The sequence below is a fragment of the Triturus cristatus genome, chromosome 8, assembly GCF_964204655.1.
Source record: "Triturus cristatus chromosome 8, aTriCri1.1, whole genome shotgun sequence".
Classification (NCBI taxonomy): domain Eukaryota; kingdom Metazoa; phylum Chordata; class Amphibia; order Caudata; family Salamandridae; genus Triturus; species Triturus cristatus.
The window spans coordinates 618,070,239-618,214,417 of NC_140591.1; positions in this window are offsets into that span (position 1 = coordinate 618,070,239).

Here is a 144,179-nt window from a genome sequence, read left to right on the forward strand (position 1 = left end):
AATTAGTTAGATAGTTTGTCAGACTTGTCAGATCCACCATTCCGACTCATCACCGACCCAACGTGTATGCTGCTATTCTGTCTGTGACGCTGTCTCAGACCCTGCTGCTGCCAGAAACGCTGCTTGAGAAATTGAGATACTGATCGCTAATCTAATCATCTAGAGGGAATTTCGGAAGAGGGACACTCGAGGAGAGTAGAATCAGAGAGGGGTGCGACGCTGGCGTTGCACTTAGAAGAGGTCACCTTCGCAGATCCTAATCTGTCCAGACCATCTGTGTGCAATCTTGTTCTGGCAGATTCTATCTGGCTTATCTTCAAGAGTTGGGTTCATCTATCACCTTAGGTAAATATAAATCTGAGAAGACTGTCATTGTACCTGCACTCTTGCTCACTTTCTCTTTCCTTTTTTCAGGTACCGCCTTCATTGATCATTATTTTGACTATGTTTTGTTGACTTAATTTTACCTCTTGGAATAATGTGTTTAAGCTGTGATTGATTTTGACTCACAAAATTATTAATTTAGATAAAGGTCTTCCAAACTTTCTGAGGTTGTGGTTAATTCAAGTGTAAGATAAATGTCAATTTCTACCTTAAACTATCTTAGAAAACTGATTCATCGAGAAAGAAACCATTAAGGAGATAAAATTGGTAAGACTTGGTAAAGTTGAAATTAAATTTGCAGGTAATACTCAAAATTGATATCAGCAGGGTTTGCTAGCTCATTTGTGTGAATGGTTTCGGCCCAGGTGAGTATTTAGGTATGTGTGTGTTTAACCCGAGCTGGTGACCCGCGCTCTATCAGCCGCAACACCCATTAATTTTGATGCTGTGCCATTTTTACAAGGGTGGCGTAGATATGGGGCAGCGCCAAAATTAAGACAAAAAAACATGGTCTTAACGTGGCGCAACAAGGAGAAATACTTTATTTCTCCTCGTTTTTGCTGTTTTATGTGTGCTGCATTGTGCAGCACACATAAAAACAGCAAAACGTCATGCATGATTAATTATGTGCAGGAAGGTGTCCCTTCCTGCACATAAACAATCATTTTAAAAATTACGATTTTCTACTTCTGTGTGTGCTGCACAAAGCAGCACGCATAGAAGTTACAAATCGCCATTTAAGATTGTTTATGTGCAGGAAGGGACACCTTCCTGTACATAAAAAATCATTCCCTAAATGCAGGCCCCCTTGCACCATGGTGCAAGGGTGCCTGCGCCATGGTGCAAGGGTGGCTGCGTTGGGGCTAGGCAACTGTAATTAGCACCAGCTCAGGGGGAAACTCTGGCCTGCACTGTATTGTTGTAAATATGGTGCATCCCTGCATTTCAGAAGTAGCTGAGCATGGCATTAAGCCAAGAAGATTAACGCTGCGCTCCATCACTTTTCTGGTAAATATGCCCCTTGGTGTGCTAAAGTTCTAGTAGACGCTCTGGCTTCTCGCCTAAAACTGTGCAAGTACATATAAGGAAGTCTTAGGTGGTCTAATCACTGCATGGAAATCTTTAAGAACTGAAGAGGAGCACCCCAAAGTAGAGTCAGATGGCCTGTAATCTCACAATCATTTTCTGGAAAGAACGGATAGGGTAGAGATGGTGCTTTAATCTCCAGTGGATTGTAAGGCTAACCTGTTGCTGGATGATGCTTACATCACCAGTGGATTGTAAAACGTACCTTTCCCTGGAACTGACTGTTCCTTCTGCCAGTCATCAGTGTGGAAATGAAGCCTGCTGACAAGGAGCTTCTATGTTTCTATGTTGGTGCACCTAGTGAGAAAGAAGCTGCTGCCTCTGTGTATGTAAGGTTTGGAAAAGCAAGGCCTCACCGCTTGCAGTATTCCAGATCACCTGGGGGGCGAACGTGGTAGCACAGGCCTTTGGAATAGCATATTTCTCTGTATATTCACAGCCCCTTAGTGCTGGTAACCTGTAGCTCAAAAGTTCCTCTCTGTATTGTGTCCTTTCATGCTAAGCATGCACCATCTCAGAAGAGACAACTTCTGCAACAGCTTGGACAAATATGATTGCTCTAATTTTACCCCAGCTGCCAAAGATTGCCTGGGGTATATCCTAAAAATACATGCATTGGCCCTACAGAGTGGTTATCGACCTGGAGCAGGTTCCTCAAAATTCAGTTCCCGGAGAGCCACGAGAAGGTAATTCCTGGTGACTGAGCACCTGCCAGCATTGTCTATGTGAAGGCACCCTTACACCTCTTGTGACATCTCATGGAGCGGTAACGTTGATATACGAATGTTGTTTTGCAGGATATACTATTGGTATATTTTGTCAACTGCCCGATGAGGGTACAGAGAACAGTACTTGTGACCAGCAGGCATATGTACATTTATAATATCACCCAGTGAGGTGCAACAGGGATCGTTCTGGTCCTGAGGAAGAAAGCCAAGGGGATGGCTTGTAGAGGGTGACCCATCAAAGTACACCATCTACACCTCCCCATTTTTACTATTCTGAGCTAGGGAAGACAATAAAGTATATTTTTTCCACTAGCCAGATAATTTTTAAACCATCATATATTTTGTCATGCTCCCACGTACTACACATATACACTAATCACTAAATTAAGTGCTCCCGCGTCTACGTAGGTCGTAGCATCCACGTCCCGAAGAGGGGCGGGAAGACCCCAATGATGAAGCATGGCACTGAATCAGGTTTCAGTGTGTGAGAGGTATTTTACAATTTTTTTTAACACTGCCCTTCCTGTAAGTAAGAGAAGGTCTTTAGATTATTTCTGACACCATCATGTATGTATGACTAGCTCCTTAAGTAAGATTAAGCACACACATATGCACGTATATATGTTCATGTAGATAATGGTAGAATCCCTTTGTTGAATAACAATATCAAGTGGAGGACGATTCTACCTTTTTCCTCTTCACTCCCCCCTTTGATTTTTTGATCATGCAGGTTCCTCAAAGACATTCAGAATATACCTCAGAAGCAACCTTACAAGTTGGACCCAGACTCTAAAGTAGTTAATCTAATGAACAATAATGGTACGCTACAGCTTCTGCAGACCCTTTGCCAGACATATTTGTGCACATTCACAGGTTAAGGCACCTGCTGCAAGTGTCTCCATTTCTTTCAACAAATCTTCCACTACCCAGGCCTCCTGTCTGCTGCTGGGACGTCCACCTTGATCTGTTCCTCTTTTCTTCATTGAGATTTGCAAGATACACCTGCTGCATCTCCTCTGTGCCAGCCTCACTCTGGCTGAGTATTCCTGGCCTGCATAGGTACAAGGTGGCCTCCTCCTATCTCTCACAGACTTCCATACCCTCAGCAACTGCAGGTGGCACTAACTGTCCAACCTACAGAATATTCTTGGGACACATTGTATCTTTTAAATGCACTGTTTCACTAACTTTGCCGGACATGGCAGGGGACTGGCTGGATGCACTCCCTCGGCGACAGCCCGGCCGGGACAGCGTGGATGGGGTGGAAGGCGACCAGGATGGACAGAAGTGATACCCTCGGTGCTGGCCTGTTTCGATTCAGCCCTGGACAGTGACTCGCACCTTATTGCAGTAATGGGAGGGCGGCGGGGGGAAGATAGGGGTCTTTCCTCCCTTGGGGTGCTTTTTGTAGATTTGTTTTTGGTAGGGCGACAGGCACACTGCAAGTTGGGGGGGCTTTGTAAGCTGACGCAGGGGTGCAGGGTGGGGGGGGGGGTTTCAGGATGTTGGGGTTGTTGTTTGGGGTTGTTGTTTTTTCTTGCAAGGCGTAGCAATGACTGTCAGAATTGTCCGATTGTGGTTCTCTGGGGGGGGGGGAGGTCTCTTTGTGTTCAGGGATGGGGGATAGGGGATTAAACGTACTTAGCTGGAATGTTAATGGCTTAGGGGACCGTATAAAACGGGGGATAGTCCTGCAATTTTTGAAACGGACCTTGCCAGACGTGGTCCTCTTGCAGGAGACCCACCTTATAGGGAATATGTGTTATGCGCTTAACAGAAAGGGCTATAAATTCATTGCTCACTCGGGGTTTTCCTCGGGCTCCAGGGGTGCGGGCATACTTGTCAGAGCTTCCCTACCATTTGAGGTTGACTCCACCATTGCTGATGATAGGGGGCGCTTTGTGGCCGTGTCGGGGAGGTGGGAGGGCAGAACGTTGGTTTTGGTTTCTGTTTATGTTCCTCCTGCCTTGCAGGCCTCCACGTTTGCTGATCTGGGCAAGGCCTTGTTGGAACTCCCCGAAGGGATGCTGGTGGTGGGAGGGGACTTCAATGCGGTTGGTTCTGGAATGCTAGATAGGCACCCGCCCAGAGACACCGGGGGGGCTCAGAAGTGGCTTCCCAACTTTATTGATACTTTTGGCTTGGTAGATTGTTGGAAGCTGCGGCACCCCACTCAGCGACAATACACCTTCCACTCCGGGGCCCACGGGAGTCTCTCCCGGATTGATTATTTGCTCACTTTGGCGGCACACGCCTCTTTGGTAACTGAGGTTAGGCACATGGCACGGGGCATATCAGATCATTCACCGGTGTGGGCACGTCTGGACATGGGCCGGGTGGCGGGGGGCAGGGTGGCTCCCGTTAACCCCTGGTACTTTCGGGACCCCAAGTTGCGCAGCGCGTTGCTGAAGACAGTTGACCACTACTTTCGAGAAAACCGGGGCTCAGTTGACTCCGCGGTGTCATTGTGGGAGGCTTCTAAGGCTGTACTGAGAGGAGAAGCCTTGTCCCTGGTAGTGGCCACCAAGCGGCGGAGAGATGCCGAGGTGATACAAGTGGAGGACGAGATAGCGGCTTTAGAGTTGGCCTTGGAAGGGGATGTTGAGACGTCCACGCTGCACAATTTGAGCCTGAAGCAATTGGAGTATAGGGATCTGGTGACAAATGCCGCCAAGACCCTTCACAGGGAGCAGCAGGGGCGGTTGTATGATGTTGGAGATAAGGCCGGGAAATTGCTGGCATGGCTGGACAAAAAGGAGCGTGTTAATCGTGTGGTGCCGGAGTTGTTGACGGATGGGGGAGAGGTTGTCACTGATCCCGACGGTATAGTCCGGTGTTTCTCAGACTATTTTCGTACGGTATACGCCTCGGACTCGGATAGATCGACTGAGGACTCGTGTGATCTTCTGCGTGACATCGCTCTGCCCTGCCTTTCCGCCATTGATAGGGAGGACCTCGATGGTGATATCACTGTAGACGAAGTGGCAGGTGCTATCTGTGCGTTGTGCTCCGGCAAGGCTTCGGGCCCAAATGGTCTGCCGGTAGAGCTGTACAAGCTTTGTCCGGATAAGTTTGCTCCTCACTTGACCGCCATGTTCGTGGAGGCACGGAGGAACGGGTTCTTCCGCTCGATCAACGGCTGGCGACGATCGTGGTAATACATAAAGACGGAAAGCCCCGGAATAGGTGTGGCTCCTATCGGCCGATCTCGCTCCTCAACGTCGAGCCGAAAATCCTTGCCAAGATTCTCGCGAACCGCTTGGTCCGGGTACTTGGCGACTTGATCCACCCGGATCAGTCGGGCTTTATCCCGCACCGTAACACTGCACTAAACCTTAGACGCCTCCACGGAGTGATTGCCAGGACGGGTACGATACGAGAGCCGGCTATTGTGGCGTCCCTTGACGCCACGATGGCCTTTGACACGGTAGAGTGGGCATACTTGTGGGCGGTGCTGGCCAAATTCGGCTTCGGGCCTTGATTCGTGGGGTGGGTGAGGCTGCTCTATGAGGGGCCTCTTGCAAGCGTCATGGTGAACGGGTGGGCGTCGGCACCTTTCGAGCTCGGGAGAGGCACCCGGCAGGGTTGCCCCCTGTCGCCGTTGCTGTTTGCCCTTGCTCTTGAGCCGTTGGCGGCGTGGATACGGTGGCACCCGGATATACGTGGGCTTTGCTGGTCGCCTGACCATGAAGACCGTATTTCACTCTACGCTGATGACATTCTGTTATATCTTGCCTCGCCTAAGAAATCTCTGATAGTGGTTTGTGACGTCTTGACATCTTTCGGTAGAAACTCGGGCCTAGTCATTAATTGGGGGAAGTCACACTTGTACGTCCTGTGTGGGAATGTCCCGCCTGTTCCGCGTAACTGTTCGATCCAGATAGCCCAGCAGGGCTTTTTGTATTTGGGGATCTATATTTCCACCGACCCCATCTTGCGCTACGAGAAGAACTTGCTCCCTCCCTTGGTGCGTCTGCGGCGGGATGTGGCGGGCTGGCGGTGATTGCCGCTCTCCCTCCTTGGCCGCGCTGCACTGTTTAAAATGATGTCCCTTCCCCGTTTCCTCTATGCCCTGCAGAATACTCTTGACCTGGTTCCGGCCAGCTATTTCCGTGAGATCGAAAGCCACCAGCGCGCGCTCTTATGGGACGGGCGTCCGCGTATCGCAGTCGCTAAGTTGACGCTTCCGTGGTACGACGGTGGTATCGCGCTTCCAGACATTCGACGTTATTACTGGGCCACCCAGTTGAGCGCGATTAACCATGGTGTCTATGGTCCGGCGCTCAGCCCTGGCTTCGCCATGGATCGCTGGTTGCTCCGCGGGGGTAATTACCACAGAGCGTTGTATTCGAAATCGTCGGACCTCACCCTCACGGGGCCCACCAGAGTGGCCGTCCATGTGTGGAAGGTGGCGACGGACTCCCTGGGCTGGAGGGGTAAGCTTACCCTTGCCACCCCTCTGTTCGACTCCGAGATTCTGGGGAAGCTTTGGCGCACAAAAGGGTTCGAGAAATGGGATTTGATCGGCATATCCAGGGTTGGAGACCTTTTGGTTAAGGGTAAGATAAAGTCGTTCGAGGAGCTGCAGAAGGAATACGAGCTGGGGAGCACGGAGTTCTTCCGATATGCACAAGTGCGCCACGCCTTGCGGTCAGTCCTTGTGGAGGGGGAGAAGGTGCCCGAGTCCTCCCCGTTGGAGGATCGGATCCTGGATGGTCACATGCCAGAGAGCACGATTTCGCTCATTTATAAGAAGCTTATCAATGTTCGGGCGGATCTTCTCCTAGGGTTGCGCGCCCAATGGATAAGGGACGGCCTTGAGCTAGATGATGAGGATTGGCAGTACGCAGTTTCTTCTCCCAAAGAGGTCGCTATCCCCGCGCGCCTGCGGCTGGTGCAGCTAAAAATACTCCATAGGGTCTACGTGACGGGGCCCAGGTTGGTTCACATGGTTTTTTCTGAGGAGGGCCTATGTAAGAGAGGCTGTGGTATGGTGGGTACCTTCCTCCATATTATTTGGGAATGCGGTGCGATTATGGAGTTCTGGAGGCAAGTCCATGAGGTGATGGGGGAGGTGACAGGAATTGTTATGCAGCCTGAGGCGCGATGTTGTCTCCTGAATGTCTGGAGTCCTACTGACCACAACGCGGCACAGACTCAGTGGGTGACCCTGGGGAACATGGTAGCCAAGCGCGATATCGCTCGGCTGTGGGGCTCCGATAGGCCGCCCACATTGACAGCGTGGATGGAAAACATGGACTGGAGCATGTTTAGGGAGAAGACAGTGTATTGTGCTCGGGGGCGCCCTCGGAAATGGCATGCTGTGTGGGGGCCATGGAACCAGTACAGAGGGGACATATGCCTGCCCCCCGACCCGGATCCGCCTGAGGAGCAACTTTCCCCTTAGTCCTTTTCCGTCTTTGACTTTCCCGCTGATATGTGATTGTTTCTAGAGTCTCTGCCTTTCCCTCCTTTCCCTTACTATAGATCTGTGCCTGTTGGACGTGATGGGGCTCGTCCCCCCTGATGGGAACCTCTCTTGGTGTTTACAGTACCTTTCGCCTTGCTTGTGTTTAGGGTTGTATTTATGTTTATGCAAACTAGAACCTTTGGCTCTCCTGTCAGTGTTATGTGGACGCAAGCATGTGTTGAACCTCTCAAGCTGCCGTACCTCCGGGATGTCGGCTGAATAGCTGTGTCACTGATATAAAATAAAGGTTTAAAAAAAAAAAAAAAAAAAAATATATGTAAAAAAATCACCCTCCAGTTGTGCATAGAGAAATCTAAGTTGAAAACATGAAAAGCATATGCAACACACATTATAGGGATAAGTGAAATGAAACTTGATGTTGCCATTGCTCCAGACAAGGTGTAACCATTACTATTTGAAATACCAATTAAATCAATGTCATTCCCAAATTTGAATCCTGCAACAAATCTATCCATGTAACATTTCCCCTTGTCCAGTGCAAGTCATGCACTGATTCCAAGTGCAATAGATACACATTACCTCGTTTCAAACTAGATTTTTGTCATTGTCAAGTTATGATGGGAGAAAACAAATGCACTGATCGAGTTGACATATACAACACCAGTCTATGAGTTTTTGAGTTGTAAATGTATTGAAATAAACGAGAAAAAATTAAACAGGGTGACAATGTAAAAGCAAACCAAACGAGGGAAGAAGTCAGTCATGGTGAATGAAACCATAGTTGGAGAGCCAAAATTGTTTGAAGTCCAATGTCCATAAATACAACTGGCATCAGAAATGCAAATGTGCCCAGAAATAGTCCACAGAGTGAATGGTATGCACACACTGGAGGAAATTAGGGTTGGGGTTTCTTGTTGGTGGTCACAGAGGTCTTGCCATCCTCACCTCCTGGTAATATGCATGGACGTCTCCTACTGCAGGGAAGGAGGTTCCACAGTTGCAGGGCCTGGGGGGAGGGGGCTGTAAGTGGTTCCTCCAGTGGTAGGGCCTCCCTTCTGGTGGCTGTGGCAGATGTGGATGGGCCAGATGTTGTGGGCCCACAGGAAGCGGTAGATGGTGCTGGGAAAGCCCTGCACATATGGGTGTACCCCAGTCAGCGAGCCCATTTTGGAGTTGTGAGCCTCTATCTGATAATTGAGACCCCTCTGCAACTGTTTTATCTCCCGGAGCTCAGTGAATACCTGACCCATCATGTCTTAGGACTGATGATAGGCTCCCGCGACTTGGTCAATGAAGGTCTGGGTGAGAATAACCCCAGTGGCCTCACTATGCCGGCCCACATTATACCTCCCACTACCCCTAACCCCACTACTCTGTGCCCTTGGCTCAATGTGCCCCATCCAACTGGTTCCTGGGTGAGTTGGAGCTTGTGGTGCTGTGTCTCAACATTACTGAGGACTGGGGCGCACACAATCTGTGTGCCAATGGTAGGAACACAGGAAGTGGAGTCTTCAGGTAGCTAAGGTATTACAACTGGGGTGGGAGGTGTCGGTGTGGGCACAGTGCATCTCACTGAAGCCGTCTACCTGTGCTGACCCTATGAACCAGGCTCCTCAGCATCATCCAGATTGCCAGGAGTGTTGTCATCACTGACGGCTTGATGCTGGAGTGGAGGTCTCTTTAGTTGCAGATTCCTGGCCATGTACTCTGTCAATTGGACCTATTGAGAAATTGAGAAATTTTTTATTAGTAAAAGTGTGCATTGTACATTCAAATATTTTAAGACCAAATATGTAGATACCTAGCAGAAAAAATAGGTAGAGATTATTGTGATGATAGCTTTCAGTGCTATTGCACATATTACCCTAATGTTTAGTAATTTCAAACAGTACAACTTCAAATAAGCAGGTAATAAGATGCCCTGAAATGTTCATGAATTGATGAGGAAGTATACCTAACATCTCCCAACCATTCAGCCCAACACTGTGAAGAGCTGAAATGTGTAATTGACAATTGCAAGGCCTAGCTGACTTCAAATCAGACATTTCCACAACTTGGCTAGATATTTGGCATTAGTCCTCATGTGAACAGTGCAGAATCATTTTTGGCAAGTAGGACTTATATTCAGCATAGTAATTTACATGCCTTACAATTTTTGTGTCAACACAGTTTGATTTGTGAAACTCATGACATCACTTCAATTAGTTGAGAAGAACAGGACAACATTCAGAACAAAACGCAAACTATTTTCAGAAGAGAGCATTGACTAGGGATTGATCACTACATGACACTGTTCCATATGTTGAAATCACTTCGGAAAGAGAGAATGAGCAATATGACATAGCAATATTCTTTTGACAAAACAGAAACAGGGCATCATGATACTTGTAGTCCTTTCAAAGATAACTTCCCAACGCTTGTAAAATGGTTAGTGGAACGTACATGTGGAAAATATGCAGTGGAAAAGGGACAGACACCTACAGTATGACACAGATATGGCTAATGGTTTATTTACTGGTGTAACATTATAGGAACCATACCATCATGTGTCATGTGATGGAGATTGAAACCTGTTGCAACACAATACATTCACACAAACTATCCAACTATCCAAACTATCCAAATTATCTGATACTGATACTTTGAGGTTTGCATGTTAGGAAAATATGTGCAGGACACTGGCAAAAGCTGAGTTGAGAACAAACAGGACATTGAGGTTTATTGGGAGTGACCACTCCACCAGGTATTCCTGTCAAGCCTTCATGATGTAGGAACTGCAAGACCTTTTACTCCCGGGGCATGAGTTGTAAGGGGAGCCTGGGCGAACCACCACCATTCTTCTAGGCCTCCATGTGATGCTTGGAGGCCAGGGAACGCACCATGCCCGCAGATCGTTCCACCTCTTCCTAATTTCCTTCTGTGTACACAGGTTGTTAGCTGCAACATTCACTCTGTTGAATATTGTGGCCCACATTTGTCTTTTCTGTAATAAAGGTGTATTTTGGACTGGGGCTCCAAAAAATTGTGGCTCGACTCTTATGATTTCATCCATCATGGCCGACAATTCTCCCTCAGTAAAACATGGATATTTGGGGCCTGGTAATTGTGCAAAGAAATATAATGAACTCAAATAAATTAACCACAATCAAATAAATTAAAGAAGATAAAGGGATAAGAAATAGAGAATACCAAAAAACCCTCACTTGACTGGCAAAAGTTCTGGTAGTAAATGTTGTGATGTAGCTGGAATGGCAAAGGACCATGATCTGAAATGGGGTGTGTTTTATAGTGTGGTATGCAGGTGTTTCCATTTGGCCAATGGACATCAGGTGTGTTCTACTAGAATCCATCCAATGGCCCCAGTGAAGGTGCATTGTTGAGCACGTATCGAGACAGACTCCCTCCGTCAGGGAGCCGCTGCTAGGAGACCGCCAGCACAACTGTGAGACTTAAATCTGTGTGGCGGGAACCCGCCTCCCTGATAGCGATGGAGTACTATTCACCAGTATTGGAGTCTACCATGACGGAGGAGGTGAGCTGCGACTGAGGCTGCACAAACTCCTTTGACGGGGACAGCGAGTCAGCTTTCAAGCATCTAAATAAGGTGGGTGAAAGACCGTCCACTTGGCATAGTACTTGAGAACTCTGCCACGGCAGGACGGCGGTAAGACCACCAAGATCTAAATCAGACTCTTAGTCATGCTTATTCGCACAAAGTTCAGTCTCCAGACACTCTTGAATGCCACTGGCCCATACTCCGGAACAAACTCAATGGAAATCAACTTGAATAAAACAAAAATCATGATCACACGAAAGCCCGTCACTGGCTCCTCATCCTGGAACTTGGGAAAAGAAAAAATTGAGGTCACAACTGAATATAAATATCTGGGCCTGTTACCTGACAGACTGGACTGGACTCCTTCAAACAGCACATGGATCACCTGCAGATTAAAGCCAACTCCCTATCAGCCGCCATTCAACTCTTAAAAGCAGCAATTGTTGCATAAACATTTACTCCTTTGTTGAAGATAATACAGGCCAAACCAGTACCAACCACAGCCTATTACTGTGAGGTACTAAGAGGAAGAGTCACCGGCTCAGCTGAGATTGTAGTTCGGACTAACTAAACACACCCTGGCTAGGCAAGGGGCATTTATCAAGTGCTGCTACACATTAAAAAAATGCTGCCCCCGAAACACTTAATTACCTTCACAGGGAAGAAATTGAGAATACATCCCTTGGTCTAAATCAACTATGGGACTCAACTGGCAGCTGCTGTCAAGTTATGAGCATCGTAAACAAAACATTCTAGCGATCCTCTCTACTGGCTGACAATGAGGTATTCTCCAAACGACGGCATGCCTGGTTTACAATAGCAACTTACAATACACTAGCACCTCAATCATACCTGGGTGCAAGCATTAATGCTCATAACAAAAGATATTTTTTGAAATACCACCTGGGCTGTCCGCCTTCGCTTCTACACTTGGCGCTGTGGGAACATACCGATAGCATGGAAGCATGCCGATTATGCAGCTAAGGCCCTGAGTCCATAGTACAACAAATCTGCATATGCAAATCAACATTGGAGGATTGAAAAATCATACTATAACCAGAATGTAATATCAGTGGGCTACGCCATGGTAGGCAGGCGGTCATAACCTGTTTTTGGTCCTTCAGATATACAGCAAAACTGAAGTGAAATATTTGGCAAAGGTCGAGCAGAAACTCAGAAGTTTTGCAGGCAAAAATAATCACAAGCATGGAACTTTGATCTCTAAGCACAAAATCAGTTAAGCACAGTCACTTTATCTTATTTCCTTGCACAGATAAGCATGGTCACTTTACGCACCTTGAACTGAATCGTCATCTTACAACGGGAAACTGGAGGAACCTGCCTCAATGTGCCATCGGCCCCGACATTGCAGCGACCCTTGAGCTGAACCTTCATATTCCGCATCACCAGCATTGACCACCACTGGTCAAGAGTTCATGGACAACTGTGTCATGAATGAACTTTTTAGGGACCGCAACATATCATATTGCAGTAATCCACATTTTATAGCATTCATCACCTTGCACAAGATGTTCTCTTGGTATTTTATGAATTTTAATTGTTGTAATCATTCCACTGGTTGGTGCAATGGTTTTAATTAACTATGCACTTAAACAAATAAACTTGAAAACTTGAAACTTGTTATTTCCCTCATCAAATGGGCCAATGATCCCTTGGGATATGTTAAAAAGACCAATATGTCATCAGGAAACAATCATATTTAAACTCATTGAGGTCCAATTTCACTCCCTTAATGACTGAACTAGGGATTTGGGATATAGTGCACATAAATAAGAGGGAACATCGGGCAGCCATGCTTCATGCTTCCCTCAACCTTAATGTTCACGAACCTGAGTCGTTTTCTTGTGTGTCTACCATAGGGTGACCATATCTCATCAGAACTATGGATTGAAACAGTGTGACAAAACCCTGGTTTTGCAACACCTCAACAAGGCAGCTCCTACTAATTTTGTCAAGTGCTTTAGTGTCATCTAATTACAAAAGCATCATCTTTCACTTTGGCTTATTTGGACCATCTATCAGGTGCAACACTTTTTTTTGTGTTATCTCAAACCTGTTTTTAGTTCTAAACTTTGTTTGGCCGGGATGGATAAACTGCGAAGTCAGGTCCTCCAGGCATACAGCCAGCTTCTTCACAAACATCTATATTCATTAGAGATATCGGCAGTAAGATCCATACTCTTTCTGTTTTCAAAAGAAGGAAGACTCTGGCTTCTGCCATTGAGGGTGTAATTGCTCCTGGAAGCACAACATGCTTGTATACCCTTGGTGCTGTGCCTAGGAGTCCCAGCCAGCAAGCTCTGTAAACCCAATCTGTTTTGGCTTACTTAAGCCTTACCAATGAGGTAGAGGTGGAGTCCTGTGGCACAGTGAGCAGAGAAACCGCTTTCGGGCATTCGCGTAGCGTTTCGGGTGCCGCTACGAAGATAATAAAAATTGACAGGTGGAATGTTTGAATTATTCTCAATTAGCAAATCACAAGTAATTAATTACCTGATAAACGAAATTAATAGTTGAATGGTTCAGACTTAAATGGAACAGGGGGATATAGGCTTGTAACTGAAAAGTCTATTACAAAAGTGTTCACTGCTCCTCTCTTGTTCAAACAACGTCAACATGAATGTACTTTAAAAATATTACGTCCATTTGTGAAAACCTTCAGTTTTCTATGATTTGAGTGCAATTCGTTTGAAGTTTATCCTATGTTGCACTGCCTGGCGCCAGAATTTCTTTAAACTGGAAACAGCCACCTAAGGTGCTTTTTAACCTACTTAAAAAGTCGAAAAATCTATATATTTTTTACTTCGATCCCTATCCAGGTATCTTTCGCGTAGCATTGCGTTGGCTTTTTTCTTTTAATGCCTGACAAGTGAATTTTGAAGAAATCAATTTAACCCGTGGACACGGTTCATCTTTAAAATCAGCATGAACTCCCTCTGAACACAACATGCCCTCAGCCAGGCTTTTCCTAATCTTCTACTGCAGAAAGGTTAAGCAGGCTGCAGGAATTGATCCATTTGATGAAATATCTGCCAAATGTGTCACCTAAACCTTCCCAAATGCTGGTCACGGTAGAATGTAGCTGCCCTCCTCGCGCTCATGTGAGGCACACACGGAGGAGGACACCTCGCGCGCACTTGTGTGTTTTCCTCATCAGTTGCTTGCTCCTGCCATGCAGTGTCGCGAGACACTTCCTGTTTTATCCCCACTTGACAAGGTTAAGCCACGCTGATGATCTGCAGTTGTGTGCAGATTGGTTTTCCATAGATGCCTTCCGATAACCGTAACTTGAACTCTGGAGTATGCAAGAGCTGGAAACAGACCAAGTGTTTCCTATTAGATGCTGTATTCCCACATTCACCGATTCTCCATGGGTTTAAAACCCACTGACAGTTTGTGTGAGAAAGAAAACAAGGCCAAGGGGAAATTGTCGGATAATTCGGTCTGTGTGTAACAAATTGGAACAGTTCTTTTTCTGGACATTTCTGTTTCCTGCTTACTTCAGAACACTCCTCCTGCTGTGTTTGTAACTATTTATTATTTCTTGGTGTGTAGCTAGGGAGACCCTATTTTGCTTTTCCTTATAAGCTGATGATCCACAACCAATCTGTCTGCTGTGAAATTTGAACTGATGATATAGGTTCTCGCGCTGAGGGAGTACTACTGCCTTTGCACGTCTAAGGTGACGAAATGGCTCCACGTCAATGGCACACACTTTTACACTCCTGACTTTTCATTTTAAAAACATTATAATCTGCCACCAATAGACATACATACTGTACCTTTTGGAGGCAAAGGGACTGAAGAGCGACCTTTCCGCAGTGCCAGAATGTCACCTGGGCTAAGGGTGCTGCTCTTTTGACCATAAGCGCTGGCCATGTGATAGATGCAGAATTTTTGGGTTGTGGTCGGTTCTGAGGGAGAGCCTGGTCTGCCTACCCTGCACTGCAAGCTAATATGATGAGGTTTGGATGCCTCTATAAGTGGAGCACCAACCCCATGAGAAGACTTCTTCGAGTAGAGCAAATCTGAAATAAAATCCGGCAATTAGGCCATTGAGTCAAGCTCTTCTGCCATCTTGATCCACATGTGAAGCAACAATCTCCATCTGTAAACACTTGACATAAATATTCACGCCTCTTTGAGCAGTGGTTGAAAAAGAATTAAATTCAAATCCCCACCATGAAGAAAGCGTACTAAAATGTGCTGATTTCGAACTCTGAATCTGGGTTTCTGATGTCCGGCACATGTTCTAATATCCATTTTTCTACGGCTTGTTTCTTACGTTTATTATTTAATCCATTCACATTAAATGAAAGGACCTTTAACTCATTCCTCCCTAATAGAACCTAGACACAATTATCCATGGTATTCCTGAACCCCATTAATCAAAATATTGCAACCTGCCTAATATCCACAGCCTATAAAAAAATACTTAGACCGAAGTCATATACATAGGACCACCAATACAACTAGGCACCAGCTTATAAAACACCTCAGGATGGGAAAATGGTACGCGTCTAATTGACCTAGTTAGCACCAGTTGAACAAACGAACCTCCAGGAATCATGTTTTTCGCACCAAAAAAGTGGCACGATGCCGTTAAAAGTGCGTAGCGTTCAATGATAAAGTGCGAAAAGTGCAAAAGTGCTTAAGTGTTAAAGTGAAAAAGTGCATCAGACATTCAACTCCAGAGTATTTGTCCATCATATTGCCAATATCTCTGAAAGCTCCCCACCCCCAGGACCCCCTTTGAACTACCATAGCCTGAAACCTCTCTTTGCACTATGATTTCTCAATTTGTTTCCTTATGAGATTCCCCTGACACCGAACTCTCCCATCCTCCCTGTCCAACCCACTCCACCTGGATCCTGCCTGCCTACAAAGTCACCTGGGAGACAATGCCTGCCTTCTATCCCAAGGGATAAGGGCAATTGCCTCTTCTATCGGGTGCCATATTACTGGACCTAGGGGTTTTCCCAGAGGGACAGGGGCTACCCTCCCAGTATTGTGAACATAACTCCTTCCCTAAACCTCTAAACCATCAACCATGAGTGTCTAACATTATTGGAAAGCCAGCCTGTGGTTGACTCCTTCTCCTTTCACAGGTCATCGAGTAATCAATTTGTAGGTAGTTTGATTAACTACCTCTCAGAGCTCTGAATGATTTGAAACATGCATGTGCTTACTCAATCAGAGTGCAAACCTGAAAACGACACCTGTAAAGAACTTTCAGCTTAGATTTCAGCACAAGTTGGGCCTGTGTTCCCAGTATTTTAAATGGATCTAGCAGATTTCTAAAGTCCCTGTGCCTCTTGCGGTTGCTACTGTCATATCTAGAAAGACCTGAAAAGAGAACTCCTCTGGTGCACCAAACGATTTCTGTTGTCTTGCTTTTAGTAGAATCCATTCCTTTATGTGAAAATCCAAAACGTTAACCAAAACAGTTTGTTGCTATTTTGATTGGGCATTCCAAATCTGGCCAGGAACTTGATGTACTCTCATAATTGTAATGTCTGTTGTAAAATCAGTTTCTCAATTAGTGGGACAATCTCCTCCGGTCCTTCAACATTTTCTGGCATTCCGATAAACCTCAGGTTGGAGCTGTGCGAATGATTCTCCATCTCTTCATGCTTTTGCTTTAAGGCGTTGATCTCTTTTTGAAAATGTTCTTAATTTTTCTGGAGCTGTCCCTATTGATCTTCAACATCAGATACTCTCTGCTCTACTTCTTCAAGCCTGTCAGGAACACTCGGTGGCTGTAGGAAAGTGGGTTTCTGTTGCAGTAACCCCCCACTTTTAGCTAGATTTCTGATGCACTTTGACTTGATGTGCCCTGGGTCCCTGCCAATCAGATTCGCAGCGTCTGTGTTCTTTCCGCAAACTGTACCGTTGTACCCCCCAATTGGCAACTCTCTTGCAACATGTAAGTCCCCTGTAAAAGGTACCATGGGTACCAAGGGCACTGTGACCAGGGAAGCCCTCTAAGGTCTGCAGCACATATTGTGACACCCTTAGAGGTCCTGTACCTTAACACACACACACTCTGCCTTTGAAGGTTGCATGTTTTGGGGCATAGAAAAGTGAAGATTCGACATGGAACACATATCTGTGTGTCATGCCTGCAACCCACTTTCTATGGTATAGGTAAGACACCTCTAGCTGGGTGCACTATACCACTAGTGAGGGTAAAGTTGCATGAGCACTGTACCCCTTCAATGTCTTAGCCCATTCTTAGACATTGTAAGTGCAGTAAAGCCATAAAGAGTATATGGTCAGGGAGTTTGTCATTATGAACTCCACAGCACCATAATGGCTTCACTGAATTCTGGGAAGTTTGGTACCAAACTTTTCTACATAATAAACCCACATTGATACCAGTGTGGGATTTATTATCCCATGCACTCAGAGGGCATCTTAGAGATGCCCCCTGAAAAATGACCAGCCTCTGGTGGGTTCCCTGACTGGTAAACACCAGCCTACCACCACGAAACCTGTTTCTGGACCACTGGGGCGAGAGCCTTTAATAAATGGGCCCAGAAACAAATCCTTTCCTGGGCGGAGGTGGTCACACCTCCGTCAGGTCAGAAAGAGCCATCTGTGTCAGGGGAGCTTCAAAGGCCTTGCTGCCTTTGTAACACAACCACCAGCCTCTCCTGCTATCAGGAGCAGGCCCCCTTCTTCGCTCACCCCTTTTTCAGCTGGGAAGACAGGCGGGAAAAATTAGAGCAGACCAGAAGGAGCGCCCACCTCTGCCAAACCCACCCCTCAGGTGGGGGATGCGATGTGAAGCCCACTCTTCAGTGGCTCAGATGGCAGGCACTCTGCAATCAAGATTTGGGATTGTGCCCACTCCCCCACGTGGGTTGAGCACACCAAGGGTGTAGTAACCCAAAGGTCAGTAGCCAATGTCTACTGACCTCGAGACCCCTAAAACGCCCCCTAAATATAGTATCCCTAAATACAGTATTTAGGGGACAGCCCTGAACCAAGAAGGCAGATTCCGCAACCTACGAAGAAAAAGGACGAAAGAAGATGCCCAGCAGAGGAGACTGCAGAGAAGAACTGACTTGGCCCCAGCCCTACCGGCCCGTTTGCAGTTTCCAGAGATCCTGCGCCAAATGTCGCCTTGTCCTGCAGCCAGCGACCTCCAGAACCCCTGGGAGGACTGACTGCCTTCAACAAAGACCGGATCTCCTGTGAACAGCAGCTCTGTTCAAAAGAATCACCAAAGAAAGACTCCAACCCTGCTGAGGACAAAGAAACCAGATGCCTGGAGCCACCACTGCCCCCAATGCCTACGTCCCAAGTCCGAGTGGCCCATCGGTCCCAGCGAGGTCCCCCAGCGCTCTAGAGTCCGAGTCCACCGTGTGTTGACCCCTCCAGGACTCCCCGACGTCGCCAGCAGCCAGCAGCCTCTGCACGAAGACCCTCCCAACTGCAAGTGGCCAGGTAAGGTGAAATCCGACCTCAAAAGGCACCACTGCATACGGCCGCCCTGCCCCCTGGAGAAGAGGACGTGAGGTGCACCTACATCCTTTAGCCCTCCAACTTACCTGCCCAGCTGGTGGTATCTCCCGGAAGACTTCCTGGACCGAGCTTGCAGCCAACATCCCAAAACAACAGGGCATCCAATGCCAAAACAGCACCCTGCACCCAGCTGCCCTCCTGCCGCTGTCGGTGCACCTTGGGTGCTAGCTTGAACCCCCCTTTGCCTTATGCTTAACCCCAGGAGCTTTGCTCCCTCAACCTTGTGGCCTGCTCGTGAGCAGCCACCAACCGGAGCCCCCCTATCCACCATTGGATAACATTGGGCCTCAGCACTCTGCACCCGGCCGCCCTAGTGTCACTGAGGGTGCTTTGAGAGTGCATCCTTGACTCTGGGAGGACCCTTGTTCTAACCCCAGAAACCCAATTCCCAAAACCAAGTACTTACCTGTACGATAACTTCATTTCCTCCCATTGGATTGCACTGACTGCTTTTCTGTGAAAAAGGTTCTATGAAAAAGCATACAAGTGTATTTTGATAAAAAAATTGCATTACTTACTTTTATCCAGGAAATGTCCCAGTGTAGTATTTAGGTATACCACACTGAGTAAGAAAAGTAATCTGAAAAATAAGTAATTTCAACTGTTGACTTACCTGTACTCAACCCCATTGCATTCAACTGCATTTCAACTGTATTCAACTGCATTATTCTTGCAAAGTAGTATTACACATACCTGTGCCAGGCCTGTCTTGGTTCTAAAAATAAAATACAACTAAATAATATTTTTATACAAAACAAATTGGTCAGAGTTCAGTGTTTGAGTGTGTGAAATCATTTCTTGCCTGAGTGTGTACAATAAATGCTTAACACTTCTCTCTGATAAAGCCTCCCTATTCCCCCACACTACCACAAACGGAGTAAGGTGTTATCTACTTTTACCTCTGCCTACCTTTGGGGATCCACTGGACTCTGTGCACACTGTACCTTACTTTGGTATAGTATATACAGAGCCAGCTTCCTACAGTGGCCTGTATAAACTATGTTTTAGTCAGTTAGAAAAATGTTTTGTAGAATACAAAATGTATTCTCATTAAAAAAAAAAGAAAATTTAGGGAATGCACCCCTTGAATCTTTCTTAACAGTGCTGCTGGATTGTGGACAGAGATTTCCCCACATTGGGTTGAAAGTTTACCAGCCTCCACTGGAGAGAAACAAAGATGGTGACAACAGGTGAAGGGTCAAAAAAGGATAGGGAGAGTTTGTGTATGAAGGCTCCATGGGTGCTTTGAGACCCTGGAACCAGTGGGTATGAGGGGTTATTTAACTAGGGAATGTAGCAAAAGCAGTGCTTAATTTGTAACAGAATAAGTGCCTGGTCCCGAAGCCCACTGCTGGCGACTTTAGATGTCAGGGGTGTCGAATACCAAGGCTGCGTAGCTTTTGTTTCCACCAAAGACACAAAAGGTGATTTTCAACCCCTTGTTTTTTTGCCCACCATACCTCCTCAGAGTAGACCCAGCCATATGCAAATTAATCTTGGCTCTGCTCTAATGGAAACAGTCTGGCCTAGCCTGAACTGCTGAGCTGGATCGTCTCCGAAACAGAACACAAGCAACCTGAGACCAGTTTTGGCTGGATCGGGCCTCTTCAGTCAAGTGTAGCTTGGTTTCAGTGGTACAGTGAGCAAGGGACCCACATTTTAGTATGCCTTTGGCCACTTCGAGTATTACATCAAACACACAAAAACCAATAGGAGGAATGCTTGCAAGAAGTCTAACCACTCGCAATCACTCAGGGTAGTATTCCAACCAATTGTTCTTTTGCCCACTATGCCATCTCAGATTACACAGAGTAATATGAAAATCTGTCTTGGTCCTGCTCCAACAGGAAAAGTCCATCCTTAACTGCCAGGCCAGGTCCTCTGTGAACCGGAACTTACGTAAACCAAGAACGATTTTGGCCTGATTAGGCCTCTTCAGATGGTTTCAGTAGCACTGTGGGTCCCACATCAGGCCAAACCCTCCTACCCTGAGATTAGACCCAGCCTATTTCATGCCTTTTTCACCCCCTGACTGTTTATCTCATTCTTTCAGGTTCCTGCCTTCCCCATTTGTCATGCCTGATTTTTCAGCCTGTCTTTTCTTCCTTCTTTCCCCCTTGTGTGTTTTTCCTCTCTTGCTCTAGGACGAGATCTGATGAGGAAAAATAATTGTCGATCTCCAAAAACCAGTGACGTTGGGGTCCGAGCTGCAACCATGGACTCAAAGTAATCACTGGTTGAAAGTAAAACTCTGGAAGGTGAGAAGAAAGAACAAGATAATTGTTATTAGTAAGCCCCGGAAAGACGCTCACACCAGAGATGGTAGAAAGGAAGAAGGGCAAAAGGGATATTCTTGGAGTGAAGGTGGAGAGAGAGGAGATTGGACTGTTAGCACGTGTATTCTTACCTAAGAAAGACATGGTAACTAGCTAAGTGTGTGCTGAAAATATATTTATTTATGGTATTGTATATAACGCCACTAAGTCACCTATTTGTCAGTTAAAAGTGTTTCGAGGCCTGGAAGAGAAAATAAATAGAAAATGAAGGCAAAGGGCTCTAGACATATGCACGGAAAGTGATGTAAAAGAATAAATCCTGTAATTTAAAAAGAAATAAATATTTACTTATAACTTGAACTGAAAGGATTTAAATTATATTTTAAAGTGATGCATTTTATTTTATTTTATTCTTTGATGGCTTGTTTGTAGTGTTTGGTGCTATTCCACTCACAAAATTGGAAACAGATCATGGGCCAGACATAAATCTTAAGAAAGCCCAACATACTAGCGAATGCTACGATGGAGGCCTGCATGGGACATCACACGCCGGTGTCAGTAGTCAAATTAGTCTCCTTCGGGTAATTATTGCCTGGGACCGTGATTCAAGAATATTTTTTCCACTACCACCACCCTGCCAGAGACTTTCCGATGGTCGTCTTGCAGCAGGTTGTTTTTCAAAGCCTCACTGTATATCTTCTGCTTCCTGCTCGCACTGGATTTCCACACCATCAGCAGAACCTTTCACAATCAGGACTGGCTTTAGCACTGGTGGCGCCCGGTGCGACAATCATTTTTGGCACCCCCACACCTCCACACCCTATGACCTCCTCCTGAGATTCTCTCACTACCACTGGGCAAAAGTGCCCCTCATCTCTCCAATCATAAGTTACTGCTAAACACAGCGCCCCCCCTGAGGGCAGCGCCCCCTCCAGAGGCCAGTGCGGTCACATAAGTCACACTGCCCTAAAGCCGGCCCTGTTCACAATGGATCAGTGTTCTTAGTTGATTTTGTCTCCATCAGCCCTTTTTGAAAAAAGCTCACTTATTAAGCCTATTCTGCTGGGCCAATGGGTCCAGGCTCTCATGTCCCATGGTTCTCCTTTTGCATCTGCCACCTCATTCCAGAAAAGAATCAGTACAGCACCTCACTTTTAAGTTTACCTTTTCAGGCACCTCTTCCCATCCACATGAATAGTGGCAACCCTCTACAATGGAAGGCTCAGTACCTCTTGTAAGCACTTTGTTACTCCCCAGAGTCAGAGGAGGATTTCCACTAGTCCAGGCAGGTACCTCTGTTCCCCTAGTTTGAGGGCCAAGGCTGGTTACAACAGCTCCACAGCGGGATCACTGTGTCCATCCAGGGCTCTGCACACTGGTGAGTCTCTCCAGGGTGACTCAGATGACTCCATCTTCAGGCGGACCACCATTTACTTATGGTCTGTCCTGGGCTCCCTGCCGCCTACCTAGGGCTTTCATGGACTTCACCTGTCTTGTGGCCTTACATAATCCCAACATCTAGTTAACCAGCAGAAGCACAGGCCTAGCAGGCTATGTTTCTCTTTCTATGGGTCACACAACAATTTGCCTTGAGGATATGCTTTTGAGCTTGTGAGCTCAGAATCCTATATCTCTGAGAGCCTGGAATATAAATCTATTGTATTTTAATCTAATAGGGTTGTTTTATTTGACAACAACAATCTCAAGATTACTGAAATAAGTCAATATACTTCCCTGAGAACCAATCGTCTTGATATGTATTTTATAAGAAAGCTTTATCTTCTTACTTTGTTTCCCTGTTTTTCTCTCTCTTCTTTTGAAACTGTTGGGTTTTCTTCCTAGTTTGACACACATGGCCTGATTACGATGTCGTTCGGACTTGCCTCCGACCAACATTGCTGCTGATGCGGAACCGACTGACCTCCGGTCGGCGGTCCCAACCAGCAAGTAGGATGCAACTGCACTTGGCATGGTCGCAAACTTCCATTTTACAATGGAAGCTTGTGTGGTGGGCTGAAACTGCCAGCAGCACAATCTCCCATTGTAAAATGGAAGTTTTTGCACATTCCTGCACCATGTGGCAGGCACCTCATGGTGCCTGCCCAACGGTGCAGGGATGTGAAGGGGGCTACCCCCCAGAGCCACAACAGAAGGCCACGGAGGGAGGTGGACCTTGCTAGGAGTCCCCATGCTACTTTCCTACAGCCTTTCCATGTTGGAAAGGCCGACATGGAAAGGCTGTGGGAAACCAACATCATAATCCTGGCGGCGGAAATGCCTTCCTTAAGGGATTATGAGCAGTTTCTGAATCGGACCCCAGTTGGATTTCCCGGCCAGTTTGGAATCTCACCGCCCTCATTGAAATAAGGCGGTCGGAGTTCAAACCACCAATGTCAGTCGGAAAGCCTCCGACTAGCGGTCAGAGGCTTTCCGGCTGACATCGAAATAAGGCCCACAGTGTTTCATTACATCAAATTTTAAACTCTGTTAAATTTCAAAATAGTCACACTTAAATCTAATATGTTGGTTTACAGACTTGCAATAATAATTATTAAAACCAACCCAAACTTGTCTGTTCATTTTTTAGCAACTAATAAGTGGTCCACACTTCCACAAATAAAATAGTTTTATTCACCAGAAGGACCCGTTTGTTACAGCGGTACCCTATTATATCTTAAAAGGGACTAACCCTGGGATGGATGATTGACTAATTGTGGGGTCTCAATGGTTCAGGCCTGATGATGGCTTTGTCTAACAATGACTGTGGCCACACTGGGAGACTGTGTAGACTCTTTGTAGGAATAAGGGCCCAAAACTCTTTTAAGTTAACTGTAGGGTTTCTGAGGCAACATGTGACAGTATCATCTGAAGATACCACATTGAAAGATCTGTATACAGAACACCTCATTAGGTGCAGGTAAGGAAGAGGATGGTATCAACGAGATATTGAAATGTGTGCCTTATAAATAGTAGGAGACCAGAGGGTCCAGCAATTGAGTAACAGGAAAATCTAACCCAACTCACAGACCGTTAAACTGTTAATTAAAACTCTGTTCAGAAAGTAGGTAAACTACCACAAAAGCCTCCTAGTTATACTCCTGCATGACTCCTTCCCCAATAAAACAGTTACCATTGCCACACACACACACACACACACACACACAAACTTCCCAGACACACTTTCATTTCCCCCATTGACACCAAACTGGATGGTTAGGACCCAAACCTAGGACATTGATTAATGTCCTTATCGTATACTTTTTTTGACCTGTCACCCCAACCTTTCATAGAATATCTCTTTCTACACTCATTGCACTCTGCCAGCCACAGTCTCATATCAATACCTGAACCAATGAAATCCTCTGCAAATGCTGCCATAAAAGTTCACATAAATACAATCGACATAAAAAAACTTAAAAAACTGTAAAACCAATACAATAAAAAAAGTAAAAGCTATCATAAGGTCATTTTGAACAGTGTTTAATCAATAGACATAGCTTGTCTTAGGATTTCATAAAACAAGTTACAGCCATATGCCTTATACTTCTGAATTCTAGTGAAGGATTAGAAACTTGTTAAGGAAGGCCATTAAGTTTGAAGGTGTAACTAGAGAATTTGTCTAGGTCACATTGCTAGCAGCAGTGGTGGGCAGTGCAATACAGTATTCAGGACCCTACACTGTCCTGTCTGATTCTCCATACTTTCATTAAGGAGCGAGACAGAGCAAACACAATCAGGGGTGATGTATTTGATCTGATGATTCTGGAGACAGCCCTAAAATCCCCAATCCCCATGCTCTCACAGAGCGGTAATATTCACTTCTGCCTGTGATTAAGATAGCACTTGCAAAAGAAAAATATGTGATTAATACATTCCTTTATCTGAGGGCAAAAAGGGCAGGACAGGTTTAGGTTAGTATCATGTTGCCCCCATTCAGCAGTAAAGGGGCTCAACAGTAGGGTCTGAAATCGAAATTTATTGTACAAAGTTTTTGCCAAAGGGGGTTTGATGGAATCCATATATTCTTCCCTAAGGTAAGAATCTTTGAATTCCAGGAAAGCTAGTGTCAAGTTCACCAAAGATCGAAAAAATTGGTCCTTGTCCACCTCCAATGTGGTAGTCCTCTCATGTCCCCAGAGTTCTCTCCCATTCAAGTCCCACCTTAGCTTGTAGATTGAAGATTTGGATGGCCGGAGATGCTGGTCGGAAGCTAGAACCCTTAGAAACCCTCCGAATAACCCCTGCATTATGTTCAAGCTTCAACTTGCTCTTATAGATCTGGGCAGGCCAGCCAAAATCCTCCGTCAAGGTGAGGCCCAAGTACTCAAAGGTATAGACACTTTCAAGGGGAACACCATTCAGAGACGGGTTAGGGTGTGTTGTATGGCTGGGATTAAAAAACATATACTTGTTTGGCGGTTGCTCTCAAGCTCTCTCTGCTCACAGAAGACACCAAACTGGTCTAAGAGATTTTGAATACCCATGGGGGATTTAGATTCCAATAGGATATCGTCTGCGAACAGAGGGGTGGGGATCTTCATATCTGCTAAACTTGGAGCATTGTGGGTGCACTTTTCTAGATGAGCCACCAAATCATTAATGTATAGTAAAAACAGGGTTGGGGCAAGAATACAACCCTGTCAATACTTAAACCACACCAGGTCTCAACTAGGCCAAGGCACTTTGATCTCATTTTACCCCTACCAAAGAGTTCCCTCTCCTGTGAAATCTGGTCAGTTCTCTATGTTCCTATTTTCAATTCTTCTTCAAAGTCCATTTTCATGCTTAGAGGTCATCAGTATATAGAGTCCTCATATGCCTGACTACTAGATCTCGACCTCCTGTTGGCCGTTGTACCATAATGTAAACGTGCAATCATTTTCTATGCACTTCACCCTTACCACTTCTTTCATTTTTGGGGTCAATCCTCTCCTAGACCTTTGTTTGATGGAACACACATGGTTGGAACTCTTATACATGTTAGTACACAGCAGAGGCAGGCTAAACAATGACCAACACTGCTTTACCAAATTCTGCGAGGCACACAGAATCCTGCCATAACTTCCATAGTTGCATAGGTCTAGTTAGTACTGGTGAAAGGTGATCAGGGAGAGGCAGAGGGGAGAAAAGTTCCTTGTAGTGTATTATCCTTGAGTGGATGATCTGGTTGGGAATCTTTAGCGTTGTCTAGAAGATAGGGAAACATTTGTGGGAGTTCTATGACATTAGGCTCAGCAATTTTAGAATATCAGCTTTGTCTCATGGCAAATCTGATCATATTGTAAGGATTAGGATTTATAAGCGAAGGGTGCTTGTCTGAGAGCAGTCACGCCTTCTCTTCAAACATTTTCGGGTGGCTACCTGAGTCGGGCGGTTTACTGTTCAGTGAGTGCACCATTGCTTCGGTATCAAAGGAGTTGATGGTACTATTTGAAGAACTCCAGGCAGACCAACTGCTGAAAAACTGAGCCTCTCTGAATAGGCAATGATCATGAAATGTATGTAAAGAGATTGAATAAATGCTAAATTATACCAATTTTAAACTGATGAATATATATGAAAAATTATGGTGTAAAACAGTACAATAATACTCTCGGGTCTACCTCGACACCAATTCATAAATACTAAGGGGTAGATTTTCAAACATTTTGCACTGGGTTAGCATCACAGAAGTGATGCTAACAAGCATAAAATGTTTTTTAACCAGTGTACTTTACAGTGCAAAACTTGTAAAGTACCATACTAGTAACGCTAAGCAGGGAGAAGCATTGCTTTGCGTTACTTAGCACCAAGGGAGCTTTACATTAGCTGCAGCCTGTGCAGGTAAGAGTGGTGGGGCAGGATGGGGGGAGTCAACAGACGATGATGAGGGAAAATAAAAAAAAAAAACACTTACCTTGCACTCGCCGTGTAAGCATAGGTTTTTTGAACAAATATTTCCTGTGGCCACTGGACATGATAGTTTGCTGCAGAGGGAGTGCACCCTTGTATCTGAATGGAGTATTTGACAAACACTCATTGAAGTACTCTAGGCAAAGCAATAGTTGAAAATCTAAACTCCAACGAAAACTAGTAATGATGGCGAACTGCAGACTAGGAGATTGCTTGAGTGCAATATGATGCTGACTGTACATTGAGAATAAAGGTGAAAGACTGTTGGATAAAAAAATTAAAAGGCTTCAAGTATGAGAATACTGCATGGCCTCACTGGTGATGATAATATGTATATTGCATTATTATGACCCCCTACCCTGAGAATGCTTCCTTTGACACCTGCAGGTGTCACATATGAATGTGTAACCTTTTCAATTTTTAAGTTTACATTTGCAATGATTGTCAATTAAACATACACAAATGCAACTATTACACTGGGATAGTGGTGAAGAAAACATATGCTCCACTTTCCCATTTATTGCAGTAAAGGGTTAATGTATACTAGCACAAAGGTTGTCGTAGTGTGGAAATATGGATTTTTCTGATCAGTTATGTCCCCTATCTTGGACCCCAACGGTTCCATGTATGAATCACAAGTACATGTATGTTCCCTCCAGTTCCAGTTATGAAGACGCAAACACATGTGCGTCCACCGCCAACACGTCCTCTGTCAGATCCGCCATGAATAGGCCGGATATTCCATTCCTAAGTATGAAAGGCCATCGGCTTTATATAGTTCACTTATGCCATTTTTACAGTCCAGGCAAGTAGGCCCTGATTCTGTCTTCGAACTCTTCTTGCCTTCTGCCTCTGAAAACTCCAGTTTGAGCCTGCATCTATAACCATGAACTTTGTCTCATTTCCCTGCGCGGCTCACGAAGTCTGACATCAGCCCGCTGCCTGCCAAAAACTGTATTTCACCTTCGAAATTATCTGCTCCGTTCTCTGCCCGATGCATTCCTGTCTAGTAGTTTAAGTAAACATTCTTCCAGCTACCGAGCAAAAGCCCGGCTTCTCTGTCTTTATGAAAGTAAATCATAGCCCCATTGCTATGGAAGATCTCCGCCTTCGCATCCAGTGTAGACACTTAGACGCTTGTACACGCACTAATGGTCAGTATAGTCAGTATAGAATAAGATTCTATTCGAAGAGACCTCTCTTTTGGATAACTTAGTTCTTTAAACACAGGATGTTAGATATGATTTGGATTAGGTTGACTTGACCCTCCAGACTTCTGTCGCCACATGTAGAGCTAAAAGTCAAGTCCCCTTCACCCCCTAGTTGCACGTCAATCACACGTCATGCTGCTGCGCGCGCATTCCTGTCAAGTATTTTTGCTGACATTGCGAAATTCTTTCATAGAACCACCCTCTTATGACATCACATCTGATGACGTTCTTTAAATCACTCCCAGTTACGCCCATTTCTCGCTACGCACGAATATATTATCCATACTATCAATTGTTACGCCTCTTGTATTTGCTTCCCTGTAAATGCCTATTGTATAAAAGTAATTGATTGTCAATAATGTATGTACTTCACTTCCTGAACCTTCGTGGTGATGGAACTTGGAGCAACCGATTATAATCGACCATTGGAATAAAGCCCATTCCGAACCTCTAATACCACGGATTCTGCCTCTTATTTACTGAGCTATTTTATTATGTTTCTGTATCAAATTAAGTCCCGGTAATTAAATTATTTACCACAGTAGAGATACAGGTGCTGCAACGATAACAACACTCTGCTACCTGTGAATGTGATATGAGCATCAAACTACTATGTTTCAGCTACAATCTATTTAACAAGAATATCAGAGCACGCACTCACGTATTATTTAAATGTATATCTACAAACCAATGATGCAATGGTCCACAGATCCGGGAAACCTTTCTGAGGTTTTAATGCAAATAACCACCAAACTGAGGCATGAGACATCAAAAAGCATCCAACAGCCAATTGACTATTTCAAGGCTCAGATATGTCTGACTGATGAAATAATGTTGAATTAAATATTGATTCCAGTAACTTGCGTCAGAAAAAATATGTGTATGTTTCCAGTTGATCAGAAGTTAGACAATAAATTAAAAAGTCACAGTTGTACCAGAGAAACAGCTAACCAGAAGGTAGGTAATAGCTACTTCAGTGCTGGTACAGTGTCAGGTTTCAAAAGGAGGTATTTATAAAGGCTATGATTAGCCTATGACATTCACAAACTATAGTCACTGTCTGTATAAAGTTCCTTATGAAGTGCAGCTCATTAGGAATTTTATATATATCGTTTTATGGAGACTTATATAGCGCAAACTCAACCTGAAGGTATCAGAACGCTTTACATGAGCACGAGTAGCATTACAGATGGATACATTCATTTTGTTAGGCATGGGAGATTAAGTGGTTTGCCCAGAATCACAAAATGTTCTGCATCCCTGCCGGGACTCGAACCCGGTTCTCGAGCTTCGAGGTTGACCGCTCTTGCTGTTAGGCCCCATCCTCTCCGCATATGGTCAGTGATCATAGTTTGTGAATTTTATTTTTTTTAAAAACACTTTTTATTGATAACCAGGACAGCGAAAATAACCATGACAATGACAATGCAGAAATGTTTACTTTAACCGTTACCACCATTCTACAACCCCCTACACTCAACAGCCAAGCAATTCTTTGCAGATCCCTGTCTAGAGATCGTCCCCCCTGACCAGTCGCCACTATACCATCCCCCATCCAGGGGTCCACCATTCTAGTTACCCCTCAGGACATTCTAGTCGGTTAGTTTGTGAATTTTTAATGACACAAGGTTTAACCCAAGGATTATTAGGCACCTGGGGTATTATAGCTAGTTCAAGAACAATGGTTCCTAATATATCAATGAAAAACAATTAATAGCACAACCAAATAGAATGTAATCATAAAATGCAAACTAAGATTACATTACAACAGCAAAGTGGGTGCCAGTGAATGAAACATGATGGGTGATCTCTTAAACGTGATACACATATGTGAGAAAATTGATAATTGTGCGCTTCAAATATACAAGAGCAGCATGGCCCGTTACTATTTGATACAAAATGTTTTAAGGGCCTGAGCCACAGCTAACAATGTTTCGATCCCGTCAGAGATGTGGGATCATCATCAGGACTCCATGTGGTGGGGCCCAGCCCTGGCCCGTGCATGTAAGAGTGGTGGGGTGGTGGGGCCAGGTTGGTAGGGGATTCGACAGACGAGAATGAGGGAATCTTAAATAAATAAATAATTTTCCCTCATCATCTGTCAAAATCCTCCTGCACCCTGCCCTACTGCTCTTATCTGCACGGGCCGCGGCTGGTGGGGCCCAGGGGTGGAAAGTCTCATAGCAAGACCCAGTAGTCCACAGCAGACAAGCTCTCCCCACTTAACTAGTACCAGTCCCATACACATTCCCAATGCATCCACTTAACTGCAGATCCTCCATTGTTCAGTTTTTATCTCTGGACACATGGGACTCATGAAGCTTTTATATGGGTTCTGGACCAAATCCCTTGACAGTAATTTTAAAAGCGCTAAGCACAGGTTTTCCACTGTTCGTATACAGATAGGTGGAATACTATACAGCGGGAAACAAAGCTATATTTTGGCTAATTTCTGTGCTGTGGGCAGAGCTCCATCACCTGAAGTGACTTGGCCCAAGCTCAATAATTTTATATAAATTCATGAAAGATCAATTAATTGATGAACCGAAAGGCATTAAACACACTAACCAGTGGACCACATGGTTAATCACTCACATTGCTACCTAAATTACTGGGCCTAAAATAAAATGTCAGCTTTACTCTAATAAGAGGCAATTTAGGGAAACTCATAAAATGTGGAGCTTTCATGAAATCAAATATACAATGAGAATCTCTTTAAAAGTGTAATGACAAAACATAAGTAAGGCATTTGCACTAAATCCGGCATTATACTTAAATCTGCAAATTGCTGTAAACAAGCCTTCGTTATTTTAAAGGTAGAACTTCCAGTTGGAGATTATACAGATGTTTTTCATTTACTATTCCTTTATAGCCTTTAACTCTTTTCAAATCATCTAATTTCCTTAAGCAAAATTGATGTTTTCTAAGCAACATCCTAGCAGAATTGGGAAGAATTATAAAGGAAATCCTGCAGAATGTTATTTCACCAAAGGATAAAACGGTGGGCAAAATTAGAGGACTTTATGTTTTCGCTTCACTCTATCTGCCCGAGTGCCCTGCTCGTATGAAATTTGAGTAATCCGGATAATTAGCACAGGGAATATATAACTATGCACTAACTCACAAAGCCCACACTTGTTGGGAGGGCACAATAGCACTTACACATTGATTCCAGGAAATGTTGTTTCACTAAATCCAAGCACTGGGGAAGTGGCTTCCTTTTGCTCTTACATGTTCAGCAACAATCAGCAGATTGTAAGTGCCCAGTGGAAACATTTCGCGTTCCAGGTATACAGTTTACATTCTGAAGCGAGAGACTCATGTTGAACTACTTACTGCCACTTAAACTGAAACACTAGCCTCGGCATCGCCTTCCTTTGACTGGGAGGCCTGTTCAGCACTCTGGATATCAAGGATGGACTGTCTGAACAAGCAGTTACCATAGAATAATAATTAATCCACTCACTCCCAAAGGGGAAAAACATTTGCAAGCTTTCGCAAAAGTTTTGCTAGGCTACTGTGATCTGGCATAATTCTCAAATTCTGTCTTGCTTCAAATGTACAAAATGTTTACCTTTTGCATAAAATAATATTATACGGGGCATATTTGCAAGCCCCACTCGCCACCGGAGCGTCACTTTTTTTTACACTTAGGTGGCGCTGAGCTACTTAAAGTGGCTTAACGCCACCTTGTAAATATGCCCCTTTCCGCTGCAGTCCTCTGAGGCAAAGGGGCAGGCAATGGGTGTTGCAGTGGGCGTTCCACCGCAACACCCACTGCTTTTGATGCTGCCTCAGATTTACAAGACTGAGGCAGCGCCAAAAACTAACTCCAGGGAATACCTGGTCATAGCGTGTGATACGAGGAGAAATTATTAAATTCTCCTCGTTTTTTTGCAAATTGCCATTATTAATTGTTTATGTGCAAGAAGGCGTCCCTTCCTGCACATAAACAATCACCCCTGCAGTGCAGGCACCTTTGCAAAATGGCGGCAGGGTGCCTGCACTGGCGCTAGGCAGCTTTTTTGTGCCAGAGCGAGGGGAAACACAGGGCCGCACATACTGTGCATCAGTGCATTTCAAAAATGTTGGAGTGCGGCGTTGCACCTCGCTCCGAATTTGTTTTGTAAATATATGCCCCTACATATTTTAGTGTGCAGGTTCTTTTAGGAAATGTCTCACCTAGACATTTTCTCCTCCAGCAAGACATTTTCTCCTAGAATCAGTCTTCTGGTATCTTTCATTGCTTTTTTTGTGACAGGGAGAAAAGTTACTCAAGATATAAGCAAAACGTATTTGTATTTCGTATAACACGCATCATTGAAATGACTGTAGGATCTAGGGACATGTGACGGTATTTGTGAATAGAATGTTCATGTTGGCATGCAAGTTGGAACTGTGCTTGAATCGCCAACACTGATGTTAAAGGTGGTGATGAATAGAGAAGTGGATTAATGAGGGAGTGGTGAAGTTCATGCAGATTATCAAGGTGGACTAGAATCTGTGCAGAATCTCTGATGTAGAAGGTATCCTGATGCTAGGGCACAAACATGCTTGGTGCTGTAGAATCAGGAGCAATATGGGGGTCATTATGGCCCAGATTTACAAACATTTGACAGAATGCAGTTCAGCACAGGTAGTGAAGTTGTTGCACTGTGTTGTGTGAAAGGGAGAAAGCAGAACTGTGGCATATATTTTCAAAGAAATTGAGTAGTTCTGCTCTCTCTGCGCTGGAGCCACTTTGGGCTACCAGTGCCAACGCAGGACGCTTGCGCAATAGTGGAGGGTTCCTGCGTTATGGTCAGTATTAATTTTGTGCAGGGGTACCTTACTGAGTATAACATATCTTTGGAGGCTTTTTCCTCTTTGAATGTCTGCTGCAGAATGCAAAGAGGAAATAACAAAGAAAAATAAAGATATTTCTCCTAGTTGAGCCAGCCTCAGGCAGGTGAACCATATGGCTCAAACACCTGTCTTCAACTCTTTGTAAATATGGGTTTGCATACAAATCCATGTGTGGATTCATGGGAATGCTCATGAACCCCCCATGGAACGTCTCCCTGATACAAAATAATGCAAGGCACCACAACTCATTCCATTGAATTACTTTGGGGATATTTACAAGCCCCCTACTGCTCCGGTTGCGTAGCACCATTTTCAATATTTACAAGGTGGTGCTAATGCACTTAGCAAGGGTAGACGCCACCTTGGAAATACGCCCCTTTCCGCCGCAGTCCTCTCTGGCAAAGGGGCATGCAATGGGTGTTGCTGTGGGCATTCCACAGCAACACCCATTGCTTTTTTAAGCTGCCCTAGATTTACAAGGCTGAAGCAGTGCCAAAAACTAACACCATGGAATACCAGGCTTTAGAATGGCGATACGAGGAGAAATTAATAATTTCTCCTCGTTTTTTGCTCTTTCCATGTGTGTTGCATTCTGCAGCACACACAGAAAGTGCAAATCACCATTAACCCTTTCGCTGCGGCGGGAATTCCGCTGCAGCGCTGGGGGGGGTTTGGGGGCAGCGCGGTGGCGCGGTGCTCATGACGGAACCACTCCGTCATGAGCCGCGGTTGAGCTGTGCTCATGACGGAGTGGTTCCGTCATGACTCCGCCCACTGCGCTAATCGCCCGCACAGGCGGGGAATTAGCGCCGCGTGGGCGGCGCGGCCGCCAACGGCCGCAGCATGACGGAACCACTCCGTCATGAGCACACGGCGACCGTGGCTCATGACGGAGTGGTTCCGTCATGAGTGGGGAAGGGGTTAATGATTGTTTATGTACATGAAGGTGTCTCTTCCTGCACATAAATATTCTTCCCTGCAGCACAGGCACCCTTGCAACATAGGTAGCTTTTTTTGTGGCAGCTCTAGGGGAAACAGAGGGGTGCCCGTATTCTTGTCAATACGGCGCACCCCTGTGTTTTCAAAATGTTGGAGCACAGCACTGCCAAATTTGGTGCAGCTCCACGCTTTGACATCGCTTTGTAAATATGCCCCTTTGTTTTCTCAAAGCAAACCAAACCAACACTTGCATTGCATTGTAAATACCAAAATTGAATTTGCATCTGGTCCACGGCAAAAAGTGAAGCAAACCTGGTGCAAAATGTTTGTAAATCTGTTCCTATGTTTTCAGACAATCTGTTTTACTGTTCATGGAACTGTGCCACATAAATATATGGTACAGTACAGAGGATATTTTGCATCTGATGGCAAAGTGTTTGATTTATTTAGAAGAGAAGAAGATGGCCACCAAATTGCAGTTGAGTTCTTAAGTTTAAATAGTTATTAGATGAGGCTTTTATCACAAATGTCATACTTAATGTATTGATACATTTGTGTCTGAATACACACACCGAGGTTCATCCTGCTTGCAGAGTAAACGTCGGAACTGCGTAGGGTAAAAACAGTACCTAGCTGAATGAATCCCGGGCCAGTCACGCCATACACACACAGAATGCCCTTAAAGGTGTTCCAGCACGGACTGATTTAGTCCACGCGAAATGCAAATGGAAAACTGCTGCAATAGTTTATGTAAAGGTATTACACTTCCTTATGTTTGCCCAACACTTCATAAATCAACCAGTTCACTCTGCAATCGTTTTGCAGCTCGTGATGAATGTCGAATCTGGTGTTGCCGGTTAGAAAACTGAAGTTTCTAATGAAGTTGTCGACAGAATAAAACATATTCAGAAAGCATACATACTCTAATGACTCAGCAGGAATGTAATTCCTGCCGCCTGCCTTTGAGGCCAACTGAGAGCATGAAATGCTTGGATGTAACAAAGAGAGCCCTGGCACTGAACGCTAACACTGTGCTAAAATGCCAAAGGCAAAATGGCCAGTATTCATCTTAAGACATCAGGGTCACAACCGTGGCTTGTGAGTGGGGTTTTCAATTAACTCCCAAGTAAGAAAGTTTTCACTGCAATCATGAAGCATAGGAGTACTGACTATTTATTCCATAGCAGTGTTTAAATGGGCCGGTAGTGTCTGGTACGGAGTACCGGCACTTTCTTATTTTGAGAGGAGAGAGTACCGACACTTCTCAAGAGAGACGCAATACTATTAATTTGAGAGTACCAGCACTTCTCAGAAACGAGCAGGCACTTTGGTACAGAGTACCTGCACTTCTGTTTTTCCATTTCAAGCAGCCGCGGCCCTTGCAGATAAGAGCGGTGGGGCTGGGCGGGAGGTGGGGGGGGGGGGATTTCGACAGATGACGACGAGGGGAAATTAATTATTTATTTAATTTTTCATGGTCCACTGAAATACCGCCCACCCAGCCCAACACTCTTACCTGTACGGTTTGCGGCTGATTTCAAATACTGCTCTATAGTAGTTTACATAGAGAGGTTTGCATTCATGCTTTAAATTGTCTGTAGCAAAGGGTTTTCGAAATCAAAAATAAGACATAGTTCCAGGGATAAGTTCCAGTAGCTGAGAAGGTCTAACTCCCTCTAAAATGCAGATTTATGGGGTAGAAGAAGAAAAGGTGAAGATATTTCTTTAGGACCATGACACGGTTTATTTGATGCCACCTAGTCTTATATTGCCCATTTGTTGACGAATTTGGTTGTGGTTCTGGCTCCTAAAAACATTTGGGCCTGGTTCATAAACTCAAATAAAACTAATAAAGAGGCAGAACTTGAGAAATCAAAGTCATACAAATACAATTTATGCAGATTATTGATTACCCAAGACTGGGATTATTAAAATTGCGCAAATTCCAGTTTTCCATGCGTATTCATCTGCACTGCAGTTTCTCTTGAGGTCTGGCCCAGAACCTGTCAATCCAACTGAGTAAAAGCTAAAATTATATTCCCTGCACATTCTTACCTCTCCATCCCCCCCATTTACTCCTGCCATTACACTAGTAGTTTTCTGATAACAAGATGAAAAACTCACAAACCTATGTGTTTCTTGGTGTTCCATGCATTTTGCCTGCCCGCCCTTCATCAGATCTCCTTTCCTGCCATATGCCTAAACTAAATGAACCCTACTCACATCGGGAAATCTATGTGTGAAGATCCATGCACATGTAAATTCTGGGTGGAACTCTCCATATGGATGAAAATCACCAATTCTTGGCACAGGTATATGCCCAGTAGTAAGTGTATGTGTCTCCAGCCCTTTACCAGTGGCGTAATCAGGAGAAATAACATCTATGTACCTTTGTAGTAGATCAATACAAAAAACAACATAGACTTCACACAGCCTTCACACTACCTAGGTGTAATGGAGAATGCAACTATGTGGCAGTAGCTCACAGACTCAGTGAATGCAATGTGGTAGGTGGTACGCACTGTGCAGGATTTACAGAAGAAGCGGCAGGATGAGAGGAGGATGGTGAAGGAGAACCTTTCCAGTTAAAGATGACAAAGGCTCATTCTTCAAGTGGATCTGGATTCTGCTTCCGTCTCACCTCTCTTGATGAACATATGCTTTCCACCATCTACCCTGATGTGCTATTTGGCCTTTTTGTTTTGGAAAATCCCAACATCAGGCCAGGAAAGAACAAACAACCTGAGGGGCATATTATCAAGGGCAATATAGCAGCTTTTGCTACACTTTTTGCCGAAAAAGCAGCAATGTTGTTATCGCACTATTAGCAAGGCTGCACTAATATGTGTTAGCGCCAGCTTTCCGGCGTTAGCTGGCGGTTTTCCTATCGCCTTGCATGCCAGCGATAATTATCGCTAATGACATGCAAGGTAAGCGTTCCTTACCAATGGTTCACGTTAAAAGTAGCTAATGCCACAACGCGCTATTATTTAAGAAGTCCCGGACCCGCAAAGTGAGAATAAAGGGTGCGCTAAGCCACGTTAGCAACGGAATTTAACACCATAAAAAATCCTGACTAACAATGATGTCACATGGAGGTGTGTAAGGGAGAGTATCAGTTATCATGTTAAAAGGGGATTTGCAGACACTATTAGCAACCTAGCTGAAATTATATCACTGATAACACGGCGATGGCAAGGTATCGCCACAATACCTATCGCCATCGCTGTGCTGTTAGCGGGAGTTATCGCGTCCTTTCCTGGACACCATCGCATCTTACCGACGTGTTCATAATACATCGATAAGAATGCGATAAGTATCCGGGAAAAGAAGCGATAAAAAAAGTACGCTAACTTGCGTTGGCGATCATTATTGCCATTACTAGATAATATGCCCCAGAATCTTTTGAGTACACATAAATCCACACTCATGCCACACATCTCTTCATAGATGGGCACACATCTCCCACATGATATGGCATCCAACCCCCCTTTAGATTGAACACGAACTATAATATTCTTGACAACGTATACTTTTCCTTTTTGCGGTCCCAATTTCTAGAGCTTTACTTCCGACAGCTGAAGAAGCAGTTTTTCTCCTGTGGCAGGGCAACAACCAGAACTCATATCTCAACGTATCGCTGCTATCCAGCCGGGTTTGCCTCACAACTACCAATGTCACAAAAACACTCTTGGGAAACGTATATCTTTGATTGTCATAGAGCGCGAGTACTGCACCTTGTCTACATATGCTGAGACAATGTACTTATCACATTTGTATATTGTACGTGACTATGCCTCACATATGCTCATCCAAATCATGCAATTTTTATGTGGCAAGTTCTGTGTGGTAAGCATGTCTGCTACCGAGCTGACAGCGCTGACATGTGGACTGGCTTCAGACATTAGACAGATGTAAGAGCTTTATAAACCTACTTCCATGTCAATTGCAACTTGTCTATATGCATTAGTGTGTGGATATTGAAATGTTATTCTATAACACAGTAAAGACACCATGGGTGCCATGTCTTCCCTACAGCTCTAATGAAGGAATCCTATAGGTTTGATGTCTGTGTACTTATGCGAAAAATTATTAAATTAAATTGTGCTATCTCATTGGAAAGTGTACACATAAGTCTTGCAACATCAAAACAATCTATCCATGTTCCCATTGCAGCCAATTAGAGTGGTATGTCCTTTGTGACAATACCTGACACTCTTTAATGTCAGGTTGATGCCTGCCTATAAATGACAATGTTTTCCCAGCAGTACTCACCCGTAGGGGGATTATGGGCATGTTTATTCACTGCATAACGTTATCATACACTTCTATTATCTTGTGTTGGGGTAATTCAATACATTGGATGTTTCTCTCACAACAACTGTAGTGACACAAAATCATCTGGTGTCAACACTATGCCCCACCCAAGAAATGCCACTAGGTGACATCCCGCAAGCAGGAATTTCGCCTTCTGCCATTCTTTGGACATGTAAGTCTGTGTCCAACAACGTGCTCCCTAAAGCATGACGTTGTAACAACTTGCGAGTTAAAGTAATCCGTTGCAGTCGGAGTAGTGACTACGTTGTAGAGGCAGGTTGTTGTTCTGACTGCAGAGTAAAGGATGTTTCCCTCAGAAAGCGATTCATAAGGGAGAGGGGGTCATTGGCACGGGCTAATGCTCTCCTGTGGCAGAATCACTTCTTTGTACAACAACCAAGTGTGTGGAATGAAATTTAGATATGTGTTTCTACTATTTCTACCTATATGTAGTGCTGTGTGCTTCTTCTTTTTTTGAAGTCACATAAAATATATAGGACTTTTAAAATATTTTGAATAAAAATTATTGAGCATTTTTAATAAATGAGATATTTTTTACTTTTTTTCCTATTTTCCCTAGGCACTGTTAGTGTTATTCTCTGCCTCTATTGTTTTCTATATGATTTGCTTGCAGTTCCCATAAGTGGCCAATTTGGTGGGTGACTTACCCCAAAGCTTGCATGAAGAGTCCGTTTGGGTTTCAGTACTACTGTAATAGATATGAGCGTAACTTTGGAGAATGGCAACTGGCTTACTATTTTGTAGGTGTTTTTTTGAATTTGCTTGTCCCTCCCCATACTGCTTCTTATTTTTTCCTTTACTCCTCCCATTAGTAGTAGATATTCCCTATTTTCTGGTACTTTTTCCTGCCCCTCCCACATTTACACTATAAACATAGACCTCTGTGTGCAGGGTTCTCTGCACAGTTGGCTGAGAGTTCTACACATAAAAGATTGGCAAGGCGTAGGCAGAGATCTTGACCTACAATATCATTTGTAAGTATGTCACAGTACATAAAGCAGCACAACAGAACTACCACATAGCACAAAAATGATTTGGCGAATTGGCCCCATCATTGTGAAAATTCTGCTGTAACAAAGAATTTTCTTTACTATTATATTGTGGATGAAACTTTCTGCATTTCTTTTTAGTGTCATTGATGTGTGTGCCACACACAAATGATATGACTGATCACAAAATACTCATTGAAACAGGTATTGCCTATGTATTAAGGGCTAAGTCTTTAACTGGTTCATCTTTTAGCATAGTAATTGTTTCAGATTCAGATAGTCTTTATTTGGTATTCAAAAAGTATAACCGTAAATGCATACATTCATATATGTGTTAAAATCAATCAAATCCATGCAGAATTAAAATAGCAAAATAATTGTTGACATAGCAGGAAAATCTGTTAAGCATTAAAACAGCAAGAATTTGCTTAGCATGGCCTAGTACAACAATTCATACTACAGTTTAATCATTTTGTGCAAAGAAAGCAGACATACAATTACTGATAAAAGCACCATAAAAAATATATGCCAGAGTAAACCTCAGTATAGAAGAACAAATGTGCGTTAAAAGTGCTTAGTGCAGTTGTAAACACCAGACGGAGGACCTTACTCAGTAGACAAGATACAGCCTACCCTATTGAACAGCTCCTACTACAACAGATACAAGATGAAGTCATATATTTCCCCACTAGATTTCTCAGACAGGTGGCAGTAGATAGAAACTTATAGACCATCAGGCAAATAAACTCAGACTGAAGAAGCTGTAAATAACACAAGGCTGATCTACAACCTCTTATATTCATTTGCTTCAACAAAGGAATCAAAAACTGTTTTTGAGGAACAGCATATAGTTTACAGAAAAATAAAAAGTGCGAAAGAGACTGGACCTCAGCTGAATCACAAGGACCCAAGTGCACATAATGATGTGCAAAGCTAGGATAAGAGACCAAAAAATGAGCTATACCAAATCCGCATCTGGTTAAATAAAACCTTTTTTGTGAGTTGGAGAGGGGAAACATCAGATAAGGTTCCATGTACATCGTAGTAATGAGAGGTAATAATTACTTTACTCACTTCTTTTTAGACACATGCTCTAGCCTTTGTTGGGCTAATGTGGCAAAAAAAATCATGTTTACGTTGCTCTTTTTGGAATGGAAGCCATTTAAAGTGTAACAATCTTCTCTCCCAAACAGGGCAAATTGCTCCTTTACATAAGATAAATAAGGGAGGTTCTGTGCTTTAGCTAAAGGCTTACAGTCGTTGATTAGAGCATGATTAAGCAAGGTTTCTTGTTGAACCCATATTGATCTCAATAGCATTAAGAGTTCTACTTTAACATAATCTGTCAGTGGGACAAGTCCCAAATCTGCGAGACAGAGGTATATAGGAAGACTATTTGGGACAGACAAAAGTCTTCTTAAAATGTATTTTGGACACCTGAAGGGTATCCATGTTACAATGACCCCAAACCCCTGCTCCATGTGTCGCCATGGCAAGGCATCATGCTTTGTTTAGATTGGTCATGGTAGTCAGGGGTTTGTTGACCAACTTCCTTGCAAATGTAAAAACTGCATCAGTATATTGCTCAAGTCTTTGTTTCCTGGTATTAATCAGGTGAGTCGATGTACATTTATTATCGAAGGGGACACCCAAGTATGAGAAAGAGAGCACATGTAAGAGTTGCTCACCATTTAAATATCAAGGCTTTAGAGCAGTACATATCTTCCCTATGACCATAACATGAGATTTTGTGGTGTTTGTCTTTAGGCCAAAGCCATTCATGAAAAGATGGAACCTATTTAATAAGTTTTGTAAGCTTATCCTCGTCCTTGCAATTTAAACACAATCATCAGCCTACAGGAGAGCGGATAGCTTCCTGGAGCCAACCTTTGGAACATTGGCCTCTTCTGTATTGAGAAATTCCTCAAGACCATTAATATATATATATAGTGCCCAGTTTCATTTCAATTGGGTCGCTAAGTTTGCCATTCTGTCCATACATCACACGACCCATCACTCCCTTATGCATGCAGGCGAGAAAGTGGACCAAAGTGGAATCAGAGTCCATATTCGACAACTTGTCCTAGAGTTTCCCTCTTTTCACCCAGTCGAATGCGGAGGTTAAATCAATAAAGCCAAGGTGGATCGAACCCCTCTTGGCTATGGTGTATCTAGAGACAAGCTGGTGGAAATTGAGGCATTGCTCCGAGGTACCCAAACCCTGTCTAAACCAGTACTGTAATTGGGAAAAGTAATCCTTCTCATTAACTCACGCTTCCAGGTGTTCAAGAAGAATTCTGCCCATAGTTTGCTGGTAGTATCTATTAAGGAAATAGTGCGGTAGCAGCAGGGGTCAGATGATTGCATTTTTTAAAGATGGGTATTATACCTGAGCCCAGCCAAGATTTGGGAGGAACCTTAATCGCAACACTTCTCAAGATTTTAGTCAGGAATGGGGCCCCCAAGTCAGTGTTGTCCAGGAGAAGATCCACTGGGACGCCATCAGGGCCAGAGGCCTTATATCTCAGAGTGCAATTTAAAGCACGGACAACCTCACTATAACTCGGCAGGTCGATCTCAACACTGTTGCTTGCCAATGTGGGAAGACCTCATTCAAGGTGACTATCAGCTCCATTGTTACTGTTCTATAACTTAGTAAAGTGCTCAACCCATTCTTGGGGTGAACGACAACAACTATCTGTGTGTTATAAGCATTTTTGAGGAAGGGATTATTTACAGTCTTTCAAAATAAACAAGAGTCCTTCTTTAAGCTAGTTGCATATAGATTAACTCAAGCTTCAGCTCTGAGGTCGATCTTCCTCTGAGCAATAGCTTGTTTATACTTGTTTCTGCACAATCTCACCCACCCTGATCTCGAACAACTTGTTTTAAAGCACGCATAAGGTTCCTATTTGACTTAGAGCAATTTCTATTGAATCATCTGTGGGGCCTATTTTCCCCTGCTTCCTACTCTGAGTCATAAGGACATTTGCGGTTGATTGGCAGATTTCCATGGAAGCCTGTAGCATTATCTTAGGTTTCAATTCATCATCTAAATAGTTAGCACTGGACCCTCATTTACTTTGAATAATTCCTCAAGAATGTGGCAAGAATCTATTTTGGCCCATCTGCGTAAGATCCCCTTACTTGGGTTATATGTTAATGAGGTGTTAAGAATGGCTTGGTGTTGGTTAACCTTGCCAGTATCAAAATACAAACATAGGGGATAATGGTTCCTTAGGCAATTTTGTGAGATTGCAAAGGCAATATTCTTTGAACTATAGGACTGGGACAGTGGGATAAAGTCGATAAGCCTCCAGGAAGGAAATATGCTCTGTGTTGGCATGGCTATTAGGCTCTATGGTTAAATATAGCGACAACTTGCTCAGCATTGGATTGAATATATCCCCCCAGGGGGTATGTCCAAAATGAAAAGAATCCTCAGTATTCCACCCTGACTGACCACAAACCGCCGAATCTGATACTAGACACAGTCTACAATTATAATCACCTCCCCATATTAAAAAATAGTCAGAGCTAAGATCATCAATAAGGTGGCTTGGTGTTTGTTCTAGAGAGAGTGCAATATTAACTTCGGAATAAAATTATGATAAAAATTCACAACCACGAGAACCAACTTCTGTTCAAATCGAATAAGTATAATTTGAAAATGAAATGAAATACGTTTTAATGATTCTCCTTGGAAGGAAGTTGATATTGGAGTTAAAAGGCCACCTTTAAGATGACCACCTCTAGAATTTTCTGCTGGGTATGAATTGAAAAAACCTGTCAATATGCACTATGTCCCTGCACCAGGTTTCCTGGATTGTACACCTTGGAAACTCCCACTCATTTGGTTGTGGGGCACAATCCACAGAAGTGGGTCTATAAAAAGATCCAAGGGGAAAGGCCATGATAGGGGAGAATGGGCCGCTAACATAGGGTGCCTAACTGAAGCAAGAATTGTCCCAGCCCCAAAGGGTCTGTTGAAATCTATAACTACACAGTCTCCAGCTAAGGGTTTCACATCTTTGCCCAGCCAATTAACCCATTAAACCATATTAACTCATCCGCCTATCCGAGGCCTCAATGATGAATTTGAAACTCACCAATGTATTACCTTGTTCTTCATTTGGATCAAGTTTTCTGGTGTACCAGACTTAAGTGTAGGAACATAGGGAGTGGCATCGGGTAGTAAATTAAGGATGGTAGTAGTTGGCCAGAGAGGGCAGGGGCTCATGGCCAGAGTTACTGTTAGTACGCCCATCGGGAAACACAACCCCCCACTGGGCACCTCTTTCACCGCTGGGACCAAAAGACAATTTGAGCCAGCTCCGTTAGAACAGTTGAGAGAACAGACCTTCTTAACGTGATGGGTGGTAAAGAATCAATATTTTTCTTGGCATTTGGGGAATTTACGCCCCTATCAGTTTGCCCAGACTTCAGACATTCAATATTAGAAGAGATGGAAGTAGGAGGGATGTTGGACAAAGATTGGTTATACTGATTACATTTCAATTCAATGGTGGATAGGTGTGAGCTAACTGGTTCAAGTTTAGCATCCAGCGCAGCAATTCACTTTACTTACCGGGAATCCAGTAAACTTTCTGGTGAGTCCTTATCCTTGGAGATGGAATCGTTGACCCCAGGTCTTTAGATACCACTGACTGTTGGGCACCTCAGAATGCTTCCTTTTCTCCACTGTGCCAGGGGCCTTGTTCAGCACAGTGGGCTCCTTCCTCTTCTTTCCCACTCGAGCATCATCAATAGAGTCCACCCGACCTTCAGGCACCAAAGGTGCGGTCGAAATAGAACAACAGGGTGATGAGGGAACTGAAGGGGAAGGGGAATCAAGAGACTAACCCACTCAAATCACATTTGACATGGGTGAGAAAGCGGGCCCAGAGGCTGAGGAAACAGAGGGGGCAGATCCAAGTGTATCAAAAGATGGTGAAGCAATAGAGGAGAGAGGTAAATGGCGCTTGGCCAGCACAATCTCCTTATCGATTACCCCTTCAGCACTTTGTAAAAGGCATCCATATTAGTGTTCGAAGAAGACTTTTTTGTGTCTGGAGGGATTCTCTGCTTCCCCATAATACACGCAAATTCGTGCAGACAGTTTTGAAAGGAAACGTGTCGACATGAAGTAAGAACTCGCAGTAATTCCAGATTGACAGACTGCTGGCAGACCCCAGCATTGCAAGGGTGTATTTAGTACAACCATGTTAACAGCAAAGCATATATTTCAAAAGAAATCCCAAGGTTAGGCAGACCAAAAGCCTCAAGTCACAGTATTCATGGACACAGCAGGGAATACCGCTATTGGCAGGCTGATATGAGATGAAGTATTCCCCGTAGGCTTTACACAACCTCAATGTGTGAATATAAAGAGACAAGAGAAGGGGTCCAGTCCAGCCTCCTCCGGGCTCTGACGGGCGCAGATGGGCCTGTCTTAACCCAGGCTTCGCCTGGGCATGTCCCGCTCTTTGGAACTGTGGAGCCGCTATATAGAGTAGATTGCAGGCAGCTGAGGACGCGATAGGGTATTCTGGGAGTTAGAGTCCCTGGTGGCTGTGTATTACAGCGACTCACTCTCTGTAGCTCTGGGATGATCCTGGGTAGTCAGCAAAGGCAGTTGCCAAATGATGGCAATGGCAAAATTATGATGGATTAAACCCAGATCAGTTGACTGGGGGTGAGTGTTTGATATGCTCAAATGCTCTGTCCATCATCCCCTTTGGTTATTGCTTTGTTCGCCCTAAGTTGGCAGGGTATGCCCAGACGTGGGTCCCTTGCTCACTTTGCCACTGGATTCAAGATAGCCTGGCTGATGAGGGTTATGAACCTGAAACCGGTCCCAGGATACTTGTTTCCGGTCCAGGGAAGACATGGCTTGGCAAATCGGGCTGGATTGTTCCCATGAGGCACAGGGTCAGACTGATTTGCATATGGCCATGTCTGAACTGGGGTGGTGGAGTGAGCTAAAGAATGATGATGGATTAAACCCAGATCAGTTGACTGGGGGTGAGTGTTTGATTTGCTCAAACGCTCCGTCCATCATCCCCTTTGGTTATTGCTTTGTTCGCCTTAAGTTGGCAGGGTGTGCCCAGACGTGGGTCCCTTGCTCACTTTGCCACTGGATTCAAGATTGCCTGGCTGATGAGGGTTATGAACCTGAAACCGGTCCCAGGATACTTGTTTCCGGTCCAAGGAAGACATGGCTTGGCAATTCGGGCTGGATTGTTCCCATGAGGCACAGCGTCAGACTGATTTGCATATGGCCATGTCTGAACTAGGGTGGCGGAGTGAGCTAAAGAATGATGATGGATTAAACCCAGATCAGTTGACTGGGGGTGAGTGTTTGATTTGCTCAAACGCTCCGTCCATCATCCCCTTTGGTTAATGGCAAAATGATGTCAAATGCCCCCTGCACGAAGCACAAACAAGTTTGATGTGCTTTCAGGCGCAGCGAGGCCGTGGAGCCGTTATATAGAGTAGATTGCAGGCAGCTGAGGGTGCTACAGGGGATTCTGGGAGTTAGAGTCCTTAGTAGCTGTCCAATGTAGCGGCTCACCCCCTGTATCTCTTGCGTGATCCTAGGCAGGCAGCAAAGGCAGTTCCCAACCGATGACAATTGAAAAATTATGTCACACTCTCTCCTGCATGAAGCACAAGCCCAAACAAGTTCGAAGCTAATTGTTTATTACAAGTCTCCCTCTCCAATCCTGACCCCATTCAGTATGGTGAACCACATGTTTCCATCGTGGCTTATACCAGATTGGTGAACTACTCTGCGATTTGTGCAACAAGCTAATGAAAAAACAACTTTAATTAAATATTTCCAGAAAACATGGTATCCTTCTCTTTCAGTTCTGAAAAATACAAACCTGGATGAATGAGCACCAGCTCTGAGATTCGGATAAGGTATTCGGAGGTCATTGGTGAGAGGGAGGAGTAGGAACTAAGGGGCATATCAACAAGAGACATAACGCCACTATTCCGGCACATAGCGCCGGAAAAGCGGTGATTATTTTAACTCATTATCATCAAAGCGCCGCTAACATGCATTAGCGCATGTTAGCAGCCGTTACATTAACGCCTCGGCCTGCGTCGCTAATGAGATGTGAAGTAGGCGTTGCTTCCCAGAAACAACAGGGAAAAACTTGCTAACCAGACATCGCAGTATTTGCAAGCCGGCCCCGGACAACCGAAGCGATAATAAAAGCCACGCTAACCATGGTTATCGCTGGTATCTAACGTCTCCTTTTTTTCCTACTTAGCTAGCTGTATAATGGGAGGTGGATCGCAGGGTTAAGTCCACATCTCCCTATTATCTACATTTTCATTAGCGCAGTTCCCTTATCGTGGTATTTCGCACGCTAATGCTCATTCTCACCGTCTAACACCGGATTTCACATCGCCTGTTAGCAAAGCGTTGCTAATACGCCGCTAACACGGCGATGTGATCCGGCGATAATGACAAACGCGCTAAACGCATTTAGCGATACTTATCGCATGTTGTTGTTGATATGCCCCTAAGATTTCTGAGACCTGGGACTGAGCTGGAACATTAGGTCTCTGTGTGGGATCCAGTAATTCTTCCAATTAATTATCGACCTTCAGTATCCATTATGTCATCCAGAGTGATTACTCTCTTCAACTAAAAGAAATTACATAATTTTTAGTGTTTTCCTCCCTTTTTTAGGTCTCGTCTGAGCCAGCGCATGCGCTGCACTGCGAGACATTTAGTAGGTGGGTTTTCCAAGTGCTGCCACAGGCTTTTGGGGGCCTAAAGCTTGCGTGCACGTGAGCGTGTACCTGTGCAGCCGCCATCTGTCTTTCCTCCGTTGATCGCGATCACTTTCACTTTCGCGGGCCGCCGATTGCAGCAAAAGTAAAGAAATAGAAAAAAACATCTATTTCTTTACTTTTGCTATAATCGCGGCACCTGCGCTTTACTTTTAAAATTAAAAGTAAAGCGTGGGTGCCGCGATTATAGCAAAAGTAAATAGTACAATAGTAAATAATGTACATTACCCCCTGTTAAATTTTTATAGGACAGACTTGACATTTCAAAATTTAATGAAGGGGGAGGTATTCAACGCACCCAGTAATTACTGGGTTTCCGACCCCTGTGCAAATAGAAGTTTGCTCAGGGGTTTGAAAACACATACTCATTCATAAACAGGGTCAAAGTGTACACTACCCCTCACTTTCAGTTTATAGGAAGGCCCTCTGTGGTTATGGCTTGGCTTGGAGTGCATTTGAACATCCCCCGTTTTGCCTGAAGACCTTCCAATACTGAGCAGAGGTTGAACTCCTGTAAACAAATGTGTTACTTTCTTCTCCAACCTCTAGACTTTGGGTTGTGAGCAATAAGCAGGATGCTAGTAATATCAGCATTTACCAGTTCCTATTGGACAAATTTAACAAAGGAGATGCACTGGTAAGAGCCTTGTCAGATCTGTTTCCATCAATCCATCCTTCTTTGTGCAGAGGCCCCAGCCTCTAGCCCTATGTCATCATGTAATCGCAGAAGGGAGCCTCCCATCAGCAGCCCTTTTGCCCTCTATTCTGAAGTGACCAGAGCCTTTGGTTGAACAATCTCCCTTGAGGTTTTCATTGAGTCCCTACTTTACACAATCCTATGGGAGTAATAGTAGTTCGCCAAAAAATACTCTAAAAATATTTTCAACCCAAAAATCTAGTGGAACAGAAAATATAAGATAAGAATATTATTTAGTTAAGTATGTAATATAATTTTTTTAATATTGTGCATGATATTGTTTTCTTTGATATAGTTGTAAAAAATATTTTTGACTATAGCATTTTAGTTATTTTAATATTATAAGGTATTAGCATTATGATCACTTTTCTTTTTTTTAGTATAGATCATATTTTTTTTAAGTGAAATGTAAAATGTTTTAAATTTAATTGGTACTTTTTCATTTAGCAGTAGGTTATTTGGGCCCTCATTTATAAGATTTTGGTGTACGCTAAATTGAAAGGGCAGGAACGCACTGTATTCATGCTGTATTTCTCCCTGCCTTGGCGCCATTTCGGCAGCCTAGCACCAAAGTAGGCACCCTTGCAGATTGCAGCACACATAGAGAGACGAAAAAACAATGAGAAAAACAGATATTTCTCCTCGTTACGCCTCACCTCAGGAGGCGTAATGATTTGGTGCTTCCCCAGGTTTACATGATTTTGTAAATTTGTGGCAGCGTCAAAATCCATGAGTGTTGCGTGGGAAAAACCACAGCAAAGCCCCTGGAACGCCTCCCGGGCACAGAGTATGGTGACGCAGCAATTTATGCTTTGTTGCCTTACTCAAGATTTATGAGAGGTGGCTTGCATGGCTTCACATGGCTTCATAAATCTTATTCAGAGCCCAGCATCAAGCATGTATCACTTTACGCGGTGCAAAAGTGCCGCAGGGTTCTCATAAATAAGCCCCTTGGTTTGTATGGGAGTAGGGTGAAAAGTTATTTAAAAACAATTTAGTATTTTTTAAAATTGTTGTTATTCTTTTTCTACGGTATTTAAATTATTAAATGATTATTATATATGTAATTTAATTGATTAATCATTATTTTTATTATTTTTGTATAGTTTGTCATTTTTTAATATGAAGTTTATTTTAATGTAATTAGTATTTTTTAAACTTTGTAGTGGATTTTTGAGTTTGTAGGGAATTAGGTTGGGAAGTTACTTAACATATAAATAATTGTTTTAATTTGTAACTATTATTATGGTAATTAATCTATTAAATGATAATTAACAATGCAAATTATGTACGTAATTGTTCTTTTGATTATTTAATTTTTTTAAATACATGTTAGTGTGTTGATTAGTTTAGTCAGATTTGAAAAGGTTACATTTATTAATTATTTGTTGTATTTAATTAATAATTAATTTAATGTTTATGATGTTTAATTTATATAAATATCTTAAAATGTAGTGTAATTACTTCTTAGTTGTTTTGGGTAGTAGGGAGGGAAGTGAACTTATTTGAAATATTTTAAAAAAACATTTATTTATTTATTGTGCACTATGAAATGTGTAGTTTTTATCTAAAAAGAAATGTTTTTTATTTTAAACCTTTAAATATTTTTATTTTGTTTTCTAATTAAATGTATTTTTTAAAAAGGTTTAGAAGTTGGAATAGTAAATCAAACCGCTCTTAAGTTCAATACTTTCTTTACAGTTGTTCATATTGAAGTGGGATTTGTATATTTAACACCTCCAAAGTCCAACACTTTCCCTACTTTTGCTTTTGTTGGAGCATGAAAATAAAATTTTACCTCCTCCGAGATCCAACACTTTCCCTACTGTTGCCCAGATTGGAGTGGGATTAGTATAGCTATTCCCTCCAAAGTCCAGCACTTTCCCTGCCTTCATTAAAATAAGTTGCCATTTCTGCGTTTCCACCCTTTTGTTCCTTCTCACAATCTTACCCAGAGAATCATTGCCTCTTCTGTTGTGCCGAAGGGCAAGTAATTATACTCAGATTTCTCAGGGGTATCATTCATTTTACTTGCTGCAGAAACACATCAGTTTTGTTGACTGAGATGCCACATACTGTTTTCATATATGAACAGTACTACTGCCAGAAAAATGTATTTGAATGTGTCTCAACATTCCATAATTTAGCTATCATCATCAACTCCCATTTATTTATTTTTATTTTGTTTTATTGTTTTTGACGTAGTAGTGGTATGGTCCAAAGGAAGGCAGAGCACTTTAAAACATAAGACACATTTGGAGTACATTGGTGTGGCGGATGGACATACACAGTAAAGTCAACATCTGTACATATGAAGTTTGTGAAAAAAACAATATACAATAAAATCATCATATTTATAGACAATGTTAGCACAGTAAAGTTGTGATGTCAACCAGGGCCTCATAGAGATAATTTTTTAGGTTAATGGCTAGTATACATAGTACAGCAAGATATATATAATGGACATTAACAATAGTTACGTATCATAACATATATAGAGAGCAGGAAGTAACATGATAGGAATAGACCTGTGAGGTAGTTGGACAAAATGTATTTCATTTCAGTAGGTGCTTTGAAGATTTGGAGTAAGGGGCAAATGTATGTGTCTGGATAGTGAATTCTAAATCATGACTGTGTTTCCTAAAACGGTCCGACTGAGGACACATATATTTTTTCTAGTATGGTGTTCTGGAAATTCGTGTTGATGCACATCCTAACGTTCTGGTGTTAGAAGGCAGTTACAGTTTTCAGTGAGTGTAAATGTATGACTTTGTAAGGAATGCATGCTATTTTGTAAGTGGGGGAATATATTTAAGAGGTAGCAATTTGAGGAAGTTGAGGGCACCTGACCTGAGTATAGGATTGAGTTGAGGGAGTTCATCTGTTTGTATTTAGGCAGCCCAGTATGGTTTACTGTACTCAACAGAGGACATCATCAGGGTTTGGACCATGGATTTAAAGTCATGGTTAGGAATCATCATCATCACTTTATTTTGCCAGAACAAAAGACGACATAAAAAGTATTCTACATACAATACGCATAAAAATCTTACTAGTCATAAAAGTTTTAAAAGTCTGGATATATGTACAGTTCATTAAGAAACAATTCTGATTTAAATTGTATAATTTACTTCATCACAACTAAAAAGAGAGAAAATTAGTATATAGAGAATTTATGTGTTAATTTCAATATATTCCCTGTTACGGAAATTATTTTTTCCTTTTTATGGCACACCAAAAAAACCAGGCCTAGCAATAGCATGTAAGAGGATCAGGTAACAACTATAGAAAGTAGAGAGCTGGGCGACATTGCCAAAAATTAAGACTACGCATAAGTGGAAAGATATATCTTTTCCTTTCCTCGCTATACAGACTACAAAAGAATAGGAGATGAAGTTCACCTTGAGAGGCTCGTGCATCATATGGGCAAACGGAAAGTGCATCAATAGAATAGGTATTGGAAGGAAAACCTAACATAAGAGGGATGTACTTCAATTGAAACCTCAGCAATAAATGTCTGTGTTGTGAGTTCGTTATAAAGGATAAATACGTAGTACCAGTTGTATTTATTCCAAGTGCCAAATGGTATTGTTTAACCCTGGTTAGGAATGAATTATCTAATATTGGAAAGCAGTTTAGTTGGAATCTGGTACTTTTAGTGGTTTCCTTGAAAACAGAGGGACAGATCAAACATGAATTCCAGGGGCCCGATTCACAGAACAAACTTAAGACAAAATCCTAAACTTACTACCATTTTCGTATTCACAGAAGGCACTTACTCATTTTGGTATTCACAGAAGACACTTACTCACTTCGGTATTCACAGAAGTTAGGAGTCCTAACTTTAGGACTCCTAAATGCCTTCTGTGAATACCGAAAGTCTTAAAATTAGGATTTTTCTCAGTTGGCGGTGGTTGGACTGCCACCATAAGTACGGCAGTCCTGTGGACCACCATACTCGTAATCAAGCCCTCATAATAGGTTTTTGTTTCGCTATTGAGAGGGTGTGTCTGTATATGTTTGTGGCGCAAGGCAGACTGAACTGTGCCAGAGCTGCAGAAGGTAGGAGCAACAGACCATATTCAGTAAATATGGTTCTGTCTTGCTTTCTCTGCCAAGTGCAATGCAGCACAGCAACTTTGTTTACTGCCCTGTGTTGTGCTGTTTTTGGTAAATCTGCCCCAGCTTGTTCCATATTTTTCACACAACGCAATGCAGCAAGATACCTTGTTGCACTGCAGGAAAGGGAGATGGCAGGAATGAGCCATATCTATCAAGATATGGTACTTTTCTGCTCTCTCCTTGCGCTGACGCCCTTTTGGCTGCCTAGCGCCAACGCAGGGACCCTTGCACCATGGTGCAAGGGTTCCTGCGTTGCCAGCAGGATAGTTTTTGTTACATGGCTGGGTACATCTCATCTAGGCTTTGCGCTGCACTTGTATTACCTTGCGTGACGCAAGGGCGATGCAAAAATGTGATTACTAATACAGGAGGCGATCTGGACCTACCTTTAGGTTCAAACAAGTAAAGAATTGAGATGTGGATGGAGTTGTGTGCTACCCGCTATAAAGCGCTTCAACACCTCATATGGGGAAGTAGGCACAATATAAATGCAAGTACAGTGCAATACAATTCAATTTTGAACCCTGACGTCTACCCAAGTACTAAATTTGTAAACATTCCCAGCACTGGCCTGTTCTGGTGCATTTTGCGCGCTGAAAACATAAGACGGGGGGGATATGAGAGCCGGTAAGGAGCGCCCCACATACATTCCTTTCAAGCAGACATGCTGTGCCTTGTTTAAGCTTAACTTTTCTCGATTGCCAGATCCGAACACCACGGGCACCGGATGCGCTCAGTAATTACGAGCTCGGAAATGCCCTTCTATTGATCGTGACAGACGCAAAGCAGCTGCGCTCAGTGCTCTGGCAGAGAGAAGAGGAGAGGCCGAGGAAGAGAAGAGGGCTGTGAGCGTGAGCACTAACACAGAGCCCTGCTGCACTTAGCAGCACGCACTTTCACTCTTCTTAGCACTGACAAACACAGAGCCCTGCAGCACTTAGCAGCACGCACTTTGACTCCTCTTAGCACTGACAAACACAGAGCCCTGCAGCACTTAGCAGCTCGCACTTTCACTCTTCTTAGCACTGACAAACACAGAGCCCAGCTGCACGTAGCAGGCCGCACTTTCAGTCTTCCGAGCACTGACAAGCACAGAGCCCAGTTGCACTTAGCAGGCCGCACTTTCACTCTTTCTAACACTAACAAACACAGAGCCCAGCTGCACCTAGCAGGCTGCACTTTCACTGGTTATTTACAAATTACTTATAAATTACTTCTAATTAACTGAAATTGTAAAAGTCAAACAAAAGATGTTCGCAGTGTAAAATGTTACCAAACCGATGACCGATTGGTTTCCAGGTCTTTTGCGAACTTAAGGTAAAGTGTACAGAGAATTATCAACGTCCAATTTTATTCAGGATGATGGGATCATGCATTTATAGATTTAGTATCAGGGGAAAGGTTGTGGATATTTCTATTTGGGCCTGCCTTCAAAAGTAAACAAGTAGCAAGGCGCTGATGTATTAAAGTTTTTCTCAGGTGCACGCGTGGCACAAAGCGACACGAACAATGGTGCCCATCAGCTTTTGTCCGCAAATGTTTTTTGTGCACCTAACCTTTCACCACATAATGCCCTACCACTTGGTGTCCCACAAGGGTGTGTCTTCAAACCTCTCAATTTTCCTCTGGATACCACTCCATTGACAATATCATGTCATCACTTGGCTTCTCTTACCGCTCATATGCCAACACTCCGTTGCAATGCTCCAGATTTTTGAAGCCATTCAAAGCCTCACAAAGTATCTTTGTGTGGCTCAAAGCAGGGGCGTAACACAGGCCCCCGCATCCTCTGCAGTGCGTGGGGGCCCCCAAGCTCCAGGGGGCCCCCTCAGCACTGCACTTCGGCCAGGGAGATCGTGATAGAGTCCGTAGGGGGCCCCTCCATGTACCTTGCAGGGGGCCCCCTCAATTATCGTTACGCCACTGGCTTTAAGAATATGACTTAAGGTCTGCGTCGCTCTTGCACCATGTTGCGTTGTGCAACAGCGACACAAACCGGCTAATAAATATGGCCGTAGCTATTTAGCTAGAATTGGAAGGCTTGGAACTGGTTAAAAACCGTTTAGATAAGTTCCGTCCACACCTCGGGCATATTTATGAGTTTTGTGGTGCAGGGCAGCGCAGGGACATCTTAAGGATTTTGGGGCCATGGGCCAAACGTATTTTCCGGGCCCCGGTTCGGAACAGCTTTGAGTTTTTGAACTAATTTCAGCTCTTTCTTGCACTCTTTGGACCGGTCACTGACAGTGCACTTGCACACTCGTCACTGACAGTGCACTTGCACACTCGTCACTGACAGTGCACTGGCACACTCGTCCAAATGTGTTTACAACAAATATTCAGGGATAGCGATGTGTGTTTTCAATATTGTACCATAGCAGCGCTCTCTAATGTTACTGCAAATAATCACTCTGACACCCTCCCATTTCTCATATGCGGAGTCCTGTTTTGATCTAAAAGAAACTTTTTTATGGATGATGCATTAAACATAAACACAACATTGCTCTGCAAAATATTTGAAATAGACTCTCACATATCACCCACATTAAAATAAATGAAAGAAAAATACTATTTAAAGCAATCTGTTTAAGAATTATTCAAGGTCACAAGAGCAAAACTCTCTGCGGAACTCAGCTGGTTCTGTCAGGGGGCCCCCTGAAAGGCTGGGGCCCTGGGCATAGCCCACCTTTACCATGCCTTAAAATGTCTCTGAGGCAGCGCCTTGCTGCCCTGTGTCACAGGGAAAGGGCAGGAATGTGCTGTATTTATCCCATACGGCACATTCCTGTCTTTTCCCCTTGTGCTGGTGCCGTTTGGGCAGCCTAGCGCCAACGCAAGCACCCTTGAACAATGGTGCATGGGTGCCTGTGTTGTAGGCAGGATTGTTTTTGTGCAGGAAGGCCGCTTCTTTCTATGTGTGCTGCAGAATGCAAGGACACATAGAAAGAGAGTGGAGGCCTATCTTTTTGCCACATTTCCAGGTTTACAAGGTCTTGTAAATGTGGGAATGCGTCAAAAACCATAGGAGTTGCATGGAAGCACCCACGCAAATGCCATACAACATCAAACCAGAGCAGAGTAACGCAACGCATCGATTTGCACAGCGTTGCGTTACTGCATATTTTTGGAGCCACACAAGAGTGATGCAAACCAGGTCATAAATATGGTCCCTTGTTTCTTAAGTAAGAGTGAGATGTCACCAAGCTTTAAACAATCTAGGACATTGCCTTGGGTTTAAGATGTGGGAAGTAGGATTGTTAAATAGGGTGTCACGCAAGGAGTTAATCTCTTTCTAGCGTGATGCGGGCATTGGTTAAAGGAAATGGGATGATACTTTGGGTCTGCAATGGGAAAGAACATTTCTGCTTGGGTCACAGCTCTAAAGGAAGACCAAGAAGACAAAGATTTCTAAATCATGTTGCTGCAGTCCAGGAGAGTCTCTCAGGGCTTTTGCCATCATAAAAGTAGACAACACCACCCAATAAGTATGCTCACAAACCACCTCTCCCACCCAGTAAAGTCTGTCTGGACTTGCCCTCTAACCATAGGTACCAGTCCTGCACAGGATCGAACTGGCCCATAGGGCAATCAGGCAGTGCCCACTGGGCTCAGCTGACAGATCTGTGTGAGCACTGCTTTTTTAGGATTTGTGGATCTGTTTTATGGTGAGGTGGGCCAGTTTCCACTGTTAATTTCCCTTGTATTACCACTAATATTATCTCTGTAAACATAAATTCATGCAGTCTCCCATACCTTGCAAAATACCCAAACAGCGTGTCTTTTTAAGTGCAAAACTGGCCTGATTTGCAAATGTGGGCCACTTTTTTAGCTATCTGGTTTGCCAATGGGTGGCACTTTTATTTTAGTGCGCAGACCACATTTTGTCCTAGTCTGACCTTGGCCATGCACCTGCAACATCTGAAAATGCCACTGCACCTGCACCCACTCGCACCTACATGACACCTCTCCTTCAATGGCATTTATACTAAAACTGCATTTGCTAGCCCTGCACTGCATCAACACTCATGCCACCTCTATTGCACCTGCACCCGTCCCCCTTATATGTGCCCACACCCACTGACATTTTCACTTTATATCTTACCTGGCATTTCAATCATATGCAAACTGATACAGACACAAAGTCACTTACACTAAGACGTGGAGGTACTTGGCTGCTGGGATACAAGGAGGGGGGAAGACAACAATAAGAAGACATAAGAATGGAAAGGCACATAAACTATAAGAAACAAAGACAGAGCAATAGGTAGAGAGAGAAACATGGGGATACGGGAATGCACACTTTGGCAGCTACAACAAGGCCACCAATATGTGGACTAGAAGACAGAGAAATTAGGACAAGAACCACAAATTCTGGGATAGGAAAACTCTTACACATTGAAATACTGTGACAGGGTAAAACAGAACAAGAGATAGCTAGACAAGGATAAAACAGAACATTAACATGGGGAGAGGAGACATTGTGATACACTCAGGCATGAAAAAAGGGGATGGTGTGACATGGGGAATGGGAACTTGTCAATGGGCGAGATCATGGGGAGATGATGAGATGCTGATATAAGGAGTCACAGGGAAAGAGATACAAACAGGGAGGCCAACCTAGGGACCAGGCAGCATGAGAAGCAGATGGCACAGGGTTGGTCAACAAAGAACATTGAAACCCTGGACTGGAATAGACAGGTATTGGAAACAGAGGGCCAAGGACACTCAGAATATGAGACACAGGGAGCAAGAATCAGACAGTAGGAGTGAGGGACGGGACATAGACACTAGGGATGAAAAACAGAAACAAAAAATACATGAGACATAGACATTGAGACTGACAGATACTGTACTCTAAAGTCACAGGGAAAAGCTGGTGCAGGGGGACACAGGCCATAAAGTGGTAGAGAGCCCCTCTTTTCACCTCAATGTTGAGGATAAGGAAAGGCTATGTACTCAGTTGAAGGGCCGTTAATGCCATGTCAGTGGAGGAGGGTTTACTGAAGATGGTGATGGAACAACTACAAAATTTAGAGTTGAAGTTCCTCCATTATTTCATTGATGGCTCCATGTTTGCCAGACCACCTTGTAGCCCATGGGTGACATATAACTGCAGTAAAGTGTTCCTGATGTGCAGTGTGTAAACTAGATTGTCACCATGTGGGTGCAGACAATGTATGTCTAATTTGTGGGTACATTTTGGAACCTACGTGGTCCAGAGGCCAATAAAATGAAGGGATGTAGCCTGAGCTTAGACAAATAGAGGGTGGCAGCATATGGGAAATAGTCTTAGGGAAAGGTGAAGGTGGAAATGCAAATGGGGCAGAAGTCACACAGGGAAATGGACAAGAGAACTGAAGCCCTGTGGCGTAAATGAAAATGAGGGGCTCCTGAATAACCAGGGTAGATTTCTAAAGGACAGAGTTATTGGGGCAGTGTTCCGGTGGTCAGGGGCAAACTTATAGTTGGGCTAATGGTCGTCTGCCACAAATGTGCTTTGCTGTACAGTCACACAGAGGCATTCTGAAAACAGGAGTCTTTGTTTTTTTTAATTTTTGTTCCAGGACATAAGGGGTGGAAACCTTTGATATTGATCCTCAGTGGTTGGGAATCATTTTGTAATTGCCTAAGCTTATGACTTGGCCCATGTGCTTCTTCATTTTTGGGGTATAGCTTAGGTCTCCGGGGAAACGGCTTCTGTTTGGACTGAGTGTAGTCAGTGTTTGTTGATGGCATTTGTAGGTCTGCTCCTTGGGCTTTCTCTATCACATCTATATCACTAGCGTTTAGATATCTCAATGCCTTCGACTTCCCCTGGGGTTAATTATTCTTATTCACTTATTGGATGTATGTGAATAGAGTGGCCGAAGGGAAAGGGCTTACGTAAACAAGAAAAACAATGAATAATAGGTCAATGTTATTTAAACAAAAACAAACATAACATCCATAGAGGAGATATAGTTGAAGTTAGCAGCTGGAGGGGGAAGGTGTTGTATTCAGTGCTGCCTCTCCCTCCTCAGGTCAGTGTCCTCAGCTGAGGTATGTAGTGTCATAGTCCCCATTGCAAGGATTAAAAATGGGCCCGTTGGGAGTTGTTTGATCTACAAGACAACACAATAAGCAGGGCTCAGAGGGCCCCTCAGGCTTCTAGGCCCTGGTGTTACTGCACCTGCTCCACCAATGGAAGCTACACCACTCCAAAAATGTTGCATTTCTTTTGTTGTTTTGGTCTGCTAAACTCTTTTGTTCTCAAGTACGTTGCACACTCATTTTAGTGTGCATGTTCTTTCGGCACCCAACTGTTGCTTGCTACTTCTCATCATATGTTTTCAGTGAGAGAAGGAAGAGGGACAAGGAGGTAAAGCAGTAATGCCCGCTAATGTTTTTTTTTTTTTAGAATTTTATATAGTGCGAACTAGACCCGAAGATATCGGGTATTAGAGAGCTTTACATAGCACCAGTTTCGTTACACAAGGACACATTAATTTTTGTTAGGCACGGGAGATTAAGTAATTTACCCAGAATCACAGGATGTTGAGCATCGTTGCTGAGACTCAAACCCAGTTCCCCAGCTTCGACGTCGACCGCTTTAGCCATAAGGCTACATCCTCTCCCCCATCTTCATTACTTTGATTCCCACTCTTCCTCATTACAGTTCCAAATCCCATCCTCCCTCCCTGTGAAGAGCGGTTGTCCTCTGTTGTTCCAGTGGACTTCCTATTGTGAGGAAGTTCCAGGCATATGAAATCCATTTTTAGGCGGGAGCATAAGGCCATGAGTGGCACAGAGGACTGCCTTCAGTACTCTGAAGCCACTCCACTGCATACCATTCAAAACCCAGATTAAAACAATGACTACTGAATTTTCATAATAATGAACATATACAGACAATACAGAAAAAAATGGCAATAAGCGAAAATACCTATATAAAATAAGAGATTTCAAAAGCAATAATAAATTACAATAGTCTGTATATGTTCATTATTATGAAAATAAATTTAATAAAACATTTTGAACTCAAAACAATGACTACTGGAGAAAAGGCCCAAACCATTTGCATGGCCAAGCACCACGCACCACCCCAGCCAGAAGCCTTTGCTCACCTGTTGATAACTGGGTATAGTAAGTCGTTCTATTGGATAAAACATGGAGGCAGATGCTTGTGAGCACAGGGCCTGAAACTATGAAATGCCCTTAGCCCCTCCCTCAGACCCTGTCTCAGACACATGCACCTGAGCAAATACTCTTTAGGCTTGTCTTCCAAACGGACCTTTCCGACTTTAATGGGGCCGCGACTGCAGAACAGTGAGGAGCACTAAGCTTGACTGGATGGATGCTCTGCCACGGTTTGTTAGCAGAAACCTGAGGGGGCATCCCTGCAAAGTACATAGTGGGGCCCCCAAAGCTCCGGACCCAGTCAGGAGCTTTTAGGCCAGGGGCCCACCAACTGTGCCCAGTGCCAGAGAGGGCCCCCTGGAGCTCGGCGGCACCCGAGCACCATGGGAGCTAATGTTACGCCACTGCCTGTTAGCTTTATAATTTTCTTTTCCTCTTTTGCATGGAGAAGTAGCCGAACAGTTACATTTGGCACACTATAAAGATACATAAATAGGTTACATAGTAAAAGAACTTTAATTTGCAAGATTCCTGTCCTCGGAAGGGTTTGCGCTGTGCTGAATCATTCAGAGTAATAAAGATAGATTCAGGGCCAGATAGGCCTTCTATTCTACTGGGCATTTTCCTTGGGGGCTGGTTTTAAAAGCCCAGGGCTGGTGCCTCTGTCACTTTCCCCAGCAACACGAGGTTAATTGCAGCAGGCACTCGAACATTTCAAGAGAGAGAGAGATAGAGGAAAGGAGGGGGAAGGCACAGATACAACTAACAACGCGGTAGAAAAGTGAGAGGAGAGAGGGAGGAAATGAATGGAAAGAGAGAGAGAAGGGGGTGGTGCTGTTTTGAGCAATTTTGCCAGGGCTCTATTTGGCTCCCCTGTCTCGCCTTGTAAAGATTCAGGGGCAGCTCCTCCTTTTGAGCGGAGGAATGTCGCCCCACAAATAAAATCCCGAGGCCATAGCTTAAAGATAAAATGGTAATTTATGCTTATTTATTACTATTTTATTTTTCAGCAACCAACCTGTCCCGAACTGAGTGACAGGACGGGCGGGGCCAGTGCTGCAGAGTGGCAGCAGGATGCTATGCACTTTAAAATGTGCATGTCGCATTTTAAACTTCTATACCCAGGTTGTCTTAAACAGGTGGGTAAGAGAAAGCGCGGGCTTGCAGTGCTCTTGAGAGCGCTGAGTGAGGCCGCTCCTTCCAATCCTTTTGCTGCACTCATGCTGGTGAGAGCAGCGCCCGGAGTGGTTAGGGGAGATGGCTGGGTCCTGCGTTGGAGCCTCCCTGGAAGAGAGACGACTGGTGGAGGAGGATGTCACATCTCAAACTAAGTGTGTTTTGGTGGAGGAGGATGTTGCATCTCAAACTAAGTGTTTTATTATATTTTATTTTGCATCCCCAACCTTCGGTACATGCCAGCCGCCACTGTAAAGGGTATTCCAGACATTAACCTCAGACATTAACCTTAACAACCTACGGGTGGTTGTGGTTTATGTGTGTGTGGGGGGGGGGGGGGGTTGTGATTTTCAGAAAAGTGTACAATTTCAAGACTACGCTCACCTCAAAGAAACATTTGCAAACAGCAGAAATGTGTGCTGCTGTGACTAAGGAAAGCAGTGAAACGTCTCAACAGCTCTACAGAGAGGCAACCACACAGGCTGCACTCTGGGAATTCATCGTAAAGCCAGTGAACCTTTAGACGACTAGGTGACACAAACATGTTAAATTCTTTTTCATATTAAATGCATGACTGGCATCATGGCCGCACGCGAGTTCAAAAAGGTGGCGCTGGCAATAAGAGCATGCCCCCCATCAAAGAGACATTTATGTGGCTTAACAAGAGAGCGTCTTGATCTGCTGACCTGTTTTTCCTAAAACCTACACTTTCATGTTAGTGGCTGATGCGGTTCTTACTTGTTAATGAACAGCAGCAAAGTATGTCCTCTTAGCAGGGTTCCTAACATCACGCTGTTACTTGCCTCTGCTTCCCCCAAATGTAAAAAATAAATGCCTGGAAAAGACATGCTTTGCTTGATGGCTGAGGAGGACGGGCTGCGATTAATCATGGTCTCTTGCTTGAGCTCTACAGACTTTCCCAAACATTATGTGAATAACAAACCAGAGTGACCAGTAAACGCACCATAAAAGGAGTCTTACTGTTAACAGAAATGATGCTGCAGACATAAGGCATTCAGCTGATTGTACTTTTTGAGAAAAAAAATCAGTCTTTGCATATGCAATGGAACTGGCTCATGACTGGCGGCTTTCACAAGAGTACTGACAATGGCACAAACATGCAACATAGCTCCTGCATGGACCCCACACTGCCAGACAGTACTACAAATCATAACCGAGTATCTGTATGACACTTCCTGGCACAGGTCAGGTTGGCTGTGTACAAGTACTGTGATTAGTAAGAGCTGTACTGAACAAGTTCCCATAGGGGCACAGTGGGTGTTTGTCTTGGCTTTTTAAGCGTTTGGGGCAATTTCTATTACAGAACAGCCCACTGAAGTTTCTGTGACCTCTTGTGTAATACGGATTGAGCCTGCAAATCAACAAAGAGGTGTCCCCTGATTTACATTGGGGCATGGACCCATGCAAATAAAGGAATCTTTTGCGCACACGCCAAAAAAACAAACATTGGGTAAAGAGACAGGAAACCTGCCAGGAGGCGCACTTACTGTGGACCACATTTGAGCTGGCACACTGTAAAGTATCACTCAAAGCATGTAGTATAATCTTTCTTTATTATCAACTCTGCTCACACAGGACAGCAAGTACAGCCCCTTCACAAACCCGGCTGAGTCCCAACTGCAGCCCCGAGAACACCCACAACCCAATATTCCAACACACCTCATAATAATACAGGGCACATTCCAAAAGTGGAATGCAGCAACACCACACCTCCCCCTCCTGCATACGATGAGCAACAATAATGTGGAAAGTTTAACAATAAAAAAACCATCTACTACATTGCTTAACAATGTAAACAAAAGGACAAAACAAACTATGACCTAAAATAGATAAAAGCTAACACAACACAAAATCTTTCAGTTTGTAAGGAGTGTAAATTACTCTACCCATCCTACTCAACCTCCTTGTGCCAATATCCACAAACTCCTGTTCCATCTTAGTTCCAGCCATCACTTCTTGCGCACATGGCACCTCACATGGCACCTGTTCCTTCTCCTCATCCACTTCATCCTCCCACAACCAATCACTCCTATCAAAAGCACACCCAACATCTCCCCCTTTTTGTTTTTCAACACCCTTGCACTTTGCAAGACGACTCATGTGCCACACACGATTATCACTCAATCTCAATCAATGTTCCTTAAACACTCCACAAGCCTCAATGGTTCAGAAAATACACTCTGATCCTTTGCCACTTTACCCATCATTTTAGCCTTCACCCAATCACCCACCTTCAGCGTCTCCACCTTTGTAGCATTCCTCAAATCATAATTCTTTTTGTACACCTTTTGTGCTCTAATGATGTTAGCTTTGACTACTTCTGGTGACCACTCCACCTGTCTTGTACTATCCATCCAGCCAATGTTATCCTTAGTAAATGGCTCTCTGCCTCGCATCAAAACAAACGGACTAAACCCCATAAGAGATGGTGTCAATATGTAACCCCACAACATTTTTTCAACTTCAACTTCCCATTTCCTCTTATTGTCACATGCAATCTGAATTGTGCCTTTGATCACCCAATTAAAACGCTCAACACCACCATTTCCAGTTGGATGATACACCGAAATCTTTACATGCTGCACACCATTTCTCTTCAAAAAAACTGCTCCACTTTAGTTGATGTAAAATGTGCTCCATTGTCACTCAGAAGCCTCTTAGGCAAACCTTCTTTCAAAAACACCTCCCCCAAAAACGTCATCACTGTGTCCGCATCAGCCTTCTCAACAATTTCCAACTCAACCTATTTACTGAAATAGTGCATTAACACAATAATGTATGTGTTCCCACCAGACAAGGACTGCACTGGACCCACAAAATCCACTGCCAACATATCCCGACCAATCTCCGGACACTCCATAGGCCTTAATTGAGGTCTCAAAGTATGTAAACTTTTATCTGATTTAGCGCATTGCCCACAATCCCTCACTCTTATTTCAACCTCAATAACAAACCCAGGTCACCAATACGAAGCTTTTATTCTTTTTTTAGTGCTTACAATTCCGAAATGTCCTTCATGACATAAATCCAAAAGTCTCCCCCTAAGACCAAATGAAGGTACAATTTTTCCACCTCTCATCACAAATCCAGACTCCACTCCCAATTAATTTCTCACCTCCCAAAAACTCACCTCTGCCTTGTCCGGCTTCTTCTTACCCCAGCCTTCAAAAATCCAAACCTTCACTTTTTTTTAGCAACTCATCCACTCTTTCCTCCCAATTGGTATTTCCTTTACAGGCAAAGGAATACAGCTCAAACAATCTGCAACCTTGTTCTGTACCCCTGGCACATACTTTATCCTGTAATTCAAATCCTGTAACCTCATTGAAAGTCTAGAAATTCTTGCTGAAGCCTTCACCAACCCTCCAGTGGTAATAAGTTCACCAAAGGCTTGTGATCCGTTCTAACGTCAAATTCAGTATCCCACAGAAATGCTCCAAAATGTTCCATACCCCCCCTCGCACCCAAGGGTTTCCCTCTCAATCACTGAATACACTTCTTCTGCCGGAGTAAGACTTATTGACGCAAAATCAATCACCACTGCTCTTGCACCGTCCTCAATCTGAGTAGGCACTGCACCCAGTCCTTTTCCGCTTGCATCCACTGTCAGCACACTGCGCAAATCCGGATCAAAACCCTTGACTGGAGCTGCATTACAAATGTTATTATTCAACCTCTTAAATGCTTCTACACATTTCTCCCCCCATTCGAATTTGCTTCGGTGTTTCAACAACTTTCTCAAATCATATGACTTTTCTGCAAACATTTTCACAAATTTGGAGAAGAACTCCGCAAGACCTAAAAACAAGTGAAGCGCTTCCATATTTCTCGGTTCAGGAGCCTCCCTTAATGCTTTAAATAATTATTTTTTGGGAGAAATTCCATCCTTTCCGATCACATGACCCACATAAGTTACTTTGTTCTGTGCAATAAGACATTTTGCAAACTCTGCTGTTAACTCTTTAGCTTTTTACACTTCCATGACCTCCTTTAATCTCTGATCATGCACTTGTCTGTTCTGCCCCATTATCAGGACATCATCTTGAAAGTACAAAACCCCTCTAATATCCTTCAAAACTTCACTCATCAGTCTTTGAAAAACTGAGGCTGCTGAAGCCACTCCAAATGGCATTCTAACATATTGAAAACATCCAAATGGAGTAGCAAACGCTGTTATTTTCCTGCTCTGTTCATGTAAGGGAACTTGGTAATACGCCGATGACAAATCCACTGTAGAAAACCATTTCATGTTCTTCGTTTTTGCCAACAGTTCATATATTTTTGGTAAAGGAAATCTGTCCACTTGTATTTGTCAATTTACACCTCTCAAGTCCACACATAATCTAATTTTTCCATTGGACTTTCGGGATACTACAACCCGAGACATCCATTCCGATGACTCAATTTGTTCAATCACTCCGACCTCCATCAATCTGTTCAACTCTTTTTCCATTTGACTTCGCACAACAAAAGGAACATTTCTTACTTTAAAATTCACAGGAACAGCACTCTCCTTAAGTATAATCTTATGAATGAATCCTTTCAACAATCCAATTTTTCCTGAAAACACCTCCTTGTAATCTTCACAGAGCCGCTCACCTACATTGTATCCACCATTCAACACCAATACTTGTTCCTTACTATTTGGGTTGAGAATAATATTCAGACTTCTTTGATCTCTCCAACCCAAAACACAAGGTGCATACTGAGCCACATACATTCTTCCTTCAGCCCTTCGACCCTTAAACACAAAGGAAAAATACCTGCACCCCACATTAGGTATAGCTTCACCAGTGAAACTTTCTGGTTTTATGTTGCATACTTTTAATTCTTCACCAATCGCACCATCAAATTTTTCCTTCCACATGTCTAAATTGACTATTCTGAACGGTGAGCGTAAATCCGCTACAAGAACAACAGGAACACCAGCAACAATTACTTCACATGACGGTTTACTCCTCCCGTGACTCTTAATATCTAATACTGCATCCTTAACCATAATAACCATGTCATCCTCTCCAGAATACTCCTCATCCGAGATGGTCTCTTCCTGAAGCTCAGACACACACTTAACTCTCTCTCTCGTAACCTTTTGCAAGTACGTGCAAAATGTCCAATCAATCCACATATTGAATACTTCTGATCCCTTGCTCTACAAATCCTACTGTTTGCCAAATGTTCATGACTTCCACACAGCAACTTAAAACTGCTGGTCCATCCTTCATGACATCCACTTTTGCTGGAACTGCAAATCTCCTTTGTTCCTTAAAGTCTTGTACCTTACTACTCACTACTATCTTTTTAAATGGTTTACTATTTTTCTTTTCATTAACCACACATACTTCTTCCATCTCTTTACCATCTTCCAAGGCTGCTTTTGCACATCTCAGTGAAACCTCCGCCTTACTCACGACAGCTAAATCTTTGTTCAAGGTACCATCCCCCATGGTCCATAACCTTTCCTGCACCCTTTTTCTATATGTCAGCAAAATGATCTGACCCCTTATTAATTCCTCCTGCAATGGACCAAATCGACAAGGAACCGCCAGTTTTTTTAGTATAGACAAATAATCCTCAATAGTTTCATTTTGATCTTGCTTTCTACAGAAAAATGTATACCTATCAATTGCAATACAAATGGTAGCTGCATAATATCTTTCCAAATCATCCAAAGCATTTGCCTATACATCAGTTTCATCTTCCCCACACACTTTTTTTTCCATTTGATTATATTGCTTGATACCTTCTGGTCCCTGTGAATACAACAAAATGCCCTTCTTTATATCAGCTGCCAAACTGTCATTATTAATAGTAACCATGTAATTCAAAAAATTATCTTTCCATTCTTTCCATTTCATCTGTGGCTCCCCAGTACCTGGCAAAAATGGAATTGGAGGTGTTAAAATAAATGTTTGTGCTGCACACATAGCTTCAAAATAATAGTGCAAACAAAACACTAATAAAATGACAAAATAAACCTCCACCTATTCTTATTTTTCCCCTCATCCACAACCCAAAATAAATAGGGGCCTATTCACAGAACTAACTTGAGACAAAATCCTAAACTTACTACTTTTGGTATTCACAGAAGTTAGGATTTTGTCTTAAGTTTGTCTTAAAACAAACTTAAGACAGACTTAAGACAGACTTAAGACAGAGTTAAGACAAACTTAAGACAGACTTAAGACAGACTTAAGACAAACCTAAGACAAAATCCTAACTTAAGTCTGTCTTGAGTTTGTCTTAAGACAAACTTAAGACAAAATCCTAACTTCTGTGAATACCAAAAGTAGTAAGTTTAGGATTTTGTCTTAAGTTAGTTCTGTGAATCGGGCCCATATATTTTAAGTATAATGCACAATGAGTCACAGTTGTGCTGCTCTTCCACACCCCAAAAAAAAAAAAAAAAAAAAAATCACTGAACAGGTGTGCGGATCACCAATCGTGAACGCACTCCAATACTCACGATGTGCGTATCATCAAAGTTACAGATAAGCTGTCTGAATGACTTCCATTAATCTGGTGTGCATATCACCGAAGTACAAGATATGCCTCCATTTGCCAACGCACTTCCAAAACTCAAGATGTGCGTATCATCGAATATATGTTTTCCGGACTTATCCCAGATGGCCGCCTCATGCATGTGACATCACCACATTGCCACATCGATTCTGCTTCGTCCCAATCCAAGATGGCCATCCCCAACCTCTGATGTGTGGCCTCGCTCTCCTCTCGAGACTCCTCAGACGTCGTCTCTTCTCACACTGCCTCCTCCTCACCGCCGAGTCAATAACATTGCCACCTTCTCGAGCTTCGTCGTGCGATCACCTCCTCCCAGCTGGGCCCCCATTCCTTAAATGAGACTCCGATGCCTTCTTTCAGCTTCAAATCAGCTGTCAAGTCTCTTCCTTCCTCCTCTCAACTTCCGATCCTCACTCAATGCCCGATTTCCAGGTATTTTTAACCTTCAGTTCATCCGCCTTTGTACCTTATATTTCTCGTCCACTTAACTCTTCCAAATCCTTCACTGATACGCAGGTTCTAGAGTTGAGCCCGTCGCCACTTTGTAAAGTATCACTCAAAGTATGTAGTATAATCTTCCTTTATTATCAACTCTGTTTGCACAGGACAGCAAGGACAGCTCCTGCACAAACCCGGCTGAGTCCCAACTGCTGCCCCCAGAAGACCCACAACCTTATATTCCAACATACCTCATAATGATGCAGGACGCATTCCAAAGGTGTAATGCAGCAACACCACACACACAGGTAGCGTCCCCTCCAAGGGTGTCCACCGATCTATGGTAAGAGGGGTCACAAACCCCTGTAGACATCCTCCCACAGACAGATACAGTCACACACCACACCCATCTGTTAGGGGATCCCTGCCCTCCCCTTGAAAGAGAGATTGTGTCTACGGCCTATAGTTAATGGAGACAGGCAGCTTCAAGCAGCTTTTCCAGCTTTCAATAACCCACTGCGCTCAGTGTAGGCGCAGGTTCATGCCTGCATTGGGAACCGTGCATTCCCGGTAATGGGATGCACTGTCCCGGCTGTGCCTGAAGCACAGAGTTAAAGGTGTGCCATGGCGTAGACCAGATCTGTATGTCCTATATGAAACACCACCTCAGATGTTTTAATTTACTGTACTCTATGACACTCACTTTATTGACTTCATAAGTACAGTACCCTTTTTAGGACATTCTCATGCCTCATCAATCATTACTCATCCATCATGGCTCATCCTTCATCCCTTAGTGATAATCCCTCATCCATAAAACATCCTTCCTAACCCTTCATTCCCATTCATTCCTCATTGCTCTTTCCACAACCATCATTCTATGAGCACCCATTCATAATTACCATTCCTCAGTATTCATCCATCATTTTTCTTTCTTCATTCATTGTTCATAATGCATCCTTCCTAATTCATCACTCATCCCTCACTCGTCATCCCTTATTTCCCATGCACCATCCATCGTCCATCATTCCCCATCTGTGAGCTGCTCAATAGCTTGAGATCCGTTATGTTCATTCAGTCATGCAAATAGAGTACTATAAATTGAAGAATAACTCTGCTGTCTATGTCTTCAGTCTGACAAATTAGCTAGGGACAGCAAGGAAACATGCATTGGGGGTGTTCAAGTCTAGGCCCATTTACACAATTCTCTCCATAGGGGATAGGTCTTTCTAGTAGAGTGAGCGGTGAAAGAAATCAAATCAGTGGTTATCATTTCAATACAATGCAACCAATGTGGCTACACATTAATCCACTCGACCTTTTGATCTGAGTTTAGTTGGTTTAATTATAAATTCAGAAGCAAATCAATGTGGATCAATTTCAGCAACATCGTGTAAAAATACAAAAAGATCAGAATAAGTCCAAATCTCCTTAAGAGATGTACCCTATATAGTACATGACTATTATAATGATGACACAGGTAACCAGGAAGAAGAAATGCAGTTTAAATTGCATCAGATGATTCTCTTTAATGAACATGAGAAACCTAACTTTCCCTACACTACCTAGATAAGGGCAGCCCTAAACTAAAAACATTTGAGTAAGAACATAATCAAATAAGGAAAGAAGAAAGATGTCAGCCATCACAGTCTTAATTAGAAACACTCCGACAATATGTCAAGTAGCTTAAAGCTATGCAAACAGTGCATAGGTCTGCTCTCTAAGGAAACCTAGGATGGACTCTCTTCCTAACGAAACACAACACTTTATATCGACTGCGTTTGACATTACACTCTCATGTGACTCCTCCTTGGGAAATTTCCATAGCTCCAGCACAACTGGATACTTTCAGCACCTTTCCCTGCCGGATAGCACATTATCTCTTCTTGTCCTTGGCCATTCCTCTCCCATGAGAACTCCTCTCCTCACTTGTTACCACGTTTCCTTTAGCCGACTCCCCCTTCTCATGCTTTGCTATCTATTAACACAAAACTCCTTGATTTTTAATAGTGTGGCTTATCCACACCTGCAATAGAAACAACTCAGCATAATACATTCCATAATGAAAGTTAAACGTGAGCTACATCTTGAGTCCTAATGTGAGCTGCAACTGAACCAATTTCTCCTCTAGGCCTAGTTTTGCTAAGTTAGCATGTGCACAGGGGTTGCAGAATATGTGCACCTTTCTACACATAAAATAAATGCAACTCCTAAAGGCACAAATAAATGTAATGAATTATAAATGAGTGTAAATGCATATGATTAATTCAAATTACGCGTATAAACGTTAAACATTAGTTGCACACATCCTAAATAAGTATCTCACAATACAACATTTCATGTTATTTTCTCCTGTCGCATAATACATTACTGTCCACGTAACTTGTTAATCACATTCCAAATACAAGTATTTCAAAAATAATAGTTTTTAGTATAACATACTCCACCCCTTTAGGACAGACTATATCTAAGTGCTGACTATGCATGAGTATGGTGCACTCCTATATTATCTCCAGATGGGATCAAGATTACACTTCTTCAGGGGTGTGAGTCCATTATTTTCCATTGCCATGAAAATATTTAGAATTGACTGTAGTGGGAAGTAATAGCTTCCAGCCATGTTTATCAATCACGCCGAAATCTGTTATCATTGCAATATATACTGCAACAAAGGTAACAGTTTTCACCATGCTAATGTGTAACATCTGTTTCACAAAGGAATACATAATAAGAGACAAATTGAACAGATGGGATACTTCTGTTTTGTGACTTACCACATCTTCTGTAGAATTTACTGTCTTGTGAGTGTGCACATCAATTGCCTTTTCTGTCTCTGACCACTCCTTGGACACTTCAATTTTGCATGAGGAAATCAAGTTTTAGAGATAGCACTGCTGTCTGAGAAAGTAGTTTGTAATGAATGAATGATGGATGAGAGAATGGGAATGAAATCGGAGGAATGATGGATGAGGATGCTCTAAAATATTTGCTGTTCATGTGGATAGAAGGCTGGGTGGACCGATTGGAATTTCAGCCAATGACATGTTACACGTTAGCAACCAGTACCTAGCCCCCTGCTATTTTCCATCCTCGATATCAATATTTTAATCAAATTATTGTTTTTGTATACATTGTAATCTAATCGATACACAACCAATACAACTTCAATGAAGTATACATTTGTTATTTCAGCTCAACATCCCCTTGTGTAGTGAGGTGTGTTGTACAGAGACTAAGTATCTATTTGAGCATTATACATTATAAAAACTGAACATTTCAATGACTGGTTCTTACAAAGTTAACCCACACCATGAGGACCGAGCCGGTCCCACAGTGTGGGTTATACACACACACACACACACACACCCTTGACTCACCCCCAAACCTGTATTCCAACACTCAATAGTTACAACGAATGCCCCAAATATTACCGATAAAATGTCCTCCTTCAAGTTTCATTCAACTGTATTATCAAAATTAGACAGGCGTTAAAGTTGTCAACTTTTAAGCAGCTGAGTTATATCTCATTTTTCAGAACCCTTATAGGCTCAGCATACAAATAGCAGAGATACCTCTCAAGTGACACAGAATGTATGGGCATTGGCATTAAGCAACAGAGCTTTCTCTCATATTTCATAAATCTTAAATTTGTTTGGGTTAGTCAACAAAGTGACCCCTCAGGTGATGCAGTATTTACAGGCTCTGGTGCTAGTCAGCAAAGCCATCTTTAGGGTTACATACAATGTACTTGTAGAGTCTGAAAAACCAGAGCTCTGTCTTTTGTGACAAAGATTTACAAACTGGGGGCCTCATTTATGAAGAATTGTCATAGGACAGTGCTGCAAGTTTTCTTGCTGCACTGCCCTACGCCAAAGTGAAAGGGCAGGAATGCACTATATTTATGAAATAATGTGTATTCCTGTCCTTTCCGCCTGGGCCGGCGCACAATTTGCTGCAGAGCGCCAACGTAGACACCCTTTTCACCATGGCGAATGGGAGCCTCTTTTGCAGGCAGGGTTGTTTTTGCGTAGGAAGGGGCATCTTTCTGCGCAAAACAATCCTGAGAGACGTTTTCCTCATTCTACATGTAAAGAGGAAAAATGGGGAGAAATGAAAACATTTCTCCTCGTTACCCCTGCTCTAGGGAGTCTTAAGCTTTTGGCGCTGCCCCAGGTTTACGTGATTTTGTACATCTGGGGCAGTGTCACAATCCATGGGTGTTGCGTAGGAAGTTGGAACACCCACCGCAATGCCGATGGAACACCTCCGTGACACCAATTAAGGCACTACAGCGCTTTGCGCTGCCTTACTGCAGATCTATGAGACCATGCAACGCCACAGAGGGTGACTTTGCTTCGCCTTATAGATATGATTGAGAGGCCTGCGCCATCGGAGCATCAAAAAACTGGCAGATCAGTCCTCTTGTAAATAAGCTCCTGGATTCTCAGTCAGCGAATCTATCTCTAAGGTTACAAAGGCCCCCTGAGGAGGGGTACAGTTTTGATGCAAACCCACTGCAACACCCATGGAATGCCTCCTTTATTTACAGTAAGGCAAGGCAGCGCAAAGATCTAAGTTGCCATGCTAAGCCACATAGGGTGGCTTTGTGTCGCCTCATAGATATGATTAAGAGGCCTGAGCCACCAGAGGGTCATAAAAAGAGACAATTCGGTGGCGCAGGCCTCTTGTGAATGAGGCCCTAAGCCTTTAGGTATACAGTGCACCTTAATCTCCAATTGTTAATCTGTTGTGATCCTCTTTGTCCCCTCTCTTTCTCTCTTACACATTCATATTCCCTCCCATTCACTCTTCTCTTTTAGATCTATTGCTCTTTGCTTTCCATGTCACATTATCTTTCTCTTTTGCCTATTTAATGTCTAACACCAACACTGAGCTTCAAAAGAGGGCTACATAGGGAGGGCTCCCCAAAATACAAACGTTCCCCAAAATGCATTCCCAAGGAGAGACTTCAAGTTGTTCACCAGAACATAGAATGAGTCCCGCCTGACTAGATGAGATTCCATTTTGTTCTTTTTTGTTTTGTTTTTGGCACCAAAGTGTGTTTTAAGGGCTACATGCATATTTCAGTGCTGGAGAGGAATCAATTTAGAACACAGTATTGCATGTGCTACCAGTAGGTACATGCCCCCTGACTCACTAAGCTACAGTGCACTTTAGGATACATGTCAATTGAATCTCATATCTGTCTCATTTTACAGTCATCTGAGGTGATATAAGTGCACAGCAGGAGTCACCATGTTTGCAAAGAAGAAGACAGTATTTTTGCCCAGTTTCTTTTATTTGACGTGTTTTCTTAGTACAAACCTAGCAGAAGGGGAACACAGTAGAGCCTGACAGACCTATTCATTTTCGCGGTCAGGTAGCAGTAGATTATATGTGCTTGTTGCAGTCAATGCTACTAATCGCAAGCAATAGAAAGGGCAAAACAAGTGTCAGAATCCGCACTGTCGGCGTGCTTGCTGTTAAGTAATATTTATTTTTTCTGTTGCAATAATTCATCGCATCTCTTTCCTACAAAACATGGCCCTCTATGTATTCTTGGTTTGTATTTTTCTTAACTTTCTTAATTTTTCCTTAAGATCTTCTATTTTCAATATTGGTGTTTGTCATCCCTTCATTTCTCCTTTTGTTTCCTTTTGCATTACTTTTTAACTTCTCACACTATTTCCTCCTTTGTTTTTTCCTTTTCCTTCTCTCCTTTTCCTTACTGAGGCAAAATGTCCTCTCCTCTCTTTTTTCTGCTCCCTCTTTATCTTTTCTCTTTCCTTTTTTACTTGTTTTCCTTGCTATTTTAACACACTTAAAAAATTATTGCCATCATTTTTTGACTATTTTGTATTTTTAAAATATAGAAGTAAGCGGTTCTAGGTAATAATTTATGGCCTGATTTAGATCTCGATGGGTGGGTTACTCGTCACAATGGTGACGGATATCCTGCCCGCTGAAGTGTAAATCCCATTATATCTTATGGGATTTGTATTTCGGCAGATGGGATAGCCGTCACCGTTGTGACGGAGTAACCCATCTGCCGAGATCAAATTCAGGCCCTTAGTTAGCAATAGTTTTATGTTCTTTAGGTGTTAAGTTTTTGTACATGTGCCGTTAGTGCTGTTGATAGTGAAATGACAATATAAGTGTCTTTTTTCCCAGGGCCAACAGAGGAGAAGGACCAGATGAGGAGCCAGGAGTGGGTGTTGGGGGGAGGGCAGGTAGTAGCTGCTGGAGCGAGGGAAAGTCAAGTTATTTTTTTAAAACATACTGCATTTTTTAACCCTAGCAAGGTATTCCTTTCTTGACCCTAATTGCATTCTCCAACCCTTTTTAACCAATTTACTATGTTTGTGTCTCAGCACCTTGGCCATTTCATGCTGTCCACCCACACCTACCTCCTCCCATCACAGCAGGTGTAACATTTCCCCTATTTCTTCTTCCTATGTTTTTTCTTTTGCCGCTCTTTACACCAGTCTGCTACCTTAGTCATAACCACATCTAAACTAAGCTCAAGTCCTGGCATAAAGTCAACCTTACTTAACACTCACTCGCTTCCTAACCCAGGAACACTGGGCCCAATTCACAAAAGTAATCTGAGTCAAAATCCTAACTTTACGACTTTCGGTATTCACAAAGCGCATTTAGGTGTAGTAAAGTTAAGATTTTGTCTTAGTTAAATAAATAGATAAATTGATTAGATACATTGGGGGGGACCATACGGTGTGAGTTAGAAGTCAAGAGGGAGAAGGCCAGTGCTACTGGAAATGTTATTATGCATTAACAGTTGTACTAAATCATTGGCTGCGTTTGATGAATTAATTATGTTGCATGAAAAGTCAAATAAATTGTGCTGCATTGATGAATGTGCCATATTTTCATGTGGCAGCATAGTTTTTCAGTTGGATTATTTTTAGATGTGGGCAAAATTTGCGTAATTTTATTTTGTTTAACTACAAGAAAAATCACGCCTATTTACGCAAAATGCACATCCATCATTTTACGTTATACTTTACATCAGATTGCTCCCTTCAGTCAATTTTGATGCGAGGATGCATTTTCTGCAAAAAAAAAAATAGTGCAAGAAACAAAAGCCCCATGAAAAACAGCTGCTCATGTTCTGCTGTTCTTGTGTGCTTGCTGTAACAATTTACTGCAAATAGTGTGTAATTACACAAAGTGGCATAATCATATATTTTCATGAATTCCACATAACAAGCATAATGCAAAATTCCTGAAATTACATGAATAATGTGCGTAATTTACATTTCTCCCAGGCCTATTAGTTTTTTCAATACAGGTTAACAATGCCCTGTAAAAGGTTCGCATTCATTCATTTTTTTAAACTTTTGTCATCTGTTTGAGCTAAAAATCTTTTTTTTTCACTGGTGCCAGTGGTCCTTAAAGTGCAAAAAACATTTTGGTTGATGCACAGATCATTATATTTAAAATATACATCTACGTTGGAGTGACCCTATGTCATTACTCTAAGAAAGGTACCCCCTACAAATACTTTTAGGTCCAGGAGACAGGGGGAAAGAAGCAGAAAAAAAGAATAACATCAAAACAATACTGCTGTCAGACCTATATCTATTTATCTAGTGGCCTGCACAGGGCTAAAATCGGGCTGTCCTTCAGTAATCAATCCTGCCATACACCAGTATGCAAAAATATATTAATTTGGATTCCTCTTTTTCTTTTTCTTTTTTTTAAAATGTATATAATTATAACATCTCTGTTTGTAAAAGTGTATACATATTCATGAAAGACAATTAGTGCGATGTCCTATACATTTGACATATACAACATATATTATTTACTAATAAAATACATAGACAGACACGTGTGAATCCAAATGATACAGAGACAAACCCCCCACGCATATAAACCTCACATAATGCAATCTCTCCTCTCATACTACACTCGCACAATCAGTACAGTCACACACAAAGAAAATGTATTTTATGAATCTAAAGTGAACCTTCAATAAATGGCTGACAGACACCGATGACAAAAGATGACGGACTAAACAAATCACAGGATAGATCCGCTTTGTTGTTGTCCTTGGGGGTTCCCAGCAATCTGGTCAACGTATGTTTCGGTGGATAAGATTAACTACCACCTTCATCAGGACCACTCTTATTGGCTGCTTTCAAGTGAGTGGGAGGGGAATATCTGCTCATAGCCCCATACTCGGCTGGGTATTAGTTAGATACACTAAAAAGTCAATATGGGTTGCATGTCCTCATATCTAGAACTCCTGGTCCATAATTGAAACAAAAGCTGATAGATGCCCGCTAGTCGTTACTGGTGGGCAGTAGTGAGTACATGTATGCACACCATCTAAGTATGGTGTGAGTGGGCTCGTCCACTGAGGAAAATGTTAGGTCATGGCTTTCTACCAGAAGCGGGATTCCTCCACAGCGTTATGTTTGCATGCTAGAATGAAGTCTCCATCTGACTTGAAATGGCATCATCTCATTTTCCTTGACCACATGCCGCATTAAGGGTTACGTGTGGTACGTGTGGCTGTGCTTAACGGTACTAAGGCAAAGAAGCATAGGTGTTTCAGGATGGTGTGGCAAACTGACTGCTGCAGGAAGCCAATTTAACATCATAGATACATTTAGCAGATTAACTTAATTGGGTGGGGGTCTGGTGGCTCAGTTGACTAATGCGTCCACTGCAGGGGTCTGTGTTTGACCTCATCGTCACACGTTCAAATTCAGGCGGGGCCACTTAGCCTTTCATCCATCTGAGGTCGATAAAATTTGTACCATTGAGTTGGGTACCAATAAACATCTGTTATTTAGCGCCAAGATACCTAACGGGTTAACGTGCGCTTTACAAATACACATGTTATGTTATGGAGCCAGACAGTCACTGATTTCTCTCAACTGGTGGAGAATGGTACGATACCCAGCACAGTTAGAATAATACTGGTAATGTTTATTGTGGTGACAAAGAAAAGTGAAATGTAGTTCATGGTAAAGCTATTCAAATTGATATTGCAGGAAACTCAACGAGTTGCCTCAGACCATAATTGCGCCGACTGTAACATGGCTGTGACCACTGGCTGCTGGAAAATTAGTTGTGCCGAATGAAATGCTGCCCCATGGAAAATTGACATACATACAGTAACCTTTCACATCAAATATGACGTTCACATTCTTCAAATGACAACCACTGCGACTGAGAAACAAATGTCCTTTACCATTCCATACCTGTCATGCTACATGTGTACAGTCATGTGCACCATCTAAAATGATTACCGGTTGAGACATTGTTGTTTGTTTACACACCAAGCATACATGGCACATCTACAAAGCTTAAAATATCTGACTTCTTCTGTGGTCTGCCTTGCACAGATTTGTCATGGTGGTATGCATGTGGCTGTGATGCACCATAGCACTGCATATAGATGAGCTAGATGGGGTTGCTTTTCCACTGATTGCCTGAGGGGAGACACTGGCCAAGAAATGAAATGCTGCACGTACCTCAACATGAGAAGGGATAGCAAGGAAGCATGCATTGTGGCAGTGAGTGCATTACTCTCCCTTGACATGATGATATTTAGCATTGGGGCCGCCCACGGCGCGCGCAGCACAGCCAATGTCTCACTGTCTACTACCCTTCCCTCTAGACCATTCGGTGCTGGGAAGGTCGCAGCCAGCTGGATACCCATAGCCCACTTCCATGAGCAAGGGGGTCTTCTGGAGAAGGCGCACCTGGGGAGAGAGGGCTACGGCAAGGGGGATAAATATCTGGCTCATGCGGTCCATGACTCCTAAACCACGTTTATCCATCATGCCAAGTTATGTTATCACTGCAATATAAGCTACAGCAAAAGTAACAACAGTTTTCCCCATGTTAATGTATCCTTATCTTATCTAACAGTTATTACATCTGCATTAAATAAGAATATATAATGAGGGCAAATTGAGTAGATGGGCTTCCTCTATTTTGTGACTCACCACATCTTCTGAATAAATTATTCACTTGTGAGTGAGCTCGATCCATTGCCTTTTCTGCCTTTGACCATTTCTTAGACACTTCTTTGCCATTTCCATTTTGCACAAGGAAATCAAGTAACTTTCATGTTTAACCTACTGGATATGCCTACTTTTTCATGCCCATTTTAGAATACATGTGTGTGCTCTATGTAGTTGATGGACATATTACTACACCCGAGGTGCACACACATATACTCCAGCCTAGAGTTTTTTTGCTTTTGTGAATCATGCCTCTTGTAGTCATAAAAAACATACACAACATTGTATTGTATTGTATTGTATTGTATTGTATTGTAATTGCATTTATATAGTGCTTACTACCCCCTACGAGGCGTCAAAGTGCTTTTTCGGCGAGCAGCACGCTACTCCGGGACCCACAGAGGATTAGTGTTGAATTAGTATACTGAAACATGCAAGTAAATTTTAAGTGGTGGATAGGTTAGTTAGTTATTTGGATTCGGAAGGATAGCAGAAGGATAGAAGAGGGAAAAAAAAGGTTTGTATTTATATAGCGCTTGTTACCCCTGATGGGGTGTTGAAGCACGCTACTCCGGAAACCCATAAAGGATGAGTGCTGAATTAGTATGGTGACATATGAAAGTAATTTGAGTGGTGGATATTAGTCAGTTATTTGGAGTGAGGAAGGTAGCGGAGGGATAAAAGGGAAGAAAGGTTTGCATTCATGTAGCACCTGTTACCCCTGATGGGTGTTGAAGTGCTTTTCTGGCGAGTAGGACGCTACTCCGGGACCCATAAAGGATTAGTATTGAAAATGTAGACTTTCATCAGCTTTGAAGGACAGAAAATCTGGACTTTATTAAAGACACAGAGGCTAATATCATGCAATCCTCTTTATTGCCGCCACCCACAGCAGCATTGTAAGAACACAGAATACAACAACATTCTTTTTTAATATATCAAGATCTGGAACCTTCATAACTCTTCCTTCTTTTTATGCTGCAATTGAACGAAAACATAAGTCCTTAATAACTTCAATAACATCCAGGATTCCAAAATAAAATTTCAGATGTGAATAAGATCCATCTTCTTCTTCATTGTTGACCACGAGCTGTAAAAACATCAAAATCATTACCAACAAGGGAAGGGAGAGGAGGGATAATATTAGCCTCCGTGTCTTTAATAAAATCCAGATTTTCTGTCCATCAAAGCTGATGAAAATCTACATTTTATGGCAAGACCGGAGGCTAAGATTATGCAAGTTCAAAGCCTGTCAACTAACAAAGAACTTGCATGTGACACAGGTTTAAAATAAAATTTCCTAAAAACAGAATCATTAGACCAATCTGCACTCCTAAGAATATCTTGTAATGCACCTCCTAACATAAATGCTTTAGACGCCGATGCACTCCTTACTGAATGTGCACCAAACCTATTCACATCAACACCTGCATTTTTCATTATCTCTTTCACCATCTCGCCAAAGTTGGACTAGAAACACCCTTGTGAGGTTTCCTATATGAAAACAGCTGTTTCTCATTTCCTGGACGAACAAAAGATGTTCTCCTCTCATATTCTTTCAAACAACGAACAACACACAATCGTTCACGTGCATCAAAATATGGATAGAAAATGCTATCGGAATTAGTCTTTGTTCTTCTGCACAGATAAAAGCAAACACCTTCCGGATTAAAAATTATTTTCCCTATATCTAAAGCCCTGACATTTGAGACTCTTCTAAAAGAGATAAGACACAGTAGCATTGTCAATTTTCCACTTAAAACTCTTAAATCTAGGCTACTATTACATCCTAAATTCTCCAAATACTCCAAAACCTTTGAAACGTCCCAAGTAGAAGAATACCTATCCACTGAGGGTTTAGAAACTCTTACACTCCTCATTAACCTTCTCACTAAAATATTCTGTCCTACTGTTACACCATCAATCAATTTGTGTCCAGCAGCGATAGCTGATCTGTGTACATTAATGGTTCTGTATGCGAAACCTGAGGTAAAACAAAGATGCTAAATAATTTACTACAAACACTACATCCACTGAAACGGGATCGTAATCCCTCTCCAAACACCAGCGTAACCATTTCTGCCAAGCCAATCTATACATCTTCCTTGTTCCCGGAGCCCAGGATTCTTTAATAATTTGACTAGCTTCATACGAAAGTCCTGGCACTTCCCATATTCTCCTAAAATTCTCCAAGCCATTAGTTTCAATTGACCTGAAAGCACCAACTCGTGACACTCTCCCTGAGCTCCTTTCAAAATTTCCTGGAAATTCAGAAGGAGAATTGGACAATCTATTGACATCTCTAAAAGAATGGGATACCAAACCTGAGATTTCCAAAGAGGGGTTATCAACACCATCGTCTCCTTCCATCTGCGCACCAACACAGTCACTCTGGTTATCAACACAAAAGGAGGAAAAGCATAAGGACGAAGGCCCCTCCAATCCTGCCTGAAAGCATCTATCCCAGCAGATTCTGGATCCGGACGCCAACTGAAAAACTTCTCCAGTTGACTGTTCCACCTGTTCGGAAACAGGTCCACGTAACAAGGGACCCACAACTCCATTATCCTCGAGAAAACTGTCCTGTGTAGAATCCAATCGCTGGAATCCGTCCGATTCCTTGAATACCAATCCGCCTGTACATTCTTCTGACCTGGTATATATTCTGCTTGAACCAATACATTCTGATCCAGACAATAATCCCAAAACACTTTCGCAAGATCCGCTAGATCCCTTGATTTCGGCCCCCCTAGCTTGTTCACGTATCTTACCGCCGAGACATTGTCCATTCTCAGCAATACTGAACACTTCGCTTTCCCTTTCGTGAAACTCTTCACTGCAAAAGACCCTGCTAACAATTCCAGGCAATTTATGTGCAACTTCCTTTCCTCTATAGTCCACATACCTCCTGTCGAAGTTATACCACAACGAGCTCCCCAACCAAACAAACTCGCATCTGACTCTATAATTAACTCCGGATTCGATCCGAAAATTGCTTTCCTATTCCATGCCTCCATATTCTTTAGCCACCAGACAAGTTCTGATCTTGCCTCTCCAGAAAGGGAAATCTCCTGTGAATATTTCATTCCACACCTTAAATGACTGCTCTTCAACCTCTGAAGAGCACGATAATTCAAAGGTCCTAGAAAAATAGCTTGAATAGTTGAAGACAACAGACCTATAATCCTTGCCAACATTCTCAAAGAGATAACATCTAACGACAAAACCCTTCGAATTTCTTTCCTTATCTTCTTTATCTTGTCCATTGGCAATCTCAACTGACCCTGAACCGTATCTATCATGAAACCTTGAAACTGTGTCTCCTGACTCGGAGAGAGACAAGACTTGTCCCTGTTCACAACAAAACCCAAACTCTCCAAAAGACCTATAGCTAAGTTCATATGATTCTCCACTCTTCGTTTCTCTTGGTCCATAATCAAAATGTTGTCTAAATAAATAATAACCCTTATACCTCTCTCTCGAAGGAAGGTAACAACTGGTCGCAACATTTTTGTGAAACTCCATGGGGCCGAAGATAGTCCAAACGGAAGACAAACAAACTTCCATAACCTTCCTCCCCATCTGAACCTGAGAAATCTCTGCTGCTCTATTAATATTGGGATTGTAAGATACGCATCTTTTAGATCTAAACATGTCATCCAATCCCCTGTCTGAAGGACATCCCTTAACATATGCATACCTTCCATCTTGAAATGATGATATTCCACCCAATCGTTCAGTTTCTTTAAGTTTATCACTGGCCTCATACCTTTCCCTTTCTTTTCCACTAGGAAAATATTGCTTACAAAACCTGAACACTCTTCCAATTCCTCTACAATTGCCCCTTTCTTTAACAACTCTTTTACTTCTTCCTCTATCATTTCTGACATTTTTTAATCGCATCTTATCATTTCTGGTAAATGATCTTGTCTCGGTTCCTCTAAAAAAATCTATTCGATAACCTAAAACCGTCTGTAGAACCCAAGGGTCCCTGGTTAACATACGCCAATTCTCGTAAAATTGGGCAAGTCTGCCGCCCAACCTTACAAGGGTAACAAAACGGTCTTTCCTTACCTGAACTTCTCGCTCTTCTGTTCCCTCTTGAACTACCCCTTTCTCTTTGAGGGTAGAAATTTCCTGGCTGGTATCCAGACTGTACCTGGTAATTGTAGTTGTAGGGTCTAAAACCCCTTGAAATCGAGGCCCTTGAGATGCCTTGGCCTCGGCCGGGAAAACGACCTCTACTGTTCCCGGCCCCGCCAAAAACTCTACGATCAAAGACCTTTTTAATTTCTCTTTGTGATCTCTGTAGGGAGCTAAATGCACCCACATATTTACTCATTTCCCTAATATATTCCTCTCCAAAAAGCATCCCATTTGCCTCCGAACCACCTTCATTGTTCGCTAATTCAGCCACTTTTGGATCTATTTTCAAAAGGATACTTTTCCTCCTTTCAACAGAAATAGCTGTGTTGGCATTTCCCAATAAACACACAGCCCTTTGGATTCACTCCCTTAACTCTACTACATCCAATGACTTTTTTCCAACATAGGCCTCTTCTGCCATGTCAAAACTCTTTGTAAGTGGACCCGTTAGATTCAAAAGCCTGTCTTGGCACATTCTTAATCCTTTATCCAGACCCTTCTTCGGGTCCCTTCCACCTTTCCCTATAAACGCGATTATCTTCGCGTCTAATTCAGGCTTCATTACAATTTTATTTTCCAGACTTGGCCTTGGACATTCAGAACGGAGCCTTAACCTCACGTCCTTCGGTATTTGTTTTCTCATCCATAACTGAACGTATTCTGCAACATGTGGAGCCGGGCTCAATTCAGGTGATAACGGGTGCTTCAACAACATTTGGTCGATCATCGACTCACCTAAAGGGTCTTTAACCTCAACATTTCCATCCTTTTTATCTTTTGTTTTACTCTCTGCTTTCTTCCTTGTCTCTTGTACCTCTGCTTCTGAGTCAAAATCTGAAGAGCAACTTATTTCAATCTCCGCACTACCCGAAGACTCTTCACATAAAATGGTAGAATGCCTTCTACCACTCTGACCTCTTTCTAGGTCCCCTTGTGTGTCCTCGACACCTCCATGTTTCGCACTCTTGCGATTTTCCGAGTCTTGATGTGCGCTTTTTGCCTTTTACTTTTACAACCTTCCATTTCCACATTTTTCCTTTTCCTACTCACTTTCCCTGATCTCTTTTCTATTATTGGCCCCTCTCCTGCGGACCAAAATTGTTCTTCCTGTGAGGAATGACCACCTCCTCTTCTAAATTCATCTAGTTTCTTTTCTATTTTCGAATCTAAGTCATTTGGAAACTTACACAACATTAAAGATAACCTTTCCTCCATATTCAAACTCCCCTGTGTGCTCTCCTTTCCTTCAGACATATTTAAATTATCCTTCACCAAAGTTCTTCCTCTAAAACACCAATCTCAAATCCACTAAGCTTAACTACTATTTTATTAATCCAAACTCCTCTAGAAATTCTTCAAAATTAAAATTACTTTCTTTTTTTTTTTTTAAACAATTTCCTCTCAAAATATTCACTCCTCAAAAGTTTAACTAATTTCTACTGTTCCTACCGCCTCGCTGTTTAAAACTATCGTTACCAGAGAGAGAGAGCTTCACTCCACTGTCTCGCGACCCACACATGCATGTGAACAACTTCACAACGCTTCATTAGATTTGCGCATGCGTTTAACTATGCGTGCTATCTTTTCCTGACAAAACGAGCATCACCTCGCTGTTGCGAGCCCCGCGCATGCGTCTTATTTTTACATTACGTGTTTCGCTCATCCTGACCCCAGATGTCCGTACCTGACTATGACGCTTCCCTTGCGCATAACAGCGGTGAGCTCTGAAAATTTAAAAATAAATTTTCCTTCCTTCGCTGCCTCCAAAAATTAGTACAACATAACAATCATCATATCTGACCAAACTTTTCCCCGCGCTCGATCTAAAACCCTCATATTATACCCACAACGATCGTGCTCATTTTCGACCCATTAACTCTCCTTAAATCTTATTACCCTTGTTATAATCTTCAAACGATGTTCCCAAATAAACATTAATCGTTATTTTCTAAACTAATACTATTTTCACTTAATTCCTTAAATATTTTCAAAACATTTCTTCTTTTTTTTTTTTTTTTTTTCATTTCAAAATATCTTTATTGAAAAGTTTTATGAAACAAAAACATAGAAACAGTACAGGAGTTGGATTCAGGTCGCGGGCCCCCAATATCCATGACTGTGTTTCACCGGATCAGCGGATATTTGTCCACATTAGACGATCAACATACCAAAGATGCCCTCCCGAAGCTCCAACTCCCGGAGAGGGGGAGGAAAGGAAAAGAAGGAGAGAGAAAGGAGAGAGGGTGAGTGAAGAGACAAAGAAGAGGGGAAGAGAAGAACAGGAGAGATGTCCGGCGCCTCTAGCTACACAATAAAATACCGTGAAGCAACAACAAGCAACCATCTTAACAGTAACCTTGGTGTGATGACAATTTGCGACTTTTCTTCTAGAAAATAAAGTCATGGCGGCTTATGGGAAGCAAAGTAGTTATCCAGGGTAGACCAAATGTTCCTCGTGGGTGATTTCCAGGGTGACTGTTGTAGGACAATATTATCTGCTCCCCTGAGATGAATGACCCAGTTCATCCAGCACTTATACGAGACCTTGCTAGTGTCCTTCCAGTTGGTGAGTATCATTTTAACTGCAGAAATCAACAGTAGATCAAGGAGATCACGATCCCCCTCCGAATGCAAATCCTCCTGTAAAAAAGCAGTTACTACGGATGACAAGGACCTAGGAAGAAGACAGTTAAATAATGTATACAAAAACAGATAAACTTTATCCCAGAAGGGTTTCACAATAGGGCAGTGTAGAATAAGGTGAGCCAAATCCCCTTTGTCTTGCTTACAATTCCAGCACATATCGTCATCCCGGATCCCCACGGAAAATAGCCTGGCTGGTGTCCAAAAGGCCTTGTGTAATAGCCAAAATTTCGTTTGGGAGAGGACTGGGGAAATCTTATTACGTGTGACTGATCTCCATATCTGGGGCCAGGCAGCGTCAGATAACTGAGTATTGGACAGATCGTTCCAGTAGCTTACCACCTTAGAATTGATATTGGATGATTTGGGGCGCAGGAGTCGGTAGATTTGGGAGACATGGTGACCAAGCCTATTAATTTTTTTTTGCTACAAAGTTGGGAAGCGAAGGGGAGCTGGGAGACATTCTGGATTTCGCAATGGCAGCCCTTACTTTCAGGAAATTATAGAATTCGATATCAGCCAAGTGGAAGCGGGTTTGGAGCTCCCTGAACGTCAGAGGATATGTGCCCTCCATCAATTGGTGTGGAAAAAAGATACCTCCTCTGCACCAAGAATCAAGGAGTAAAGGTTCGCCATTATAAAGGAACTTGGAGTTAAGCCAGAGTGACTCCATATCGGATCCCCTCATACTAACCTCCAAGGACCTGTCCACTTTTAAGAGAGCCAGTTTAGTGTTCCTAAAGATGGATCTGGAGTGGGTGGCAGTAAGGCGGTTGGCCGTGAGAACCGACAGAGGACGTATGTTCTGTAAGAGAGCCCTTTCTACCTCTAGCCACACCGGCGTATAGTGAGCAGGTTGAGAGACCCAGAGCAAACCCTGTCTCGCCAGGAAAGCATGTTGGTATAAACGAAAGTCTGCAAGGTTCACACCGCCCATAGACTTGTCAAGCCTCAGTTTACGGATGCCGATCCTGGCTTTTTTACCACGCCATAAAAAGGACGTTAGGAGAGTATCTAGTTTATGGTGAAAGGAGTCGGTAAGTAGCAGTGGCAACATACTGATGAGATAATTGACTAAAGGAGTAACCATCATCTTAATAGTCTCAATTCTTCCCCACCATGTGATAAATTTAGGGGACCAGGTTTCCAGGAGTGTTTTAATTTTCTGCAAGAGTACCTTCTCATTCTGATACAGGGTTTCCAAGACGTTATTACCAAATTCAATCCCCAGGTATTTGATGAAACTCGGTTGCCAAGCTAACCCAGAGTCCCCCAGTATGTTGCTAGTACAAAAAATGTTCAGTGGTTTAACCTCCGATTTATCTCTGTTAAGTTTGTAACCAGAGTGCAGAGAATACTCTGCAATCGTCTCCATTAGAGCAGTAATGGAGGAGTCTGGACGCTCTGTAACAATCAAGATGTCGTCCGCGTACGCAGCCAGTTTAACCCGGATGCCATTGATATCCACACCCACAATATCCCTATTTAGTTTGATAGCCTGAAGAAGGGGTTCTAACGCTAGAAGGAAAAGTGATGGAGACAGAGGGCATCCCTGTCTGGTACCCTGATATAGGGGAAAGGGTTCCGAGAGAGCCCCATTGACAGCTATACGCCCAGTCGGTTTTAGGTAGAGTGACATAATCATTTTAATAAAGTCGTTACCCAGCTTAAAAGAGTGCATACAGCGCTCCAAGAATGGCCAGGAGACTCTATCGAAGGCCTTCTCGGCATCTAATGTGATGGCAATCGAGGGCTCAGTTTTGGTTGCAGCATTTTCTAGTACGTGGCATAACAGTCGTGTGTTATCATTAGATAAACGGTAACCCCACCTGGGAGTTACTTATCAATTTGTGGAGGACCGAATTGAGTCTGACTGTGAGAATTTTGGCATAGATTTTGCAGTCAGCATTTATAAGCGATATTGGCCTATAGTTTTTTGGAAGAACCGGGTCCTTCCCCTCCTTGGGGATAACTACAATGTTTGCTTCAGTCATGGAGTCGGGTGTATGTCCAGAATCGGCCATATGATTAAAAACCTGCAACATCACAGGACCTAGCTGGGTTAAGAAAGACTTATAAAAGGATGCCGTGAAGCCATCCGGCCCTGGGGCTTTATTTTCCTTCAAAGACCTGACCGTCTTATCCAGTTCCGAACTACTGATTTTCATTGCTAGCATGGCAGAGTCATCGTCTGAAAGGCATGGGAGATTAAGGTCACGGAGAAAGGCAGAGCACTTCTCAATGTCGAAAATCTGGTTATTTGAGTATAGGTCCTGATAGAATTGTTTGAAAGTGTCAAGAATGGCCTTGTGAGATGTGTGGGTCCGGTTATTAGCGTCCTTGATGGAAGAGATTACGTGTTGATTTTGTTTATGCTTGAGGTATGAAGCCAAGAGTTTCCCCGCCCTGTTGGCCTCGCAGAGATTCAGTGCTTTAAATTTATTAATCCACACCCCCGCCCGTTCACTCAGTATCTTATTGTACTCATACTTCTTCTGTGTCAAAGTCAGGAGTAGATTGGAGTCATTCAAGGAGGCAATATGTGCGGACTCCAAGTCTCTAATTTCCCGTTCCAATTGAAGGAGTCCCTGGTTCAATCGTTTATTTATTTTAGTTTTTATCGCTATGATTGTACCCCGTATAGTGGCCTTAAGAGCGTCCCAGTGTGTGTTTATATCAGTGTCAGATACCTTATTGTGTTCCAGATATTCTGAGATGGCCTCCGTAATCCTTTTTTTATCTTCAGGGTCCGATAGGACATCATTGTTAAACCGCCACCGTTTGGGAGTTTGTTCTCTGTGGCTACCTGTCAGGGTCAGAGAGATGCATGAGTGGTCGGAAATCAATCGTGGAGCAATATTAGAGGACTCAATAAGGCTGGTGTATGCACCGGAGATAAGGATATAGTCGATCCTGGAATAAGAGTAGTGGGGGGGCGAATAGAAAGTATAATCCCTTGAATCTGGGTGTTGGAGTCTCCAGGGATCTTTAAGGTTAAATTTTGAGCAAATAGAGGTGAGCTCAGCATGCGCGCTTGTGGGGTGATATTGGCAAGTGGACTGTCTGTCAATTATCGGGTCCAGGGGAAGATTGAAATCGCCTGCCATTATTATCAAATCTTCTCGAGGGAGACCATCTAGCTTGTCGGAGACGCCTGACCAAAAGGTGGGATCATCTGTGTTGGGCCCGTAAATATTGATCACGTGGAATACGTCTTCGCCCCTTCTCAAGTGAGTAAGCAAGAAACGGCCCTCATCATCGTGTTGGGAGGATTCTAGCGTGATGTTAGCAGATCTCGAGATTAAGGTTAAAACCCCTCGCTTCTTCTTAATTGCCGATGAGCATGCCAATTGCGAAATCCAGCTGCCCTTTACCAGATTATTGTCTACATCGGAGAGCTTAGTCTCCTGTAGGAGAACTATATCACTTTTGGTTTTGGCTAAGTACTCCAGAACCTTACGTCTCTTCACCGGGTGGTTAAGGCCCTGGACATTCAGGGAAGCTATCTTCAGATCATTCAGAAGGATCCCCTGCTTGTTATTGGTCATGAGTAATGTGTCTACATGGTGAATTCAACAAGTATGGATCGTAACATAAGAACAAATGTGAAGGTACTAATGACACCGGCGCAGGCCCAATGTAGACGCCAATATAAACATACAACCATGACTGTATTCCACCTCTGGAGAACGGACATCCCCAACCCGAGCAAAGCATACGGTACATAGGCCACTTGTCATAACTATAGAGTAGGAGGAGCCAGGCAGAAAGAGGAGACAGGCGGAAGGAGAAAAGGGAAGAGAAAAGAAAACAACAGAAAAGTAGAAAGAGAGCAATTGAGGAAGCAACTGTGGAGACCAACAAAATGGTCATATAAACATGGGCGCTCTCAACCCCATTTCCCCCCACACCCACCCACCCCACCCTACCCTCAAAACCTAGCATGTGAGAGGTGCGACGACAGAAGCGTCCACCCGCCCCCCAGGGGAAACAACATGTCGAAATATATACATAAACATAAGCATACCTTCCCAGTATCCCACTTTCAATGAGTCGTTGGTAAGAATGCAGCTCAAGTACAAATAACTATTGACATATCAGCATGGCAAATCCCACAAAGAGAGATCCATACCACCCATAGAACACAAATACCAAAAGAGCCAATATATCCCTTCGGACCGTCTAGATCAGGCAAGAGGAACAGAGGAGACAGAACATGCGTCACGCCGGGCCCGGTGAGGATTTTCTCTTGCTGGCCATAAGTTGCGACAAGTCCATGTCCTGAGTAGGAGGGCCTTCCAAGTAGGAGGCCAGAGCACCAGGGTCAGTGAAAAAGAGGTGTCTCCCCCCCTCGGTGATCTTGAACCTAGCTGGGCCTACAAAGGAGAACAGAATGCCTCTGGATTTTAGTTTGTCTCTCAAGCTTAGGAACCCCCTACGAGTGTCTACAGTAGGTTTCGAAAAGTCTTGGGTGAAGATGATTTTGTTACCCTTCCAGCTGAGGTTGTGATTTTTCCTGGCATGGGCAAGTAATGCTTCTACGTGGCGAAAACGGAGGGGCTTACAAATGATTGGGCGGACACCCTGCCTAGAGGAAGATTTGAATGCAGGGATTCTGTGTGCTCTGTCCAATTCAAAGGGCTGGTCGAACGATATGCCAGTGAACTTAGGAATCCAGTCTTCCAGAAAGGCTAAACAGGAGCCCAGAGGATCCTCTGAACCCTCCGGAATCCCAAGAATTCGAATATTGCCCCTACGATTGCGATCCTCCAACTCGGCCGTCTGTCTCAGGAGCATGGAAGATGTGTTCGAGAAGGCTTTCATCTCCTTACTTGATTTGGAAACAATGTCCTCGACATCACTGATTCTCTGTTCAGCAGCGGAAAGTCTGTTATTTACTGCGTTCATGTCTGCTCTGATGGCTGTTATCTCCAGTTGTATAGTGTCAGTAGTTTGTTTGGTCGACTTGGCTAAGTCATGGACGTCGGCCAGCTTTTTCAGAATTAGTTCCAAGGTGCTATTAATATCTGGTTTCATTTTGACAGGAGAGTCTGACTGAGAAGGTTCACCTTTGTTTCTCTTATGCACCAGTTTAGATTCGCGGTCAGCCATTCTGGAGGCCGTGGCAATAAGTGGAGGAGAAACTGTGTAGCTGGCTTGTGAACCCGGTCTGCGATATAGCAATATTGACAGTGTCGGCTATGTTGGCTATTTTGACAAAGGTGACTGTCGACTTCCAACAGCGTCGAGCACTGGAGAATAGAAAGGCTGATTTTGAGGAAGACGCATGCTATCCGTGAAACCTGCAGACCAAATGACCACAACTCTGCAGACGGTCAACCAGAGACAGGAGTGTTGGAGGGTAAGCTACCAAAAGGCCGTATGACGAAGCCTCTGAGGCAGCAGGAGCCTTAATGAGGTGGCCAACTACCCTTAGCAACAGGGCCAAAGTCGCACCCAGTCCGGTGACCCAATCCTACCCTCCGATGTAGTGTGATTGAGTCTCCCCCAGCGCGCATTGGACACGGGACCCAGCGCTGCAAAGGCCGACTCACAGGACCTGCATTCCCCCAGTCTCCAGCCCAAGAGCGTTTCCCAGCTCATGAATCCAGGAGTGGGAGCAGTTGGAGTCTACTTCCGTTGTTGTGCACTGCTGTCTGAAGCAAAACTGGACAGACAGACATCTATCATGGTCTGGGGTAGACTGGCACCGGGGTCACACTGGCAATTCTGTGAGCAACCCACTCTATGGCAGATTTTGTCAGGATAACATTGGCTGAGGTGGTAAAATCCATGCTAGGACTGCTTGTGGTTATTGGGTTCGCTCCGTCTCGTCGTCACATCCGCCGCCATTTTAAGGTCAGGCATGTCGACTAGAGACGATCCGCCGTAGAGACAAAGGCGCCTATAAAATCGTGCCAGCAAGGCACCAGCAGTGAGAGCACACAGCCATACAGTCAAAGAAACAAGCAGGGTACTTGCGGCAGACCACGAGACTATGATCGAGGAGATTTCACTCGGTTCAGCGGGGAGGCGCCATCTTGTCTGCTTCCCCTCGGATTTCACCGCGAGGCAGGATGATCCACAACTCGCCAATGCAGGGATCGCGGCTGGCGTCAAAGGGCTCCTCTTGTGCCCGGCATCATGCGCGGCGGGATAAGCTCAACCTGAGCCACAAACAATCCCCACAGGATACGGGAAGGGCAACATCTTCCCCCGGACCAACGGAGCGTCGGAATCAGGCGGCCATCCCGACTGCCGTCCAAGCCACGCCCCCAAAAACATTTCTTCTTTTAATGTTATTTTTTTTACACACTCTAACCATGCTTATTTTAAAATGTATTTTCAATTTAAATTAATCATTCTTATTTTTTTAAATCTTCAAATCATTCTTACACACACCATTCAAACTCTTCAGAGAGAGTCAAAAAAGGCATGACTTAACTGACGGGCAGCAGCAAAAAAGAAGGAAGAGTTATGGAGGTTCCAGATCTTGATATGTTAAAAAAGAATGTTGTTGTTTTCTATGTTCTTACAATGCTGCTGTGGGTGGCGGCAATAAAGAGGACTGCATAATCTTAGCCTCCGGTCTTGTCATAAAATTGGTATAGTGAAGTAAGAAGTAATTTGAGTGGTGGATATGTTATTCACTTATTTGGATAGAGAATGGTAGGTTGTGGGATAGAAGAGGGAAAGAGGTTTGTATTTATATAGCGCTTGCTACCCCATGATGGGGTTTTGAAGTGCTTTATTGGCGAGTAGCACGCTACTCTGGAACCCATAAGGATTAGTGTTGAATTAGTATGGCGAAACATGAAAGTAATTTGAGTGGTGAATATGTTAGTCAGTTATTTGGATTGAGAAGGGTTGGGGAAGGGTAGAAAAGGGGAAAAGGTTTGCATTTATATAGCGCTGGTAACCCTGATGGGGTGTTGAAACACTTCATTGGCAAGTAGCACGCTACTCTGGAACCCATAAAGGATTAGTGGTGAATTAGTATAGTGGAATATGGAAATTGAGAAGTGAAGATGTTCGTCTGTTATTTTGATTGAAAACGATAGTGGAGGGACAGAAGAGTGAGATGATTTTTTTTTTGAGGTCATAGCAGTAGGAGAAGCTTTTGGATGAGTAAAAAGGGGTTTAGAGGGGAAGGGTCAGAGGGGAGAGTTTATAAAGGTTTGTTTTGGGAGATCGATATAGTAAAAAAAGGTGTCAGATGATGCAAGGAGGGTTAGAGTAGGAGAGAGTCTAGAACAGGTTATTTTGGTTGGGGATCATAGTAGTGGTATGAGCTTGGGATAAATGAGAGAGTGGATGTAGAGGATATATTGATAGATGTATAGGTTGAGAGGTAGGGTAGTGCATTGAAAGAGTAGTAGAAAGAAGTTTGAGATGAATCAGAAGGTTGGGCCAGAGGATATATTGGGAGAAGTATAGGCTGAGAAATAGGGTAGTGCATTTGAAATGCTAAATTAGAAGAAAGTGATAAATATATAGATCCCTAAGTACATTGAAAGTATATAGATGCATAAAGGAGGTAAGTATATATAGATTAAAGATATTGATAGAGGAACAGGATGAGAAATAGGGTAGTGCATTGGATATGCTTTTTCAGGAGAAAGGCAACAGACACAGATCCAAGTACATGGACGGTACATAGATGCACAATGGAAGTAAGTACATGTAGACCAAAGATGATTTTTATTTATTTACTTATTTATTTACAACATAATTATTCTACATGTTTATACAAAGCAATACACAAAGATAGGCACATATCTATAGTGAAAATAAATGCTTATATACAGAGGAATATGCTGTAAATTTCTGTTTGCGTATGGTGCTTATGTGGGGAAGAGCCAATTCTTGAGTAGTTTTCTGAAGATAAGGTGGTTGTCGGTGGATCTTATGTTGGGGCGTAAAGAGTTCCATAGTTTGGCTGCTTGAACAGAGAAGGATGTGCCACCCATGGTTTTTTTCTTGTATCTTGGGATTTTGAGGCGAGATGCCCCTTTAAAGCGTAGGTTCCTTTGTTGAATGTGTTTGGTGATTTTATTCCTGATAAAGAGCGGTCCCGTTCCATGTATTGCTTTGTGGGGGATACAAAGTAGCTTGAACGTGGATCTTCTGGTAACCGGTAACCAATGCAGGGCTTTTAAGTCATGTGAGATGTGGTCTTGCGGTTTGGTATGCAAGAGTAGTCTGGCAGCCGAGTTCTGAATCCGTTGTAGTCTTTTTCATGGTTGTGAAAGGTGATTCGTGGTAGAGGCTACTGGCGTAATCGAGTTTGGACAGAACAAGGGCAATGGTTGCTTGGACCTTGTGTGGAAATCCCAATTGAGGGAAAATTTGTTGCAGCGTTTTTATAGTGACAAAGCTTGATCTTGCTAGTTTGTCCACTTGGGCATTCATCGACAGCTTGGAGTCCATGGTCATTCCGAGGTTCCTTACTTCCTTTGATAATTTAGGTGGTGATCCCAGTTCATCAGGCCAGGCGGCAAGCGGGTCGTAATGTTTCCAATCTCCACACGTGAGTATTTCCGTTTTTGAAGCATTCAATTTGAGATGGCTCCAAGTCATCCACTGATCCACGGCTCTGAGACAACTGAAAATTGGGGATTTTTCAATGTATTTGGGCCATTCCAGTTGAAGGAGTATTTGCGTGTCATCTGCATAGTTATAGCACGTGTGGTGAAATTGATTGATCAGTACCGGTAATGACTTCATGTAGATGTTGAAAAGCATGGGCGAGATGATAGAACCTTGAGGGACGCCTGCTTTTGTGGAGTATGGTTTGGACGAGAAAGGTGGGGTATGGATGACATTAGTTCTGTTTCTAAGGTAGGACGCGATCGAGTCTAGAGCAGTTCCCTCTATGCCGGCTTCATAGAGACTTTGTTTCAGAGTTTCATGGTCAACCGTGTCAAAGGCAGCCGAGAGGTCCAAGAGGAGTAGCGCAGCAACCCCACTGCAGTCAACTGTATTCTTCAGGTCATCCCAGATGGCAAGGAGGGCAGATTCAGTGCCTCTTCCCAGACGGAATCCTGTTTGGAAGTCTGAGAGTATGTCATTCTCTTCAATCAATTGTGACATCTGGGCGAACGCTGCTCTTTCTATCAGTTTGTCCAGGAAAGGTCCATTTGTAATGGGTCTGTAGTTGTCAGAGTTCAGCGGGTCCAAGTTTTTTTCTTCAGTAAAGGGCGTATGTGAGATTTTTTGAGTTCTTCTGGAAATATTCCGGTAGTTAAGGAATCGTTGATGATTCTTCTTAGTAGAGTGGCAGCAGAGGTTGTTAAAAGAATTGTCTTGAAAGTTTGTGGTGGACAGGAGTCAGAAGGGCTGCCGGCAGGCCTGCTTGCTTTGACCGGGTCCATAAATTCATTGTGTGAGATGTGTTGGAAGGAATGGAGAGGCTGGGTTAGAGTATTCTTGGATTGTTGTTTTGTACAGGGGTTAGTGCTGTTGCTTTGTTTCTGTTTTAAGTAGGAGTCTAATGTGTCTGCTTTGTCTGTGTAATGATTTGCCAGTTTGTCTGTGAAATCTTGAATAACAGGATGAGCTCTTCTAGGCAATTTGGTTTGCGAAATTCATTGAGTATTTTATAGAATTCTTTATTTGCACATTTAGCATTTTGAATTCTGTCTGAATAGTACCTTTTCTTAGCTTTTTTGATAGCTGACTTCTATAATCTGTAAATTTGTTGTAGGTGAATTTTGTCTTGTTTGGCGTTTGTTTTGATCCAGGTACGTTGCAGCTTTCTAATTTGTTGTTTTATGTCTTTTATTTTTAATTTTCTCCAAGGCGCTTTTTTTCTTTTGTGCTGTTGTGTGGTTTTGAGTGGTATCAGGATGTCAAAAGCTTTGTTGAATGGCCGCGGAGCACCACGCCACGTAGCCGCAGGTGATCTGAGCCCTGCCTCCCCCCGGCAATGGCGGATTGTATCTGGTGTGTATGCGGGATGCTGGCATTCTCGCTCCTCTAATTTCGGAAGAGCGCGGCTGTGTCTGGGGAATGAAGCAGACTGAAGCGGACTAAAAGCGGCGCATTTCTTCTCCGTTTGGCGGTGTCTGGAACGGTGTTTGCTCTGAGCTCTTCCACCCGATTTTTCGCCTGAACGCTGCATGATAGGCTACCAGGTGTGGATGGGGGCCAGCTGGAGGTAAGGAGAGGTAGGCAATAAAGACCGCGGCGGTGGCGGCCGTTTGGATGCACGCGCGCTGCACTTTTTCATCATACTGCAGCAATACAATATCAAACTTTGGATTTAGGATGTGAATCCTTCCTGATTGTACAATTAAACGGCGCCCCGGCATGTTGTATCCCCTGCTTTAATCAATACAGATTTGGGCCTCATTGTTTTTTGTTTTTTTTCTCATTTGGTGCTTCTCCATGCCCTGTTTTAACCGGCAATAGTTTCGGTTTTGGCCCCATCCGCTTCACTTCATGGGCCCAACCCCACGCTGTACCAAGGGAAAAGTTGCTGTGGAAGCTTTTTTGAACTTTATTCCTCATTGGGTGTATATGTCTAATTAAAAGCGGCATATTTCACTCGCAATCACTATTCCAATTACTATCCCAAGGGCTACAAGGAGTGGTAAGGAGGCGTCCTGGTGGAACTGCAGCCAGAATGGGGAAACTGCTCAATGCCCGCCTCAAGGTGAAAACTCGTCTTGCTTAGGCTAAGGAGATAAAAGAAACTGCCAGACTGGCCTGTAAGGAAAGCGCTCCAAATCTGCTTGACCTCAATTCAACTTTTGAGAGGTCCCAGCCTCTGTTGCACCTTTGAATCAGACTGGTTTAACGGATATGGCTGATAAGAACATAGCTATATTTATGCCTGGATTAACTCCACAAGAGATCTCAGGGTCCGAAGGTCTTAAAAAAGCAAGAGTAACAAAAGAAGCCAAACAATTTTCATTATTCTTGAACAAAGCAACTCTGCAGTCTCCTTCCCCTGGCTCTAGCTCTGGCCTCAAGCTCTCTAATGAATCTTCTAAGTAATCTTTGACTGTTACTTCCCCATCAGCCTTAACAACATCAGTAGTAGCTTTGAAAACTGGTCCCATTGCAACCACGGAAACATTCCTGGAGCAAATACCCAATCAGGATGAGTCAACATCTCTAACTCTCCCGATTGTTCAGATAGGGAGACAAGTGGGACATTTAGGAATCATGGGAATCCCGGAAAATACTGATGTATCAGAACCGATCGCCATTACATCTAACGCTCTCAGTACAACATCGATTTCCCAAACTTAGTCATCAACTCAGGTCCAGGTTCAGGCTCCTTTACAAGAACCTGTATTCTTAACAGGTGTGATCTGTCCTGAGAGGATATTTGAAGGGAGCTCCTCTTCTGCTATGGACCCTCCCCAGATTATTTCTAGCTCCAATCTGGAACCTGTTGGTGATTTTCAGATGAGTGTCAAAGATATGCTAAACTTAATCCTGGAGGAGGTCCGCGAGTTGAAAAGAACTCAGAAAGCTGAACTTGCCTCTCTTCATCAACGCCTAGAGAATATCGAAGGCACAATGTCAATCCTTCCAGTTAAATTGCAGGAGGCAGAAGCTAGGATTTCAGCCTTAGAGGACCAGATGACCATCGTAATGGGAGAGGCTAAAGCGGCGGTTAAAAGTAACCACACCCTTGAGCATAAACTGGAGGAGTTAGAAAATCACTCTCGGAGGGCTAATCTCCGGATAGTGGGAATTCCGGAAGGAATCGAGGGCTCCCAAACCCTGCAGTGGATAGACTCATTTATCAAACAAAAGGTCATCCCAGAGTTTGAAGGTGATCTTACCATCACCAGGGCTCACCGTGTTCCTGCCGCCCGTTCCCGAATTCTACGGTACCACGGACAATTCTATTAAATTTCGCAGACTATCGCATAAAAGAGAGGATATTGTCTAAAGCAGTCCAGCAGAGACAATCCCCAGTGAATCAGACTGTAAAATGTCGCATCTTTTCAGATATGTCCGCTGTGGCGGCGTGTAGAAGGAAAGAATTAGTGAATATCCTCCATTTATTTAAAGCAAATGGGGCGCAAGCATCTATCGCCCAGCAGTCTAAATTGAAGGTTCTGGTCAAGGGCACATTTTTTATGTTTTCTGATCTGGATGAAGCCCAGAAACTACTAAAAGAGATTTCGCAGGGCTCTGGGATCTAGGGAGAGATTCTGTTTATTATTATAACCATATGGGCTAGAGTACTGGGGGTTTTTGGGGGTTAAGCTACGGTTAGCCGTTGTTTCATTCATTGATGGCCCTCTTAAGGTTATGTTGGATGTTCTGATCTGGATGAAGCACAGAAACTACTGATCGAGATTTCACAGGGCTCTGGGATCTAGGGGGAGATTCTGTTTATTATTATAACCATGGCCCTCTTAAGGTTATGATGGGTGTTCAGCTGCTAAACTGATTATAGTAGGGGCTGTATCTTTATTGTGCATGCTTGTTTGTTATTTTCAGCTTTGCTGACACCCAGGTTAGATGGGGAAAGAGTTTCTACAGGGTTCCAGGGTTTAGAAGGATCTGTTTGAGGTAAAATATTAGTTATTGCCATCATGATAAATTTTTATAATTTGTGGGACCAGGTAGGGTTGTGTTTTCTCGCCCCTGTTTCTGGGAGGTCAAGGTGTCTTCTTAATCATGATTGATCCTAATTGGGGGTTTTGTCACTTGCATCATATATTTGCGGGCATGTTTCAATATGTTTCAATATATTTGATAAAATTGAGAATTGCTGGGGGGGATAGGGATTGGGGTAAGATCACGCGGGTGTAATTACATGACACCCACGTTGGAGGGGGGGGGGGTGAAATGTGGTCAGCGTGGTTGGTGGGGGGTTTTCCACATTTTGGGGGAAGGGGTACGTGGGGTGGCATGCGAGTATGAAAAAAAATGAAGTCCTTTTATTGCAAATGCATTTATGTCTTATAAATCCATATTCGAGTTTGATTTTGGGTAGGATGTTTATCGGGTGTAGGTTCAGGTTAGGTTCTAACTATGGCTAGTAAAGAATTGCTAAGGTTAGGTTCTAACTATGGCTAGTAAAGAATTGCTAAGGGTGGTTTCTTTTAATGTTAATGGTCTCAACAATAAAAAAAAAATGCAGGCAATTGAATCATGGATTAAAACAGAAAACCCGGCGGTGATATTTCTACAAGAGACCCATATACCAACTGTAAAACTGCCAGATTTTTTTTTTTTTAAACCGTTTATTGCAATCTCGAGAATATACAAGTATGGGCCTACAACCTTCCGGCTGGCCGCTAGAATGACAGGAGCATATGACATACATACAAAAACACTGGGCGGTGCAGAGAAGCAAAATCAGGAGGTATCAGCGTCGTGGGCCACATCACTCTGACCCCACAATACGGTTTCATTTTATACACACAACACAAAAACCACACCCGCAAGGCAACCCGCAATCGAAAGTAACAGCACGTGCTCCCCGGATGGGGGACCCCAGCCAGCAACAGGAGTCTAAAGAGGGGAAAGGGAACAGATCGAGGACTGGGGGAACTCCGTGCTCAAGGCTATGGAAAGGAGTCAACTAAGGGGACGGGGCTGGTGAGGCCGCAGGCAGCAATGGTGGCGCGCAGATACCCCCGCGGTAGGCGTTCCAGGGGCCCCATACTTTCACCCATGCCCCAGGCTTACCCCTCGCCACATACACCACCTTTTCTCGGAACATGCACCAATCCATATGTTCTTTCCAGGCCGACACCGTCGGGGGCCTCTGGGATCCCCACAGTTGAGCAATGTCACGCTTAGCTATCATATATCCCAGAGTCACCCATCGCGTCTGCGGAACCGAGTAGTCAGTTGGTTCCCACACATTCAGCAGGCATCTCCTCGCTTCAGGCAGCAGCGCGACATGCGTAACCACTCGCAGAACCTCATGCACACCACGCCAGAATCGCTCCACCTTCGGGCATTCCCACAAAATATGCAAAAAAGTCGCCAAAGCACCACACCCACGCTTACACAACCCATCCTCAGCATAGCCCATACGCAGAAGCCTTGGCCCCGTCATGTAAACCCGATGGAGTATCTTAAGCTGGACGAAGCGAAGGCGAGCCGGTATGGCCACCTCCTTCGGAGAGGCCACCGCGGAAGTCCAGTCTTCGTCGTCCAACTCCAGCCCTACGGCAATCCAAGCCTCGCGGAGGCCAGTCAGCAAGCCCGAGCGATCATTAATCAATTTTTTGTAAATGAGGGAGATCGTGCTGTCCGGAACGTGGCCATCCAGCACTCTATCCTCCAGGGGGGAAGACTCCGGGATGGAGGCGACGTCTGGGAAGACTGAGCCCAGCGCGTGACGGACCTGCAAGTACCGAAAGTATTCACTGCCCTGCAGCTGAAACTCCGTCTGCAGCGTCTCGAATGTTTTAAATCCCCCCCTCGTCCAGAGGTCCCCCACTTTACTGATGCCGATCGTGTCCCACTTTTCGAAGCCCTTCGAGGTCCACAGGGAGCCCAATCTCTCAGACGCGTACAACGGTGATGCCCGGGTCAAACGGTCCTTCCACCCCATAGCTGCGTTAGCCGCGTGCCATACTCGTACCATGACACGCGTAGGTCCCGTCAGGCGGGGTCCGGGCGCGCCAGAGTAGAGCGCTCGATTATAGTCGCCACCAGGCAGGAGCATCTTGTCCATTTCAAATGCCGGGTTTAAGGCGGGCCCGTAAAGGCCATGGTTAATTGCAGCTAGCTGGGAGGCCCAGTAATACCGTTTAATATCCGGGAGGGCAATCCCCCCGTCGTACCATGGGAGCGTCAACTTCGTCAGGGCAATACGCGGCCTCCCGTCCCAGAACAGGCGGCGCTGTAGACTCTCCACCTCACGGAAGTAGCGCGCCGGGACTAAATCCATAGTATTCTGGAGAGCGTACAGGAAGCGTGGCAACGACATCATCTTAAACAATGCCGCCCGGCCGAGCGGGCGAAAGCGGCAGGCGCCGCCAGCGCGCGACGTCCTCCTTCAAGCGCTGGAGGGGGGGAAGCAAATTCCGCTCGTAGCGGGCCTCCGGGTCCAGAGTAATGTAAACCCCCAGGTACCGAAACCCCTGCGAGGCAATCTGGATCGGACAGCCCCGCGGGAGGACGGGAGCCTCCCCGGAAAGCACATACACACATGATTTAGCCCAGTTGATGACAAGGCCTGAGTTGCGGCCGAATGAGCGCAAAACATCAACCAGGACAATCAGTGATTTACGCGGGGAGGCTAGGTACAAAAGGATATCGTCAGCGTATAGGGACACGTGGTCCTCATACTCGGGGGTCCAACGGAGACCACGGATGGAAGGGTGCCACCGCAGCCACTCCGCCAGGGGTTCCAAGGCCAGCGCGAACAGGAGCGGCGACAAGGGACAGCCCTGTCGCGTGCCCCGTCCCAGCTCGAATGGGACCGATACTCTTCCATTCACCACCACCTGCGCCAATGGGCCCGAATACAACAATTTGACCCAGCTGATGAACCCCGGGCCAAATCCAAACTTCGCCAGCATAGCCCAGATGTATGGCCACTCGAGCGTGTCAAACGCCATGGTGGCGTCTAAGGACGCCAATATGGCCGGCTCCCGCACAAACGGGACACGCGCGAGCACCCCGTGCAAGCGCCGCAGATTAAGGGCCGTGTTGTGATGGGGAATAAAGCCGGACTGGTCTTGGTGGACCAAATCGCCCACCACGCCGACCAGCCGGTTGGCTAGCACCTTGGCGAGGATTTTGGGCTCCGCATTCAAGAACGAGATAGGCCGGTAGGATGTAACCCGGTCTCGAGGTCTCCCTTCCTTGTGGATCACCACGATTGTGGCCAGACGTTGGTCCGGCGGGAGGGAGCCCAGCGAGTGGGCCGCCAGGAACATCGCACGGAGGTGGGGTGCCAGTACATCCGGTCGCAGCTTATACAACTCGATAGGGATGCCGTTCGGGCCCATGGCCTTGCCGGATGCGACCGAGCGTATGGCGAGGGCAATTTCGTCGGAGGTAGGAGCGGCATCTAACGACACCCTGTCCTCCACCGAAAGGGAAGGCAGTGCGATATCCCTAAGCAGGGCATGGGAATCCTCCTCCGAGCAGGGAGACACAGGGGAATACACCTCGCGGAAATAATCCGCGAAACAAGAGACAATGTCTTCTGGCTCGGTGACATGCACACCATCCATCCTCTCAATCAGCGGGACCACACGACTCGCTCTCTCCTTTTTATCCAACCATGCAAGCAGTTTACCAGCCTTATCACCCACATCATACAGTCGCCCCTGTTGCTCTCTATAGAGGCCCCTGGCCGCCTCCGTGACGAGGGCCCTGTAGGCCGCCTGCTTAAGCTGTAGGACATGTAGTGCAGCATCCGTCACCCCACCCTCTAGATCACCCTCCAATTCAGCGATTTCGGCCTCCACCCGGGTCACCTCCTCCTGCTCGCGCCTCCGGGCATGGGAAATAAAGGAGAGGGCCTCCCCTCTAAGAACTGTTTTGAAGGCTTCCCACAGGGAGATAGCCGAAGGGACGGACCCCACATTCTCATCGAAATACCGCTGCAAGGATTTAATCAAATCAGCGCGAATAGTGGGGTCGCGCAGATACCAGGCATTGATTGGAGCTACCCTGCCCTCCCCCCTCGGGAAGACATCAACGTGCAACAGGAGCGGGGAGTGATCTGAAATACCCCGCGCCAAATGGCGCACCTCTCCTACCCTCCCAACATAGGCCGCAGGGACAAGGACATAATCAAGCCGTGAGAGGCTACCATGGGCACCCGAGTGGAAAGTGTACTGCAGCTGCGTGGGATGTTTTAAGCGCCAGCAGTCCACCAATCCCAGTGTATCTAAGAAGCCGGACAGCCACGCCTGCGCCCGGGGGAGGTCCCTAGGGGGGTGACGATCCACGGTCCCAGAAACCACCGCATTGAAGTCCCCCCCAACCACCAGAAGCCCCCCCGGAAGGTCAAGGAGGAGGCGCCCTAAGTCTGCAAAAGTCGTAGACTGTAACCCCGGTGGGACATACACTGATACAAAGACAACTACTTTACCCTCCATTCTCCCCACTAAGACAGTGTAGCGTCCCCTCTCATCATGGCGCACCTCGTCTATTTCCAACGGGAGCGAGTTCTTCACCATGATGCCCACCCCCCGTGAGCCCGACGTGAAGCCCGAGTGGGCCACCAAGCGATAGCCACGTCGATTCATGGCACAAAAGGAATTACCAATAAGGTGTGTCTCCTGCAGAAAGACCACATCTGGCGAGAGTCGTTTCAAATACTGCAGGACCACACCTCGCTTAATCCTATCCCCCAGTCCGTTAACGTTCCAGGACAATAAAGTCAGGTCCCTACCCCCCATCACATACAGAAGCCATCATTCATCCCCCGGAGAGCACCTTGAAAACACCAATACAATAAAGGGTTTGCCTTGCGGTAAAAACGAACAACACCCCACCCCAACCCACCCATCCCAACAGAACTCCCCCCTCCCTGCACCCCTGCATGAGCCCAAACAGCCCCCCCAAAGTGCAGTGTGCCTGTCGCCCCATGAATGATTAAACTAACTAGTCCCCCAGAGGAGGAGGGAGAGCCCCCAAGAGACCCCGTACCACCTCCACAGGAGGGAGACTTAACGAACCGTCAAAAATGACGACAATGTTGTCCAGAGCGAGGCCTACTATTAATCCCTCAGTCCTGATCCGGCGAGCCCTCCCCTCCAACCGCGCCCCCCCCACCCCCCCGGCCCCGATCCCCGGGCAAGGAGTCCAACCAGTCCCCGGCCGCCTCGGGACGATCAAAAAAGTGCGTGCGGCCATCCACCTCCACCCGCAACTTAGCTGGAAAAAGCATCGCATACTTGAGGTTCAAGTCCCGTAGACGACGTTTGACTCCGAGAAAGCTCAGTCTCTGCTTCTGGACCGCTGGGGTGAAATCAGGATAGAAGTTTACGTCCATATTGTCAAGTCTGACCGGTCCTTGTTGCCTAGAAGTCTGAAGGATAGCGTCTCTGTCCCGAAAGTTGAAAATCCGGGCAATGAGAGGCCTCGGAGGGGCTCCGGCCTTAGGTCTTCCTCCGGGAACCCTGTGGGCACGTTCCACCGCAAAGAATTTACTCAGCCCCCGGGGCTGGAGATGGGTGAGAATCAGGTGCTCCACAAACAGGTCCGCCACCGCCTCCTCACGTCCCTCCGGCACCCCGACAATGCGGACATTGTTCCTCCGGGCCCGACCCTCGGAATCCTCCAGTCGACGATCCATCAGGGCGCTCGCCTGGCCAAGCCGGCGCACCTCCTTTTGGAGGGCCGCCACGTCCGCTGTAAGGCCCGAGGTGGTGTGGGCCAAGGAATCGACCCGGTCATTGGTCTTGGATAAATCAGCCCTCACCAGGCCAACATCCACGTGGACCGAGTCGATCTTTTGCGCCAGTGTGTCAAAGCGCTGGTCCACCGAGGCCTTCATCTCGGCGATAGCGCCCATGACATCTCGCAGGGTCAGATCCGCGGGCAGCGCAGGAGCATCAGTCGGGTCCTCCGGGGACCTACGCGGCACCTCGGGAGATCCCTTCTGGAGGGTGTAACGGTCCATGCTGTTGGACTGATGGGCTGCGCCACGGCGGGTCGATTTCACCTTTGCCCGGTCGCCATCTTGCTTTGTGGACATGGTTTCAGTCCCCAAATCGTGCCAATCACCTCGGAAAAGGCCGATAAACCAGTTCACGGGCTCCGGGGGGGGGCAATCACAAGTCCGCAGGACGGATCACAGCCGGCGGGCCAGCAGGGCACCCCAACGAGGCCACACCACCGCACACCGCCCCGCAACCCAACCTCGCCTATACAGCAAGGAGGGTGCAAAAGCGAAAGTGAAAGTGCGGGGTACGCGAGTCGCCCAGCCCTGCCCGCCGCTGTTGATCACTTTGTCTCCGGATCGCCCCGTAACTCCAATCCGGGGGGCCGGCGTGGAGAAGGCCGCAAACCTCAATCGGTGCTCCCGCCGGTGTCCGAGGTCCAATTTGGAAGCGGAAAACGGGTGACACCTCAGCTCGGGCTCACCAACACAGTCCCCTCATCTAGGACAGGATATTTTCAGGATTTATGTAGGAGGTCACGGAGGTCCTCGGGAGCCTCGCACCTACGCGGCCATCTTGGTTGCGCGCTAGGCTCCTCCTAAAACTGCCAGATTTTTATATGTTTAGGTCTTGGGCAGTTTATAGGGGATTCTCTTCATCTTCTGGTTCCCATAGGGGGACAGCAATATTTTTAAATAAAAAACTTCAGGCGGAGGTTCTTAATTTTGAGAAAGATCAACAGGGCCGCTGGTGTTGGGTTACCTGCATTCTTAGACAAAGTCAGAGACCAATTACTTTTGTTAGCATATATGCCCCAGTTGAGGACAACCCTAAGATCTATGAGGATTTGTTTCAGTCCCTAATGCAGGTTCCTGGTGAGCTGATCGTGTGGGGGCGATTTCAATTTCCAAATGAATCCTAAAATAGACTCCTCAGTGCAGGCCAAACGGCAGTTGAAACCTAAATCCTTTAGAACCATACAACACTATGAAAGAACTTTGGATCTACAGGATCCCTGGCGCGCAGCCTTTGCTTTCAAAATAGCATATACGTGCTGGTCAGGTAGATTCCGCACCTCTTCACGGATTGATTTTTGTTTGGTTTCCCGGAGGCTGTGTTTTAACCAGCAGAGATTCCTACATAATGGTTTCTCTGATCATGCTATGCTGGTGCTTGAGGTGCAGCTAGGAAATTGTGTTAGATTGCCTAAACGTTGGTCGTTGAACAGACAATATTTTAATGAAGAGGCCTGGGTGGTTTTTATTGGGACGGAGATTAAGGAATGTTTACTACGAAACAGAGAGTCTGCACCTGTGAGCGTGGTCTGGGTTGCACTTAAGGCCTTTATCCGGGGGTTAATTATTGGTAAAGATGGAGAAATTGTAAACAAGGTTAGGGAAGACAAGAGAATCTTGGAACAGAAAATCCAAATGTCCTATTATGCATTTCTTAATAACCCCTCTGTGTTTAACCAGCGCCAGCTCAATCAGTCCAAGCGGGAACTCAGTGCTAACTACCACACACAGAGTGAAGCCTCCTTTCAACAACTTCGCCAAACAATTTATGAGGAAAGCAATTTTACTGGCAGGTTTTTAGCCTGGCAGGCTAGGGAGCAAGCTGCTATAAATCAAATTAATGCACTGAAATGCCCTTTAACTACCCTGCGTACAGATGACCCAGCCAAAATTGGGGAAATAATGTTAAAGCATTATGTGTCCATTTACGGCCAACAACAGACGGTGTACATGACTTTATTAGAAAGTTTCTTGCAGAAAAATGAATTACCGTCACTCTCAGGTTTAGAAAAATTATCTATGGCAAGCCCCTTTACTATGAAAGAGTTGGAGGGGGTTATTAAGAATCTTCCAAGCGGCAAGGCCTGTGGTTCTGGATGGGTATCCACCTGAATTTTTAAAAATCTTTTTTAGCTCATTTTCAGAATTTTTTCTTCGATTAGTAAATTCTCTATTGGAGGGGGGGGGGGGGGGAATACCAGAGACTTTTAGACAGGGTAATATAGTTAGTTTTTTAAAAAAAGATAAGAACATCGAGGATCCGAATTCATATCGTTCGATAATGTTAATAAATTCAGATTATAAAATTGTCACCAAATTGTTATCACTTCGGTTTAATCGATATGCGGCGCAACTGATCCATTCGGATCAGAATGGTTTTATCGCTGGTCGGCAGCTGGCTACTAATACAAATTACCTTTCTGAGGCTCTCGACTATTTCGATACACAGAGGATACCTGCATTAGTCCTTCTATTAGACGCGGAGAAGACTTTTGACCTTGTTGTGTGGGAGACATTGTTTAGGATTTTAGGTCAGTTTGGTATTCCCCCCAAGATTATGACCTTGATTCATAATCTATATAATAAAGCAGAAGCTAATGTTATTATTAATACGTCGGTGATTGGGTGGGTTACAGTAAAAGGGGGCACAAGGCAGTGGTGCCCTTTATCGCCGGTTTTATTTGCCTTTTTTATCGAACCGTTGGCGATACCAATAAGGAACTGTGCTGATATCTGTCCTCCACTTCCATCTATGGCGAAGTTGAAATTATATGCCGACGACATCATGCTTATTATTAAGCCAGAGATAGAGGTTCAGGCTAAAGTTTTCCAGCTTTTTGAAGATTTTGAGGCTTTAGGTGGGTACCGCATCAACAAAAGGAAAACTGAAATCTTACAATGTGGCGGAGCAAGCTGGGATCTGCACCCTGATATCCTTCCCTGTGTTAACACCAAACCTAAAAGATATCTGGGGGTATATTTCTCCGAAAAAGTTAGTGATTTATACCATCTAAATTTCACACTGCTCCTTCGAAAAATTCAGGCCTTGTTTTTACGCTGGCACTCCCTCCCTTTATCCATCCTGGGTCGGGTGGCTTTGATTAACCCCTTCGCTGCTAGGCCTTTTCCCCTCCTGTGCTAAGCCTTTTTTGGGCTATTTGGGGTAGTGCGCGCTTAGGCCTCTGTAACTTTTTGACCACATTAGGTATCCACGCCAAATTTGCGTCCTTTTCTTCCAACATCTTGGGGATTCTAAAGGTACCCAGGGTTTGTGGATTCTCCTAGAGGGTTCCCAGAAATTAGTCAAAATACAGCAAAATTTTGTTTTTTTTGTGAAAAATGGGAAAAACGAGCTGCAAATGAAAGCTTCTGGGTTTTTCTCTGCAAATGGTATCAAAAAAGGGTTTGTGGGGCTGAAATCACCATTTCTCCAGCTTTTAGGGAATGACAGAATTTTGTTAGAAAACCAACATTTTTTACACAGTTTTGGCATTTTTCTGGGACATACCCTATTTTTGCTATTTTTTGTGCTTTCAACCTCCTTCCAGTTAACGGTAGAAATGGGTACAAAAACAATAATGGATCCTGGAAAGCTATACATTTCTGAAAAGTAGACAACATTCTGAATTCAGCAAGGGGTCATTTGTGTAGATCCATCAAGGTTTCTTTATAGAAATTTACAGGTAAATATAGGAAAAATTAAAAATTTGTTGAAAAAAACAGCCTTTTGAGTCAACGTTTTCACCTGTAACTTCTTCGAATTATGACATCTCTTTGAAAGCAATGTACCGTTACATCCGGTAGACCTTCCTGGTTGTGGGGACATATAGGACTTGTAGGTTCACCAAGAGCCCAACGAACCCAGAGTAGAAAACTGAGCAGCATTTTGTAATGTTTTTTTTTTTTGTTCCGGGTATATAGCAATTATTGTGGGAAAATGTATACATGGAAAAATCGGAATGAAAGTCACCTATGTATTTCTGAAATGGGAACAAATTACAGAGTTTAGAAACAGTGCATATTTGCACATTTTCGAAATTGGGAATACTCATATTTGCATGACAATTATTGGTCATTTTTCAAAATGACTTTTTTTTTACACAATGTCTTTCATTTGGAAGGGAGAAATGCATCAAAAATCAATAGGTAATAACAGTTGCTTTACAAATTTGAACTACCCTAAGTCTCCCGATAAAAATGGTACCTCACTTGTGTGGGTAGGCATAGTGCCCACGACAGGAAGTGGCTCAAAACCTAAGGTGAACGCACCACATTTTCACACTGAAAATTTACACTTTATTTGCGAAGAGTCTAGCTGTAGTTTTTGAACCCTAGCCCTGCCGGCACCTAGGGAAACCTAGCAAACCTATACATTTTTGAAAACTAGACACCCAGGGGAATCCAGGATGGGGTGACTTGACTGCCTCCCAACATGGTCTGTTACCCAGAATCCCTTGCAAACGTAAAAAATTGACAAAAAAAACACATTTTCCCCACATTTCTGTGATGGAAAGTTCTGGAATCTGCGTGGATCCACAAATTTCCACCCACCCTGCGTTCCCCAAAGTCCTACGAGAAAAATGGTACCTCACTTGTGCGGGTCGGCCTAGTGCCCGCGACAGGAAACGGCGCAAAACGCAACGTGGTTTTGCAGTGAGAAATGACCCTTTTTTTGGCAAAGTGACTAGCTGTAGATTTTGAACCCTAGCCCTGCCGGCACCTAGGGAAACCTAGCAAACCTATACATTTTTGAAAACTAGACACCCAGGGGAATCCAGGATGGGGTGACTTGACTGCCTCCCACCATGGTCTGTTACCCAGAATCCCTTGCAAACGTAAAAAATTGACCAAAAAAACACATTTTCCCCACATTTCTGTGATGGAAAGTTCTGGAATCTGTGTGGATCCACAAATTTACACCCACTCCGCGTTCCCCAAAGTCCTGCAAGAAAAATGGTACCTCACTTGTGCGGGTCGGCCTAGTGCCCGCGACAGGAAACGGCGCAAAACGCAACGTGGTTTTGCAGTGAGAAATGACCCTTTTTTTGGCAAAGTGACTAGCTGTAGATTTTGAACCCTAGCCCTGCCGGCACCTAGGGAAACCTAGCAAACCTATACATTTTTGAAAACTAGACACCCAGGGGAATCCAGGATGGGGTGACTTGACTGCCTCCCACCATGGTCTGTTACCCAGAATCCCTTGCAAACGTAAAAAATTGACAAAAAAAACACATTTTCCCCACATTTCTGTGATGGAAAGTTCTGGAATCTGTGTGGATCCACAAATTTACACCCACCCCGCGTTCCCCAAAGTCCTACAAGAAAAATGGTACCTCACTTGTGCGGGTCGGCCTAGTGCCCGCGACAGGAAACGGCGCAAAACGCAACGTGGTTTTGCAGTGAAAAATGACCCTTTTTTTGGCAAAGTGACTAGCTGTAGATTTTGAACCCTAGCCCTGCCGGCACCTAGGGAAACCTAGCAAACCTATACATTTTTGAAAACTAGACACCCAGGGGAATCCAGGATGGGGTGACTTGACTGCCTCCCACCATGGTCTGTTACCCAGAATCCCTTGCAAGCGTAAAAAATTGACAAAAAAAACACATTTTCCCCACATTTCTGCGATGGAAAGTTCTAGAATCTGCGTGGATCCACAAATTTCCACCCACCCCGCGTTCCCCAAAGTCCTACGATAAAAATGGTACCTCACTTGTGTGGGTAGGCATAGTGCCCACGACAGGAAGTGGCTCAAAACCTAAGGTGAACGCACAACATTTTCACACTGAAAATTTACACTTTATTTGCGAAGAGTCTAGCTGTAGTTTTTGACCCCTAGCCCTGCCGGCACCTAGGGAAACCTAGCAAACCTATACATTTTTGAAAACTAGACACCCAGGGGAATCCAGGATGTGGTGACTTGACTGCCTCCCAACATGGTCTGTTACCCAGAATCCCTTGCAAACGTAAAAAATTGACAAAAAAAACACATTTTCCCCACATTTCTGTGATGGAAAGTTCTGGAATCTGCGTGGATCCACAAATTTCCACCCACCCCGCGTTCCCCAAAGTCCTACGAGAAAAATGGTACCTCACTTGTGTGGGTCGGCCTAGTGCCCGCGACAGGAAACGGCGCAAAACGCAACGTGGTTTTGCAGTGAGAAATGACCCTTTTTTTGGCAAAGTGACTAGCTGTAGATTTTGAACCCTAGCCCTGCCGGCACCTAGGGAAACCTAGCAAACCTATACATTTTTGAAAACTAGACACCCAGGGGAATCCAGGATGGGGTGACTTGACTGCCTCCCACCATGGTCTGTTACCCAGAATCCCTTGCAAACGTAAAAAATTGACAAAAAAAACACATTTTCCCCACATTTCTGTGATGGAAAGTTCTGGAATCTGCGTGGATCCACAAATTTCCACCCACCCCGCGTTCCCCAAAGTCCTACGAGAAAAATGGTACCTCACTTGTGCGGGTCGGCCTAGTGCCCGCGACAGAAAACGGCGCAAAACGCAACGTGGTTTTGCAGTGAAAAATGACCCTTTTTTTGGCAAAGTGACTAGCTGTAGATTTTGAACCCTAGCCCTGCCGGCACCTAGGGAAACCTAGCAAACCTATACATTTTTGAAAACTAGACACCCAGGGGAATCCAGGATGGGGTGACTTGACTGCCTCCCACCATGGTCTGTTACCCAGAATCCCTTGCAAACGTAAAAAATTGACAAAAAAAACACATTTTCCCCACATTTCTGTGATGGAAAGTTCTGGAATCTGTGTGGATCCACAAATTTACACCCACCCCGCGTTCCCCAAAGTCCTACAAGAAAAATGGTACCTCACTTGTGCGGGTCGGCCTAGTGCCCGCGACAGGAAACGGCGCAAAACGCAACGTGGTTTTGCAGTGAAAAATGACCCTTTTTTTGGCAAAGTGACTAGCTGTAGATTGTGAACCCTAGCCCTGCCGGCACCTAGGGAAACCTAGCAAACCTATACATTTTTGAAAACTAGACACCCAGGGGAATCCAGGATGGGGTGACTTGACTGCCTCCCACCATGGTCTGTTACCCAGAATCCCTTGCAAGCGTAAAAAATTGACAAAAAAAACACATTTTCCCCACATTTCTGCGATGGAAAGTTCTAGAATCTGCGTGGATCCACAAATTTCCACCCACCCCGCGTTCCCCAAAGTCCTACGATAAAAATGGTACCTCACTTGTGTGGGTAGGCTTAGTGCCCACGACAGGAAGTGGCTCAAAACCTAAGGTGAACGCACAACATTTTCACACTGAAAATTTACACTTTATTTGCGAAGAGTCTAGCTGTAGTTTTTGACCCCTAGCCCTGCCGGCACCTAGGGAAACCTAGCAAACCTATACATTTTTGAAAACTAGACACCCAGGGGAATCCAGGATGTGGTGACTTGACTGCCTCCCAACATGGTCTGTTACCCAGAATCCCTTGCAAACGTAAAAAATTGACAAAAAAAACACATTTTCCCCACATTTCTGTGATGGAAAGTTCTGGAATCTGCGTGGATCCACAAATTTCCACCCACCCCGCGTTCCCCAAAGTCCTACGAGAAAAATGGTACCTCACTTGTGTGGGTCGGCCTAGTGCCCGCGACAGGAAACGGCGCAAAACGCAACGTGGTTTTGCAGTGAGAAATGACCCTTTTTTTGGCAAAGTGACTAGCTGTAGATTTTGAACCCTAGCCCTGCCGGCACCTAGGGAAACCTAGCAAACCTATACATTTTTGAAAACTAGACACCCAGGGGAATCCAGGATGGGGTGACTTGACTGCCTCCCACCATGGTCTGTTACCCAGAATCCCTTGCAAACGTAAAAAATTGACAAAAAAAACACATTTTCCCCACATTTCTGTGATGGAAAGTTCTGGAATCTGCGTGGATCCACAAATTTCCACCCACCCCGCGTTCCCCAAAGTCCTACGAGAAAAATGGTACCTCACTTGTGCGGGTCGGCCTAGTGCCCGCGACAGAAAACGGCGCAAAACGCAACGTGGTTTTGCAGTGAAAAATGACCCTTTTTTTGGCAAAGTGACTAGCTGTAGATTTTGAACCCTAGCCCTGCCGGCACCTAGGGAAACCTAGCAAACCTATACATTTTTGAAAACTAGACACCCAGGGGAATCCAGGATGGGGTGACTTGACTGCCTCCCACCATGGTCTGTTACCCAGAATCCCTTGCAAACGTAAAAAATTGACAAAAAAAACACATTTTTCCCACATTTCTGTGATGGAAAGTTCTGGAATCTGCGTGGATCCACAAATTTCCACCCACCCCGCGTTCCCCAAAGTCCTACGAGAAAAATGGTACCTCACTTGTGCGGGTCGGCCTAGTGCCCGCGACAGGAAACAGCGCAAAACGCAACGTGGTTTTGCAGTGAAAAATGACCCTTTTTTTGGCAAAGTGACTAGCTGTAGATTTTGAACCCTAGCCCTGCCGGCACCTAGGGAAACCTAGCAAACCTATACATTTTTGAAAACTAGACACCCAGGGGAATCCAGGATGGGGTGACTTGACTGCCTCCCACCATGGTCTGTTACCCAGAATCCCTTGCAAGCGTAAAAAATTGACAAAAAAAACACATTTTCCCCACATTTCTGCGATGGAAAGTTCTAGAATCTGCGTGGTCCACAAATTTCCACCCACCCCGTGTTCCCCAAAGTCCTACGAGAAAAATGGTACCTCACTTGTGCGGGTCGGCCTAGTGCCCGTGACAGGAAACGGCGCAAAACGCAACGTGGTTTTGCAGTGAAAAATGACCCTTTTTTTGGCAAAGTGACTAGCTGTAGATTTTGAACCCTAGCCCTGCCGGCACCTAGGGAAACCTAGCAAACCTATACATTTTTGAAAACTAGACACCCAGGGGAATCCAGGATGGGGTGACTTGACTGCCTCCCACCATGGTCTGTTACCCAGAATCCCTTGCAAACGTAAAAAATTGACAAAAAAAACACATTTTCCCCACATTTCTGTGATGGAAAGTTCTGGAATCTGCGTGGATCCACAAATTTCCACCCACCCCGCGTTCCCCAAAGTCCTACGAGAAAAATGGTACCTCACTTGTGCGGGTCGGCCTAGTGCCCGCGACAGGAAACGGCGCAAAACGCAACGTGGTTTTGCAGTGAAAAATGACCCTTTTTTTGGCAAAGTGACTAGCTGTAGATTTTGAACCCTAGCCCTGCTGGCACCTAGGTAAACCTAGCAAACCTATACATTTTTGAAAACTAGACACCCAGGGGAATCCAGGATGGGGTGACTTGACTGCCTCCCACCATGGTCTGTTACCCAGAATCCCTTGCAAGCGTAAAAAATTGACAAAAAAACCACATTTTCCCCACATTTCTGCGATGGAAAGTTCTAGAATCTGCGTGGTCCACAAATTTCCACCCACCCCGCGTTCCCCAAAGTCCTACAAGAAAAATGGTACCTCACTTGTGCGGGTCGGCCTAGTGCCCACAACAGGAAACGGCGCAAAACGCAACGTGGTTTTGCAGTGAAAAATGACCCTTTTTTTGGCAAAGTGACTAGCTGTAGATTTTGAACCCTAGCCCTGCCGGCACCTAAGGAAACCTAGCAAACCTATACATTTTTGAAAACTAGACACCCAGGGGAATCCAGGATGGGGTGACTTGACTGCCTCCCACCATGGTCTGTTACCCAGAATCCCTTGCAAACGTAAAAAATTGACAAAAAAAACACATTTTCCCCACATTTCTGTGATGGAAAGTTCTGGAATCTGCGTGGATCCACAAATTTCCACCCACCCCGCGTTCCCCAAAGTCCTACGAGAAAAATGGTACCTCACTTGTGCGGGTCGGCCTAGTGCCCGCGACAGGAAACGGCGCAAAACGCAACGTGGTTTTGCAGCGAAAAATGACCCTTTCTTTGGCAAAGTGACTAGCTGTAGATTTTGAACCCTAGCCCTGCCGGCACCTAGGGAAACCTAGCAAACCTATACATTTTTGAAAACTAGACACCCAGGGGAATCCAGGATGGGGTGACTTGACTGCCTCCCACCATGGTCTGTTACCCAGAATCCCTTGCAAACGTAAAAAATTGACAAAAAAAACACATTTTTCCCACATTTCTGTGATGGAAAGTTCTGGAATCTGCGTGGATCCACAAATTTCCACCCACCCCGCGTTCCCCAAAGTCCTACGAGAAAAATGGTACCTCACTTGTGCGGGTCGGCCTAGTGCCCGCGACAGGAAACGGCGCAAAACGCAACGTGGTTTTGCAGTGAAAAATGACCCTTTTTTTGGCAAAGTGACTAGCTGTAGATTTTGAACCCTAGCCCTGCCGGCACCTAAGGAAACCTAGCAAACCTATACATTTTTGAAAACTAAACACCCAGGGGAATCCAGGATGGGGTGACTTGACTGCCTCCCACCATGGTCTGTTACCCAGAATCCCTTGCAAACATAAAAAATTGACAAAAAAAACACATTTTCCCCACATTTCTGTGATGGAAAGTTCTGGAATCTGTGTGGATCCACAAGTTTCCACCCACCCCGCGTTCCCCAAAGTCCTACGAGAAAAATGGTACCTCACTTGTGCAGGTCGGCCTAGTGCCCGCGACAGGAAACGGCGCAAAACGCAACGTGGTTTTGCAGCGAAAAATGACCCTTTTTTTGGCAAAGTGACTAGCTGTAGATTTTGAACCCTAGCCCTGCCGGCACCTAGGGAAACCTAGCAAACCTATACATTTTTGAAAACTAGACACCCAGGGGAATCCAGGATGGGGTGACTTGACTGCCTCCCACCATGGTCTGTTACCCAGAATCCCTTGCAAGCGTAAAAAATTGACAAAAAAAACACATTTTCCCCACATTTCTGCGATGGAAAGTTCTAGAATCTGCGTGGTCCACAAATTTCCACCCACCCCGCGTTCCCCAAAGTCCTACGAGAAAAATGGTACCTCACTTGTGCGGGTCGGCCTAGTGCCCGTGACAGGAAACGGCGCAAAACGCAACGTGGTTTTGCAGTGAAAAATGACCCTTTTTTTGGCAAAGTGACTAGCTGTAGATTTTGAACCCTAGCCCTGCCGGCACCTAGGGAAACCTAGCAAACCTATACATTTTTGAAAACTAGACACCCAGGGGAATCCAGGATGGGGTGACTTGACTGCCTCCCACCATGGTCTGTTACCCAGAATCCCTTGCAAACGTAAAAAATTGACAAAAAAAACACATTTTCCCCACATTTCTGTGATGGAAAGTTCTGGAATCTGCGTGGATCCACAAATTTCCACCCACCCCGCGTTCCCCAAAGTCCTACGAGAAAAATGGTACCTCACTTGTGCGGGTCGGCCTAGTGCCCGCGACAGGAAACGGCGCAAAACGCAACGTGGTTTTGCAGTGAAAAATGACCCTTTTTTTGGCAAAGTGACTAGCTGTAGATTTTGAACCCTAGCCCTGCTGGCACCTAGGTAAACCTAGCAAACCTATACATTTTTGAAAACTAGACACCCAGGGGAATCCAGGATGGGGTGACTTGACTGCCTCCCACCATGGTCTGTTACCCAGAATCCCTTGCAAGCGTAAAAAATTGACAAAAAAACCACATTTTCCCCACATTTCTGCGATGGAAAGTTCTAGAATCTGCGTGGTCCACAAATTTCCACCCACCCCGCGTTCCCCAAAGTCCTACAAGAAAAATGGTACCTCACTTGTGCGGGTCGGCCTAGTGCCCACAACAGGAAACGGCGCAAAACGCAACGTGGTTTTGCAGTGAAAAATGACCCTTTTTTTGGCAAAGTGACTAGCTGTAGATTTTGAACCCTAGCCCTGCCGGCACCTAAGGAAACCTAGCAAACCTATACATTTTTGAAAACTAGACACCCAGGGGAATCCAGGATGGGGTGACTTGACTGCCTCCCACCATGGTCTGTTACCCAGAATCCCTTGCAAACGTAAAAAATTGACAAAAAAAACACATTTTCCCCACATTTCTGTGATGGAAAGTTCTGGAATCTGCGTGGATCCACAAATTTCCACCCACCCCGCGTTCCCCAAAGTCCTACGAGAAAAATGGTACCTCACTTGTGCGGGTCGGCCTAGTGCCCGCGACAGGAAACGGCGCAAAACGCAACGTGGTTTTGCAGCGAAAAATGACCCTTTCTTTGGCAAAGTGACTAGCTGTAGATTTTGAACCCTAGCCCTGCCGGCACCTAGGGAAACCTAGCAAACCTATACATTTTTGAAAACTAGACACCCAGGGGAATCCAGGATGGGGTGACTTGACTGCCTCCCACCATGGTCTGTTACCCAGAATCCCTTGCAAACGTAAAAAATTGACAAAAAAAACACATTTTTCCCACATTTCTGTGATGGAAAGTTCTGGAATCTGCGTGGATCCACAAATTTCCACCCACCCCGCGTTCCCCAAAGTCCTACGATAAAAATGGTACCTCACTTGTGCGGGTCGGCCTAGTGCCCGCGACAGGAAACGGCGCAAAACGCAACGTGGTTTTGCAGTGAAAAATGACCCTTTTTTTGGCAAAGTGACTAGCTGTAGATTTTGAACCCTAGCCCTGCCGGCACCTAAGGAAACCTAGCAAACCTATACATTTTTGAAAACTAAACACCCAGGGGAATCCAGGATGGGGTGACTTGACTGCCTCCCACCATGGTCTGTTACCCAGAATCCCTTGCAAACATAAAAAATTGACAAAAAAAACACATTTTCCCCACATTTCTGTGATGGAAAGTTCTGGAATCTGTGTGGATCCACAAGTTTCCACCCACCCCGCGTTCCCCAAAGTCCTACGAGAAAAATGGTACCTCACTTGTGCAGGTCGGCCTAGTGCCCGCGACAGGAAACGGCGCAAAACGCAACGTGGTTTTGCAGCGAAAAATGACCCTTTTTTTGGCAAAGTGACTAGCTGTAGATTTTGAACCCTAGCCCTGCCGGCACCTAGGGAAACCTAGCAAACCTATACATTTTTGAAAACTAGACACCCAGGGGAATCCAGGATGGGGTGACTTGACTGCCTCCCAACATGGTCTGTTACCCAGAATCCCTTGCAAACGTAAAAAATTGACAAAAAAAACACATTTTCCCCACATTTCTGTGATGGAAAGTTCTGGAATCTGCGTGGATCCACAAATTTCCACCCACCCCGCGTTCCCCAAAGTCCTACGAGAAAAATGGTACCTCACTTGTGCGGGTCGGCCTAGTGCCCGCGACAGGAAATGGCGCAAAACGCAACGTGGTTTTGCAGTGAAAAAGGACCCTTTTTTTGGCAAAGTGACTAGCTGTAGATTTTGAACCCTAGCCCTGCCGGCACCTAGGGAAACCTAGCAAACCTATACATTTTTGAAAACTAGACACCCAGGGGAATCCAGGATGGGGTGACTTGACTGCCTCCCTCAATGGTCTGTTACCCAGAATCCCTTGCAAACGTAAAAAATTGACAAAAAAACACATTTTCCCCATATTTCTGTGATGGAAAGTTCTGGAATCTGCGTGGATCCACAAATTTCCACCCACCCCGCGTTCCCCAAAGTCCTACGAGAAAAATGGTACCTCACTTGTGCGGGTCGGCCTAGTGCCCGCGACAGGAAACAGCGCAAAACGCAACGTGGTTTTGCAGTGAAAAATGACCCTTTTTTTGGCAAAGTGACTAGCTGTAGATTTTGAACCCTAGCCCTGCCGGCACCTAGGGAAACCTAGCAAACCTATACATTTTTGAAAACTAGACACCCAGGGGAATCCAGGATGGGGTGACTTGACTGCCTCCCACCATGGTCTGTTACCCAGAATCCCTTGCAAGCGTAAAAAATTGACAAAAAAAACACATTTTCCCCACATTTCTGCGATGGAAAGTTCTAGAATCTGCGTGGTCCACAAATTTCCACCCACCCCGCGTTCCCCAAAGTCCTACGAGAAAAATGGTACCTCACTTGTGCGGGTCGGCCTAGTGCCCGTGACAGGAAACGGCGCAAAACGCAACGTGGTTTTGCAGTGAAAAATGACCCTTTTTTTGGCAAAGTGACTAGCTGTAGATTTTGAACCCTAGCCCTGCCGGCACCTAGGGAAACCTAGCAAACCTATACATTTTTGAAAACTAGACACCCAGGGGAATCCAGGATGGGGTGACTTGACTGCCTCCCACCATGGTCTGTTACCCAGAATCCCTTGCAAACGTAAAAAATTGACAAAAAAAACACATTTTCCCCACATTTCTGTGATGGAAAGTTCTGGAATCTGCGTGGATCCACAAATTTCCACCCACCCCGCGTTCCCCAAAGTCCTACGATAAAAATGGTACCTCACTTGTGCGGGTCGGCCTAGTGCCCGCGACAGGAAACGGCGCAAAACGCAACGTGGTTTTGCAGTGAAAAATGACCCTTTTTTTGGCAAAGTGACTAGCTGTAGATTTTGTACCCTAGCCCTGCTGGCACCTAGGTAAACCTAGCAAACCTATACATTTTTGAAAACTAGACACCCAGGGGAATCCAGGATGGGGTGACTTGACTGCCTCCCACCATGGTCTGTTACCCAGAATCCCTTGCAAGCGTAAAAAATTGACAAAAAAACCACATTTTCCCCACATTTCTGCGATGGAAAGTTCTAGAATCTGCGTGGTCCACAAATTTCCACCCACCCCGCGTTCCCCAAAGTCCTACAAGAAAAATGGTACCTCACTTGTGCGGGTCGGCCTAGTGCCCACAACAGGAAACGGCGCAAAACGCAACGTGGTTTTGCAGTGAAAAATGACCCTTTTTTTGGCAAAGTGACTAGCTGTAGATTTTGAACCCTAGCCCTGCCGGCACCTAAGGAAACCTAGCAAACCTATACATTTTTGAAAACTAGACACCCAGGGGAATCCAGGATGGGGTGACTTGACTGCCTCCCACCATGGTCTGTTACCCAGAATCCCTTGCAAACGTAAAAAATTGACAAAAAAAACACATTTTCCCCACATTTCTGTGATGGAAAGTTCTGGAATCTGCGTGGATCCACAAATTTCCACCCACCCCGCGTTCCCCAAAGTCCTACGAGAAAAATGGTACCTCACTTGTGCGGGTCGGCCTAGTGCCCGCGACAGGAAACGGCGCAAAACGCAACGTGGTTTTGCAGCGAAAAATGACCCTTTCTTTGGCAAAGTGACTAGCTGTAGATTTTGAACCCTAGCCCTGCCGGCACCTAGGGAAACCTAGCAAACCTATACATTTTTGAAAACTAGACACCCAGGGGAATCCAGGATGGGGTGACTTGACTGCCTCCCACCATGGTCTGTTACCCAGAATCCCTTGCAAACGTAAAAAATTGACAAAAAAAACACATTTTCCCCACATTTCTGTGATGGAAAGTTCTGGAATCTGCGTGGATCCACAAATTTCCACCCACCCCGCGTTCCCCAAAGTCCTACGAGAAAAATGGTACCTCACTTGTGCGGGTCGGCCTAGTGCCCGCGACAGGAAACGGCGCAAAACGCAACGTGGTTTTGCAGTGAAAAATGACCCTTTTTTTGGCAAAGTGACTAGCTGTAGATTTTGAACCCTAGCCCTGCCGGCACCTAAGGAAACCTAGCAAACCTATACATTTTTGAAAACTAAACACCCAGGGGAATCCAGGATGGGGTGACTTGACTGCCTCCCACCATGGTCTGTTACCCAGAATCCCTTGCAAACGTAAAAAATTGACAAAAAAAACACATTTTCCCCACATTTCTGTGATGGAAAGTTCTGGAATCTGTGTGGATCCACAAGTTTCCACCCACCCCGCGTTCCCCAAAGTCCTACGAGAAAAATGGTACCTCACTTGTGCAGGTCGGCCTAGTGCCCGCGACAGGAAACGGCGCAAAACGCAACGTGGTTTTGCAGCGAAAAATGACCCTTTTTTTGGCAAAGTGACTAGCTGTAGATTTTGAACCCTAGCCCTGCCGGCACCTAGGGAAACCTAGCAAACCTATACATTTTTGAAAACTAGACACCCAGGGGAATCCAGGATGGGGTGACTTGACTGCCTCCCAACATGGTCTGTTACCCAGAATCCCTTGCAAACGTAAAAAATTGACAAAAAAAACACATTTTCCCCACATTTCTGTGATGGAAAGTTCTGGAATCTGCGTGGATCCACAAATTTCCACCCACCCCGCGTTCCCCAAAGTCCTACGAGAAAAATGGTACCTCACTTGTGCGGGTCGGCCTAGTGCCCGCGACAGGAAATGGCGCAAAACGCAACGTGGTTTTGCAGTGAAAAAGGACCCTTTTTTTGGCAAAGTGACTAGCTGTAGATTTTGAACCCTAGCCCTGCCGGCACCTAGGGAAACCTAGCAAACCTATACATTTTTTAAAACTAGACACCCAGGGGAATCCAGGATGGGGTGACTTGACTGCCTCCCACCATGGTCTGTTACCCAGAATCCCTTGCAAACGTAAACAATTGACAAAAAAACACATTTTCCCCATATTTCTGTGATGGAAAGTTCTGGAATCTGCGTGGATCCACAAATTTCCACCCACCCCGCGTTCCCCAAAGTCCTACGAGAAAAATGGTACCTCACTTGTGCGGGTCGGCCTAGTGCCCGCGACAGGAAACGGCGCAAAACGCAACGTTGTTTTGAAGTGAAAAATGACCCTTTTTTTGGCAAAGTGACTAGCTGTAGATTTTGAACCCTAGCCCTGCCGGCACCTAGGGAAACCTACCAAACCCATGCATTTCTGAAAACTAGACACCCGGCGGCTTCCAGGGAGGTATGGCTTGCGTGGATCCCCCAACGTTTCCTTACCCAGAATCCCCTGCAAACCTCAATTTTTGCTCAAAAAATCACTTTTTTCACACATTTTGGGGTGGGAAAGTAGTGGCATCACCGGGATCACACAAATTTAGCACCACCCAGTGTTCCCCCAGGTCTCCCGGTAAAAATGGTGCCTCACTTGTGTGGGAGGCCCAAGTACCCGCGGCAGGCAAGGGCCCAAAACGTAGTGAGGCGACATCAAAATGGCCTATCGCAAAACCACCAGGTTTTGCAAGGGGGGTCACTTTGGTTTTTGGCCCGGTGCTCGGCGGCCATCTAGGGAAACCTACCAAACCCACGCATTTCTGAAAACTAGACACCCGGCGGCTTCGAGGGAGGTATGGCTTGCGTGGATCCCCCAACGTTTCCTTACCCAGAATCCCCTGCAAACCTCAATTTTTGCTCAAAAAATCACTTTTTTCACACATTTTGGGGTGGGAAAGTAGTGGCATCACCGGGCTCACACAAATTTAGCACCACCCAGCGTTCCCCCAGGTCTCCCGGTAAAAATGGTGCCTCACTTGTGTGGGAGGCCCAAGTACCCGTGGCAGGCAAGGGCCCAAAACGTAGTGAGGCGACATCAAAATGGCCTATCGCAAAACCACCTGGTTTTGCAAGGGGGGTCACTTTGGTTTTTGGCCCGGTGCTCGGCGGCCATCTAGGGAAACCTACCAAACCCACGCATTTCTGAAAACTAGACACCCAACGGATTCCAGGGAGGTATGGCTTGCGTGGATCCCCCAACGTTTCCTTACCCAGAATCCCCTGCAAACCTCAATTTTTGCTCAAAAAATCACTTTTTTCACACATTTTGGGGTGGGAAAGTAGTGGCATCACCGGGCTCACACAAATTTACCACCACCCAGCATTCCCCCAGGTCTCCCGGTAAAAATAGTGCCTCACTTGTGTGGGAGGCCCAAGTACCCGCGGCAGGCAAGGGCCCAAAACGTAGTGAGGCGTCATCAAAATGGCCTATCGCAAAACCACCTGGTTTTGCAAGGGGGGTCACTGGTTTTTGGCCCGGTGCTCGGCGGCCATCTAGGGAAACCTACCGAACCCACGCATTTCTGAAAACTAGACACCCGGCGGCTTCCAGGGAGGTATGGCTTGCGTGGATCCCCCAACGTTTCCTTACCCAGAATCCCCTGCAAACCTCAATTTTTGCTCAAAAAATCACTTTTTTCACACATTTTGGGGTGGGAAAGTAGTGGTATCACCGGGCTCACACAAATTTACCACCACCCAGCATTCCCCCAGGTCTCCCGGTAAAAATGGTGCCTCACTTGTGTGGGAGGCCCAAGTACCCGCGGCAGGCAAGGGCCCAAAACGTAGTGAGGCGACATCAAAATGGCCTATCGCTAAACCACCTGGTTTTGCAAGGGGGGTCACTTTGGTTTTTGGCCCGGTGCTCGGCGGCCATCTAGGGAAACCTACCAAACCCATGCATTTCTGAAAACTAGACACCCGGCGGCTTCGAGGGAGGTATGGCTTGCGTGGATCCCCCAACGTTTCCTTACCCAGAATCCCCTGCAAACCTCAATTTTTGCTCAAAAAATCACTTTTTTCACACATTTTGGGGTGGGAAAGTAGTGGCATCACCGGGCTCACACAAATTTACCACCACCCAGCGTTCCCCCAGGTCTCCCGGTAAAAATGGTGCCTCACTTGTGTGGGAGGCCCAAGTACCCACGGCAGGCAAGGGCCCAAAACGTAGTGAGGCGACATCAAAATGGCCTATCGCAAAACCACCTGGTTTTGCAAGGGGGGTCACTTTGGTTTTTGGCCCGGTGCTCGGCGGCCATCTAGGGAAACCTACCAAACCCATGCATTTCTGAAAACTAGACACCCGGCGGCTTCCAGGGAGGTATGGCTTGCGTGGATCCCCCAACGTTTCCTTACCCAGAATCCCCTGCAAACCTCAATTTTTGCTCAAAAAATCACTTTTTTCACACATTTTGGGGTGGGAAAGTAGTGGCATCACCGGGCTCACACAAATTTACCACCACCCAGCGTTCCCCCAGGTCTCCCGGTAAAAATGGTGCCTCACTTGTGTGGGAGGCCCAAGTACCCGCGGCAGGCAAGGGCCCAAAACATAGTGAGGCGACATCAAAATGGCCTATCGCTAAACCACCTGGTTTTGCAAGGGGGGTCACTTTGGTTTTTGGCCCGGTGCTCGGCGGCCATCTAGGGAAACCTACCAAACCCATGCATTTCTGAAAACTAGACACCCGGCGGCTTCCAGGGAGGTATGGCTTGCGTGGATCCCCCAACGTTTCCTTACCCAGAATCCCCTGCAAACCTCAATTTTTGCTCAAAAAATCACTTTTTTCACACATTTTGGGGTGGGAAAGTAGTGGCATCACCGGGCTCACACAAATTTACCACCACCCAGCGTTCCCCCAGGTCTCCCGGTAAAAATGGTGCCTCACTTGTGTGGGAGGCCCAAGTACCCGCGGCAGGCAAGGGCCCAAAACATAGTGAGGCGACATCAAAATGGCCTATCGCTAAACCACCTGGTTTTGCAAGGGGGGTCACTTTGGTTTTTGGCCCGGTGCTCGGCGGCCATCTAGGGAAACCTACCAAACCCATGCATTTCTGAAAACTAGACACCCGGCGGTTTCCAGGGAGATATGGCTTACGTGGATCCCCCAACGTTTCCTTACCCAGAATCCCCTGCAAACCTCAATTTTTGCTCAAAAAATCACTTTTTTCACACATTTTGGGGTGGGAAAGTAGTGGCATCACCGGGCTCACACAAATTTACCACCACCCAGCGTTCCCCCAGGTCTCCCGGTAAAAATGGTGCCTCACTTGTGTGGGAGGCCCAAGTACCCGCGGCAGGCAAGAGCCCAAAACGTAGTGAGGCGACATCAACATTGCCTATCCCAAATGTCGCCTCACTACGTTTTGGGCCCTTGCCTGCCGCGGGTACTTGGGCCTCCCACACAAGTGAGGCACCATTTTTACCGGGAGACCTGGGGGAACGCTGGGTGGTGGTAAATTTGTGTGAGCCCGGTGATGCCACTACTTTCCCACCCCAAAATGTGTGAAAAAAGTGATTTTTTGAGCAAAAACTGAGGTTTGCAGGGGATTCTGGGTAAGGAAACATTGGGGGATCCACGCAAGCCATACCTCCCTGGAAGCCGCCGGGTGTCTAGTTTTCAGAAATGCGTGGGTTTGGTAGGTTTCCTTAGATGGCCGCCGAGCACCGGGCCAAAAACCAAAGTGACCCCCCTTGCAAAACCAGGTGGTTTAGCGATAGGCCATTTTGATGTCGCCTCACTACGTTTTGGGCCCTTGCCTGCCGCGGGTACTTGGGCCTCCCACACAAGTGAGGCACCATTTTTGCCGGGAGACCTGGGGGAACGCTGGGTGGTGGTAAATTTGTGTGAGCCCGGTGATGCCACTACTTTCCCACCCCAAAATGTGTGAAAAAGTGATTTTTTGAGCAAAAACTGAGGTTTGCAGGGGATTCTGGGTAAGGAAACGTTGGGGGATCCACGCAAGCCATACCTCCCTGGAAGCCGCCGGGTGTCTAGTTTTCAGAAATGCGTGGGTTTGGTAGGTTTCCCTAGATGGCCGCCGATCACCGGGCCAAAAACCAAAGTGACCCCCCTTGCAAAACCAGGTGGTTTAGCGATAGGCCATTTTGATGTCGCCTCACTACGTTTTGGGCGCTTGCCTGCCGCGGGTACTTGGGCCTCCCACACATGTGAGGCACCATTTTTACTGGGAGACCTGGGGGAACGCTGGGTGGTGGTAAATTTGTGTGAGCCCGGTGATGCCACTACTTTCCCACCCCAAAATGTGTGAAAAAAGTGATTTTTTGAGCAAAAAAACTGAGGTTTGCAGGGGATTCTGGGTAAGGAAACGTTGGGGGATCCACGCAAGCCATACCTCCCTGGAAGCCGCTGGGTGTCTAGTTTTCAGAAATGCGTGGGTTTGGTAGGTTTCCCTAGATGGCCGCCGAGCACCGGGCCGAAAACCAAAGTGACCCCCCTTGCAAAACCAGGTGGTTTAGCGATAGGCCATTTTGATGTTGCCTCACTACGTTTTGGGCCCTTGCCTGCCGCGGGTACTTGGGCCTCCCACACAAGTGAGGCACCATTTTTACCGGGAGACCTGGGGGAACGCTGGGTGGTGGTAAATTTGTGTGAGCCCGGTGATGCCACTACTTTCCCACCCCAAAATGTGTGAAAAAAGTGATTTTTTGAGCAAAAATTGAGGTTTGCAGGGGATTCTGGGTAAGGAAACGTTGGGGGATCCACGCAAGCTATACCTCCCTGGAAGCTGCCGGGTGTCTAGTTTTCAGAAATGCGTGGGTTTGGTAGGTTTCCCTAGATGGCCGCCGAGCACCGGGCCAAAAACCAAAGTGACCCCCCTTGCAAAACCAGGTGGTTTAGCGATAGGCCATTTTGATGTCGCCTCACTACGTTTTGGGCCCTTGCCTGCGGCGGGTACTTGGGCCTCCCACACAAGTGAGGCACCATTTTTACCGGGAGACCTGGGGGAACGCTGGGTGGTGGTAAATTTGTGTGAGCCCGGTGATGCCACTACTTTCCCACCCCAAAATGTGTGAAAAAAGTGATTTTTTGAGCAAAAATTGGGGTTTGCAGGGGATTCTGGGTAAGGAAACGTTGGGGGATCCACGCAAGCCATACCTCCCTGGAAGCCGCCGGGTGTCTAGTTTTCAGAAATGCGTGGGTTTGGTAGGTTTCCCTAGATGGCCGCCGAGCACCGGGCCAAAAACCAAAGTGACCCCCCTTGCAAAACCAGGTGGTTTAGCGATAGGCCATTTTGATGTCGCCTCACTACGTTTTGGGCCCTTGCCTGCCGCGGGTACTTGGGCCTCCCACACAAGTGAGGCACCATTTTTACCAGGAGACCTGGGGGAACGCTGGGTGGTGGTAAATTTGTGTGAGCCCGGTGATGCCACTACTTTCCCACCCCAAAATGTGTGAAAAAAGTGATTTTTTGAGCAAAAATTGAGGTTTGCAGGGGATTCTGGGTAAGGAAACGTTGGGGGATCCACGCAAGCCATACCTCCCTGGAAGCCGCCGGGTGTCTAGTTTTCAGAAATGTGTGGGTTTGGGTGGTTTCCCTAGATGGGCGCCGAGCACCGGGCCAAAAACCAAAGTGACCCCCCTTGCAAAACCAGGTGGTTTAGCGATAGGCCATTTTGATGTCGCCTCACTACGTTTTGGGCCCTTGCCTGCCGCGGGTACTTGGGCCTCCCACACAAGTGAGGCACCATTTTTACCGGGAGACCTGTGGGAACGCTGGGTGGTGGTAAATTTGTGTGAGCCCGGTGATGCCACTACTTTCCCACCCCAAAATGTGTGAAAAAAGTGATTTTTTGAGCAAAAATTGAGGTTTGCAGGGGATTCTGGGTAAGGAAACATTGGGGGATCCACGCAAGCCATACCTCCCTGGAAGCCGCCGGGTGTCTAGTTTTCAGAAATGTGTGGGTTTGGTAGGTTTCCCTAGATGGCCGCCGAGCACCGGGCAAAAAACCAAAGTAACCCCCCTTGCAAAACCAGATTAACTATTGTTACTACAGCGTGAGAATTTTGGAATAATACTGCAAAGAAAATGTGGCAGACAGTTTGAGGTTTACAGGACAATGGGGATAAAAAATATTTTTCAATTCACTAGAGAGACATCACCATGAACTCCCAAGGGTTTTCGACAATATCTACAGTTGGTGGGTTATTCTTGCATGGAAAGTGTACCTTGCCAGAGAAACTAAAGACAAAGATTCCTGCACAACCATCTATTCCTCAAACACACACACATACTGGTTGGATTTGGCACGAGGGCGAGTCATGGTTCAGTGTATTAAATTTTATTAACAAGAGATTTCACAAAAATGAAATGCACTGTCAATAATTAAATTCTCAAAAAACCAAACCAATGACTCGCAGCTCGTGAGCTGTAAAGCCACGTCAAGGCACCAACCACTTTACAGGCCATTCACACACCTTTCATACGTGATACAAACAAGACCATTCGCACCACCAGGCACAAAAGCAACACATTACAAAATTCACCAAAAAGGGACAAGGTACACCCTGCTTCAGAAAGACAAATATTACTGCACAGCCATCTAATCTGCAAGCACACACACATACTGGTTGGATTTGGCACGAGGGTGAGTGATGGTTCAGTAGATACAATTGTATTAGCAAGTGATTTCACAGAAATGAAATGCACTGGTAATAATTGAAAGGGCGAGAAACTGAACCATTGACTCACAGCTCGTGATCTGTAAAGCCACGACAAGGCACCAACCTCTTTACAGGCCATTCACACACCTTTCATACGTGTGAGACATACAAAACCATTCACACCGCCAGCCGCGGGCCCATCACATAACAAAACTCACACCAGCACACAGCGCCATTCAAGAACCCATCACTTTCACACGCCCACAATCCAGACACAGCAACTACACAGGCTGATGGATTGCGTGGAGTGGCACTCAGCTAGCAGTGTGTGTAGTGACCAGCAGAAAGTCAATACTCACACACAGCCAGCAGAGCACCAGTCCACACACACCGCTAGCCAAACACCAGTCCACGCACACCGCTAGCCAAGCGCCAGTCCACGGACACCACCAGCCAAGCACCAGTCCGCACACACCACCAGACCACGCACACCGCCAGCCAAGTACCAGTCCACGCACACCGCCTGCCAAGCACCATTCCACGCACACTGCCAGCCAAGCTCCAGTCCACGCACACCACCAGCCAAGCAGCAGTCCGCACACACCACCAGTCCACGCACACCGCCAGCCAAGTACCAGTCCACGCACACCGCCTGCAAAGCACCATTCCACGCACACCACCAGCCACGCACAAGTCCACGCACACCGCCAGTCCATGCACACCGCCAGCCAAGCACCATTCCACGCACACCACCAACCAAGTGCCAGTCCACACACACCAACAGCCAAGCGCAAGCCAACACACACCGCCATCACATTTAGGATTTAAAAAAAAAAAAAAAAAAAGACACAAACAAATTGCAAATAGATACAAATCTTCTAACAGAAAATCAGCAACTAAATACATTGCACTAACACCAACCTTGAAACAGAATCAAATTATCCAAAGAATACAGACCAGGCAGTTCACTTTACCACTCAAGAATCCTCCCAAAAAAATTTTCGGGTGTGGTACGCTCTAAAACAAGCAGAGAGACACAGTGCAGGATGAGAAGGACAGTCGGGGCAGTACATACGACTCTCCTTCCGCAAACCTTTTCGCCAACAGACTCTACATCTCCTACTGGGAAAATCTTTTGCGGGTGTGGGAGGAATGTGATCTGGAAAGTGGCGTTCTTTCAATCTAGCAACATCCTCCACCAGTCCAACTCTAGGAACACTTGCCTGTTCCACTACAACAAGGCTGCCTATTACAGACTCCTGAAACTTAGCAAAAGTCATCTTTGACTCAGGGCAAGAATCCTGGAACACAACAAAACCATTAAACATTGCCATGTGGAAAAGATGGATAGCCAACTTCTTGTACCAAATGTAAGCCTTACGAAGAGCAGTGTAAGGTTCCAACCTCTGATCTACTCTGTCAACACCACCCATGTGCCTATTATAGTCTAAAATGCACACAGGTTTGCGCGCTTCAGCGACCTGACCCCAAACAGTCACAGGTGCAGTGCTTTCATCATGGATGGTAGTCAGCATGTAGACATCTTTCCTGTCTGTAAACTTCACAGCAAGAAGCTCCTGGCAACGCAACGCACTGCAGTGTCCCCGCACAAGCTTTTGACACACAAGTTCTTTCGGGAAACCTTTACGGTTAGAGCGGATTGTGCCACAAGCAAGAGTGTCCACTTTGGCCAATTCCCTGAACAACCGCACACCAGTGTAGAAGTTGTCTACATATAAATGGTGGCCTTTGTTAAAAAATCCTCTTCCAAGTTCCCAAACAATTTTCTCAGTCACTCCAAAAGTGGACGGACAACCAGGGAGGTTAAACCTAGATTCCTTACCGGTGTACACCCTGAAATTAGAGACATATCCAGTCCTACTGTCACACAGCATATACAGCTTTATTCCATAGCGTGCCCTCTTACTAGGAATGTATTGCCTAAAAACCAAGCGGCCCTTGAACAACACCAAAGACTCATCCACTGCAATTTGTTTCCCAGGAGCATAGATCTCAGGAAATCGATCAACAAAGTGATCAAGGACAGGCCTAATCTTAAAAAGACGGTCACAGTCAGGGTGATCTCGTGGCAACGCTAAACCATTATCAACAAAATGCATCATCCGAAGCAGTAGCAAATACCTGTCACGACTCATGACTGCCGGAAAAATAGACGTTGCCATCAAGGGACTGCTAGACCAATATGAAGACATTGATGGCTTCCTTAGCAAGCCCGTCAAAAAAGTTAAACCCAACAACTTCTTCATCTCTTCAACATTTGTGGGAGTCCACCGGGTAGCTCTAGAGTGTGGCTTAAGACTGGCACAGTTGTCCCTCAAAAACTGTTCGGCATACAAATTAGTCTGCTCAACAATCTCTGCAAAAAACACATCATCCATAAACAACTGAAAAAAATTGACCGGCAAAAAGTTATTCACTCTAGACCCTGGAACACCAGTAAACTCTAGCAATACCGACTGCACCATGCCAGGGGCAACCCAGAGGTCATCACTTTCAAAGGGAAGCCTAGCAGCCCCAGCCTGCAGCCCAGAAGCCTCTTGCCGCACTACACCAACGGGAAGCCTTGCAGCCCCAGCCTGCAACCCAGATGCCTCTTGCCGCACTAGCGGCACATCAGTCTCCTCCTCTAACACAGGCACTTCATCCGCACTAAGAGTATCTTCATCATCCGATGACTCCATACGGAGAGACAACTCACTGCCAGAATCGTCCCCTGCCTCCTCTCCCTCAGATGCAGAGTCAGTCTCTGAACCAATATCAGAGGAAGACTCAAACAGCAAACCAACAACCTGCTGAGCAGTCATCCTGCGGCTAGCCATTATACTTACTAAGATAGAAGACTGCACAAACAAGTCAACAACAACCACCAATGTGCAAACCAAGTAAGTAAAGAAATGTGTACCTTTATCACAAAGATCAATGTACTCAAAAACTATACAATCCAATTACAAGAGACAGCTGCACTCACCAGAAACTAACTCTGCAGTGACACAGCAAAAACCAACGATATCAAACTAGAAAGAAGAAAAAAAAAACACATTACTCACAAGACAACAAAATACACATCGAGCACCAATGCAAAAAGTTTTTGACACTCAAAAAACAAACATACTGCTATTATTACACCATTTGCAAAAAAAATTCATGCAGAGAAATCAAACACATTTACATTGTACAAAAAAGAGTCTCTTACCAAACTACACAAACAGCAGAACCGCCAGAAACACGGCAAACTGAAAAGAGCAAAAGCCTTCACCTAGAACAAAAAAGTAAAAAAAAAAAACATTACTATTGCAATTCACAAAAAAAAAACAATAAACATAACAACATTCTATGTTACTACCCAAATGGTCAATCGTTATGTTCCAGGTGGGGCAGAAAACAGCAGGAAAAAAAAGGCTACTCTGTCCCGGGGCGGGTGGGCCAAATACATATTATAAAAATTGCCCCCTGGAAGCGACACTTGCCAAAGGGGTCACTTCCATTTTTATTTACACTAATTCCCTGGTGTCCAGTGGGCTTTTCTGCCCCCCCGACACGGAGCGAATGTGGACCGATCTGCCCCCAGGGGGGGGCAGAAAAGTCTGTGCAAAAATTATTCCCCAAGGGAAGCGACCCTTGCCCAAGGGGTCGCTTCCCATAACAAAATTGCGAAATTCCCTGGTGTCTAGTGGGCTTTTTTGCCCCCCCTGGGGGCAGAAACGGACCGGAAGTGGACCGATCTGCCCCCAGGGGGGGGGGGGCAGAAAAGTCTGTGCACAAATTCTCCCAAATTCAGCCCCAGGGAAGCGACCCTTGCCCAAGGGGTCACTTCCCATATCAATATATCGAAATTCCCTGGTGTCTAGTGGGCTTTTCTGCCCCCCCTGGGGGCAGATTGGTCGCACACTGCTACACCTACCAGTCGTGTTCCCCCAATGAAAATGGTCCCTGAAGGTCAGCGTCGGCGGATACACCTATGCTCAAGAGTGCGTGCAAGTATGCGTGGTGTGTGCCATCCCTGGACACGTGTTTCGAGGTAGTTGCCTCTCGTCAGCAGGGAGTAGGAAAATGAGAGTGGGGTTGCTGTGTAAGCTGCTAAAAACATAATCAGGTCTAGTACCTCTCTTAGCGCGCAGGTGCGTAACCATGAGTCCGTCGACTTCACCGGCTCAAGGGAGCCTGAATATAAAGTTACATCAGATTGGTCGCACACTGCTACACCTACCAGTCGTGTTCCCCCAATGAAAATGGTCCCTGAAGGTCAGCGTCGGCGGATACACCTATGCTCAAGAGTGCGTGCAAGTATGCGTGGCGTGTGCCATCCCTGGACACGTGTTTCGAGGTAGTTGCCTCTCGTCAGCAGGGAGTAGGAAAATGAGAGTGGGGTTGCTGTGTAAGCTGCTAAAAACATAATCAGGTCTAGTACCTCTCTTAGCGCGCAGGTGCGTAACCATGAGTCCGTCGACTTCACCGGCTCAAGGGAGCCTGAATATAAAGTTACATCAGATTGGTCGCACACTGCTACACCTACCAGTCGTGTTCCCCAATGAAAATGGTCCCTGAAGGTCAGCGTCGGCGGATACACCTATGCTCAAGAGTGCGTGCAAGTATGCGTGGCGTGTGCCATCCCTGGACACGTGTTTCGAGGTAGTTGCCTCTCGTCAGCAGGGAGTAGGAAAATGAGAGTGGGGTTGCTGTGTAAGCTGCTAAAAACATAATCAGGTCTAGTACCTCTCTTAGCGCGCAGGTGCGTAACCATGAGTCCGTCGACTTCACCGGCTCAAGGGAGCCTGAATATAAAGTTACATCAGATTGGTCGCACACCCGAGCCATGTCTCGGGCGATATTTTAAAACCCGGGACATGTATCGGGTCTAGAGATTATCCGTTTAACAAGTACTTACTTGCACCCACTGGGGTGAACCACTCAAGAACTTCATGTACCAGCTTCCCATGGGGCAACCCGGAGGAGGAGCTAGCGGTGTGCGCTCCATTGCGGTTGTTTCCATGAGATGCAAGTGGTTAGAAGAAGTGAACGCACTTACGCACTTCCGGTGGGGGGCCTTAGGAAGTTTGAAAAAATCTGGGTCACATATTTCGATTAAGTTTGGGAGGGGTTATTGTTTTGTTTTGAATGCATTCCTCCCTGATATTTAAGTGCTCTAGGCAATCTATGTGATATTTTTAAATTTTTGGAAATTTAATGTTATGCCCGATAGTAACTCTTTTTTATTAAATGGATATTTTGATCTTAATGTATTTAATGTATTGCAATATTTATGGACTTCAATAAAAATTATTAAAAAATAAATGAGAAGGATGTCAAAAGCTTCCTGTAGCCACTCATATAGATTTTGAACCGAAGTTATTGTTTCCCGATTTGTACTTGATGTTAGTTGTGTTTTCAAGTGTTCCGAATTGAGTTTGTTCCTCGGCCGATAGGTGGATGGATGTAAGCTAGTTTTAGGTGAATCCCTTAGCGTTATTTTATGTTGGAAAACAAGCAAGTGTTGGTCTGACCATGTGACTGGAGTTTTAGTTTGAAAGGTAACAAATTCAGTATTAGCAAAAATGACATCTATGATATGTCCAGCGATGTCTGTGGGTTTGAGGACAATCTGATGCAGGTTCAGTGCCTCTAGACCAGTGATTATTGTTTTTGGATTGGTCATATTGGGTTTGTCAACTAAATGTTGAGGTCACCCAGAATGCATAAGTTGGAGTGAATTGTTATCAGGTCTGAAACTGTGTCTAGAAGTGCGTCTGGGAATGTCGCCTTGCTAGGTGGAGTTCTGTAAAGGAGCAGGAAGTTACAGGATGAAGACGGTGTAGTGTTGCATCTTGTTAGAAGAGCCTCACAATTCTTTATGGAGATGTTGTCAACTTTAGTGATATGTAATGTTTGCCTGAACACAACAGCTAGACCACCTCCTTTTTTGCCTATACGATTTTGGGTAATCGTTTGATAGCCTAGAGGAATGGCTTCATGCAGGACTGGAGCCATATCATCTCCCAATCATGATTCAGTTATGAATAGTATGTCTGGTTTTGCATCTGTGAGAAGGTCGTAGATGTGATGTTTGTTTTTAGAGAGGGATCGAGCATTTATTAGTAGACAGTTTAGAGAATGGCCTTTGGTGATAGTGAGACTTTGTTTTGTAGTAGAGTGAACAGTATTGTGTGTGTTTGTAGCAGGTGTGTTTTTAGTGCTGGCATTAGCTGTTTTAGGATAGCAATCGTGTAGATGTTCTGTATCATGTTCCTCATCCAGCATGCTAAGAAGGCATTTTGATGGGTCTGTGTGTGTATGTGGTGGAGATGGTGTTTGAGAGTGAGTTGGTGTGCTGTGTTGTTTTCGTGGTAAAACATTGTTGTGCAGTAGACATGGGAAAGCAAAGTTGTGAGGTGTGCCATGTCGCTTATGTTGTTTGCGTGTGTTTATGGCAGAAAGTGTATGAGTAAGGGGTGGTGGTGCAGCATGTGGGTCATGTAGTAAGGTTCTAAATTGTCCAATGGATGCGAGGCAGTTAGAAGAGAGTTGCTGTGTTGCTGAATCTGTGTTAGGTGTGGTGGAAGAGAGAAAGCTTGGCATTGGAGTTTGTTCCTTTGTGTGGTTTGAAAGGTGGGTGTATGTTTGTATTTTGTGATGGTAAGTATTTTGACGTGTTGCGCTTTGAAGATCTTGTTGTGCTGGTGTGTGTGATATGTTTTGTTTTTGAGGAGTAGTGAAAAGGGGTGCTGGTGTATTTGTTTCATGCAATGGATTTGGTTGTATAGTATTGTTTGTGAGAGGAGGTTGTAAGGTAGAGGGGGTGGTGATGTGTTTATGAGTAGAGTGTATGTTGTGTGTAGGAGGGAATGAAGTAGAGGTAAGAGTGTTTGTCTTAGACTGGTTTGTTACATGAGTTAAAAAGTGTGGTGATGTGCAGTGTGTGTGTTGTGCATTAGTGTTATTATGGTAGTAGGGAGGGGAGGGTGTTGGTTGGACAAATGATGGAAGGATGAATATATGTTTGTTAGTGATAAAAAGGTGGTCTGTTAGGTGTAATTAGAGCATGGAGCGTGTGTCTGGATGGGATGTATTTATGTATGGTGTTGAATGGGGTTGTGTTAGTGATGAGTGGATTGGTTAGTGGTATAGGATAGAGTTGTGTAGTGTTTGTAGGTGATGGTGGGATAGAAGGGTGTATAGATGTGGTTTGGTTGGGTTTGTGGTGCATGCTGGTACATTGGTCCGTGCATAGGTTTGTGTGTGGTGTACATTTGGTGTGAATGTGTTACTATGTTTGTGGATGGTGTGGGGTAGCTATTACTGAATACGAACATGGGCAGCATTTCTGGCCCTAGTCCCGACCAGTCTCAAACAGGCTCAAACAGGTAATTGCCCTTGTCTTCTCCACCTTCAGCCTCGACGCCCAGGCTGCGACCCCCTAAGCCTCAGACTTTTATAGCCCTAGTAATCAGGTGACCCCTTCAGCCAATGGGAACCTTAGCCCTAACCCTATCCAATCACAACACTAGCCCTAAACTCTGGAACCAATACGAGACTAGGACCTTACAGCCAATCTCAGCCCTAGTCCAAGCACCCATATAACTTTCATAAACCCTGATCTTTACGTCCCATAGAGGCCGTAGCCCTACCAGTAGTTCCAATCCAAGTCCAAGCAACCAATGGCACAGGAAGCCCTAGTGCCTACTTCAAAGAGAAATCCTAACTTTAGCCCTACTCTCAACCCAACATTGATTGAATCACAGACCCAGAAACCAATCAGAACCCTCAAATACCCAACCAATGAGGACACTAACCCTAATCCAATAGAAACATCAGATAAAACCACCAATCAGTGTATACATATACCAACCACTAGCAGACTATATAAGGTCCCAGCGACCTCAGACAAGGTTTGCTGGCCAGGGAGTTGGGAGCTGTTTCTCTTGTTCAGAATCTCCTAGGAGACAGACAGGCTCAATCCACACTATGGACTTCTGCAGGTAAGGGCCTAACTTGTCCACTCACAATAGTGTTTGTATAAAACTTTACTCCCTCTCCTGGCCAAAAAACAAAGTGCACAGTCCCTATTAAACTCAGTTTAAACAGCACACATAAGATCACTGCTGCCTCAGAGCACCCTCTGATGTAGCATATCCCTGTTGCTGGGGGGAGGGGGGGGAGAGGCTGGTTTCACTTACTTGTTAACACAAAATGGTGGATGGGGTGCACTGCTTAACATACAGGTCTTTTGTATATCCAGGTCTTAGCAGTTCCGTATGAAGACCTTGTGGTTTAACTATTTCCATAGCGAGTGTGGCTGATGCAGGGGAGGTACCTGGTGGCAGTGGTGATAGTGGACCTATTTAAGTGCTAATATAACCTTAACAGAGTTTTACCTTTTACTTCTCATACTGTCCAGCAGTTTCAGTATATATGGACACCAATCTGGCATGAGGCTTGTAGCCTTAGCTAGAATGTATTAGCCTAGTATGATACATGTGCTAAAGACCCTCTTCTCGTCCCTCTCATGCACCCCTCTTGCTAGCCTAGCTATTTTACTGTAAGGGCTGGGCCCGTACGTTCTAGATCTGTTCTAGAACTGCAAGTTGATGATACTTTTTCTCAGCATGAAAGTGTGGAGGGGCGAGAATTCGTTAACAATGTCAGTCAATTCAATCACAGTTTCTCTAGACACATAGTAACCACAGACCACTAAGTAAGGTTAATTAATTTGTTACAAAGCCAAAAATAACTGGACACACAGACACCTCAAGAAGAGGGTGTAGAAATACATTGTAACAAATATAAAGCCAAATCTATTAATAAAGTTGAGTCGGTGCAGGATGCACAAGATAATTAATTCAAGCAATAGGATACAGAGGATCAAAAAGCACGAGTCCAAGTTCCCCTGCATTGAGGGTGGATGGAAATAAAGCATTAATCTATCCCTACACTTACGCTAATGTGACTTCCCTACTTAAGCATTCTTCGGGGCAGCATAGATAAAGGTGTCAGCATGTGAGGTCTTCCTTAGAAGTCTCTCCACTTCAATGGGTCCGGTAGCATAGCATGAGGCTACTGAGACTGAGCTTGTTCTAAGATGCTGTCTCTCCAAAGGCAAAGAAAAAGTGGGCTCTTTCCCTACTTGCAACATTCCAATATCACAGGTATCTTCCCAGGATATCTTTCAGGTCATGCTATCCGATCGGACCACGTTCTCATATGTAGTTTTCCACAGGATGGCGATGTTCCTGAACAGCAACAAGATGACGTTGATTTCCAGGCCTTCTCTGGTGTGAAAATACAACAGTTCTCCTTATCAGCATTAACTTCCAATGTATCCTCTTCTCTCCTTGCCTAACTCCTAAAACAAAGACATTATTCTAACTAACAAGGGCGCTTCTTCCACCTGCAACACAAATGTGAGAAAGAGCAGAATCCAATGTACACATGAAATTCAAACTATTAGGTCCAATGCAAGAGCTTCTAGGGAAGATGTATTTCAGGTCTACAAGATTCAGCTAACATAAGAAAAAATGGAGCATGAACGTTACGAAATTGCATAGGAATTAAAGCATATTCGGTTAACATTCCTACCTACATACGAAATGACACGATTAATAAACACGTTCAATAATAAATGGCTGTCAGTTGCACAACACAAGTTTTTCTGTTAATATTTTCTGCTGGTTACATTTAACTTTCCACATTAATTCTTGAAGAATTCTACATAATGGACTAACCACATCACGTTTGCATTACAAGAGCCTAACACTTAGCTTAGATCAATAGTCATCTGCAAATGGACTGACAAACGTTACGGGCATTGATTCATAATGAGTATATCATCTAGGCAGCCGATCAGTCTGACACCTCTAGCTCTCAAGTGTTCGACCACAGTTTTCAACATCTTTGTAAAGCACTGGAGCGGATGATAGACCGAAAAGAAGGGAAGTAAATTTAAATATATCTGTGACTTCCATTGAAACTGCAGGAAACGCCTGTGGGGGGAAGGACGGAAATCATGAGATAGGCGTCTTTCAAGTCCAAGCTGACCATCCAGTCATTTGCCTGCAATAAATCTCTGAGAAGATGGATACCCTCCATCTTGAAGTGGTGGTAAACCAACCACTCGAGATTGATGATGGGGCATTGACCCCCATCCCTCTTTTCCATCAGGAAAAGGTTGCTGAGAAAACCATAGGGATGTCAAATCGATTGGACAATTGCACCCTGAGCAACCTCCAAGTCTACTAACTCTGTTTGGTCGCGAGAAAAAGACAGGGGTTTTGGCCTGTCTGGTTGAGATGGAGAACATTAGAATTCTATTTGAAACCCCCTCACGGTTTGAAGAACCCAAGCATCTGAGGTAAGAGCCTCCCAATTGTCCAAAAATTCCACCAACCTGCCCCCAAGTTTGATTTCTCTGGAAATCTGCACACTCACCTTGAGGGGTATTGTATGTGCCATTGCCTCTGGAACCTCCTCTCACACCCTGGTATCAGTGATAGCTCTTGGTTGGATAGAAGTTCCCAAACTTGGATGAGTCCTGCCATTGTCGTCGAGCATCCCCTACCATGACTGGCTCTGGCAAAAACACAGGGTGTAAAAATCCTCTTAATAGATGACTGGGCTTTGTCCAGGGAATTAAAGGTATTTACGAATTTGCCAAATTCACTGATAAATGGATCCCCAAAGAGACTCCCCAGTGCTATGGGGCCTGCTTCTGATGTTGATAACTCCCCCAGTTTTGGGGCTATTTTAATCAAGAGGGATCTATGACTTTGTGTAGAAATGGCACAATTGGCATTTCCCGGAAAGATTATGGCTTATTGAGGCCAGCTTGATAGGGCCTCCGGGGAGACCAGGGTGCCGGATGCCTTGGCATTTTCAACACTGTCCAGTATCTTGGATAGGGGCCCTGCTACATCTAGTAAATTATCTTGGCAAGAGTGCGAGGAGTGATCTATTCCGTTCTTGGGATCCGAAAGAAACATCAACCAAAAAGTAGCCATCTTGGCGTCTTTTTCGGGAGTGAGGGCCACTTTGCCCTCCAAGGAAGGTCTAAGACACTCACCCCTGAGACAACTCCATACTTCCCTGTCCAGTAGTTTTTGCAACTGGCCCGCTATATAAAAGGCCACCTTAGGTGCCGGGGATCAGTCAATAGAGCGCAGATGGTAAGGCAGACTTGGAGAGCTGCATCTGCAGTGGGGTCATTGTCTGGGGGAAAGGGATGACCGGAAGGACACCAGGGTCAGTTGGAGTCACCGTCCCCATCAAAGGCATTGGGAGAGTCATCTCCGTCTCCAGGATCTGGGGGGGGGGGGGAAGAGGGACCTCTCCAGGTACTAGGGATCTGAGAGTCCGTAGGGGGAGTTTTTGAATCCATAAAGACCTCTTTAAGGTGCGCATAGGCATCTAGATTGACCCCTGAGTCAAATGTACGCTTGCGCTTATTTTCCAGTACTAGTGCCGAAGGATTCCATGAAGGTGTGGGGCCAGAGGCTCAGAAGGTTCTTCCCTCGGCTCGAGCGGTATTTGGCACTAAGCTAGTAGCTGGAGTATTTTCTTCTCCAAGGGCTCCACAACCTCGGATACTGCCTTAAAAATGGAGACGTTCATAACCTGGCAGAAGTGGTCATCAAGGGAGGTAAGTAATGTCTTCCTCCTCCATATACTTCTCAGAGTCCTCCTTAATTAATAATGAGGAGGTAGTAGATCCTATAAGGGAGAGGACAATAGAAAATACAAGGATACAGGGGAAAATTATGTGTGAATCCCAGAAGGGATTATGACTTTAACAGGCCCTGGGACAAGTACTCCCTTCAATATATCAGGTAATACATGTAAATAGCTGCCAGGGACTTATCCCTAAAACAGAGGGCATCACTCGATGCTTACTGAGCGGGAGTTCATCTCTAGGCGGTGGCTCTGGTGTACTAATTTATTTATTTTGGGAATGAAAAACAGCCCCCATACACACATGTGGCTGGACGTGCTTCACCAGTTCGAAATGCAATAGGTGAAATTGATGCACCGGCAACCGAGAGGTAGAGCGGGCAGAGCACGATTATTCAGAAGCGAGGGCACCCTAGTAGTCAGATGACAGCACCGCGCACTCAGAGCCTGAAAATTACTGAAACCGCCACGAAAGAGCAAGAACGTCCCCGCAGCCGCACTGTGAAAGCAACGCAATTTAAATTTAATAAGCAAACACCAACATGGGAGGCGAGCTTGCCAGCAGGAATATTGGCAACAAGACATGTTTTAGCCTCTAAAAAGCATACAAAATGACATTATAAGTGCAGAGGTAAAAACACTTAGCTGAGGCTGCTGGAGCAACAAAGAAAGAGTGGGAAAGAGCTTCTACATGGAATATTGGGGCATATTATCAAGCCAGGTGATAAAATTATCGCCGCTTTAGCGGCAGAAAACTGCAGCTAAAACGGCGATAATGGGCTCGATAATATGCTCTATGGAATTCCATTTGAAGCCCATGTTAGATGTCCTTCACATCTAACCTGGGCTTCAAATGGAATTCCATAGAGCCTATTATTAAGCTCATTATCGCCGTTTTAGCGGCAGTTTTCTGCCGCTAAAGCGGCGATAATTTTATCGCCTGGCTTGATAATATGCCCCATTGAGAGGAACTGCAGCATTTGGATTTGATAAACTGTTTTCTGTTTTCTTCCCCAATGACTCATGGGAAATGAAGTTTAATGTTGAGATCTACATAATGTTTTATGGCTGCTGGATATAATGAAGTGGAGAAAGTTGAAGCCTAAAATTTTACACCTCCCTACCAGAGACACAATGAGGAGAAATATCTTCATTTATTAAATATGTTTATTTCTGCTGTTTTCTTCCTCTTTCTAAGTGTGCTGCATTTTGCAGCACACTTAGCAAGAGGAAAATACCACTGAGGATTGTTTTGTGCAAGAAGATGCCCTTCCTGCACAAAATAATCCTGTCTGCAACACAGGCACCAGGCAGCAGTTTGTGCGTCAGCACAGGCAGAGAGCAAGAATGCACCAAATAATGTTAAATATGGCGCATTAATGCCCTCTCCCTTTAACGCAGCGCAGCTCGGCTTGAATTGTATGGCCCTTAATTTTTAGTCTCCTCTTTCAAATTCCTTCACATTTACAGAATGTTTTCAAATTTCCAGTTTTACATTTCGCTTCTTTATTTATTTACACTTTATTAATCTGTCAATATTATTTCATTTTATAAGCAGTCACGGCCCCCTAAATAGGCGTTGCAGACCCCCAGGGGTCCCCAGACCACTAGCTAAGAACCGCTGCTCTACTTAAGCCATCTATCTTTGCAGCTCACCTTTTACCTAGGGTATGGTTTTCCATTGTCTTGACTATTAATTGAATAATCCCCTCACATCTTTTGTAGATAGTCTTCCTTGGAGCACAAGACAAGGGTTTTGGTCATTATTCTCTTCTCCTCTAGGCTCTTTCTCCTTTGCTTCCCTACAATTTGCCTTCAGGTAATCTAATCTTAAATCATTCTCCTCCTCAAACATCTCTCTGTATTTAGTATTCTCAAATCTCTTTTATATCTCGCTCACAGGGATGCTACTTCATAAATTTTACTTGTCCTAGTGATGACCCAATAAATTATTCATGTGGGTTAGAAACATTGGGCCAGATGTATGACCGTTTTTTTGCAGTCGGAAACAGGAAATCGGGCCGTTTGCGACTGCAAAAATTGTCTGCCCCATGTACAAACCCTATTTTGCGAGTTGGTAGCCTACTACCGACTCGCAAAATAGGGTTTTAGACTCGCTATTAGGAAGGGGCGTGCTAAGGGCGTACCTTCCTAATAGCGACTCACACTTTAATGTATGATTGTTTTGTGACTGCAATTGCAGTCGCAAAACACTTGCAGTTTACCACCTACTTCAAGTACATGATTTATGGTGCCTGTGCTATTGAAATGGAGTTATTTATTGGGTCACCCCTGTATTATTGTTTATATCTGGTGGTTGATGTGCCATACCTTAAAGTCTTCTTAGATAATGTTATTCTCTGATCGGGCTCTCTCCTCATACCTGATATTTGTTCTAGGTTTCCTTACGAGCAAGAGATTGTCTTACAAGTTTTCTTTCCACACTCATCTGTTCAAGAAGTGGTTCCTTGACATTCTTTGAATGTAAAGCGGATGCTCACACACTCTTTTCTTTCCACTCTCTGTTTGTCACATTTGGGGGAAATGGCAAGGGTCATATCCTTTAACTTCTATGATTAGTTGCTTGGTCAAATTGGCAAATTCAACTACTTACAAAACTGCTGAGTCGCATATTCCCAGAGAGGTTCAGGGTTGATCACCCAGCAGAATTGCAACCTCATGAGCAAAGGCCAAAGGTATTGCAATGTCAGAAATATGCAGAACAATAACCTGGGCTTCCCTTCACACATTTGTTCATCACTATCATTCAGATGTGTCTTCTGGCAAAGATGGTCAATTTTCAGAAGCTTTATTATCTTCCGTACATGCTGATTCTGCATGAACAAATCATATCTATTAGGGAATAAAGGTGGGTGGTGCATTTGACTTCCTGTGTATATTGAAGTATTAACCTTTTAAATAAAGGTTGAGAGCTTGGTATATCCTCACAGTGTAAGGATTGTGATGAGGATGACTTGATGGTCCTAGTCACAGTCCTCCAAACCCACCTCGCCTTCCTGTTAGTTCTGAGAACATTCTATGCTTGGTCTGAGGAAAAGTTTTTGGGCGGTAAGGTGTGGCTTAGGTAGCCAATGGACATATGACCCCACTTTCGTCCATTTTTTGTGCTATATCAGGTGCCAAATTAACACCAGAATCCATACCTAGTTCAGACAAAGCTGTAACAGCATTAATATGGGTAATGGCATATCTCCTATAGAGATACATGCACTTCATAAAAAAACACCTCAGACTTTTGTAACGGACTTTTTTTGGTGACTTTGATGAGTTTAGCACATCACATATATCATACTCTTTAAAAATCAGCTGCACAAAATCGTTCTTTAAAATACCAATGCTGAGTTTTGTATTGAACCTAGACATATACTGTGCAAAACAAGCGGAATAGTAATCCTTTAGACAGGGGAGTGCCAAACTGCCTTTTTCCATTTCTTCATATTAAGTGGTTAGTGCTGCCCTGGCAAATATTTTTTGCCAGATAAATGATGTAAACATAGACTCCTATTTCTTATAAAATGATGTCGTTAAAACACACAGTATGGTGGAAAAAAGAAAATTAAACAATGGTAGAATCGACATTTTAATCAGGGTGACCCAGCTAAGAAGGTTAAAGGAAGCGAGTTCCATTGTGCAAACATATCTTGTATTTTATGAAAGCAAAGGGTTAAAATTGAGATCATATAAATCGTCAATCCGTGCCTAATGCCCAAATACCTTTTTGACTCTGCACATTAACACAAGAGACTATGTCTGGGTGTAGCATATCCGAATTAAACCCAAATAAAATGATTTCAGTTTTCTTCCTATTGATTTTATAGCCCCCCCCAATTTTTCATATTGTACAAAAATCGCAAAAACTTTCTGCTGTGAGCGTTTTTTAATATTGAGAATTGACAGAATATCATTGGCATAAAGTTTTATGGGCCCCATCTGTGCAGGGGAGGATGGATGTCGCCGCTCCCCCTAATCATGAATGCCAACAGCTCAATAAAAAAAAACTAAAAGGATTGGCAATAAGGGGTATCCCTGTCTAGTCCCCTTGATTAACTTACCGCCTCTGTAGCATTAACTATAATATTGGCCTTGGCGTTCCGATAGATCCAGTGTATTAACCCAGTGATCTGGGAAGGCACCCCAAATCTGGTTAGAATACTAAACAATGCTTCCCAGTCCACGAGGTCGAATGCTTTTTTGGCATCTAGCAAAAGAACCATAGCCGATACATTATTAACTGAAAGATAATCCACAGCTTCAGCTAAATAATTTGTGTTTTACACCTAATTGCCGTCCAGCAATAAAACGATTCTCGTCTGAATGGATCAACTTTGGTGCTATTAAATTGAATATGTTAGCCAATAATTTTGTAATTATTTTATAATCAAAATTTAATAATGTTATTGGATGATACAAGTTCGAGTCTTTCCCTTTTTTTTAAAAAACTTACAATGTTCCCCATATGGAATGAGACCGTTCTAGTGCCCCCTTCCAACATTGTGTTGGCAACCAGTTAGAGATAGTCAACAAGAACATCAAAAAATGATTTTAAATATTCAGCTGAAAAGCCATCAGGCCCACAAGCCTTACAGTTTGAGAGATTTATAACCACCTCCTCCAATTTCTCTTTAGAGAAATCTCGAATAATATTTTCCACATCTTCCTCATATAAAGTGGGGATATTAAGATCACCTAAAAAATCTCCCAGGAGTTCTTTATCTGCCATTTGGTTTTGGATATAAATCTGTTTATAATGATCAATCATAATTTCCCCCGCTTTCTTCTGTTCATTACACCTAACTCCAGAATTCAGTGCTTGTATCCTATTATTGGCAGTTTTTTCACATGCCTGTCAGGCTAAAAACCTCTACATGTAATTGCTTTCCTCATAAACCCTTTGCGTACAAGCATGATTTAATACCTCCCACTTAGTATAATATACCTCAATTAGTGCCTGGTTAGATTTATCCAATGCACTTCTATTAAACGTGGATTTATTCCTCAGAAACTTTTCTTCACTGTCTTGGACAATCTTTTCCATAACTTGCTTTTGTAGTCTACCCCTTCTACTATTATCAGAGCTCTTTCCTATCACTAACCCTCTAATATAGGCTTTTAAAGCACCCCACACTACACCTGGGGGTGTGGACCAATGAGTCATAGGCAAGAATTCCATTAACTCCTCTTTGCAAGTCCACACACCAGCCTTTCTCCAGTAAATACTGTTTGTTAAAAACCCATCTCCTGGACTGCTCTGTACCTTTCTCCACCAACATCTCAAAGACAATCATTGCATGATCTGAGAAACCAATGGGTAATGTCCACTGGCTCTTAAAGTCTAGGGCCCTTGAATGTAGTAAAAAATCTATACGAGAAGAGCTATGAAATCAACCAGAAAAATATTTATATTTGATTTTTGTTGGAAAAGCCTCCCTCCATGGATCAATATGTCCCAGTGTTTTTTGACAGTTTTGTAGAACCTTCACAGTTTTGGGCTTTAACTGCCTCTTTAAGTTTACAGAGGAATCTTATCTTGGATTCGGCAAGAAGTCAAAGTCGCCTCCAAAAATAATTTTCCCTAGGACTTGTAATAGTGATTGACAAAGCTCCTCATAAGGCGCTGAATTATCTTCCACTGGGGTGTACCAACTCAAAAACGTACTTTTCATCAATCCCTCACCAAAAGATTAACTGACTTTGGATCCTTAACTGCTAAGTCCCCAACCAAGGGTTTATGTTTTAAGATGACCTTTTTAGGTTCTGGTAAAATTATAGAGTTTGCATTGCAGAGGAGGCAAGAATCCCTGTTAATCCATCCATTTTATTAACAGGTGCTCCCGTTTGTCGTCTGCTTCTGCTGTCTAACCAAAATAGGAGCTAATAGCTCTGTTTTACCAATCACCTATCTCTCATATCTTTAAAGACCTAGCATTATTCCTGTCAACTAAAAATATATATCCTGGGCCTTTATGTTCATTTGGGCATACAGTCTTCAGCATTATTTCCTAGGTCATCACTAGCTGAACAATAATAACATCATCATCTCGGTTATTAGGGCCATTGTATATGGGATTTACGTGTTCTTCAACCACATCCTCCTCAAGATGAGGGGTGAGCAGAATTTGATTTCACTGAATAATGTGGAATTACATTAAAAGGCGGCCAGATTTTTTGGAATTCCACAACGGAGCAGAATGGGCATTAGATCCTATTTCCCTAATGCAAAATGCACCGTTTCATCCAAAATTGGATGTGAGGATGCATTCTGCTTAAGAAAATAGTGGCATGCTCCTTAATATACTCTGCAGAGATTGAAAGTTTTAATCACTGCAGGGTATGTAAGGGCACTAGGGGATATGCAGTGGTTTCTAAGCATAGAGGGACTGGGGGGGCGTGGCTAGCCGAGCAGCGTGATGGCCGCTCTTTGAGTGAGCTCCGCCGGCTACTCCGATTAATCCTTGCATAATCCTGTTCCTGGCGACTGCGGAACCCCACACCTCCCGGGTTCTGTTGCCTACACCCTGGTGATCCTCCTACCCGAGTTGGGAGCGCGGGGACGGTCCCCCTTCGAAGCGGAGACGGACGACTGTTTTGCCGGCTGGCGGGCTGGTCCTGACCCGCGCCGGAAGTGCCTCTCGCTGGAAGCCGCGAGACACGGTGGGCCGCGGCTGTAGAGGCCCCGGCTGATTGAGCGGTACCTGCTGTGGACACCTCGCTGTTAAACCCCCACTGCTGCCGACGGAGAGTTCCCCTGGCGGAAGGCTGCGGGGAGATAGAGAAGACCGGCGCGGCGTGGCGGAACAGCCGCGCTGTGGTGCGGTGATCCTGCAGCCGCCGAGGACGGCGCTGGCCGGTGTCGAGCCCGGTGGAGATCGGAGACGTTGGCCTGCGCCAGCCACTTCACGGCGACGACCGGAGAGGAGGTAAGAGGGTGCCATTGAGGGACGAGGAGCCCTGTCGATCCTGCCGCTTCGCAGCAGCGCCGGGACCTCCCGCTGATCTTCGGCTCGGCGGGACACACAATTGCACGCACGGAGAAGCACCTTGCAGCCCTGAATCCCCTGAGCCCCGGTGCTGCGCTTTTCGAGTGGTGTGAGCGGACCCCCCATTGCACTGCGGGAGCCCGCCACTTTGCATCCGGAGAAGGCCCTAGTTAAACGCTGAAACTTGCTGAGCTCACTGGGCACCTACAGAGGTCACTAGCGCGGCTGGCCCTACTTGCCGCGTGTTAATAGTCACGCATGGCACGCACTGGCACCGCCTGGTCAGTCGCGTTCG